The sequence below is a fragment of the Prunus mume genome, linkage group LG4, assembly GCF_029339155.1.
Source record: "Prunus mume cultivar Tortuosa linkage group LG4, ASM2933915v1, whole genome shotgun sequence".
NCBI lineage: Eukaryota > Viridiplantae > Streptophyta > Magnoliopsida > Rosales > Rosaceae > Prunus > Prunus mume.
The window spans coordinates 10,352,740-10,495,914 of NC_142701.1; the positions used below are offsets into that span (position 1 = coordinate 10,352,740).

Here is a 143,175-nt window from a genome sequence, read left to right on the forward strand (position 1 = left end):
TTCGCTTGATTGAACTGAGAAAGGAAGAAATGTAAGGCATTGACGCATGCTTAGAAGGATTAAAACGACATTATAACATGTGACAATAATATGGCCCATATCACGCATGGTCATCCAACAAAAGAATGGTGCAAATCCATCATCAAAATAATTTAGTGCTCGCTCAATCTCGTTGTACTGTTTATGTTCCCGAATACACTTCTTAAAAACAGAAGACATATCATGTAGTTGCTGCAAGAAATCCTTGCGTACCCTATGCCATTCATTATGACCAAATCTCATTGCCATAGCTATGGTTCTATATCCACAGTTACCATCCGGAAGAACTTCAGTATGGTGAGTGATATATTTCCTAATACCCTCAGGGAATTTCTCTATATGCATATATATATATATATATATATCGAACGCTGATTGGTTTTCCCGAGGCTTATAGAGCTGAAATAAAACAAAATATTAGTTATATGGTAATAACACATTGTAAAATAAAACATTTGTAGTACATACCATAAATTTTTTTGGATTAGACAACATGGAACTAGAAGCAACCATGTTTCTTTTTTTTGGCACTACAGTGGTACTTTTCTTCAGTTTTATTTTTAGTGAGGCAGTGAGGCTTTGCTTTGGTTTATTTTTAGGTAGAGTAATGGAGGCCTCAGCAATCTCAAATGCAGATGACAAACGACGAGTAGAAGTGTCAACTTTTCGCGGTCTCCCTTTGGTCTTCAACTTCTCTTTTGGTTCAGTAAGCGCAGTAGAACCAGGGTTTATTAGCTCCTCCAGTGTCATGTGGACTTGTCTCTTCTTTTCATCATCTTGTTGTTCATACCACATATTTAATCGTTGTAGTTGTGACCTTCCTGGTGAAGTTGTGCCATGACTACTGTTTCCTATATTGATGAGATCTAATTTCCTCCAATGTGAATGCACGACATCAAGTGGTATTGGTACACCACGCTCTCTATACTCTGCAATTTCATGTGCACATGGTAATTAGTGGGTTCGACGAATAGCACAACCACATGATAAAGCATCCACCCCATCTGTCTCTAACCTGATTGCAAAAAAATTACAATGTTAACTCTGTAAACCATATATGTACATGCAATAAGTAAACTGAATTTACCTTTTTGACTCGCAAATAATTACACTCAAAGCCTTTATAGAAACAAAACCTACTAACTCTCTCAACTCCGAATGCCTGAACCTATGTTGAATAAAATATTGACTTTTTTTTCAAAAGATGCCTTAATCTCTGTGTGCTTCAGCTTTAACAATGAGTGTATAGTTACCCATGATCTCTCAAAGTTAAGTTGGCTTGAGCGGAGCTGTCACTTCAACTTTGCATGTGCACTTTTTGCTCTGTTGATAACAACGCCAATATTCCTCCTCCGTTTCTAAACCAACCAAAGTATTCCAATCCAGTCAGTTACATGTGGAAATGCACGCAAAATATCAATATTAATGGGGTGTGTCCAAAACAGGTCAGTTACAATATCACCAGATGTCCTATGTCACTCAATATAATTGTGTTTGGATAACTTAGTAAGCAATTGTTGCATTTAGGTTCTCCCAGCAAATTCTTTGGTTATATTTCGGATCCTAGCATTGTATATTGTCTTCATAGTTGAAACATTCATTGCATCTCTATCTTTAATGGTGACCAAAATATCTATGGGTTTCACCAAACTCTTAAACATGTCCACCAACAAGGCATTCTCTTTTTCAGTAAGTCGCCCCACAAATGAATGACCTTGAAGATACTCTTAAATAGGATGGTTGTGTACTCCACAAACCACCTCTAACTTCCAATCATCCCCATCACTAATATTGACACCTTTTAACAGAATGGACATCCATATTTCTTGGTACCAGTGTCCCTAGCACATTTTTTCATTTCACTATTTGCATCCGACCTTATATCAGTTGTCTCACTAGACTTGCAAGACTTATAGTTACCGTTCCTCTCACAAGTAAATATTACACGAGGTCTCCTCTTGCCCTCACCTCTATAATCAGACCTTTTAATTACAATGACAATATTATTCAATTTTCCTTGTTCACGAGCCCATTGAAGTAATGCATCTCCACCATTGAATATCTATACATAAAACTCATATTATTTAAATATAAAATTTGAAACATTAATGCCACGTTAATGATACTAAAAAGGATCTTAGACAAATAATTACTGAATAAGTTGTGAATTGATCACTATAGTCCATTACACATTCTGTTCTCACATTGTTGTCTTCAGTAGGGACGTCACCTTGTTTTTGTTCCTTCAATAGGAGTAAGATCAAAATAGCTTGGATTAAATTTGTGGTCGGCAATAAGTTACTGAAAAAATAAATAAATTTCAGTTGGATGCCACTGAAACGCAGGTAAAATTTCGGTAGTAAACCACTGAACTACGTTCCATCTTACGGTGGATCTCCACTGAATATTAAGTTGTTGACCGGTCAAAACCAACCGAAAACGGTGCAACGTTTTGGTGGCATCCCACCGAATTGACTGTCGTGTTTGGTATCTGATGTACTTGAACGCAACCAGTGACCGTTATGAAATACTAAACTTGCAAAATGCCAAAAAATAAACTCGTACCTCATTCGAAGCCTCTCTAACTTCAATATCACCCTTTATGAATAAATACAAGATGTTTTTTCACCGGTATAAATGTATAAATCTAGGGTTTAGGGTTTATGAACATGATAGTTCGAGAAAAAAGTCAAACTAGGGTTGCAGGAACATATGTGGGGTGTAGTGAGCAATTTTAATTTTTTTTGTCCTTAAGGGTAAAATAAATTATTCATATTTAAAGTTAATATGGGGTGTAAAGAGCAAATAATGGGGTGCCAATAAAACCACCCTTTGGTAAATTGTAATTAAATATTTTTGTTATCTAATAAAGTATGAATGCTAGTTTTCTTGTTCTCCACTCTTCATGCAGGGCTCAGGGCCGTCGTCCTTCCAGCCCTTCACCTCATAAATAGACAACAAAACGTTAAACCCTACACACTCAAAACCCTCTGTCCTCCTCTCTCCCTCTCTAAACCCTGTTCTCTGTCTGTGTTGTTCGAAGCAGAGAGAGCCATGGCCACCGCTGCTTTGCTCCGTTCCTTACGACGCCGTGACGTAGCTTCAGCCTCCCTCTCTGCCTACCGTTCCGTAAGTGTCACATTCTCTTCAACTTCCATACAATCTCTTATTCTTTATAAGCTCTACACTCCATTTTTCTCTGTTTGATCTGTTTTTTTAATTTTTAATTTTATAGTTTTTATTATTATTATATTCTCTGCTCGTTCTGGGAGTCTTTGTTTTTGGTGTTTCAAGCAAATAGAAAAATGGATAAAGTATAAACAACTTTGGATGGATATCACTTTGTATTAAATCTATCTATCACATGCTGATATCTAATTTTTTTTCATTTTTTTTGTTCTTTTCTCTGTTTGATATCTATGGGTGCTTCTCTTATATTCGGTTGATTTATTTACCTGTCTTTGTTCTGATTGTTAAGTTCGTCTGATATTACTGATACTTAGGACGTGGATTAGTTTCGTTTTGTTTTCAATTTCAATTAGTTTGTGTTAGGGGCATTATTGTTGCGTAGCTTGATAGTCTTGGATAAATAAAATGAGTTTGGTCAAGGTGGGCTTTTGATTTCATGCGCTTCAATCTAATTGTATTTTGACAAATATGGCGGTTTCGCTTTAGATTTTGACAAATATAATTCATGGATTATCGTAAATTTTTCGTACATATATGTATACGACATTGCATGGATGAACTTTTAGTTATGAATGAAAAGACATGGGATGGTATATATTTATTGTATTTTGAGCTACAGCAAAGCAATGAAACTTAGCTGTTTGTTGTTTGTTTGTTCTTTTGTGCAAAAGTTGACTAGCACTGCCAAGCCATCAAGTTTGGGTCACAAATGGGCAAGCTTGGCAAGACCTTTCAGGTAATTTGGATTTGCATAGTCGATTTAGTTAACTATATCAACGATTTTTGTTTCTATACAAACTTTTGGTTTCTGTTTTGTCTTGTTTATTGATAACATGTTCTGCTTTAAACAGTTCCAGACCTGCTGGGAATGATATAATTGGGATTGACTTGGGCACAACAAACTCATGTGTTGCTGTGATGGAGGGAAAGGTAAAGCTACTGACACATTCTCTGACAGAAATCATGATTTAAGCTTCTTGTGTGTTAGTTTTCTGTCTAACAAATGGTGATATGATCAATGATCACAGAATCCCAAAGTTATTGAGAACTCCGAAGGAGCTCGGACCACTCCATCAGTAGTTGCCCTAAACCAGAAAGGAGAACTACTTGTTGGTACTCCAGCAAAACGTCAAGCTGTCACCAACCCGACGAACACGGTTTCTGGAACCAAGCGTCTGATTGGTAGACACTTTGACGATGCCCAAACACAAAAGGAAATGAAGATGGTTCCATACAAGATAGTCAAAGCTCCAAATGGAGATGCATGGGTTGAAGTCAATGGACAGCAGTATGCCCCAGGCCAAATTGGAGCTTTTGTTCTGACAAAGATGAAAGAAACTGCGGAGGCTTACCTTGGAAAGACTGTGTCGAGAGCTGTGATCACAGTTCCAGCTTATTTCAATGATGCCCAGAGACAAGCAACAAAGGATGCCGGAAGAATTGCAGGTCTAAGTGTAGAGAGAATCATAAATGAGCCCACTGCTGCTGCACTTTCCTATGGTATGAACAACAAGGAAGGCCTAATAGCTGTATTCGATCTTGGTGGCGGAACATTTGATGTGTCCATATTGGAGATCTCAAATGGTGTTTTTGAGGTATGCATCGTTTGCACATTCAGTTATGTCCTAATGCTTTTCCTTTATTTTGGAATATTTCATTAAGAACTCTATCTTATGTAGGTGAAAGCAACAAATGGAGACACATTCTTGGGAGGAGAGGATTTTGACAATGCTTTGCTGGACTTCTTGGTGAGCGAATTCAAGAGAACTGATGGGCTTGATCTTACAAAAGATAGGCTTGCCTTGCAGAGGCTTCGGGAGGCAGCGGAGAAAGCTAAGATTGAGCTTTCATCTTCATCTGAAACTGAGATAAACCTGCCCTTCATCACAGCTGATGCTTCAGGTGCTAAGCATCTGAACATCACACTGACCAGATCAAAATTCGAAAGTTTGGTAAATCACCTGATTGAGAGGACAAAGTTCCCATGTAAGAATTGCTTGAAGGATGCTAACATGTCTATTAAGGATGTGGATGAGGTCCTTCTTGTGGGAGGTATGAGTCGTGTTCCCAAAGTGCAAGTGGTGGTTGCAGAAATATTTGGAAAGAGCCCAAGCAAAGGAGTCAATCCTGATGAAGCCGTTGCCTTGGGAGCTGCCATCCAAGGTGGTATTCTTCGTGGTGATGTTAAGGAGTTGCTTCTTCTGGATGTTACTCCTCTATCACTAGGTCTTGAAACATTAGGCGGTATCTTCTCCAGGCTGATTGCGAGAAACACTACAATTCCAACAAAGAAGAGTCAGGTCAGTCCTCAAGAAATGTTGAAAAAGATTTACATTGATTACTTGATGGATGGTCTTGTTAAATTTTATACCATAACGGCACATGTTTCTCAACTGTTTGCATCTGACCTTTTTGTCATGGATTTTGCAGGTGTTTTCCACAGCAGCTGACAACCAAACCCAGGTTGGTATCAAGGTGCTACAAGGGGAGCGCGAAATGGCTTCTGACAACAAGCTCCTTGGAGAGTTTGAGCTTCAAGGCATCCCTCCAGCACCAAGGGGCATGTCTCAGATTGAAGTTACATTTGATATTGATGCTAATGGTATTGTCACCGTTTCTGCAAGGGACAAAGGCACTGGTAAGGAGCAACATGTTACCATACGCTCGTCTGCTGGGTCTACGGAGGAGGAAATTCAGAGGATGGTCAAGGACGCCGAGCTGCATGCTCAAAGGGATCAGGAAAGGAAAGCTCTGGTTGATATAAAAAACAATGCAGACACGACCATCTACAGCATTGAAAAGAGCTTAAGTGAGTATCGGGACAAGGTTCCCAGCGAAATCGCTAAAGAAATTGAGGATGCAGTTGCTGATCTAAGAAAGGCAACCGGAGGGGACAATGCCGATGAAATTAAGTCAAAGCTTGATGCAGCAAACAAAGCTGTCTCAAAGATTGGGGAACATATGTCACGTGGTTCCGGAGGTAACTCTTCATCTGGAGGTTCACAGGATGGTGGAGAACAAGCTCCTGGGGCAGAGTACCAAGAAATGAAGAACTGAATGTGCTGAAGATGAGTTTCTAAATTTTTATATGCAATGCATGCTCCTATATAGCCTCACTTCTTTTGGTTTTTGTATCTAAGGCTTTGGGAGTTCATGATCCACATTTGAAGGGCAAAAAAAAGAAGGCTTTTTCCTTGAAAGTACAAAAACAATTAGAAAGAGGTTCTAAAAGTGTCTAGAATTATAAAAATAAAAACCTCAAGAAAACATGGTATACTTTCCAACAAGACAACATAAATTTAGCAACAAAAAAAGAAAACAAGAACAAGGGCACAAAACAAAGACAAAAGGATGGTGATTTTTCCTTTCCTTCTAATCCAACTTGGCAGTTTTGTCAACTAACAATCCACGCGACCCAAGAGTCCGTTTGACCCACATTTGCTTCATTTTTATTTTCTTGATCAATGTTCATCACTTTTAAAAATGCAATACAATAATGTCCATTTCGATTTATTTTTTGCCAAAGTGTTTTTTTATTTATTTTAGTACAAGTGATAGTCTAAATTAGAGGGGAGGGAGTTTCTCACACACACGCAATAAAGATGTTATGGAGGTTCGAATCTTATCTGCAAGTCAAGGCCTTTTTCCACTGAACTAGACCCCATTGACATTTTTTTACCAAAGTTCAAAGAGAGGAAGGAAATTCACACACATGAGTACATGAGGACTTGAACCAGAATCCCTTAGGGCAGACTTATAAAGGCACAAGGAGGTGCTGCACCTCCCCTTGTCAGAAAAGTTTGAGAGGCCTTGCATATTGCCCCTTTAGTGGTGCACTCCAAGTGTTCGACGAATTGCCTAAACCAAGCTTGTCTTTCTGTGCCCAACGCACCAAATTTATTTTTATTTTTAAAAATATCATGGCCAAAACGACATCGTTTAGACCAAGCTTTAAAAAAAAAAAAAAAAAACAGAAAGGGAAAGTTGGACTGTGTTTTGTGGGCTTTAATAAGCATTCTAGGGTCTGCTTAATAAATGATAAAAGGCTTTAAAAAATAGCTTTAACCTCTAGGGCTTTTTGTTTGTATTAGTAATAAAAATATAATGCGGCATTTTCATGATATATCGCCTCCAGCTGACGAGCTACCTGGTGCCTCAATGGCGGGGTTTGAAACTCGTTGGAAGCACTTTGTGGTCAGGAGCATATGGAACCCCAAGCAGGGATTAATCCTATTTTCCGAGTATGGGGATACCTCGTGGTATTTACAAAAATCTCATTGACAACAATTGTAGGTTATTTGTAACGTTATTTTTTTCTATAACTTATGAATGACATTGATATTGTTTAAATTATAAGGATATTTAGTTGTTAATTTTTGTTTAATAAAGCTTTTAGCCTTTTAAAATTGCACATCAACTAAATTCTTTTTGGATCCGCCAGTGCATAGGAGCACACCAGTTGGATTTATTATTATTTATTATTGAGAAAGTTTGGAGTAGTAGGTACCCTATTAAGAAAATAAATGGTATTTTTTTATATATGAATTTAGAACAATATTGAGAAAGTATGAATTTAGGAGTTGACCGTTATTTCTAGAAAAGAAATATCTTCGAAGTCGTCTTACACGCACTTGTAGAGTAGTGGGAAAAAATTCACCAAAAGCTTCAGAAAACACCAGAAACAGCTCGACTTCAGATTCACTCTTCCTCTTCTTTCTTTCCTACGCAAGATCCAATCAAGTCCAGCTTACTCTCTCTCTCTCTCTCTCTCTCTCTCTCTCTCTCTGAAGCCCAAGATCCAAGTTTCAGAAAGTGTGGTTCACCTTCACAATAATCCATTATCCATGCAAGAGGGGATAGATTCAGGTTTGTGTTCCTTACTTCAAATGTTTGGTAGAATATAAACATTACCCAGGGAAGTACAGGCTTGAGATTGATCCTTTCAAGAAAATTGTTTTGTGTTCTAATTTTTTTCATTGACCTCTGTGGATGAAATGTGGTAACTAAAGTCTCTGTCTTGTGGGGTGAGTACTGTGTAGGATTTTGAGATTGAATATTTGGGTGTTGAAATTTTCTTTAGTTCAGTTTTTGGGCAGCTGAATAAAATTTAGAACTTTTGAGATCATGAAGATTGCATCTTTGGTGGTTGTGGTTTGGAGTGTGTATGGCTTGTTGAGTTTGGGGTTCACATATCCATACCATGTAGAACCAGAATTTGATTTTATGAGTGGAAGAAGTGAAACCCCTGTTACCTATAACTATGATCGAATAGATGAAGTGAAGAAAGAATGTGGTTTTGTTCTTTCTTCTGCTTCTGAACTGAAAGCTGAAAATAATAAGGTGTATAGCATAAAAGAGGAGCTACTTTTTGTTAATGGGGACTGGAGGCAGGAGGTGGGTAATGCCCCAATCATACCATTTGATGATAGAGAAGTCCCAACAGAGTCGTGGGGTAATCGTACTACATCAAACTTGGTATCATTTTGGGTTACGGATCTTGATCGTGCCCATCGATCCAAGAAGTCTGTAAGTGTTAGTGGGTTCATGATTTTGGGCATTACTAAAGATGGCGGCTTTGCAGATTATGGGTACCAAGGAAATTCTGAATTCCAGATATGGCCTGGCCATTCTCAAATCTCAATTTCCTTCCAAGGGATTTACACTGAATCAAAGAAAAATGGTGGGGAAAGAGTAATGTGTTTGTTGGGGAGTACAATGTTACCTTCTCGGGACTCTGATTCTGCTAACCCTTGGGAGTGGTTGAAGGCTTCTCGGGAGTCTGATCCTCCTCTTTCTCAAGATGATCAAATTCTACTTGTTCTTCACTATCCAATGACTTTCACGTTGACAAATAGGTCTATCCAAGGAGAATTAAGAAGTTTAAATTCAAAGTCAAACTCAAAGTATTTTGATGTGGTTCACATTTCATCGCAGTTGGGAAAGTCTGCAGCTTACGATTTTGGATCTGAAAAGATAGTGTCAAGAGCATGTGATCCATACCCTTACAATGATAGCTTGATCTATGGTGGCGTTAGCATCTATAAAGGTCCTTCTATTTGTGAAATCCTTGAAGAAAGTGCAAGGGACCAAGCTTTCACTGTTTTGCCAAACTGGAGATGCAATGCCACTGATGATTTTTGCAGTAAGCTGGGTCCATTTGTGGCTGATGAAGAGATTAAGGCATCAGATGGAAGCTTTAAAGGTGTTAAACTTTTTATGCAGAATATCAAGTGTGAACAAAAAAATGACCAGGGAAATGCCAGTTCAGCAAGGGTTTCAGCTGTGTTTAGAGCTGCTTCTCCACTAGAGAATCAGTATACCGCAGCAAAGAGATCTGGGCTTAACAACATGACTGTTGCTGCTGAGGGAATATGGAAATCTACCAGTGGGCAGCTTTGCATGGCTGGTTGCCTTGGACTTGTTGATGTGGAAGGGAGTCGATGCAATAGTCGGATCTGTTTGTACATACCTGTCTCTTTTTCCATAAAGCAACGAAGCATTATTTATGGAAGTTTATCCAGCACCAATAACAGTGGTGCATCATTCTTTCCTCTCTCGTTTGAAAAGCTAGTGCAGCCTACAGAGTTGTGGAATTATTTAAGAACCTCCCATCCATACTACAGGTACACAAAAATTGATTCAGCTGCTGTTGTCTTGGAAAAAAATGAGGCCTTTAGTGTTGGAACTGTCATCAAGAAATCATTGCTGAATTTTCCCAAACTGGAAGACACAGAAGCTTTTCAAGTCAGTCTTTCTCTTCTCTCAGAAGATTTAACCCTTCATGTGTCTGCATTTCCTGATCCAATGCGAAATGCTCAGCCTCCTAGAACAGATATTCAGATGGAGATTCTCTCTGTTGGCCCCTTGTTTGGGCGCTATTGGTCTCCACAAAATAGTTCCACTGTAGAAGAGGAGACTCCTTACCACACGAAGGCTGAATACACTGAAAAGCAGCTCCTTCTGAATGTATCAGCACAACTTACCATCTCTGGGAAAGCTTTTAGCAATTTCTCTGTGCTTTTCTTGGAGGGTCTGTATGACCCACATGTTGGAAAGATGTATCTAGTTGGTTGCAGGGATGTTCGAGCCTCGTGGAAGATCTTGTATGAGAGCATGGATCTTGAGGCTGGGCTTGATTGTTTAATTGAGGTGGTTGTGTCTTATCCTCCAACTACATCTAGATGGTTAGTCAATCCAGCTGCAAGTATCTCGATAGCCAGCCAAAGGAATGAAGATGACCCCCTTTGCTTTAGTACAGTCAAGCTCCAAACTCTTCCGATTATGTACAGGAAACAACGGGAAGACATTCTCTCTCGTCGGGGTATTGAGGGAATCCTCAGGATTTTGACTCTTTCCCTGGCAATATCTGGCATTTTAAGCCAACTGTTTTACATCAGACATAATGTTGATTCCGTGCCTTACATGTCTCTAGTCATGCTAGGTATCCAAGCCATTGGGTATAGCATTCCTCTGGTCACAGGTGCTGAAGCGCTTTTCAAGAAGATATCTTCTGAATCCTATGAAACATCTTCATATGACCTTGACAACAGTCAGTGGTTCCATATAATTGATTACACAGTAAAGTTTCTTGTGATGGTCTCATTATTACTGACTTTAAGGCTTTGTCAGAAGGTTTGGAAATCCCGAATCAGATTACTAACACAAACTCCTCTTGAACCACATCGTGTCCCTAGTGATAAGCGGGTGCTTCTGACTACTTTGACAATACATTTTATTGGCTATATAATTGTTCTTGTCATTCATAGTATGAACACCAGCAGAAGATCTATTCGGACAAAAAGCTACAGAATCGCTAGAGCAAATTCTCATGCAATGTGGGAATGGGAAACTGAGCTAGAGGAGTATGTCGGTCTTGTTCAAGATTTTTTCCTTCTCCCACAAATCATTGGCAACCTTGTGTGGGAGATTGATTGTAAACCACTTAGAAAGTTTTATTTCTTCGCGATCACACTGGTCAGACTTTTCCCTCACATTTATGATTATGTGAGAGCTCCTGTGCTCAATCCTTACTTTGCCGAGGACTACGAGCTTGTCAACCCAACTACGGATTTTTACTCCAAGTTTGGGGATATTGCCATACCTGTTACAGCAATTATCCTTGCAGGTGTAGTCTATGCTCAGCAAAGGTGGAGTTATGAGAAACTCAGCCAAACTCTTATTGTGGGGCAATGTAGGCTTCTTCCATTGGGATCCAAAATGTATGAGAGGTTGCCTTCAAGTTCCAAAGCATTTGAAGCTGAGCTTGTTTCTGGTGTCAGTGGTAATGCTAGACATGAGAATGAGAAAGAGGATGATGATGTAGAATGATGTGGAAAACTCTTTAAAATTAACATACAGAAAAAGTGTTGTAAACATATATGCGCGGTGTTACTTTGATGTTTGTTCTCAATTATGAGATGTTGATGTTGGCTTCTAAGAGAATTGTAGCAAGAACTAAATTATCCTGCAATTTTTTTTTTTCTTTCTTTTATCTTTTGCTGCTATAGATGTTCATTCCTTGGTTATAGTCTCATTCAGAAGGATTAAACTGTTCTAGGGTACTAGCCCCCTCTCCCAAAAAACACTCCTAGAGTTGTATTCACTTTGAGGGCCCCCTCCCCCCTCTTCTTTTCCTTCCTTCTCCTCTTCCCCCATTTTCAAAGACAGAAGGTTTCCCTATTTGTCTTCGTTTTGTTATGATTTTCCTCCAACCATCACAGGTGATTGTGTCTCGACGTTGGATCTTTATGTGTGTTTCGGCGTTAGATCTCCACAACCATCCTTTTTGCGGTTTCTTTATGTTTAGAATAAGTTGCAAAGACTTTTTGAGTTCTTTATGTAGTTTTCACCTATCCTTTGTGAGAGTTTTTCACCTCTCCTTTGTGAGAGTTTTTCACCTTTCCTTTTTGAGGGCTTTTCATCTCTCCTTTGTGAGAGTTTTATTTGTATTGTTATGGCTTGAATTTTTCAAGCTTTATCTTTTTTTGATTATTTTGAGTTTGCAATCTTAGTTGGGATGTCTATGCCAGAGTTTTTTCGATCCTGCATGATTGTTAGTGGAGGTGAACCAGAGTGTCTTTTAATGTTAGACCGCTTCGTTACTATAATGACTCTTTATGGCTAGTTTGTATTGGCCATTTGTGGTTAGTGTCGTTTATGGCTGAACTATGAATGCAATCCCAGAATTTCTCAAGAAAAAAAAACACTTCTAGGGTAATTGTTTGGGTTCAAATGGTACCATTAAAATATGTGAAAATCAATAATCTCAGTCACTAAATCCGTTTCCAAATTTTATACAATAACTGACAAGTTACAGAGGGACTCAAGGAATGATTCACTTTTTAAAATTTATTTTAAAAATAATAATTTTGATTTATTTATAGATCAACTACATGAAACTTCCCAAGCTATGAAGTCAATGTTAAATTGGCCATTATCTTTTGAAGGTTACAAGCTCATACCTAAACTCAAGGCCCGTTTGGTGATCATTTTGTTTTTAGTTTTTGGTTTTGATTCCTTTAGTTAAAGATAGAAGAAAAATATATACGATTAATTACAGTTTAGTACCATGTGGTTATACCTTTAAGACATGTTAGTCCCTATCTTTTCAATTTTAACAATCACATACCCCGGTCTTTTAAATTTGTTACAATGTGGTTCCACCATTAGGTTTCCGTCAGATCTCTCTGTTAGTTGCTTATGTAGCACTATAGGTCCCACATTTTTTTTATCTTTTAAATTTAAATTTAAATTTAAATATGAATATATATATATATATATATCTCATTCCTTCCAATTTCTTCCTCCCAATTCCTCCCGATTTCTTCCCCTGATAATGGCGTCAGGGAAGTTGAGATCGGAGGGGATGGAGATGAGGGGATGGTGGTTGAACTCGGAGAGGAGCGAGTCGACTTAGGAGGTGAGGTCGGAGGGGTTGTAGTGAACTGCGTCAGAGGCGAGCTGGGAGAGGTCATTGGGGGAGTTGACCAAGACGGTCTCGAGGCACTCGAGGGGCTGAGTGACATGTAGGTCGGTGGAGCGGACCTTGTAGCTGGCATCAGCCAAATGACCTTCGATTCTAGGTTCGTTGCACAGAGAGAGAGAGAGACTGGGTTCGTTGCACACACACACACACACAGAGGGAGAGAGATTTTTGGTTTTTAATATTCATATTTTAATCCATTTAAAATTAAAAATTTTGAAATATGTGGGACCCATAGTGCCAGTAAACAACTAACAAAGAGATCTGACAGAAACCCTAACGGCGGAATCACATTGTAACAAATTTAAAAGACCGGGGTATGTGATTGTTAAAATTGAAAAGATAGGGATTAACATGTTTTAAGGGTGTAACCACAGGGCAGTAAACTGTAATTAACCCAAATATATAACATGAAGGATGAAAGAGGGATGAGTAGGGGTCGCCCTAAGAGCACTTCCGCCCATTTGTCATGGCAAAAGGTAAGAGCACTTGTTGTTCACGTGAATAATGTCTGCCATAACAACCATTGCCATAGCAACCTAAGGATAACCACTGTATACATGAGATAGAGGGAAATGAATTTGTATGGAGTTTTGGTGTGGGAAGCGAAGAGCATGACTAGGCATTTATAGAAAAAAAATTCTAAATTTTTCGATTTTTTTTCCTCTTCTTTCAATTATTTTTGTATTTAAATTGACTGTTGATGACGTCACACTGACCTCATGAGGGCAGCTTGCCCAGGCAAGTCTTGCCTTTAGGCTCAGGCTTGGTGGAGCCCACCTCTTACCAGGGGTGGATCTCATTGCTGGAATGAGTTTTGGGAGCCTAAGGGGCCTTTTGCCTGAGCTAGGCATGCTATTGGAAGTGCTCTAAGAGCATCTCCACCCATAAGGGCTAAGGCTAAGGCTAAGGTAAGGCAATGGCTACCACTATTCACATGAATAGTAGCAGCCTTGCCATTTGTGGTTCCACCCCAAAAGGCTAAGGCTAAGACAATTACTATTCATTGTACTTTATTTCAAAAAAAAAAAAATTTATTTTTATATATACTTTAAACCATTAATTTGATAAGCTTTTTAGATTATATTTTCGGTTGTCACGTATCACTATTTATTATAAAATTATTACTTAAAATTTAAGATAAAATTTTTCGGATTAAATTTTCGGTTGCCACGTGTCCATATTTATTATAAAATTCACATCTCACTCATCATACAATTGAAATTCCTATTCACTCATCATACAATTAAAATATTCTCGGTCCTCATAGTCCGATACAATGGAATACAATGACAACTCTATCATTGGCGGAGGCGGTTCCACAGGATCACGACGTGGGGGAGTATTTTCCTTCAGAGGATGTAATAGTGCCATTATTTCTGACACGAAACGCACCACTGGAACCGACTGCCGATGCGGGCATTGTTCACTTGAGGAGCCATGTGTAATGGTTTCCCTCTTTTTTGTTTTCTCTTGAATAATCTATTTTAAAAAAAGGAAATTGGAAATGCAAGATATATATATATATATATATATAATGACATTAAATTGAATAAAACAACAATTTTTTTTTTTTTACCTCGTCGCCAAGATTTTGACCTCTTCGAATGTTTGTCCACGAGTCTCCGGCTTTGATGGAAGAGACCATTTGTATTTTTGCACAAATGAAATTTTGTGGTAGAAAATTTGGTGTGGAAAGTGAAAAATATTGGAATGAGAGGTATTTATAGAAAAAATTTCCAGAATTTTTTGATATTTCTTTTTTTATTTTAAAATTGATATTTTTTTTTCAATTTTTTAAAGCTAAAAATTGGACAGCCATTGGATTGAGCAAGATTTTTTGATTGGAGGCTCCAGGAGAAGCCACGTGGCTTATAACCGTTGGGCTATGTGGGCTGATGTCACGTTGACGTCAGTGGTTGATTTTCAAATTTTTTTATTGTTGGCGCGTGGACAGCAAAAAAAATCCAACAATAAAAAATTTGAAAATCATGCGGACGTCTCGAGGGCAACAGCCAAGCAGATTTTGCCCATGGGCTAGCATGAGTTGGTGGGACCAAGTGTTTGCCCGGGCCTCTTCTCTCGCGCTGGAGCTGTTTTGGGCTTGCTCGGGGGTCCTCCTGCCCGGTTTGCATGCAGCGGTGGAGCTGGTCTAAGCACAAGCAAGTAAGGCGGCCGTTTAGGGCCTCTAATTTACATAAATCTATATAGTATGCCATTATAAAAAAAAAAAAAAAATTATGTTAAGCCCAATTATGCACTCCAAAATTAAGAAGAGAGACCCAGTTATTCATTAAATTCATAGTCCGAGCCAATTCACCTAGTTGAATAGGAAAAAAAAACACATTGAGTCCAATTTCACATGTTTGAACTCTAAAGTTGGCCAAAAAAAAAAAAACTATGAAAAGAAACTTCCTAATGCCAAACACTTTTTTGCTTTACTAGTTCTTTCTCAATGATTCAATGAGGGCCGAAGTCCAAATTGTTTAATAAACATGGTGATTGATGATTTCTTTTCTTTCATGTTTTGTTTTTTGGGATTTGGGTCTAGAATTTCATGTTTTGTTCAATTATTGAATTAAAAGTCAAACCTATATCTCATCTCGTCTTCTTGTTTAGTTATTTAGGTAAGTGGTCCTTGTAGCCTGTAGGGGCACACCGGATTAACTACAAGTTTATTCATTTGTCCAGCTAATCTCATGCCTATATGTACGAGGACATCAGGTCCACTTGGAGAAATTTCGAGCATATACTAGGGAAGGAGACTTTTAATGCCTCAAATCAAATTCACAAACAAGGAAAAGCGAAATTATTGCATTAACAATTTTTTTTTTAAAAAAAAAAATTGTTATAGGATGGAAAGATGGGTGTGGCTGGTCTTGGTGGTTGGTGTGGTGTGGGTGGCTGCTGGTATTTCAAGTTTTTTATTTTATTGTTTGATTTTCTTTTTTTATTACATTGAGAGAAAAGAAACTCTGGGGTTTCGATCCTGGATGCCAAGTAGGGAGGAAGGGGGAAGGCCACAACTAATGTGATAACCCTGCTTGACAATTTTATTGATGATTTGTTTAGCTTACTTTAGTATTTTTAATTTGAATTTCGTATAATAAATTGATAAAATTATAAAATTGGCTGAATTGACGAGTTGACTTCTAACGAAAAATTAGACGATGTTGATGTTGGGAACGATATTGATGTGTAGAGCAATATAATGAGAATGCAAATTGAAATAAGGAGTTCAGAAGAGTAAGTGAATTATTTGTGATAGAAAGCCAAAAAGGAAAGTTCAATTAATAAATGAGAATGGGGATAGATAAGAGACTTTCAAATTTATGTGCATAATGTGCAGGTAGATCGTTAGTAATCATATTTTCTTTAGATCTGTTACGGATGTGGTGGTGGGTGTAGCTGCGACGTCGCTTCTTCAGGTGGTGGTGGGGTTCGTTTAGACTCATAGGTTTTTTTTTGGGGGTTGAGAAAAGATGGTATTTCATTCAACCGAAAGAAACATTACATTGTATGAATTAGCATGTTAACAGTGGTCTCGTTAAAACCTTCTCAGAGAAACAAAATTATGAGGAAGGAAAGAGTGCCCCCCAAGCTATTGACTAAACAGAAGAGTCAAACAACTTATACGAAACAAACCAACCTAAACCCCAACCACAAAACCCTTAAAACAACATCCCATCACTACATAGGTACTGTCAAAGAAGACTCATATGTTGTTTTAGGGTTTTTGTTATGTTGGGTTTGTGAGTTTTATTTGGGCTTATGGTTAATTGTGGTGATGTGGGCTAGTAGTTTTAGTGCAGCTTTTGTTCTCGTTAGTTTTGCTCTTAGCATGTTAGTTTGTTGACCTCTTGAGATTGGCACTTTAGATGTCTTGTTGATATCTTTGATTGTACCATTGAAATTTATCTAATAAAGTTTCTCTTTCATAAAAAAATAAAAATAAAATCCATGTGCATAATGAGATTGTTGCCAAACCATCCAGAAATTTGACATAGTAGGTGTAGCTTGTTGTGGCCTAGTGGTGTGCATGCCTACATGTACATGAACAACAAGCAAGGATACCCTTTTTTTTTTTTTTTGGTTCTGAAAATATTTCAATAAAAGGCTCAAAAACGGCCAGCAAAACAATAAGATAGAAAAACAAACAAGATGCAAGCAAACTAGGATCTAAGCAATTCAATTTAATTTTTGAGATTAAAAATAGGGAGTTTCACTAAAACACCCAAAATGGGAGTTGAAATTATAAAAAAACCCAAGCACTATTTAAACATATAAACACACTCAAAACCCATCATTACACACACTCAAAATCCATTTATAAACATACCCAAAAAGTTAACTTTGGGGTTGATTTTGGGTGTGTTTCTATGTTTAAATAGTGCTTGGATTTTTTTATAAATACCTGTCTAGGATTGGGTTTATTTATAAATTTGTATTAAAAATATAGCATTGGATATAAATAAATATTAAAATTATAATTTTTATAATTTGGCTAGTCCGATTCAGTCCAATTCAATTTATTAGGGTATAGAACCGAAACGGGAGCCAATTAGAACCGGTTCGGTTTGGTTTTTTGAATTGAGTTTTATTTTTTTGTCAACATGGTTTTTTTTCTATTTTTTTCAATCCAATTTAATTCGGTTGATCAATTCTTCGGTTTCGATGCCTACCCCTACATGTAACTTTCTCTTTCAATAACATAATTCAGTTGGTACACCTTAGATATTTGAAGTTTGCCATGTGTCCATCCCACAAATTTATATATAGATTATGACAGCAAATATCATCTGAATCTATGTACCCCAAAATTGTGACTACAATTGTAAATTTTCTTTATTTGTATATACCTCAGGACTGTGACTATAACTGCATGCATTATGAACCTCCAAAACCTCCTAATTTTTGCAATTTTGACATGTGCATGAGTTCTCTTTTTTGGTGTTTGTGAATTTGTGACATAAGGCAGCTGCGATTGGAGCTACAGAGGTGCAACTGGATTGTTGGGCTGTAAGGCCACCACCGTCTCTTTTGATTTCCGACGGCCTTTCCTGTCCTCCCGTGAAAAACAAACAAACAAGATGCAAGATACAAACAAAATACCAATCATTTTTGTATTTAAAATAAAAAAGTATTGAGTATAATTTTTAATCTCTAGGATCTCATATTTATACCCACACATGGCCAACGAGGATTTAGTCCAGACCATTGATTTGAAGATTGAACTTTCATAACACTTTAGTATTGTATGTGAGAAACCTCAATTCCCTTGAAGTTTTTAATTTGCAAATTTGAACTCCCATCTTGATAATATGTGTACGAGAAATCCACCCTGTAGTGCTTGTATTAAAAAAGATATCCACATATAATCTTTAATATATTTTGATACTTTAGAGCACCCGAAGCAAAGTCACCGACCAACCTCCTCGTGGACTTCTTATTATACTCTAGTTTTCATATTATATATTGCATGCATGGAATAGTGTACTCATGAGATATTTTATTTGCTCCGAGTCTCTTAATAAAAAATAAATAAAAACACCAACAATGAAGTTATGTGGACAACTCCGGTTGATAATAAAGAAAATTTGGTATAGGTTTTGGCGTAATTGCAATTTGATCAATGTATTCAGCTTTGTATATAATACATAACATGTGAAATTGTCTCCCGAACAAACAATAAGAACAACGTATGACATAATTCAAAATGCCACTTTGGTAACTTTCACCACAATTTTAGTGCAAAATTAAACAAACTACTTTGTTTTGACTTTGTTATTTAAGGTGAGACCCTTGGTTTCTCTCTAGAAGCTTAATAAGAACCATAACATGCAAGTTACATGACCACCTCAAATTATTAGTCATCTTACAATAAAATAATTCACTAACCTTAGGCCTTGTTTGGTTCACAAAATGGATTTGAGGAGAAATTACTTCCCTATGTCATTTCTTAAGGGATCAGAAATTGAAGATTGCTTTTCCATGTTTGGTAATGCTGAGAGTAACTGGGAGATATCACTTTATTTCCTTTCCCATGTTTGTTTTGAGTAGGAATGGAAAACAAAGTTGTTATAATTTTTCAATTATACCCCCTATTAAATTAAATAAAAAAATGCATTTAATGATATATTGTAATTCTAAATTATAAATAAGAACAAAATGGTCATGAAAAATGTGCATTTAATGTTGGCTCATTTTCCCAAACTTTCCCATGAGGAGGGAAAACAAAACTCAAGAGAGGAGGAGTCTACTTTCCCATGTGTCAAGCAAGCATTTCCCATATCTAGACTTACCATCCCATCCCCAAGCCTCCTATCATATAAACCAAACGGGGTCTTATAGTAGTGATCACACTTAATTAATTACTACAAGAAGTTGATATTCCATCCTACATACTGATGGAGTTTCAAGTATTTAAAAAAGACTTATTAAGGTCCACCATTAAGTTTTGAAAACTATTATTACATGGTTTTAATTGATAATAAAATTCTTGATGTGATCATCGGGTTGTTGTGCTATTTACAATGAATATTAAACTACTGTAGTAACATCATATTGATAAGATATTGTTAATAGCTTGCATCTTTGTTGGAAGTCTTTCTTTTTACTTTTTTAAATCTCTTTCTTAGAAGACCAAAGAAGATTAAAGAAAGAAATGAAATCCAAAGTATATATTCATTTCCCCGCCAATTTTGGAACATGAAAGACTTAACATGGTACACTTCCCTCTCTCTCTCTCTCTACACGCATTATACACATGATATATTTATATATATATCACAGTGTCTTTCCTCTACCTTATTTGAACAGAGGAAGCTAGTCTGACAAGAACCCTTAAATATTTCAAGTCTCTGACAGCCTTGAATTTCAAAGGTTCATATTGGATTAAAATCTGCCCCCAAAAAAAAAAAAAAAAAAAACTGGCATTTTGTGGGTGCTAAGTGGACTATATTTGCAGAATGAATCTCTGCAACGTCAGAGAATGATTTGCTGCAATTTGTTGATTTGAAGCAATCTTTGGATTTTATTTTCTTTCCTTGTGTATTATTTCTAAACTCTTCCTGTAATCATAGATGTTTTATACTGCAAATTGTGTTAGTTTGGTTCCCTTGGTTAAAGTAGTTTGTGAAAGAAATTAATCTGTGTTTAATTTGGTGGGTTTGGGTTGCTTTTGCTATTACAACAACAATATTCTTCATTTTCAGGTTGAAAATTGAAATGGAGAGTGGTGATCATTATAGAGCCGGCAATAGTCTCCAATTAGGCAGTTCTTTGAGATGGAGGAACAATGGTGTGGAAGCTTTCTCAAGGTCTCTGTGTGACGAAGACGAAGAAGAAGCTCTTAAATGGGCAGCACTTGAGAAGCTTCCTACTTATAATCGTATGAAGAAAGGCATACTCATTATGCCCGCTGGCGAAGCAAGTGAAATTGACATACCAAATCTTGGTTTTCAAGAAAGAAAAGAATTGATTGGGAGGTTTCTGAAAGGTTCTGAAGAGGACAATGAGAGGTTCTTGTTGAAGATCAAAAACCGTATCGATAGGTAATAAGTTCCTCCTTATCTGATATTTTACTGTGTCATGCCAATCTATGAAAACCTGTTCTCTACTGTTCTTATTTATTCAGGTAGTTATAAAGAGAAGCATCCTATGTAGGTTCAGATTCCAGTTAAGTCCAACCTCCTAAAATCCTAATTTAGGACACATGAACAACGCATATTGCTGCATCATTTAACATGTGGATGATGCGGACCTTGTACTATGAAAGTTTTGAGCATCCTATCCAAAACCAATTGACAACTGATGGAGAAGCTCATGATCTTATAAACATGAATGTAGGACTTACATTTCTCGGTTTGGGATAGTACTTTGAACAACTTGACATCAGTATTTGAGCCTAGCTAGTTTCAACTTGGCTCTCCAGGCAGGCTTCACCTCAAGCTTAATTTTATTGGAGTTTCAAATATTTAATTTGCTTCATTCAAGTCTACTTTTCAACTTTAAATCTTGCATTAATTTACAAGGGAGGAGTATGCTTCTGGTATTTGGGCTTTGATAGCAGGTCTGGCCTCTTTACTTTCCACCTGAAGGTGTTGAAGAAAATAATTCTAAGTTTGTTAGATACCGCCCTTTATGTGAACGAATATACTTAAATTCTGTATGTACATAATATCTTAAGTTTTTGGATTCATTCTCTTGGTAGCCCAGTAGGGGAAGTATAAAAATTTGATGTTTCAATGGAACTCCTTTGATGGACTATTGGTGTTTCCTGAATACTTTTCAGAGTAGGAATTGATCTTCCAACAATTGAAGTTCGATTTGAGAATCTAAATGTAGAAGCAGAAGCTTATGTAGGAAGCAGAGCTTTGCCTACACTCTTTAACTTCATCGTTAACATACTCGAGGTAACGTTGCAGCAGAAGATAATAATTGAAGCAGAGATCTGCATGCTGATTTTGATTTATTAACCTTTCAGTGATCTCACAGTTTAATCACTTTTTCCATTGATCTTAAAGGGCTTCTTGAATGGTCTCCATATTCTTTCAAGTAGAAAGACGCATTTGTCTATCCTCCACAATGTTAATGGAATCATAAAGCCTAGCAGGTGAGAAAAGGACTAGTTTGCCTTCTTTTACTGCCTCACTTTCAAAGAAAAGGAAAAAGATATTTCGGTACCCAGTTATCATTTGTTGTGCATGCATTTTTCAGAATGACATTGCTATTGGGTCCTCCAAGTTCTGGCAAGACCACACTCTTACAGGCTTTAACTGGAAAACTCGATCTAGATCTAAAGGTGCAAAGGATTCTCAACCAGCTTTAAAGTTTTTGTATAATTGCTTTTCAGAAAAAGATATCAGTAAAATCTGAATGCTCTCATAACTAATTTGAAGACCAAATGTTATGCCTCAGCTTTCTGGAAGGGTGACTTATAATGGCCATGAAATGAATGAATTTCTACCCCAAAAAACTGCTGCCTACATCAGTCAACATGATCTACACATTGGAGAAATGACTGTAAGGGAAACCTTGGCCTTTTCTGCAAGATGCCAGGGGGTTGGGACGCGCTATGGTTAGTTCATTCATGGAACTGCTTTTCTTTTCCTTCCACATTGGTTTTTAGGGTACACTCTATAATAAGATTTATATATATGTAAAGCACTGACTCATTTTCATTTTGGCCATCTGCAGATATGCTTGCAGAGCTGTCCAGAAGAGAGAAAGCTGCTAATATCAAGCCTGATCCAGACATTGATGTCTTCATGAAGGTGAGAAAAAAACTACTTTCTATTGTTGATCACAAAAACTTACACACACAATCTATACCTTTGAGGATTCATGAGATTTTGTTTTTCCTGTACTTTCCCTTCTGGTGGAAATCATACCATGGAATTTTTAAAGTAACTGAAAGTTCCAAAACTGGAAATTGGTAATAATAGCTGGTATTTTTGTCTGCTTCGTATGATTCGAAATGGATTTGAAATTTCTATATACAAGGAATCATTTGAACTTTATTAGTTTTCTTCCATTTCTTTGTATTCAAATCTTGACATATTTGGATTGTGTAGTCTAAACAAACAATTAAACCTTATAATGTTATCTGAGTCCCAAGATTCGGAACTAGTCCATCCAAATCGGCCGTAAGTCAATTCTTTCATGGTGTGACAATTCATATGGTTCTAATACAATTGGCTTCTGCCATTGTAGGCAATAGCCACAGAAGGACAGGAGGTGAATGTAGTGACAGATTACATTCTAAAGGTAAACAATACCGAGAAGCTACCTTTGATCTTATAAGAGTCCTTTCAGAAATCACTACACAATTTTTTCAAAATCAATTATAAGCAAGTCATTTTTATTAATAGATTCTGGGACTGGAAGTCTGTGCTGATACCAAAGTAGGGAATGACATGTTAAGAGGTATCTCAGGAGGACAAAGAAAACGTGTTACAACGGGTAAAGAAATTCAATCAATAGTTTATTGAAGATCACAAATTGTTCTAATCTGCATACACGATTATAGGCTTTACTTAAAAAATTTATTTACAGGGGAGATGCTTGTTGGACCTGCAAAGGTACTGTTCATGGATGAGATATCTACTGGTTTGGACAGCTCGACAACATTTCAAATTGTGAATTCAATCAAGCAATACATTCACATTCTTAATGGAACGGCTGTCATCACACTCCTCCAGCCAGCACCAGAGACTTATGAGCTTTTTGATGATATTATCCTCCTCTCGGATGGCCAGATTGTGTACAAGGGTCCTCTTGAACATGTGCTTGAGTTTTTTGAATCTATGGGCTTTAAATGTCCTGAGAGAAAAGGCATTGCTGACTTCCTACAAGAGGTAGCTAGCTGTACTAAATGATGCACATTACATGTGGAATCTCATATCTTCTATTGCATGCTTAATGAAATTTGTTTTAGGTGACATCAAGTAAAGATCAGGAACAGTATTGGGCATGCAAAGATGAACCATATAGTTTCGTTACAGTCCAGGAATTTTCTGAAGCATTCCAATCATTCCATGTGGGACAGAAACTTAGAGATGAACTGTCAATTCCATTTGACAAGAGAAAAAACCACCCAGCAGCTTTGACAACCAAAGAATATGGTCTTAAAATGGGAGAACTGGTGAAAGTTTGCTTCTCAAGAGAATATTTGCTAATAAAGAGGAATTCCTTTGTCTACATCTTCAAGCTGGCACAAGTAGATTTTAATAATATACATTTTAGTTCTGGATTTATATTTTGGGAAGTATCTCTTTCTTAGTTTGTTTCTTTTTCCTGCTTCTAGCTGACACTTATGGCTCTGATTACGATGACACTCTTCCTACGAACTGAGATGCCCCGTGGTTCAGTAGATGATGGAGGAGTTTATATGGGTGCTTTGTTCTCCATAGTGGTCAGGATTATGTTTAATGGGATGCCAGAGCTTGCAATGACCATTCTCAAGCTTCCCATCTTTTACAAGCAAAGGGACCTCTTCTTCTATCCTGCATGGGCATATGCTCTTCCAACATGGATTCTCAAGATCCCTATGACATTTGTAGAAATAGCAGTTTGGGTGTTTATTACATATTATGTGATTGGATTCGACCCTAATATTGAGCGGTAAACAAGTAAATATTAATATATAATAACTAACTTGTTTGCTATGCATACCAATCTTTGATGCATGGTCTTGCATATGCTGCAGGTTTTTAGGCAATATCTACTGCTGCTACTTGTTAACCAGATGGCTTCTGCGTTATTCCGTTTAATTGCAGCAATGTGTAGGAATTTGATTGTTGCGAACACGGTGGGGTCATTCTCGTTGCTCACACTTTCTACGTTGGGAGGCTTCGTGCTTTCTAGAGGTACAAACAACATAATAACATAACATATGGGAAAACAACATTCTTCTGATAACTTCGTTGCTTAATTATATGATGCTTCTTTTGTTCCTTAATGTGACAGATGATGTTAAAAAGTGGTGGGTTTGGGGTTACTGGATTTCGCCTATGATGTACGCTCAAAATGCAATAGCAGTTAATGAGTTACTTGGTGAAAGTTGTAGACATGTAATTTTTTTGAAAATCATATTGTTCTTTGTTCCTTCAAGATCTTTTCTATAATTAGTGTTTCTTCATACTCATCTGATGTCTGTCTCAATTTCCTTTTTATAAAAGGTACTTCCAAACTCAACAGTATCTCTGGGAATTGAAGTTTTAAAGTCCCGCGGGTTCTTTCCTCATGCATGCTGGTATTGGATAGGTGTTGGGGCAATGACTGGATTTGTATTACTATTCAATATCTGTTACATTGTAGCTCTCTCCAAGCTAAATCGTATGTATCTGTACGTTGTCCACTTCAATTTTTTATGAATTAGGAAGATTATCCTTTAATGTATCAAATAAATCATTATATATGCAGCACTTGCGAAACCTCAGGTTGTAAAATTAGAAGATCAAAGCAATGAACATGATGGCAGAATAGAGAGAACTAGTCAATTACCGTGCAGTCAAAATAGCTCAAGTCAACGAACCAAGACAGGTGTTAAATCTCATCCATAATGAGCACCTCCCAAGGTTTTGTGTGTATTTTTGTATTTTTTATGGTGCTATTCTTAGATGACATTTAAATTTTAATTGGAATGCAGACAGTAAAGATGAAAGTGCAAAAGAAATTGCAGTTGAGTCTGTTCGTAACGGGAGGAGAGGGATGGTTCTTCCATTTGAACAACATTCCATCACATTCAATGAAATTACATACTCAGTTGACATGCCACAGGTTTTGATTTTTGAAATCAACTACACTCTTTTAATTTGTTTTGTTAAGTTAACTTAAAAACATTATATCCAACGGAGTTTGAACATACAGGAAATGAAGATCCAAGGTGTCCTAGAGGACAAATTAATGCTTCTGAAGGGTGTGAGTGGTGCTTTCAGGCCAGGTGTTTTGACAGCTCTGATGGGAGTGAGTGGTGCTGGTAAAACCACTCTCATGGATGTACTGGTGGGTAGGAAAACTGGTGGATATATTGAAGGGGACATCAAAATTTCGGGCTACCCCAAGAAGCAAGAAACCTTTGCCCGGATTTCTGGATACTGTGAGCAAAATGACATCCACTCCCCTCATGTTACTGTCTATGAGTCATTGCTTTACTCAGCATGGCTTCGTTTGCCACCTGAAGTCGAGTCTGAAACCAGAAAGGTTAGAATGATAATATCTAAAACCAGAATCTGTTTCAGGGTTGATGTTTAGTGAACAACACAAATTAAGTCAAAGTTTAGCTTATTCATCTTTTCTAATATTAATGAACTTGAGGATATATTCTTATGGCTTAGCTTTTGCTCAGGTAATAATTAAGACTTCTAGACAATTATATAAGTTATTAGGGAACATCAAAGACTTCTGGTATTCAAAGACTTTGTTCATAATTGCTAAACTAAACTACATTGAATAATCTTATACACACTGTATGTAATGATCAGTGAAGGTTTAATCATGTAATAAACCAAACCAAGAAATATTAAAAAAAAAATACAGAAAAAAAAGGAGAGGAAAGAGAATTAGGCTTTGATAAACAGTCTAGCTATAATCTGAACAATTTTCTTAATTTGGTAAACAATCTAGCTATAATCCATTTGTCTCTAGTAATAAACTACCCATGAAGCTGTAAAAAAGTAACTTGACATACCTGGAAAGAGAGAATCAGTGTTCTTATTTTGTTTTTCCTCTTAATTATTGATAGACAAGTCAATCAGAGAGAGCTTAAAAGACAAACTTGAACCTAGAAAGACTACAGATATATAAGTGAAAAACCACTCTTACTTTTTCTTGTCAAATCCTTGCTTTTTAATTCAAACGACTGTTAGTTGCTTTTTATAAAAAAAAAATAATGAAGATGTGCTTTACATTCTTTTGGTCTGGAGAAAAAAAAATACTACTGAACATGCTCAATAGAAAGAAGCCTATCATTGAGATTATATAACAGGGGCCCCATATTTAGAAGTTTGACTTCATCACTTCAAAGGGCTTGCATATTTTCTGGCTATCATGATGTTGATTTGTAATTATGAAGTTCTTTTGCAGATGTTCATTGAGGAAGTGATGGAACTTGTGGAACTGACACGGTTGAGGCAAGCGCTTGTTGGGTTGCCTGGTGTGAGTGGTCTCTCAACTGAGCAGCGCAAGAGGCTAACCATTGGAGTTGAGCTAGTAGCAAACCCCTCGATAATATTCATGGATGAGCCAACTTCAGGATTAGATGCAAGAGCTGCTGCAATCGTCATGAGAACAGTTAGGAACACCGTGGATACTGGAAGAACAGTTGTTTGCACCATCCACCAGCCCAGCATTGACATATTTGAAGCTTTTGATGAGGTGAGAAATTTTAATGGGTGGAAGACTAGCTGTTTCTTTAGGTTCTCTCTTCTCATATATTTGAGATTGATGAATGTGAGTGTGAATACAGCTACTCCTACTGAAGCGCGGAGGAGAAGAAATATTTGTTGGGCCATTGGGTCACCATTCTTGCCATCTAATCAAGTATTTTGAGGTAGGGTGTGTCACGGATCACAGAGACATCCAACACTGAATACTTTAAATTCTTCCTTCCCTCCTATGTCATTGTTGCTGTATATTAACATGACTTTCTTTAATCAAGGGCATTGAAGGAGTAAGTAAAATAAAAGATGGTTATAACCCAGCAACTTGGATGTTGGAACTTACAACCTCAGCAGAAGAACTAGCTTTGGGGATTGATTTTGCCCAAGTTTACAAAAATTCAAAACTATTCAGGTCTGTTAGTTGATGTCACTGCTACATTGCAAACACAGTTCACTGCCTTTTCGATGGCAAAATGCTGAAACCTCCTTAACATGTTTATGTATCATAAATTAGTTGCTGAAACTTTTGCTTGGCATAATATGTTTCAGGACAAACAAGAAACTTATTAAAGACTTTAGCAAACCTACACCTTCTTCAAAGGACCTCCATTTTCCCACTCAATATTCGCAATCATTTCTCACCCAATCCATGGTTTGCTTATGGAAACAACATTGGTCCTATTGGCGCAACCCGTTATACACTGCAGTAAGACTTCTCTTTACAACTTTCATGGCGTTGCTGTTGGGGACAATGTTCTGGAACCTCGGCTCCCAAATGTAAGTTGGTACAAGGAAACAAAGAAATTAGTTTGGGGAAATCATTAGATTATTTTGTTTTTGTGTTTTCTCATTTTTCGTGTATTCAAATTCACTGTGTCTTATGAGATGCAGGAAAAGGCAACAAGATCTGTTCAATGCAATGGGCTCCATGTACATTGCTGTTTTCTTCCTTGGGGTCCAAAATGCTACATCAGTGCAGCCTGTAGTTGCTATTGAAAGAACAGTCTTCTACAGAGAAAAGGCTGCAGGGATGTATTCAGCCTTGGCATATGCATTGGCACAGGTGAAATGGATCTTATATTGTCAATTTTTCAATCACCAAATTTGGTTCTCTATATATGATAATTCAACTTCTATCTTGTCACAGGTTTTGATTGAGCTCCCATATATTTTAGTACAAACTGTGGTCTATGGAGTCATAATTTATAAGATGATCGGGTTTGAGTTGACTCTTGTCAAATTCTTTTGGTATCTATTCTTTATGTACTTCACATTGTTGTACTTCACATTTTCTGGTATGATGATTGTGGCTGTGTCACCAAATCATCACATTGCTTCTATTGTGACCTATGCATCTTATGGACTGTGGAACCTCTTTTCAGGATTCATTGTCCCACGACCGGTAAGTGTTGCTTAATTGTTATGTATTCGAATAAGTTTTCAGCATATTTTTACCAAATTACTACAATTGTTCCTTTTGTCTTTTTGATTTTTCTACCGGCCAACAACAGAGGATTCCTATATGGTGGAGATGGTACTACTGGGCATGTCCTGTGGCTTGGACCTTGTATGGGTTGGTTGCTTCTCAGTTTGGAGACCTAAATGATACGATCGACAATGGACAGACAGTCAAACAATTTTTGGGTGATTACTTTGGTTTCAGACATGATTTTGTGGGAGTAGTTGCAGCAGGGCATGTATGGTTTACAGTGCTTTTGGATTCATCTTTTCCGTTTCGGTTATGGCGTTTAATTTCCAAACACGATAGATATTATTTTTCCTACTTGTATAGGAAAGTTTTAGAAACGCATCAAGTTGTAGTCCTTTACCAATTACATGTTCCATAAAACTGCTGAATATTGTCCATGCTAGTCCCGTTATGCTCAGAGAATCAGTACACCAAGCTCAGTGGTTTAAGGTTTCCTAATTTTCATCAACCCCTAAGAAATTGGAAATGTTATGCAGTTTCAGCCAAGCCTAGAAATGCAAAAGCTCATCTATATTTGGACCAGCTTTGCTGGAGCCAGATGTACAAATCTGAAATTTGATTGGCAAGCATGATATTGGATTTTATGTCTAAAGTTCTTGGACAAGAACTTTTGAAGTCTGCATTTTAGTTAGTTCTTGTTTGGTTTTTTCTTTGTTGTGTTACACAATGAAATCATCCACAAACCTAGACAGATGTGAAAAAGTTAAAGCTAATATAAGACCTAGACCTACCCAAGAAAGAATATATATATATATATATATATATGGTGACATCAGTACATATGATGTTACCAATCCACCCTTGTTATAACCATGTTTATGCTTTATGTCAAACTCTAATGTATTTATATTCAAGGGTGGAATCAGGAATTTTTCAGTGGGTAGGTTAGCTAAATTTTTTAACTTAAGATCTAATGATTTCATAGCTCTATTGACTAATTTTCATCTGCATCGATATTGTTCCTCAAGTTCTTTTTTAATGTAGAAAATCATAGAATCTTCTAAAAACTCATTCTTGCAGTTTGAATCCGTTAAAATTTCTTGGCATCAACCGAATAACCTTCACAAATACAAAGTGCAAAAATATAAAAATAATTAAGTTTCATATATATATATATATATATATATTGGTGGTAAACACAAGAACTATAGAATTAGGTTAACATACTGTTCCGTTTTTGAAAGTCTCTTCCCACTTGTGAATTCCAATTACTTTATACATCTAGAATTTTGGGTTGAAGGACTTGCGAGGATTTTTATTGAGTCCAATGTTAAAAGTTTTCTCTTTTTTGGGGTGAAAAAAAGGATAATTCATTAAAAACTTCCAAAAAGGTTTAGAGAAGAATACAAATAAATAAAAATAAAAATAAAAATTTCCCTTATGAATATTTGTAGTTGATGTTGGCCATATAGGTTTTTTTTTCTTCTCAAAAACCTTTTGCCAAAGGCGATTTGAAAAAAAGACAGCAGACTTTGCTAGTGAGCCAAACTTGTTGTGATGGGCCATATGGATATAGGTTTATTATCATTTTTTTCTTCAAAACTTACCTAGACTATAGCCCACCACAACCTTTGTTTATATTCACAGCTAACAATAGTAGTAGATCCACGGATTCAAAAGCTAGCCATGTGAAATTTACATTGAAAACTCAACGGTATTAATGAATTCCATTAATAAACATAGAAAAATACACCTAGTTAATAAACGCAATAAGCATTACCATCAAATGCATCTTTATACATAAATAAAAGCTTATGAAAAATAAAACAAAAAACAAGAAGTAAATACAATGCAACACAAAAATAATAGCATAAGCTTACCCACAAATATTAATATATCATCAACATATAACCAAAACTCATACTATACAACTCATTTTCAAATCCTAAAAATTAATAATAAGAAGACTAAAAACCCAATTCATAGAGAGAGAGAGAGAGAGAGAGAATTCTATAATGAGGGCCTTATATATGGCCCTTAGGTGAGGTCTTATCTCTTATTAGTTGGATCAAATTGGTTAGCCTAATCCAGTGATTAAGAGATAAGACCTTACCTAAGAGCTATATAAGACTCTCACTATAGAATGACTCAAAGAGAGAAAATTCATAAAACGGGATTGGCTGCCCGGCCTGCCCTCCACGTAGGCCCGCCCATGGCTGACAAGTGCTGCAATAACTCGAAATAATCCAGAAGCCATGTGATTAACAAGTAAAGAATCAAAGGTCAACCTGCAGATGCATGACATAATCACCTATTCACATATGACGTAGTAGGTGACGGAATATAACATAGTTGGTGACGGAATATGACATATTGCAACTTCCATGGATGAGATGGGCTTGAGGAACAATCCAGGAAGTGAAAATGCTAGCCAGCCAGGGAAGAACATGAAGCCCTTTGCATGTGAAACCAGGAAGCTTGACAAATGGTCAAACAGAGCTCTGCCATTCATCTAAACATGAACAAGGCAACGTTGAAAAATAGAAAAAATGACTATCCATTGAATCTCGGTCCAGTAGAAAGTCTCAAGTTTGAATTCCCCTCGCACTTTGGTTAAAATAAAAAGTCACTAGAAAATAAGGCATGTTTAGGAATGCTTTGAAGGAAGCATTTTTTTCGTGAAGCCTCGAGTGAATTTACTTTTTAAAGTAAATTTTTTTATGCTATTCATGTATTTGTATTTTTATTATTTTGGTAATTGGAACAAGGACCAGTGCAATTAAAGAACTGGACCCATACGGTACCGGCAAATCATGTGAGATATTGTTGTGAGGTTGCCAAATTTTGGTGTATGGTTGGTGTAACTTGTTGCTGCCTTGTGTTGCATGCCATTGCCTAACATGAACATCAAGGTCGGCCAGCCAGAGGACTTTCTGCCGAAATATAGATAGGGAAAAAATAGGACATTAAATGGGCAAACTCTACTAGGGGAGGAGATTTTTCGTGTCTCAACCACCTAAAATTTCAATTTAGTCATTAATTAGGCACCTTTCTGCGGTTGTACCTATGGCCTAAAAAAAATTTATGACGTAAAACGACATGTCGGCTAAAAATATATAGTTGTAGGGTATACCACCAACTGACTTGTCAAGGTTAGTTGTAGGGTTTACCACCAGCCCAGCCGACTGACTTATCCAATATTGAAAGAAATTGTAGTGAGATATTGTGAGGTTGCAAATTTGTTCACTGTATCTCAAATTGAGTGTATATAGATCCAAACTGCTACTTTAATGTGGTCATTTTCACCACAATTTGACTTGCAAAAGCCGAGGATTTTGTTTTGACTTTATTGACCCTTGGTTTCTCTTTCAGGAGAAGATTTGTTTTTTGTTTTTGTTTTTGGGTTTCTCTTTAACGAGAAGCTTTGTTTGTTTGTTTTGTTTTGTATTTTTTGACATAAGTGATCAATTAGGGAGGGAGGGATTGAACATGAGTGTATAAATATCTGCTATTAACTATTTGACTTACAAATACCTTGTTAATTACAAGAACTTAATTAATATAGAATCGCCAACCACTAATGATAGAGTAGTGACCATATACATTTAATTAGCAATATAGCAATTTGGTTTTTCCCATCCTACCATGCTCATACGTTTTCAAACTTGATTTTTCTTCATTACAATGGAGATGTATGATAATGTTATTGATGCAGATAAGGAGACATTAAAGTTTATGGTGCATTTGGCTTTTAATAAGTTCCATGAATTTGGAATAGTTTGGCTTTAATAAATTCCATGTACTTGGAATACTTAGAGTTCTCAATGTATCTAAATTAATGGGGTTCATTAATTTGGGTACTAGTTCAATGTATGGGGTGAGAGATTTAAATACTTGTATGCATAGACTTCTCAAATCAATTGTTGAGAATTGAAATTGAAAACAAAGAGAGTGTATCTTTGCTCATAATCTAGGTATTCTTAAAATTAACGAGTTTGAGCATTTTATCCTATCTTTTATGCCAAGTTTCAGGTATTCTTAGACTAAATGAGGCTTGGTGGTTCGTGGTTCATGTTTTTCAACATCCTTACTCGAGTGTCGCTGCATCAGTTATGTTATGAAATAATCTGATATGTTATATTGTCAAATTATCAATGTGCACAATTAGAATCCAACTGGAAATTTATTGAAATACACAGTTTGGCAAGGGACTAATATTTTGTAAATGACTGTAGCATTATTAATGGTTTGACTGATAAAATATTTTGGTTTTTGGTTTTTGGTTTTTGTTTTTTTGGCTTTTAGAGCATTTCCACTAATTAGCCATTGCCTAGGGTAGCTACTATTCACGTGAATAGTGGCTGCCTAAACAAAGTGTGGTTCTAGCAGTGCAAGACTTGCCATGGCAAATACTATTCATTTTTTTGTTTTTTTTTCACAACTTTGTTTACTTAAACAATTAATGTGGATAATATTTTCGGATAAGATTTTTGGGTTACTACGTGTCAATACTATTCATATCGGATCAGATTTTCGTTTCAAATTTCGATAAATTTCAAATTTCAGAAACATTTCAAAATTCAAATTTCAGATAAATTCAAAATGTCAAATTTCGGATACATTTCAAAATTCAAATTCCAGATAAATTTCAAATTTCAAATTTCATGTGAATTTCAAATTTCAGATAAGATTTTCACCATCTAAAATTGCCCCACATGTCATCTCTATCTGCCTAAATTTTTCTATAAAACCAGAGGCTCAGCTCATACCTCCCACACCATATCTTCTCTACATCTTCATTTCTCATATTTTAGATTTCATTTCTCATATTTTATATTTCATTCTCCATTCTCAATTTCAGACATGGAAGAGGTTTTGGAGAGGCAAGAGCGAGAAAGGCGAGTAAGAATGCATAGAAGAGCTGCAAGCAAAAGGGCGCAGAGAGAACTGGATGAGCAACTTGGTGTGGCGTTGCTTTGCTGGAGGAAGAAAACCAGAGCAGCCGTGGTTCAAGAGAAGGCCAGCACCGAATGTGGACAGAGATAGACATTCTCGGGGTAAAAATCTTCTGAAGATTATTTTATCCCACAATCTCTATACTCTGATGTTCATTTTCGAGCAAGATATAGAATGCAACCCCATTTGTTCAATAAAGTCATGCATGATATTTGCAATTATGATGACTACTTTGTTCAAAAGAAAAATTGTGCTGGAAATTTGGGACTTCTTCCCGAGCAAAAGTTCACAGCTGTGATACGAATGTTGGCGTATGGGTCATCTGCTGATAAGGTGGATGAGATTGCCAGGATGGGGAAGTCCACTATTTTGGAGAGCTTGGTGCGATTTTGTGATGCAGTGGAAACTCAGACACGGGACTACTGCGCCGGCCTATGCCTAGGGACATGCAATGCCTTCTACAAAAAGTCGAGTCTCGTGGATTTCCTGGGATGATTGGTAGCATTGATTGCATGCACTGGCAATGGAAAAATTGTCCAACCGCTTGGCAAGGGGATTATGGCAATCGGAAAGGGCGAAAAGCATCATCCTCGAAGCAGTTGCTGGTTTTGATACATGGGTTTGGCACGCCTTCTTTGGAGTTGCCGGCTCTCAAAACGATTTGAACATCCTAGGTTAATCCCCGGTGTTCAATGATGTTCTGAGAGATGAAGGCCCAACTATCACATATCAAATTAATAATACCGTTTACCAGAACGGGTATTATCTAGCTGATGGTATCTACCCGAGGTGGACAACATTTGTGAAATCAATTCCACATCCCCGATCCCATAAGGAAATTTTTTTTGCTGCCTATCAAGAGGGGTACAGAAAAGATGTGGAGAGGTGCTTTGGTATCCTTCAAGCTCGGTGGGCAATTATCAGGGGCGCATCTCGTCTATTTGATGAGGAGATGCTTATGAGTGTAATGATGACTTGTATCATCCTCCACAACATGATTGTGGAAGATGAGTATGATTACGATGCTAATGAAGTGTATGAATCAGATCCCATGAACACGGCCTTAACACAAATTTATGAAAAACCTATGAGGCCAAATGGAGAACAAGTGCAACATGATCCGTTGGTTAAAGACGGTAGTTTGATGCATCGCATGATTGAGCGCTACACGGAGATGCAATCGTCGTATATTCATGAACACCGTCAAGTTGACTTGATGGAGCATTTGTGGGCGGTGAAAGGCAATGAAGGACAATGAAGTGAAGTCAAGATGTTTTTTGAATGTATTATGTTTTTGCTGTATTTTTAGTTATGCTTTGTTGTTTTTTTATGCTTTAGTTGTGGTTTGTTTATTTTTTATGCTTTGGTTGTGGTTTGTTTATTTTTTATGCTTTGGTTGTGGTTTGCTTTTTATGTATGGAATGTTTTGAATAAAAAGGAATTTTGTTGAATATTTTCTTCATTCACTAAAAGAAAATCAATACAACTCATAAAATAAAATACATGAATTACCACTAATTTTTTAAACAAAACAAAAAATACAATGAAATGAAAGGCAAACAAACTAACTTAATGGTACAATAAAATGAAAGGCAAGCAAACTAACTTAATGGTTTTGATCATTTAACCAATTCGTGTTGCTAGGTCCATCGTCACGAAAAAGTCTTCGTCTCATAACATCCCTTTCGTTCTAACTTCAATATTGTTTTGTTTCGGGAGACATATGGGTTGTATCCATAGCCATGGTTTTCCGATCTTTTTTTTCAATCTTTTCTTGGCGTACATACTCCCTTTCTTTTGCATATTCTACTTCCATTGCCCTATCGTGCTCTTGTTGTTTCATGTCCATTTCAATTCTCATGGCTTGCATCTTTGAAAGCTCCTCCAAATATTTAGATGTATTCTTGGTAGAATTACTCCCTCTCTTCGCCTTTGCTGCCTTCCTCCCACCAACCCCCCCCTCCCCAACCCTCCCTTTGGGCCCCTTGCTGGAAATGCTCTTAGTGAATGTACAATAACAATAGGCAAAGGACATATGAAAGGAAAAGGAAAATCCGAAAGTATTTCCGTATTTCCGCGCCAAGTTTGAGTTCACATGAAATAGAAAGGAAAATCAATACGAGATTGAACGCATGTTTTGCACGTGAAATGACCAAACATTTTCAAACCAATCATCCATTTTGAAAGTTTTTTTTTATAAACAAAAACCAAAAAACTTTCTGACATGGCGATGCAGGATAGGCTTGGGTACTGCCATGGTGACATCTCGTTACATTTAAGTTCTTCTTAGTTTCCTCACAACATGCATTAATTGCTTCTCTCTCCTCCGAGGTGTCAAATTTTGGACAGTGGAGATCATTTGTTTGAGCAAATTTCAGATTTTTGTTTAAATTGAACACGGTTCAGATTCGAGTAGTTTTGGAAATGAGATTTGACTTTCTTTCTTTGTGTATTTATTGTCTTCACATATGCTTTTACAGTATAAATTGTATTGTACTAGCGTGAAGAAAGCATACAGAGCAAAACCAACACTTGTTTTTCTAGTGGGGTTTGGCTAGAAGTTTTCCAAGGGCCAATTTCTGTTCTTTTCTTCTGAATTCAAAATATTGGCTCCATTGGTGAAAGTTAGAGCTTCTATGCTTAACTTGGTGGGTTTTTGTTGAAATGGAGGGTGGTGATATTCACAGAGCTGCCAACAGTCTCCAGTTAGGCAGTTCTATGAGATGGAGGAACAATGGTGTGGAAATTTTTTCGAGGTCTTCGCGTGAAGAAGACGACGAAGCAGCTCTTAAATGGGCAGCACTGCAGAAGCTTCCTACTTATAATCGTTTGAGGAAAGGTATACTGACTTCGCCAGCTGGCGAGGCTAGTGAAGTTGATATACCAAATCTTGGCTTTCAAGAAAGAAAGGAATTGATTGAGAGGTTTCTGAAAGGTGCTGAAGAGGACAATGAGAGGTTCTTGTTGAAGCTCAAGAATCGTATCGATAGGTAATAAGAAAGCTATGAAAACAAACAGGTTTACTATGTTCTTCTCATAAAATTCAGTTTAGCTATGAAAAGAATTATTCTTTGTAGGTTTAGGAACATAGATAAACCGACATGCTTTATACCTTTATGTCTTTTTGTTTTGCATTTATTGTTTGAGTTCATTTTGGTGAAAGTGCCTTTCCGACAGAAAAAAGAAAAGATAAACCAACATGAGGGAAAGATGTTCCAATTCCAGTTACAACCTCCTAAAAAAAATCCAAATTTACGATGAAATTCCGGTGTTGGATTGGATTCCTTAGTGGTGGAAAAAAGCTGTGTGATCGGCATTTGCTTTTGGAATTCAAAGTTTGTTTTATGCTTTGTAATTGAACTTTCTTTGATGGGTTGCTATTTCTTGAATATTTTCAGAGTTGGAATTGGTCTTCCAACAATTGAAGTTCGATATGAGCATCTAAACGTAGAAGCCGAAGCTTTTGTAGGAAGCAGGGCTTTGCCTACACTCTTTAACTTCATCGTTAACATGTTCGAGGTAATGATGCAGCAGAAGTTTATGTAGGAAGAATCTCTGCACGCAGAGGTTGATGTTTTTGGTTTAATGATTTTTTAGTGATATTGTCCTCAAAGTTTAATTAGTTTTTTCCATTGATTTTGAAGGGCATCTTGAATCGTCTCCATATTCTTTCAAGTAGGAAGACACATTTGTCTATCCTCCACAGTGTTAGTGGAATCATAAAGCCTAGCAGGTGAGAAAAGGGCTAGTTTGTCTTCTTTTACCTTCCTCACTTTTAGAAGAAAAAAAGAAAATGATATTTGGTCACCTAGTTATCATTTGTTTTGTGTGCTTCTTTTAGAATGACATTGCTATTGGGTCCTCCAAGTTCTGGCAAGACCACACTGTTGTTGGCTTTGGCAGGAAAGCTTGATCCAGACCTAAAGGTGCAAAGGAATCTCATTAATACCTTTAAATCTTTATCCAATTGGTTTTCGAAAATATTTGAACGATCTCATAACTAATTTGAAGACCAAATGTTATGCCTCAGCTTTCTGGAAGGGTGACTTATAATGGCCATGAAATGAATGAATTTGTACCCCAAAAAACTGCTGCTTACATCAGTCAACATGATCTTCATGTTGGAGAAATGACTGTAAGGGAAACCTTGGCCTTTTCTGCAAGATGCCAAGGGGTCGGAACACGCTATGGTTAGCCCATTCGTGGAACTGTTTTTCTTTTCATTCCATATCTATTTTTGGGGAACACTCAAAATGGATTTAGATATATGTAAAGCAATGACTCGTTTTCATTTTGGTCATCTGTAGATATGCTTTCAGAGTTGTGCAGAAGAGAGAAAGCAGCTAATATCAAGCCTGATCCAGACATTGATGTCTTCATGAAGGTGAGGAAAAAAAGCTACTGTCCATTGTTGAACACACACACGCACACACAGAGGCAGAGTGTATAGCATGGACTTGGTTATTTTGTGAGAAGAACATGGATTTAACTTCTCTGAAATGATACGCATTACATAGAAACATTAACTTTCAGGATTCATGAGATTCTGTTTTCCCCGACCTTCCCTTCTGGTAGAAATTATGCCATGGAAACTTTACAGTAACTGAAAGTTATAATTTTGCTTGCTTGCTTCAAATTACCTAAGTGAATAAATTTATTGACTTTTTTCGAGTCAAGAATACTTGCTTTATTGGCTTCTGATATTGTAGGCCATAGCAACCGAAGGGCAGGAGGTGAATGTAGTGACAGATTACATTCTAAAGGTACAAAACACCGAGAACTTTACCTTTGATCATAAGAGTCCTTTCAGAAAGCACTAGAGAATTTTCTAAACACAGTTATATCCAAGTCATTTTTATTAATAGATTCTTGGACTGGAAGTCTGTGCTGATACCATAGTAGGGGATGAAATGTTAAGAGGCATCTCTGGAGGACAAAGAAAGCGTGTTACTACAGGTAAAGAAATTCAACAACTAATGTAATGCACATCATCAAATTGTTCTTGTCTGCATACATTACTGATTTTTAGTATTTTAAAAATTTTATGTACAGGTGAGATGCTTGTTGGACCAGCAAATGCATTGTTCATGGACGAGATATCAACTGGTTTGGACAGCTCGACAACATTTCAAATTGTGAATTCCATCAAGCAATACATTCGCATTCTTAATGGAACGGCTGTCATCTCACTCCTCCAGCCAGCACCAGAGACTTATGAGCTCTTTGATGATATTATCCTCCTTTCGGATGGCCAGATTGTGTACCAGGGATCTCGTGAACATGTGCTTGAGTTTTTTGAATCTATGGGCTTTAAATGTCCTGAGCGGAAAGGCATTGCTGACTTCCTACAAGAGGTAGCTAGGTGTATTTATATAATTTTATATTCTCTCCTATTTATCATAGGTTGGTGTAGTACATGATGAAAATTACATGTGGAGTGACCTATCTCATTCTATTCATCGTTAAAATTTGCCATAGGTGACATCAAGGAAAGATCAGGAGCAGTATTGGGCATGCAAAGATGAGCCTTATAGATTCACTACAGTCAAAGAATTTAACGAGGCATTCCAATCATTCCATGTGGGACAGAAAATAGGAGATGAACTGTCAATTCCATTTGACAAGAGTAAAAACCACCCAGCAGCCTTGACAACCAAGGAGTATGGTCTTAAAAAGGGAGAACTGTTGAAAGCTTGCTTTTCAAGAGAATATTTGCTAGCGAAGAGGAATTCCTTTGTCTACATCTTCAAGCTGATCCAAGTAAGTTCTAATTTTATATATTTTAGTTATTGATTTAATATTTTGGACAGAAGTTTTATAATTTGTAATAATCCTTTTTCCTGCTTCTAGCTGACAGTTATGGCTCTGATTTCCATGACACTCTTCCTACGAACCAAGATGCCCCATGATTCAGTAAATGATGGAGGAGTTTACGCAGGCGCTTTGTTCTTCACCGTGGTCATGGTTATGTTTAATGGGATGTCAGAGCTTCCCATGACCATCATAAAGCTTCCTGTATTTTATAAGCAAAGGGACCTCTTCTTCTACCCTGCATGGACATATGCTCTTCCAACATGGATTCTCAAGATCCCTATAACAATTGTAGAAGTAGCACTTTGGGTGTTCACTACCTACTATGTGATTGGATTTGATCCAAGTATAGAACGGTAAATAAGTAAAAAACATCATAACTCACATGTTTGTCATGCATACCAATCCTTGATGCATGGTTTTTTGCTCATGCTGCAGGTTGCTTAGGCAATATCTACTGCTGATACTTGTTAGCCAGATGGCTTCTGCATTATTCCGTTTAATTGCAGCAGCGTGTAGGAACTTGGTTCTTGCTAACACCTTGGGTTCATTCGCATTGCTCATATTGTTTACATTGGGCGGCTTCGTGCTTTCTAGAGGTACCAGCAATGTTAAGACATAATATATTCATGGGAAAGAAGTTCTTCTCATAATTTCATTGCAGCTAATATGATGCTTCTTGCATTCCTTAATTTCACAGATAATATTAGAAAGTGGTGGATTTGGGGTTACTGGATTTCGCCTATGATGTACAGTCAGAATGCAGTAGTAGTTAATGAATTCCTTGGGAAGAATTGGAGACATGTAATTTATTGAAAATCATCTTGTATTTGTTACTTCAAAATCATTTATATAATTTTGTGTTTCTTTCTTCAAACTCATCTGATGTCTGAATTTACTTTCCTATAAAAGGTACTCCCAAACTCGACAGTGCCTCTAGGAGTTGAAGTTTTAAAGTCTCGTGGGTTCTTTCCATATGCATACTGGTATTGGATAGGTGTTGGGGCAATGGCTGGATTTATTTTACTATTCAACAGTTGCTACATTGTAGCTCTCTCCTACCTAAACGGTGGGTATATCTACCTTATCCATCCACTTAATCATTTTACAAATTGAGATTATCTACTAATGTACCAAAAACTTATTATGCAGCACTGGGGAAGCCTCAGGCTGTTAAATCAGAAGATTCCCAAAGCAATGAAAATGATGGCAGAACCGAGAGAATGGGCATATTACCACGCAATCAAAATAGCTCAAGTGAACGTTCCAAGACAGGTGCTAAATCTCATCCATAATGTGCACCTGAGCACCTCCCAAGGTTGTCTTATGTTACTGCCTTTAGGTGACAACTAATTTTAATTGGCATGCAGAGAGTAAGGGTCAAAATAGGACAGAAGTTTCTCTCCAGACTAATCATAACACGAAAAGAGGGATGGTTCTTCCATTTGAACCCCATTCCATCACCTTTGATGAAATTATTTACTCAGTTGACATGCCACAGGTAACTTCAAACCAAAAATGAGTACAATTCCAAAAGTTTCATTCCGAAATCAAATACCCTGTTTTAGTTTGTTTTGTTAGGTTACTTTACTTCCAAAACAACTACATCCAACAAAGTATGAACCTGCAGGAAATGAAGATCCAAGGTGTCATGGAGGACAAATTAGTGCTTCTGAAGGGTGTGAGTGGTGCTTTCAGGCCAGGTGTTTTAACAGCTTTGATGGGAGTAAGTGGTGCTGGTAAAACCACTCTCATGGATGTACTGGCGGGTAGGAAAACTGGTGGATATATTGAAGGGGACGTCAAAATTTCGGGCTACCCAAAGAAGCAGGAAACCTTTGCCCGGATTTCTGGGTACTGTGAGCAAAATGACATCCATTCCCCTCATGTAACTGTCCATGAGTCTTTGATGTACTCGGCATGGCTTCGTTTGCCACCAGAAGTCAAGCCCGAAACCAGAAAGGTTAGTATGATAATATCTAAAACCAGAATCTGTTTCAGGGTTTATGATTTGTGAACAATCCAAAACAAGTCAAAATTGGGTTGTCAACTTCACCTTATTCATTTTTCCTAACATTAAATTACTGGTAATCACATGCCAAGGTATGTAAAAAGAACTGTACAAATCATGTAGTAAATCTAACAAAGAAATATGAAAAAAAGCAAATATAGCAAATATAAAAAAGCAATCACAACTTTATGTTATTCAAAAAACTTGCTATGTCTAGGGCGGACATGATATAAAAGTAGGCCGAATAGGAGAAAATCACAAATGGCCTTTTCTTGATTTTTTATATCAATGGAAAGAAGCCTTTTATAGAAAATATGCAACTTGATCATAAGTGGCTTGCACATTTACTTGGCTATTGTGATTTTAATTTAGAATTCTGAAATTTTTCTAAAGATGTTCATTGAGGAAGTGATGGAACTTGTGGAACTCACCTCATTGAGGCAAGCACTTGTTGGGCTGCCTGGAGTGAATGGCCTCTCAACTGAGCAGCGCAAAAGGCTAACCATTGCTGTTGAGCTAGTAGCGAACCCCTCGATAATATTCATGGATGAGCCAACTTCAGGGTTGGATGCAAGAGCTGCTGCAATTGTCATGAGAACAGTTAGGAACACAGTGGATACTGGCAGAACAGTTGTTTGCACCATCCACCAGCCCAGTATTGACATATTTGAAGCTTTTGATGAGGTAAGAAAGGTTAATTGATTGGAATATAGTGGTTCTTTTAGGTTCTTTCTCATATAAATATGCATGATGAATAAGAATGTGATTGCAGCTACTCCTACTGAAGCGTGGAGGACAAGAAATATATGTAGGGCCATTGGGTCGTCACTCTTGCGATCTAATTAAGTATTTTGAGGTAGGATGTTATGGACCACATATCAAGATGGATTTGGGACTACTTGTCTTTTTTGTGCTTAGATTGTGTTTATGTCTAAAACTATGTCGTTTCGGATTTATATTGAAAAGTAACTAAAAACATAGTTTTAAAAATAAGAACTATATATAAGCACCAAAAATACAAGTAGAGGATCCGATTTCCATAAATATATCCAACATTGAATGTTTTTTTATTCTTCCTTCACTTATATTATACATGGTTTGCTGTGAATTAAAATTATTTTCTTTGAATCAAGGGAATCAAAGGAGTAAGTAGAATAAAAGATGGTTATAATCCAGCAACTTGGATGTTGGAAGTTACAACATCAGCACAGGAATTAGATTTGAAGATTGATTTTGCCCAAGTTTACAAAACTTCAGAGCTATACAGGTCTGTTACTTGATATGTCACTGCTACATTGTAAGATAGCTTACCACCTATAAATAAAAAAAATGCTGAAACATCCCTTCCCATGCTTATTTATCTTAAATCAGTAGCTGAAATCTTTGCCTGGCATAATATGGTTCAGGAGAAACAAGCAACTTATTAAAGACTTTAGCACACCTGCTCCTAATTCAAGGACCTCTATTTCCCTACTCAATACGCGCAATCGTTTCTCATCCAAACCATTGCTTGCTTATGGAAACAACATTGGTCATATTGGCGCAATCCATTATACACAGCTGTAAAATTTCTGTTCACAATTGTCATAGCATTGATGTTTGGGACGATTTTCTGGAAACTCGGCTCCAAAACGTAAGTAAGGACATGGAAACAAAGAATTGAGTTGGTGAAACTCATCAGGATTATTATTATTTTATTTTTCACTTTTCCCGTATTGAAATTTACTGTGTATTATGAGATACAGGAAAAGGCAACAAGATCTGTTCAATGCAATGGGATCTATGTATACTGCTGTTCTCTTCCTTGGGGTCCAAAACGCTACATCTGTGCAGCCTGTAGTTGCTGTTGAAAGAACTGTCTTCTATAGAGAAAAGGCGGCAGGGATGTATTCAGCCTTGCCATATGCATTTGCACAGGTGAAATGATTCTTAGATTGTCAACTGTTTCAATCACCAAATTTAATTCTCTCTCTCTCTCTCTCTCTCTCTCTCTCTCTCTCTCTATATATATATATATATATATATACACACACATGTATTATTCAACTTCTTTCTTGTCACAGGTTTTGATTGAGCTTCCATATATTTTAGTACAAACTGTGGCCTATGGAGTCATAATTTACACGTTGATTGGATTTGAGATGACTCTGGTCAAATTCTTTTGGTATCTATTCTTTATGTACTTCACATTGTTGTACTTCACACTTTATGGCATGATGACTGTGGCTGTGACACCAAACCAACACATTGCTTCTATTGTTTCCTCTGCATTTTATGCAATGTGGAACCTCTTTTCAGGATTCATTGTCCCACGACCGGTAAGTGTTGCTTAATTAGTGTTCTGGATTAGAAAGTTTTCAGCATATACATGCCCAAATTACTAATTGCTCCTTTTGTCAATTTTATTTTACTACCTGGCCAAGAACAGAGGATTCCTATATGGTGGAGATGGTATTACTGGGCATGTCCTGTGGCTTGGACATTGTATGGATTGGTTGCATCACAGTTTGGCGATCTAAACCATGTGCTCGACAATGGTGAAACTGTCAAACAGTTTTTGGGTGATTACTTTGGTTTCAAACATGATTTTGTGGGAGTGGTTGCAGCTGTGCATGTTGGGATTACAGTGCTCTTTGGATTCATCTTTGCCTTCTCTATTAGGGCATTTAATTTCCAAACTCGATAGACGTTTCTTTTCGTAATTTGTAAATGACAAATTTAGACTGCTAAAACAATAAACCTATTGAGTCATTGTAATTCCTTGTCAAACAAGAAACCTAGCAAGTCATTGCAGGAACTATGTACCATGCTATGGCTTAAGGTTTCTTAATTTTCAGCAACACCTGAGATATAGAAAACTTATGCAGAAATCAGGCGAAGCCAAGAAAAGCAATGGCAACCAATGTCTCAGTACACAAAGCATGCTTTGGTAAGTACTTGTAAGGGTTAGGATTTTTGCACTGAGTTTTGCAGCTTTGCTTAAGCCATATGTATAAATGTGAAATTTGATTGGTATGCCCAATATTTGATAATTATGTCTCAAACTCTTGGCCAAAATTTTATAAAGTTTTTACATTTTTGTTAGTTTGTTTGGGGTTTTTCTTTTGTGTGCACCAAACGTTGAAATCATCTCAAACCTAGTCAAAATGGATTCCACATGTTCTTTTGATTTGCTTGTGCAAGAAAATAAATTTTACATATTGAATGGGGAGATAAGAGGCATGGAGATATCAAATTTTGGTTTCCAGTCCATATAGGTCATAAAAAAGAGAATTTGAGAACTCCGATGGGGGCGCTCTTAGCTAGAAATGATTTCTACTAATGAATAAAGATACACTGAAAAGAACTTTCATCCACCTACGATTGTATACATACTACAAATCCTATGTAAATTGATAGACTGATAATAACTTTCATCTATCTATCAGTGCAGTGATGGTTATAACCTGTAACATCCAATGTAAATATGGAAACCCACTTTCTACCGCTTTTGGAAATTGAAAACCTTAATGGAAATGGCAAAAATTAATCCAAAGAGAACCACAAATGCAGCAACAACACCTGCCACTACTCCTAGAAAATCATGTTTGAAGCCAAAATAATCTTTCAAAAACTGTTTAACTGTTTCACCATTGTCAAGCACGTCGTCTATATCTCCATATTGTGATGCAACCAGTCCATACAAGGTCCAAGCAACTGGACATATCCAATAATACCACATCCACCACACAGGAATTCGCTGTCATTAGCCAGGCACAGTTTCATTAGCATTGAGCTATGCTCGAAACAAATGTGGCATTTAAGAGGAACTAGTTATATGAAGGCAGTACTTACAGTTCGTGGGACAACAAATCCTGAAAACAGGTTCCACACTCCGTAAAATGCAGAGGAAATTATAGTAGCTATGTGGTAATTTGGTGTCACGGCCACAGCCATCATCCCATAAAATGTGAAATATAACAATGAGAAGTACATGAAGTATAGGTACCAAAAGAATTTAGCAGCGGTCCACTCATGTCCCATCATTGAATACACTATGACAGCGTATGCCACAGTTTGTGCAAAAATGTATGGAAGCTCAATTATAATCTGCAGAAAACATGGACGTTGCTTATAGAAACATATATGCATATTGGCTCATTATGAGATAAAGTGTGACAGTTGTGCAAATTGATTACCTGCGACAAGGCATATGCTAAGGGTGAATACATTCCAGCCGCTTTTTCTCTGTAGAAGACAGTTCGTTCAACTGAAACTACTGGTTGCACACTACTAGCATTTTGGACTCCAATGAATTGAACAGCACAATACATACAACCCATTGCATTAAACAGGTCCTGCTGATTTTTCCTACAATTTTTATAATAATGTGTTTATATGTAGATAGAAATTACGATAGGTTGAACTTTCATTCAAGAATCAGTCAATGTAGCTTACGTTTTGGAGCCAAGGTCCCAGAACATTGTGCCAAACATGAGGGCTATGATAGTTGTGAACAAAAATCTTACAGCAGTATACGGTGGATTGCGCCAATAGGACAATCTTTGTTTCCAAAAGCATGCCATGTATTGAGAAAAGAATGACTGAGAGTATCTAGATGGGAAATGGAGGTCTCTGGAATCAGGAGGAGGTATGCTTAGTTGTCTAATAAGTTCTTTGTTTCTCCTGAAACACAAGCCAAACAATTGTACAACTTCATATCATATTCTAACTATGTAATCGTTATTACCCCGACGAGGCTGGATGAATACAAAATTCCAAATAATTAGATGTGTTTTACAGCCTTGCACTGCTGTCAGTCGTGCATTTACAAAAGTACCTACCGATACAGGTCAGAATTTTTGTGCACTTTGGAAAAATCAACCCCTAAAGCCTTTTCTTGTGCTGAAGAGCTAACTTCCAACATCCAAGTTGCAGGGTTGTAACCATCTATAATTTTACTGACTCCTTGGACGTCCTATATGAATTGTAACTTCCATGTCACTAAAAGCATGTGGATTAACACTAAAACTTATTGTTCCATTGCATATTTATCATTAAGACATACCTCAAAATACTTGACCAAATCACAAGAATGGTAACCTAAAGGCCCTACATAGATCTCTTCCCCTCCACGCTTCATCAACAATAGCTGGAACCTCATGTTCATTGTATTACTGTTAGATAAAAAAGAAAACCATGGGAATATGTAACTTTAATGATATTCCAAAATTTCTCACCTCATCAAAAGCTTCAAATATGTCAATGCTTGGCTGATGAATTGTGCAAACAACTGTTCTTCCAGTGTCCACAGTGTTCCTAACTGTTCTCATGACAATTGCAGCAGCTCTGGCATCCAGCCCCGAAGTTGGCTCATCCATGAATATTATGGAAGGGTTTGCCACTAGTTCAACAGCAATTGTGAGCCTCTTCCGTTGCTCAGTGGAGAGACCATTCACACCCGGCAATCCAACTAGCGCTTGCCTCAAAGGCTTTAGTTCCACAAGCTCCATCACTTCTTCCACAAACATCTGCAATTACTTAGCATTTAGAATTGCTATAGCTGATGAATACTTAAGGTTCTAGTTGAGTTATGAAGCTATCCTTCATTATCCAGATAAAAGAGGGTTTGAGGCATCAACCTTTCTTGTTGAAGAATTGACTTCAGGTGGTAGGCGGAGCCAAGCAGAAAAAAGCAAAGACTCATAGACAGTAACATAAGGAGAATGGATATCATTTTGTTCACAATACCCTGAAATTCGAGCAAATGTTTCTTGTTTTTTGGGGTATCCAGAAATTTTGATCTCACCCTGAATATAACCGCCAGTTTTCCTACCAGCTAGAACGTCCATCAAAGTGGTTTTACCAGCACCACTAACACCCATCAGAGCTGTGAGGACGCCAGGCCTGAAAGCACCACTCACACCCTTTAGGAGCACCAACTTATCCTCACTGACACCTTGATTCTTCATTTCCTGCAAGTTGAATTAAAATAGTATGTTTCTTTTAACATGACTGTGCTGTTGTAAAAAATCCAAGACAACAAATAACTTGAATACTAAAAGTTTAGCGTTGTTAGTTACCTGAGGCATATCAACAGAGTACACAATGTCATCAAAAGTGAGTGATTGCTGTTGAAAGGGAAGAGTCATTCCTTTTTTCTTATTTGAATTGATCTCGGTGCCAGCCTTGTTCCCTGCATATCAGTTAAATGTATTTAGCTTATGAAAGGATGAATTTATAACGTCATAAACTTCTCAATGACACGGCTAACTTTCAAGCATTGTCACCTGCATTTTCAGCTGTTGCATCTTGTTCATTTGTTTGAGACCCTTCTGATTGACTAGCCTGAGCCTTGTCATAAGCTGCAAAATTATTTGAACAATGTTAACACATAGGCTCTCACTTTTCAAGTTATGAATTCAAGGGAAGGTACCCACAGTCGAGGTAAGTGAGGGCAAAAACATAAGCCAAGTTGAATAGTAGCATAAATCCTATGAGAGCCGCAACTCCTATCCAATACCAGTATTCGTGTGGAAAGAATCCTCTAGACTTCAAAAATACAATTCCCAATGGTTGTGCTGTATTTGGAAGAACCTTTCAGATGGAAGAATTTCAGGCGTTAGAGAGATTACAAGACAATCACAGAAATATTGTTTTACATGGCTAAACCAATAGCTTACATGCTTCCAGCTGTGCCCGAGGAACTCGTTTACTGCTACTGCATTCTGCCCGTACATCAGTGGCGATATCCAGTAAGCCCATTTCCACCATTTTTTTATATCCACTGCAACAAAGAAAAGTGAAAGAAAGAAGGTTTATGGGGACTTTCTTGTGAGGTAAGTTTAGTTTGATGTCAAACTCAAATCATACCTCGTGACAGAACAAAGCCACCATTCACAAAAAGTACCAGTAGTGCAAATGACCCAAATGTGCTAGCAACAATCATATTCCTACCAAGCGCTGCAAGAAGTCGAAATAATCCAGAAGCCATTTGATGAACTAGTACGAATATAAGGTATTGTCTAAACAACCTGCACATGCATAGATTAACAGAACAGAAAGTGAAAAAAAATGTGAACAAATGTTTCCTACACATCTACAAATCCAGGTATATATAATTACCTATTCACATTTGGATCGAAACCAATGACATAGTAGGTGACGAAAACCCAAATTGCAACTTCTACAAATGAGATGGGGATCTTGAGGAACCATCCAGGAAGAGCATATGCCCAGGCAGGGAAGAACATGAGGTCCCTTTGCTTGTAAAAAACAGGAAGTTTGGAAATGGTCAAACTGAGCTCTGCCATTCCGTTAAACATGACCATTATCAAACCGAAAAATAAGGCACCAGAGAAAATGCCTCCGTCAGTTATTGAATCTCGGTGCATCTTTGTCCGCAGGAAGAGTGTCATTGTGATTATTGCCATTACTATAAGCTGTTAGAACAAAGAAGATTAAGGAATTATAGATGCATGACAACGTATTGTATATAGTTTAACTAAATACTAAAATAGATTTATCACCCACTTGAGCAAACTTGAATACGTAGACAAATGAATTCCTCTTCATTAGCAAGTATTCTCTTGACATGCAGGCTTTGAAGAGGTCTTTCTTTCCAACGCCATATTTTTGGGGTGCCAAAATGTCTGCACTCTGTTTGCTCTTGTCATATGGAATAGCAAGCTCCTCATTAATCCTCTTTCCCACATGGAATGACTGAAATGCATCCGAAAATTCATTGACTGTGACAAATCTGTAAGTCTCATCCCTATTAGCCCAATATTGCTCCTGATCTTTCTCTGAGGTCACCTACAGAAATTAATCAATTATGCAAAAGGATTATATTAAGGATATGGGTTGGGCACACAAATTTAAGGGATCAATAACATATTTATAGGCTTCTAACAAAAGGAAATAAAGTGGAGTTTACACTTACTTCTTGCAAGAAATCTGCCACTCCTTTTCTTTCAGGACACTTGAAGCCTAAAGACTCAAAAAACTCTAGCACATGTTCACGGGGCCCCTGATACACAATCTGACCATCAGAGAGGAGTATAATGTCATCAAAAAGTTCATAAGTTTCTGGTGGTGGCTGGAGGAGAGAAATAACAGCAGTGCCATTGAGAATGCGAATGAATTGCCTTAGCGAGTTCACAATTTGAAAAGTTGTTGAGCTATCCAAACCAGTAGATATCTCATCCATGAACAGAACCTTTGCTGGTCCAACCAGCATCTCACCTGCAATGCAATCGACAAAGATATTCAGATAAATACATTTTATTCAAAAATAAAAATGTGTGATGATTTACCTGTTGTGACGCGCTTTCTTTGACCACCCGAAATACCCCTTAGCATTGCATCCCCAACCATGGTGTCTGCACATATGTCTAGTCCCAAAATCTGCAAGTGGAGAGCAAAGTTATTTATCAATTGTTTAAATTGGATTGTTTTTTAAAGCAATTAAAGAAGACAGATTGTCATATACCTTCAGAACATAATCTGTGACAACACTTGACTTCTGCCCTTCTATAGATGCTGCCTGGAGCATTGGAAACACCAAAAATTAGTTTTAATCGGCTGATTATAAAAACTGAAGATTTACTCATGCTAGATATCTTGAAATACATTTTAGCTACTATGAATATGGACGCATAGATAGTCATAACCAAAATCCCAAAAAAACAGATTCATCTAGCTTCTGTTTTGCACCTTCATGAAGACATCAATATCAGGATCAGGCTGAATATTTTGTGCTTTCTCTCTCCTTGACAATTCTGCCAACCATTCTGCAGATGACCATATAATAATTGTTCATGATTCTTGAAAGTTGGAAATAGAAAAAATTGGACTGAATTCTGGTAAATGAACTATGAGACCATAATTAAAACTAACCATGACGGGCTCCGATCCCCTGGCATCTAGAAGAGAAGGCCAAGGTTTCTCTTACAGTCATTTCAGGATTATGGATATCATGCTGACTGATGTAGGCAGCAGCTCTCCAGGGTGCAGATTCATTCATGTCAAGGCCATTGTATGTCACCTTCCCAGAGAACTGTATGATAAGCTCAAATGTTTATCAATACTGAAGCTAATTAGCTGAACACAGAGCCTGGCTTCTATTGATGAAAATCCATGAACAGCTAAAGCTCTAGAGCCACCCTTACCTTTACATCGAGAGGAAGCTTCCCTGCGAGGGCCAACAGCAGTGTGGTCCTTCCAGAGCTTGGAGGACCTAAAAGCAATGTTATTCTTTAAAATTCACACCAGCCCCAAAACCAGAACAACCAAAAAATTAGTAACAAAATTTGGGGTTAAAAGCTAAAAATGTCATTTCAAGTTTAGGGTCAGAGTCTGCATTCTCACCTGCTAGGCCTAATGATTCCACTAAGATCACCAAGGATAGACAATTTTTTCTTCCTACTTTTAAGCAAGTGGAGACTGGTCAAGAAACCCTGAAAAAAAAAATTAAATAAAAGGAGGACAATGTTAATCAGGAAAAATTAGGATATGAGTGTTTAATTTAGTACAACAAGAAGAAGTAATCTTGACTGATTTCATTTGATTGCAGGTTTACCTCCAAAAAATTAATGTAAAAGTTAAAGAATGAAGGCAACGCCCTTTTTCCTACATGAGCTTCTGCCTCAATGTTGACATGCTCATATCTGACTTCCAGTGTTGGAACTTCCACTCCAACTCTGACAAATATCCAAGAAATATGTTAAAAACTAGTTCAATCATCCAACATAAAACAAAACCAATTAATCAGTTGGCATCCCACATAATGTGGTTCATTATGTAGTTTCTTTGGCGGATTCGAAAACAAGAGTTCCTCTAGAGGGAATTGGTGGAAAATGGCTTAATACAAATTGATAGAAGCGAAAAGATTGTGTTGTTATAGGTATCAATCCACAGTAACTGGTACATAGTTTCTATATTGTCTTGAATACTGACCAAATATATATATATATATATATATATATATATAAAGAACTGGTACCAGCTAATCACTCTTCGTTGATTACCTATCGAGACGCTCCCTGAGCCTCATTAAGAACTTCTCGTTCCCGGTTTCAGCATCTCTCACCAACCTCTCAATCAAATTATGCCTTTCTTGGAATCCAAGTTTACGTACATCGACCTCATTGGCCTCACCACGTGAAGAAGTGAGTAAACCTTTCTTTAAACGATTGAATGTAGGAAGTCTTTCAAGTGCGGCCCACATGAGATCGTCTTCATCATTTTCATGGTTGGAAGTCATAGACGTCCTTGAGAAAACTTCCATTCCATTGTCCGTCCAAATTGAAGAACCGTTTGCTTGTAAAGTCTGACCGGCTTCATAAAGATTTCTTGTGTCCATAGCAAACTAAACTATAATGTATCAATTTAAGCAAATATAAGAAAGAAAAAGAAGGTAAACTAACAACTCTAAGCTAAATGCCAACTTTTCTTGAACCCAACATGCCAAGTCTTAAGCAAAGTGTATATATTTCAAGAAGATAAATAATTGGTCGCTGCATGTTGAAAATCCAGACAACTTTAGTTTCAAAAGATTTTCAGAAGATTTTTCTTATTAGAATATATGTCTCCATAGTTGGAAAGAGAAAGAAAAACAGAGTGAGATGTTACCGCCTTTTGTCTCGCTTTGCAGATAGGTGGTGCCCGTGTAGGGAACTATTCTTTTGCCTTTTTTCCAGAAAGGATGCCACCTTCTTCTTAGGACGCATGAATTTAAACCAGTAACAACAAAAACAAAAAAACAAAAAATCAAGCATTTTTCTTTTTGTGTTGAAAATAACATTGAAGCATTTCATCAAACACATACCATACCACTAACTTGGTTGGAAGGTATAAAATGCTCTCTTGTCGGACCATATATGAATGTGGACCATTCATTAAGTTCATTATAGTTGCAACTTCAGTATTTTATGTTGTCAAACTGTCTAATAAAAAACACATCGAATAGATTATCGTTGGATTCCAAATCATACACCCCAAAGTCATTCATGTGTAGTACCCTATAGCCTTGACTTTTCCAATTTTTATTTTTTTTCAAATGAGTAGGTGATATCATAATAATATGGCCAAGCACAAGTCAACCCACCGACAATTGTACTTTGTTTTTTGTTCATAGTTAACGAAGGGACCAAACAACCTAACAACAACTACGGGCCTGGTAAAACCAGTTCACCAAGGCGGACACGATTCTGTTGGATTAAATTGGGCCAAAAGGCCATTTTGGGCTCAGCTTGATATACATATCAACCGAGAACAAAAACAAAAGAATTAAAGAAGGGACTAAAATATTCAAGACATATTCTACTTTATTTTTCCAGAAAACTCAATACTTTAAGTCATATGTAATCTTAACTCAACTCGTCTATTTAGATAATCTAGACGTACATTATACTTAGAGGTACATTAAGAAATTACTTTGCAAAGCACTTTTAAAATGGGATGTCAGTGGGTTATAGTGTAGTTATTCTCATTAGTTAAGCTCTTCCACCTCTACCTATGTGGACAGAAACTCTCAAATATCCGTAAACCCCCTTTCCTCAACCTCTTGTACTAAAAAAAACAAAAAGGGATATCACTGATTTTTATTTTTTATTTTTTATTTTTTATTTAATTCAAGAGAGGGGAAAGCTAAGAATACAATTTGTTCTATATACTTTACTAACTATATTTCTGACTTTTTTTTTCAAAATATCCATTAGATTGCACGAGTTTTGGCAAAAATAAAAACAAAAACAAAAACTTGCACATGTTGAATTTGAAATTCAATTATAGAATTAAAGAGTTACCTTTGTATTAAGTTCAACCCCTTTGTGTCCGCAATCTTGAATCATGGTGATTTACAAGGTGGTGCTAATAGATAAACCTCAACCTGCTTATAATTGTTTTTTTTTTTTTCATCACAAAGAAACTTTATTAGATAAACTTAAACAATATAATCAAAGACATCACCATGACATCTAAAGTACCAATCCCAAAAGTACAACAAACTAACATGCTAAAAAAACTAAATCATACCAAAAAGCATACTAAACCTACTAGCTCACATTACCACAATGAAGCATAATCTCAAATAAATCCCACAAACTCAATATAGCCAAAACCCTAAAGCATCCCAGGAGCATAAATGAACCCCACCACCACCACATGAAGAAGCGTCGTCACAGCCACACCTACCATCGGATAAAATATTGAAGCGGGAACAAAATCCATAACAGATCTGGGTAAAACTTGGTTTCCAGCGATCTACATGCGCATAGGAGCAAACAAATAAACCAAACAATAACCCTAAAAAAGAACAATTAAGTGATTTGCATCAATCTTCGTCAAATACAATGTAGAACCAAATTTAGAGAACATGAGCAATGTTAGAGAGCGGGTTTTGGGAGAAGGACTTGATTGAGGAAATAGCTCAAAATAGGTAATAAGGAACTTCAATTTGAGCATGGTTCAGAAGAAATCACCACAAGGGGCTTTTTATTCAAAATGCCCCAGTGGCCTTATTCACTAACCCAAAGAAAAAGACAAGAGCGGAGTGGAGAAGGGGCATTGATGTTTCTTCCTCCTTCCCCCTCTATAAAGTTTTCTATAGAACTCAATATACCTATCATTTATTGATGTATTGTATAATATCCTTGTGTAAGAGTCTATATGGTTAGAGTTTGTTTTTTAATGATCTAGGGGATTTAGGATGTTATAGTGTAAAATTCACTGCATTTCAGTTCCAACCATCCTCATTATGTCATTTGAATCCCATTATCTCGTATGAAGAATTCTGTTTTGCCCATAAAAATTGAAAAGTTATGATTAATCAATATAACATTGATAGTGTGCCAATATTATTGTTTCTAATAAAATGTCTCAATGTGTTATCGATACATTTCCTTGACATCGATGAAATTTTGATTCATATATCGATATGTATATATAGAGAGAGAGAGAGAGAGAGAGAGAGAGAGAGAGAGAGAGAGAGAGAGAGAGAGAGAGCTTTCATTGAGACACCTTGTATATTTATAATCCAAACCATTATTTTATAGATATTCATTCAAAAATCATCTGTACAAAAGATCACTTGAATCCAATATCATTTAACTACTCAATTAAATTATTGAAATTTAAGTATTTTCTTGAAGAACCGTGTTCATTGATTTTGTTGGTCTCAATTAGATGCCTTAATAATTTTCAATTTGCATGAATTTTTGCAAGGATGATATATGAATGAAGATGTAAAAAATAGATTTTTTGATCGTTGAAATTTTTTTTGTAGGGCACTCTAAAGGGTGTCCTCAAATAAAATTATTTGACGAATTTCTCAATAAAAGAGAAATATATATATATATATATGTGTGTGTGTGTGTGTATGCATGGATGTACAATGAAATAACATGGAGAGTTTTCTTTTATGTATAATTCATTACTCAAACAAAAATAATTTCTACTTAAAGCGTGATCAAATCTACTGGTCTAGCATCACATTCATTATCACTTATGATACACATGTATATATACTATAGGGAGGGAGATTTCTCTCACACATACAACCAAAATGTATAGAGTTGAACTTGAGACTTCTAATTTACAAATCAAGACTTTTTTTCATTGGGCTAGACCCGGTTGACTTATGATCATCACAAATTGACAACAATATATAGATAGAGAACAAAATCACAAAATCAGAAATGAAATAAAATCTAATAATGTTTCACCTACTCTTACATATTCATCCAAGAACCAAATCTTGATCTGCAATAAAATTTAAATAAACACATGCATGCAGTACAAAATACGAAAAGGCTTCGATGTTGCTTAAACTAAGTAAGAGTGGTCCTAGCGTTTAATTAGGACCACAATTGCTCATATAAGGTCTTTTTCAACAGGATGCCTGAAATCCATATAGTGTTCATTTGATGTGATGTATTCAACTTGCAAATTTAATAGGTCGAAGTTGACATTGTAGCATTACAAAATGAGACGTGTTTATTGTACATAAAAATTCATATTTAATTTCATATTATTATTAAAATTTCTGTTAGTCAATTAGTGCTTATATATTATTGTTTAATACGACAATAATGTAGTATGGGATACTTTGATGACAGATTAAAGCTCCAAAAACAAAAAAATTTGGCAAGTATGTTGAAGCCCTAAACTTAAAAGATCTTAGGGCTTCATATTTCTTTTGATCCCGATCATCTAGCGGAAAGGATTTTGAACATCAAGTACATAAATTATTGTATGGTACTAAAACACGGTCAGATATAAGTAATGTTTATGCAAAAAGAATATTCAACACTAGTCTCTCCACCTATCAAACTTTTAGATTAGAAAGAAAATCACAAACAATCCTACACTGCATTATTATTCATAAAATAATTTAACTTGAAAGCTCTTCAGAAGAGATGTGATTTACCAACTAAATATATTCTTTAAACTATGGTCCAGATAATAAATATATCCTCGGCTCGTAATGCCGAAAGGTTTACTTGATAATTAATTGGTGGTCCTATGCCATCCAAAAAGATTTAAAATAATAATAATAATAACGGTGGTCCTGTATTTTTTTATTCTTTTCAAAAAGTGGTCCTAAATAAATATAGTACCTTAATTATCTTTTTAAAAAAATACTAAATTAATCTCTACGATAATTATCTTGCAAATTCAAAATTCAGGATGATAATATATGAAAGCATTATTGGTCACATATCGACAGATCATATGTAATCGATCGTACCTTTTTTTTTTTTTTTTAATTGCTAAGTCGCCCGATCTGATTCATAGTTTGAACTATATCCTTTGTTTATGGGTGTCGATATCCTTGTCCATGGCCAATACGAATTGACTCATATCTAGCTAACTCCAGGATCTGACATATGAGAACAGAATTATGATATGTTTGAACAATATTCTTTCGACATTAATTTCATCTCAATAACGCAGCATGAAAAAAAAAACAAAAACAATTATTAAATTGTGTCTGATGAAGAGAGACATCTGCATATAGATGACAAGAATAATGCTTTGATCTCGTCATCATGGAATTACATGTCAATTGCAGAACTGAAAGACAAAGGGAAAAGATTAACCCCAAAAAAAAAAAAAAAGGAAAAGATATACATGTTGATTATAGATGATATCATCCATGACTACACTTTAAAAAAAAAAATATTGTATGTATATAAAGAGAGCTTTTAGTTAAGGGATTTTTCAAATAACTTTATATTGTATTTTTATAATCCGAATTGTCTATTTTTAGGTATTCTTTTAAAGATCATCCCTACAAAAAAAAAAATCTCTTGAATATCCGAAATCATTTGACCACTCAATCGATGATTGTAATTTTAGTGTTTTTCTTAAACCACCAGATTGCATTTCATTCGGATTTTGCTTTAAATCAGGATTAGTATGGCTTATGGGAATTGGCATGTATGTAAATATCGTTTTTCTTAAGATTTTTGTTTATGAGAAAACAATTTCATAACACAAATCTTTCTATGGTTAATTAACAGAATGCTCTCCATATTAACTTGAAACAACAGTGGTCTCTTTATGATCAGCTGGAACGTTCATCCAGTACTTACAAGGGACTGCACGCATGACATGACACACCAAGATCAAGCTTATGTCACAAGGGCGATTCTATGTACAGGGCAGGTTGGTTGCCCGCCCCGCTCAAATTTTTTTAAATTTTAAAATACCTACATATGTTATAAGCATAGCCTAAAATTAAAAAAAATTAAAAACAAATCCTACACACATGCTATCCATCCAAGTTGGCCTCATATCTTCTCTCTCCTCCTCTTTGTCAGAATAGCAATATTGAGCAGAGATTTAACAGAGAGAAGCAGAAAATCTTTGGAGAAAACGATGTATTCATTCATTGATTAATTCAACACAGTACAGTGATGGTCTTTATATTAGCTTATCAAAGCTTTGTATATATGTTTCTAACCTCCTAACCTCTCTAACTTCTTTAACAGAACACTAACTCTTTTGCTAAAAACTGTCTAACAGTCTTAACAATATTTCAACAACTCTCTTCTTCAATCTTCTGACATGTGGCAGGTGAGGACCGTTGATATCTTTACATGCCTCTCAATCTCATGCTTGGAGGAGCCAAGCATGAGATTGGAACAATCTTTGGAATAAAGGAATAGACAGCCCCTTAGTGAGAATGTCAAAAATTGTTCCACAGATGAGACATGTTGCACAAGTAAATCACCTCGAATGACTCGTTCTCGACAAAATGATAATCAATTTGAGATGTTTCATTGGGAATGAAACACCGGGTTGAAGAAGAGCAATAGCGAAGATATTATACGCAATGAATTAAAGGAGGAACATGTAATGGGACGTCAGATCACGTAACAATCCGATCCATGCAAGTTCAGCCAGCAATAGCCAAAGCCCTATATTCAGCCTCAGTGGGCGAACGAGAGATATGTTGCTTCTTAGAAGCCCAAGAAATAGGAGTAGAGCCTAAGTAAACAATAAATCCAAACAGATCTGCGATCATTAGGATCCCAGCCAAGTCAACATCACTATAAGCGTGCAGATGAAGAAGACCAGGCTTAAACCAAATGCCAAAATCAAGAGTTCCTTTCAAATACCGCAGGATTCTCTTAATGCCACAACATGAGACTCCATGGGATTATGCATAAATTGACAAGCTTGATTCACTTTGAGAAGGCAATATCGGCCTTGTGAAAGTGAGGTATTGCGAGCACCAACAATGCTTCGAAATCTCGCTCTGGATGAGAATAAGGTTTGCCATCATCTTTCAGCGGCGTGATATGGGAGACAAGGAGTAGGACATGGTTTTGAATCCTGCAAATCAACCATCAAGCGGTTCCTTGATATACTTAGTTTGAGACACAAACAAGCGAGATGATATGAAATTTGCAGCCCGAAAATAAGTCAACTGGCCCAAATCCTTCATATCAAACTCCCGAGTTAAAGCACCAATTACAGATGTAATAAGAGAGGAATTACTGCCATAAGAATGATATCATCAACATAAAGAAGCAAAACCACAGTTACAGCGTGAATGTTGAATAAAGAAGACGGATCTGCATTTGAAGCTTGAAAACCCAAGCTTGGTAAGAAGCTAGTAAACCTTTTGTTCCAGGCACGAGGAGCTGTTTTAAACCATACAAGGACTTCTTGAGTCTGCAAACAAAGTCAGAAGGATGATGCTTACTCGCAAAGCCTTGAGGTTGTGTCATATAAACCTCCTCTTGAAGAACCCCATGCAAGAATGCATTTTTAACATCAAGGCTGTCGTAAGGACCATTGAAACTGAGCAGCAAGAGCAAGAATTAAATGAACCGTGGTTGGTTTAACTACCGGACTGAAGGTCTCATAATAATCAATACCCTCCTCTTGACTAAATCCCTTAGCAACCAAGCGAGCCTTATGCCTAGCTATAGAACCATCTGCATTCTTCTTGATCCTATAAACCCATTTACAACCAACAAGATTCTTATGAGCTGGGAAAGGAACCAAATCCCAAGTACCTTGAGCATGAAGAGCCTCAATTTCCTCCCTCATTGCAGATTGCCATTATGGTGATTGAGAGGCAGCCTTGAAGGAACTTGGCTCAATTGTAGATAAATCAACAGATGAAGAAGCAGAAAAAGCCTTCCTCTTGGAGATGCCATTCTTAGACCGTGTTGTCATAGGATGCAGATTTACAGTGGCGAGGCAAGATAACACGAAGACTTTCAGGCTGAAAATCAGGGATCCACGGGAAAGGAGACTGTGCAGAAGGAGAAGAATTCAAAGGTGCAAGGAGATGGGTGGGGAAGGTGAGGAAACAGAAGAGAAGGGATAAGCGATAAAACAGTATTAGTGAATGAAATAGATGGAGGAGGAGAAGAGGAAGTGAGAGGCTGAGATGAAGAAATCTGACTGGATGGACAGATGTGAATGGAAACACAGTTTCATCAAAAGAACATGTCGAGTAACAAACAGTCTATTGGTAGTGAGAGAAAAACAAATATAGCCTTTATATTGTCCTGCATAGCCTAGAAAGACACAAGTAGAAGTTTTAGGCTGAAGTTTGTTTGTATTATAAGGCTTGAGCAAAGGAAAGCAAGCACAACCAAATACCCTTAGATGATTAATGGCTGGAGCATAACCACACAATAAGAAATAAGGAGATTTGAAATGAAGAGTTTTACAAGGCATTCTATTGGTCAAGTAGACTGAAGTAGCACAAGCATGAAACCAAAATTTTGGGGGTAAATGAGCAGTTTGCAACAAAGTGATAGCAGTCTCTAAGATGTGTCTGTGTTTTCTCTCGGCTAAGCCATTTTGTTCAGGTGTATAGGGACAAGATTTATGATGAATGATACCTCTAGCAAGAAGATAATGCTGAAATTTATGACTAAGATACTCACCACCTCCATCACTTTGAAAGACTTTAAGAGAAGCAGAGAACTGAGTGACTAAGTAAGCATGAAAATTTACAAAAATAGAGTAAACTTCTGCTTTATTGAACATTGGAAAGATCCAAGTAAATCGAGTACACTCATCTACAAAGCTAACATAATATTTGAACCCCTCAACAGATATTGTTGGAGAAGGACCCCACACATCACTATGAATCACTTCTAAAGGGTTTACAGATTTTGCTCTTTGGATAATGAAAAGGAAGTTTAGCTAGTTTGCCTTCTAAACAATGATAATGACAGACAGATTGGACTTTGTCTGATAGAAAAAGGAACTTTGTGATTGACGTAAAAGAGCATAGTAATAATATTGGAAGGATGACCAAATCGCTTGTGCCACAAACTGGTATTTCTTGGATGTCCAAGAAAGCAGAAATGTTGTTTGATGAGAGAAGCAGCTGGAGTAGGATGAGGTTGTGAAGGAAAGAAAGGAATAGAATATAGGCCAGCTCTACACAGTCCCTTGAGAAGAACACTCCCAGTGAGTTTGTCCTGAATCCAAAACCAAAGGCATCACATATAAATCTGCAGTTATTATCTTTACATAACCGATGCACTGAAAGCAAATGCTTTGAGATATCTTTGGCACATGTAAAACTTTCGATAATTGTAAAGAACACTGAGGAGTATTCAAGGAAGAAGAGCCAACACTAGAAATATTCAAACCTGAACCCCCTGCAGTGGTGATTGTCTTATTTCTAGAGAAAGGGGTAGCAAGACTAAGTTGAGACAAATCAGAAGTCATATGGGCTGTTGCTCGTGTCACTACCCAAAATTGCTCGTTGATGAGGAAGGAGAACAATTGGCATGCATTGCAGTAAGATTGGATGAAGGAGGTTTGCCTTGATAGGAAAAATTGCCCCTGTGGTAACACTGAATAGCGGTGTGGCCATATTTCCAACAAATTTGGCATTGAGCAGATGAATTAGGACCTATGAATTGCTGATGTCGTTGATAACAATCAGCAGCTAGATGACCTTTCTTGTTGCATATTTGACAAATTGGAATATCGATGCGAACCAAGGATGCGGACCAGAATTAGGTGGAGCTTGATATGGTCTTGGACCAGATGAAACGATGCTTGAGTCTGCCTCTTTCTCGATAGAAGGAACCTCTATTAGGGCCAGAGTGGAAACCACCATTATGTGAAAAAGAGCCACCATTAGAGCTAGAGTGGAAACCTCCATTGACACCACTATTGACACCACTATGGCTCTTGATACCATGTCGAATAGCAATATTGAGCAGATTTATGAGAGAAGCGAAAATCTTAGGAGAAGAACTGATGTATTCATTCATTGATTAATTCAACACAGTACAGTGATGGTCTTTATATTAGCTTATCAAAGCTTTGTATATATGTTTCTAACCTCCTAACCTCTCTAACTTCTTTAACAGAACACTAACTCTTTTGCTAAAAACTGTCTAACAATCTTAACAATATTTCAACAACTCTCTTCTTCAATCTTCTGACATGTGGCAGAGTGAGGACCGTTGATATCTTTACACTCTTTTGGCTATGCCACATCAACTTGTTTCTCTTTCTCTTAGCTACACGACATCAACAACTTCTTTCTCCCTCGGTTTTCTATATATATATATATATATATATATAATTATATTTATAATTTAAATTGAGTATTCTAGGGTTTAATTAGGGATGAAGAGAGTTTGCCAATAATATCGATAATTAATGCATCAATAATTAAGGAATTTAAGAGTTCTAAGCATCGCATGGTTAAATTTTAGATTTAAAATAGTTTTGTTTTATTTTGCATTGCATTTAGTTTTAGTTTTAGTTTTTGCATCTATGGAATTTTTATTTATGGATATAGATGCATTTGAGGGTAAGACTCATTACGTCCTCCTTGACTAGGTGTATCTTTTTATGTTTATTAATGAAATTCACTCATACCGTCGAGTTTAGTATGTAAGTTTTACTCAGCTGGCTTTCGAATCCTAAAACTGCCACTGTTATATCATATGTTTCTACACACTCAGAGCCCTACGTGTTCTATACACTGGATGACTAGTTTTTATTTCTTATACACATGTCATCTTCAAACTCTTGGGGTTAGCCCAAGTGGCGTGGGAGGGTGAGAAAATGTGATTAATTAGGTCTAAGTACGTCAAGGGTTTGATCATTCTAGTGCAATTAAAAAACTCACATGTCATCTTTTAACTAGACTTTCTGCTAATACATTGGGTATATATGACTTTGCATAATATCCTCTTATCCATTCCCATTGTAAATGCTACAATGGACAGCACACAAGAAAGTATAAATCTGAAACCACTACTATATTCCTTGTCAACTTCTGAAAATTTTAAACTGATAGCATTTTATTGACCAGGATGGAACAGAAAGGATCATTGCAATCATAATCATAATAATACTATAATTAAGGTTTCAATGTCCAAAAAATACCGAATCTAAAATGAAATTCTGAAACCGTCAACCTTCTACCACCGATCAGGTTGTTTCTGTCTTCCCTACATCACCTGAGATTTTTTGTCTTGTTGGCACATTTGCACCAATAAACTATTGTGATCTGGAAATGGGAACATTAACCAACTCGACGATTAATATTAATCCCTCGAAACTGGTAAGTGAAAAAACACTAAGCAAAAACATGGGTTCTGAAGGCCAGCCAAAGCTCCCTGTCTTAGATTTCTCTAAGGAAGCTCTGAAGCCTGGCACCAACTCATGGCTGTTGGCATGCAAAGATGTTCGACAAGCACTTGAAGAATTTGGCTGTTTCGTAGTATTGTATGACAAAATCTCTCCAGAATTTCGAAATGCGTTTTTGGGTGCTCTACAAGAATTATTTGATCTCCCTACTCAGACCAAAATGACAAACAAATATGAAAAGCCCTTAAATGGGTATGTTGGACAAATTCCCAAGCTTCCTCTCCATGAAAGCTTGGGCATTGACAATGCAACAAAGTTGGTAGAGACTCAAAAGTTCACAAAGCTCATGTGGCCTGGTGGAAATGATAAGTTCTGGTAATATTTTTAACCTTGTAATTTTTTAGTGTCCCTATACACAATACTAATTGTTTCCAATTGTCTTCACTTTTTTGTTTTTTTTGTTTTTTGGTGGTAATTAAGTGAAAGTGCATATTCGTTTGCAAAAGTAGCAGAGGAGTTGGACCAAATGGTGACTAGAATGATATTTGAGAGCTATGGGGTGGAGAAGTACTATCAATCTTATGTTGGGTCCATCTCCTATCTTCTTCGACTCTTGAAAAATAGATCACCCCAAGAAAATGAGCCTAGGCCTTGGCTTCGTGGCTCATACTGACAAGAGCTTCACAACCATACTTTATCAGAACCATGTAAATGCTCTGGAGGTTGAAACAAGAAGCCATGAATGGATTAGGGTTGAGTTTCCACCTTCATCCTTCATAGTCATGGCCGGTGATGCACTAATGGTAGGTCCTCGATCGATTAATTTTGGTTTTTCTTTTCCTGGTGTGTTATAATGTCAGACTGTAAATCTGAACCATTGAACAATATTCTTGTTCAGATGTGCAGTCTAGTTTGATAAGATATTGCATAATCAATACCATCTTATTGTTTTTAATGAAATGGTCTGCTTGTTAGGCATGGAGCAATGACAGAATATTATCTCCCAACCATCGAGTTATTATGAGTGGGAATGAAACAAGATACTCCCTGGCACAATTTTCATTTAGCGACGGAGCGATACATGTGCCCGAAGAGCTTGCCGATGAAGAACACCCCTTACGCTACAAGTCCTTCGATCATCCTGGACTGCTACGTTTCTTTCGCAGTGATGATCGTTTTAACTCAAACAGTGCTATAAAAGCCTACTGTGGTGTTTGAAATGAACCATGTAGCTAATAAGAATGTTTGCTAGGCATGTGTGTGCTGTGTGTCAATTTCGAGGCTTGGTTTGTGGGTTTTTTAATTGTACTACATTCATTTCTGTATTGCTCTGTTTCTGCTATGTTACCTTGTGGTTTACTGATCATGTGAAAATAAAAATTATAAATAGATTGTATCTCCTAAGGCAATCTTCTTATGTTGTATGTTAGTTGTCGATTTACAGATCTTATTGTCTTATCAAAGATATACTTTCATATACTTTCAATCGATTTTATACATCTAAATACCAACGGAAACCAAACGAATCTAAGCAGTTTGGTTTGATTTTTACATTGAAACAAATGTAATCTTGGTCTGAACCGAACCAAATCGCAATTATGCTACTAATTTGAGACCAAAATTCAAATCAATCAGAATATATACAGTGATATTTCATCGGTTCATCATTCTTCGATTTGAGACCTGAACTAAACCAAATCGTACCGTACTCACACCTACAAAACTACTAGTTTGATTGGCAATTTCATAATTAGTGGTCCTCATAGACAGTGTGTAACATGCCAATCTAATTACAATAATAAAACGTTATCCTTTAAAATTATATAATTATAGAGATCATGGTTGATCTATCATTATTCAGATTTGGTGGAAATTTATTAAGGTTGGAATTTATCACATATTCAACCTCATACTGTTTATTGAAACAAGATCTTCAACCTCAAACTTCAACCTTACTGAAAACTAGTCCCTGGGGATTTTAATACTATGGTGATGATAATATATGTAATATATCGAATTTGTCTCCTCTATTGGTTGCTTTCTGCATGTTGACCCCAAATGCAATATATTAACGTCACCCGTACAGTTTGTGACTATTTTATTCCCGTTAACTTTTAATGTACAAATATAACTGGGACATTATCAAAATTAAATTAATACAAATAGCAACCCAGAATAATTGATCAGGTCTAGAAATTTAAAGTCTCAATCAACTACTATGCATGAGGTCCTATGTTCAGATCACTTTAGGTTCTTTGATTTAGGTGAAACCACTCTGGGTATAAGGGGTTTGTAGCTCGATTTGGTTAAAGAGAATTAACTACGCATCCGAGACCGTGTTCAAATTACTGTAGGTAATTCTCTGATCAATTTGAGTGAAACCACTTGGACTACAAGCCCTTGCATAAACAAATTGGGTTACATATACTGACTGGTATTGGCACAAACAGCACCAAGTAACTCTATCCAAATAGAAAACGATGCGATTGGCACCAAATTTATCTATCAAAAGATAGCACCAAGAACATATATTTTATGATTTTATGGTTAAATTAATATTTCTAAATAAGTTCTGATTGTCTCATTACGACATCACTGCATCAATCGAACCTCTATAAGTCACAACAATATCAGTGCATTAATTCCCCAAACTATCTACCTAGTTCAGAAAATATTGCTGACATATAATGGGATCAGAAACTCAGCCTAAGCTTCCTGTTATAGATTTATCAAATGAAAACTTGAAGCCTGGAACAGAGGCATGGGTCTTGGCAAGCAAGCACGTCAAGTACGCACTAGAGGAGTATGGCTGCTTTGAAGCTGTTTTCCATAAAGTTCCTCTGCAACTCCACAACTCCATCTTTTCTGTGGTTGAAGATCTATTTGATCTTCCCATAGAAACTAAAAGGCAGCAAACCAGTGAGAGGCCTTACCACAGCTACTTTGGCCAATATTCATTCCTTCCTCTCTATGAATCCTTGGGAGTCGATAATCCAACAACTGTTGAAGGAGCTCAAGGCTTCACAAAAATTATGTGGCCTGCTGGAAATGACCATTTTTGGTATAGTTTGATTGGTTACTACTTTTTTACTATTACACTGAATTTTTTGAACACATTCGTATAACAAGTAATCTGATCAATGGTCAATATTCACGGTCTTGCAACATAAACATCTTATATACATTGCTCGACGACAGTCTGGCTGGCAAGAACATATTTCCACACACACACACACATATATATATATATTATATATGCTTAATATTGTATAACTCTTTGTTCTTTGAATTAGTGAAAGTGCTCAATCCTTCTCAAAGCTGGTGGCAGAGTTGGATCAAATGGTGACAAGAATGGTGTTTGATATTTATGGTGTGGAGAGGCTTTATGATTCTCACATGGCATCAACCACTTACCTTTTTAGATGCTTTAAATATAGAGAACAGAAGGAGAATGAAACCAATGTGGGGCTGCGTCCTCACAAAGACAAGACCTTCACATCCATACTTCATCAAAGTCAGGTGCATGGTTTGCAGGTTAGATCAAAGGATGGTCAGTGGATCGATGCGGAGCCTTCACCTTCATCTTTTCTAGTCATGGCAGGCGATGCATTCATGGTAGGTCATTTTCTAAATTTCAAGCAGTAAAGGGTGATGGATAGAGCTCTTATTTATTTTTTTCATTTCGTTTTATTAATTTTGTTTTTACTTGGTAAACCCCAATTATATATATCCCTGAATTTTTTTCTTTCTTTATTTCCACTTGTTAGGCATGGAGCAATGACAGAGTACGCTCTTGTGACCACCAAGTCATCATGAAAGAGAACAAAACCAGATATTCCCTGGGACTATTCTCTTTCAACAGTGGGATTCTAGAAGTACCTGAAGAGCTAACAGATGATCAACATCCCTTGCTGTATAAGCCATTTGATCATTTCGGTTTCCTTCGTTTCGATCAAACACCAGAGGCAAAGAAATCAGAGTGTCCTATCAAAGCCTACTGTGGTGTTTGAGATCTCTTTTGATTATGAGGGACCACTGTTATCTTACTATTGCATAATAACTCCATTTGGAATGCTACCTAGCATAATCCTTATGTATCTCAAAGTATGTGTGGGTTTCTTGCTACGTCTCTAGTGCATGTAATGTTGTTCTGTGAAGGTTGTGAATCTTAGTTTCTTTCTTGATTTGCTTTCTTTTGAATAAATAAAGTTAAGGTGACATATTATAACTCAAATAGAATTACGGTTATGAATAATTCAGTATTTTCTATTCTTCTCACAAGGAGGTATTTATAGTGATACAAATACAAGCCTATCTTGAAAAGGAAAAAGAAAATAAATACAATATGGTATTCCTATAATTACACATAAATACAAAATCAATTACAATAAAGAATCATTGAATTGATTCACGCCAATATCCCCATTCAAAATGGTGCATAAATGTTGCAGATGCCCAGCTTGACAAGTGAATTAGTAAAGCCTTCATTTGATACGGCCTTGGTCAACATATTAGCCATTTGTTCAGTAGTCTTAACATACAAAACTGCAATAATCTTCTCTTTCAATTTCTCATAAATAAAGTTCCGATCAATTTTCACATGTTTTGTTCTATCATGTTGAACTGGATTTTTTGCAATCTTGATTGCTGACTGATTATCACAATACAACGTCATAGAACTCTCAGTAGGAAAACCCAGCACCCCCATAATCCTTTTCAACCATAGCAATTCACAAATACCTTTCACCATAGCTCGATACTCAGCTTATGCACTAGACAAATATACAACTTTTTGCTTTTTACTCCTCCACGTAACTAGATTACCTCCTACAAATGTAAAATAACCAGATGTAGATCTCCTTCTATCCTTCTTTGCTGCCCAATTTGAGTCTGTATATCCCATACCGTCTACATGCCCATGCTTGAAAAACATCAGACCATTTCCTGGTGCAGACTTCAAATACCTTAAAATTCGTACTACCACATCCATATGTCGTATACTTGGATTATGCATGAATCTACTTACAACACTTACTGCATATGCAATATCAAGTTTGGTGTGAGATAAATAAATCAAACGACCAACCAATCTTTCATATCATCCCTTATCAGTCAAACTTGATCTGGACATTCTTTCAAACCATGATTTTGTTCAATATGAGTACCAATGGGCTCATATCTAACCCTCTCTCTCTCTCTCTCTCTCAAAATTTATCAAGACACCCAACCCCAAAACCCATCTCCCTCCTCTTCCGGAGAATCTAGTCGAACCACCACTGCCACCTTCACATCACCAAAAAAATCAGCCCCACGACTCACATAGGCCTCGATTTCTATATAGCCATCCTTTACGACGTTCCTAGATTCAACCTCCACCCTAAATTCATATCTGCATTTTGAATTCTGTTAGGAATGAATTTTGATTTTGTTTCTCTTTGAATTTGGATGGGATCAATCCAACTATGGGGGTTGGGTTCTTTTATGTGTGTGCATCGATGGAGAGAGATGGAAAGAGACACACATAGAGAAAGGAAGAGAGAGAGAGAGAGAGAGAGAGAGAGAGAGAGAGAGAGAGAGAGAAAGAGAGGACGGGTTTGGGTTTGCAGCGACGAAGAGAGAGGGAAAGAGATGGGGAGAGAGAAAGGAAGAGAGAGATAGAGTTGGGATGAAGGGGAATGGTGTGGGGCTGAGGGAGAAGTCAAGGGACAGGACAGGTAGGTGTGGCAATTTCGGGCACAACTTGTTACACGACTCGAAAGCCTTACGAGAATTTAGTGAGTTCAACCCGCACGATTAAAATTCTGGTAATTTTCGAGTCAACCCGAATTTCGAGTCAACCCGCTAAAGTACCTATGTAATTTGCCAACTCGCTAAAATACCAGTATAACCCGCCAACCCACTAATCCGTTTATTTGTTTATTCTTCATTTTTCTAATTTTTTTAAATGTCTTTTAGTTGCTACCACTTAGTGGATCAACTCGACACGAACTGAAACACCGCACAAGAACTTAATAGGTCAACCTATGCATGACACATTTATTAAGCAGTCGGTTTAGGTTGAGCATTCTGACACGTATATAATCTTGACACGACGACACAACCCATTACCAGCCCTAGGGACAGGGGTGGATGGGTTTGTTTTAATTTTTTTTTTAATTTTAAATTATATTATTGTTTTAAATATTTGATTTTAAGGTTTTTAAATAATTTAAGAAATCAAGATTTTTTTATTAGTTTTTTAGCCCATGTGGCGTCCACATAAAAATAAAAACCTAACATATATTTGACACATAAGCATTTAACGGAAAAATTGACTCATTCACTAACGAATGATGCATTTTGAAAGGTTCTATAAAGTTGGAATACTGGTCAAACGGGTCTTTAAAGGTTGGGTATGAGCTTGTAATGGCCCCTATAGGTTTGGGGGGTTTATTGTAGTTAATCCTAAAGTTTTTTAGGGACTGGTTGGTTAGTGGGTGAGTCCCACAGTATATATGTCAGCATCTAACGTTTGACCAAGCAGTGAACTTAACGGAAAGTTTAAATTGGTTAAATTTGAAAATCATGGAGTGTAAAATGATGAAATTGAAATTCAAGGCCCATATTGAGAATGACCTCAGACTTTCAGGGCTCTAGTGATAGCCCAAAATTCTAAATGTTTAATAGCTGGCCACCTTGTCTGACAGCTTCTTCTTCATCTTCTTCTCCATGCCTTCTTCAAGGTAAAAACTCTGTCATCATTCCCAAGTCACTCACATGCACTTATATATTGCTGCTTCCTAATTTTCTGAGCAGTTGCTGTGTTGTTTTTGCTCAATCTCATTGAATCTATGTTTAATTTTGGTTCTTATGATCCCTAGCTTTTCATTTGGAGCCCCAAAACTTAAACCTGTTGAATTCTCAATTATTTTTAATTCTTTGCATTCTACATATCTAGGACTGGTAGATGGATGCTTAATTTGAATTATTTTCCACCATCTTGACCTAGCATTTGTATATACTCTAGATTTCCCAGTGTTCAATTACCCTTAGTGAGTAGATCACGATTCATGTGTTGGACTTCACTGATTAGATATGAATATTAATAATTAGAGATGATTAGGATTGGCACATTTCGAATTCAATAATGAATAAATAAATTTTTAGTGTTGAATTACTAACCAATTTTGGATTAGTATATATGTTGACTTTACCAGCACACAATTATAAGATACCATTTTCCAACTTGTCCATTTAAAACAAGCACCAGCAACTTAGATTTTATCATTTTATAGCTGAATTTGTGTAAGCTTAGTATGCCCAATTGTCTCATTAGCTAATAGTGATTTCTGACAGGATGGGATCAGAGACTCAGGCAAAGGTTCCTGTGGTGGATTTATCAAGTGAAGACTTGAAGCCTGGAACAGAGGGATGGCTCTTGGCGTGCAAACAAGTCAAGTATGCCCTAGAAGAGTATGGCTGCTTTGAAGTTGTTTATCATAAAGTTCCTTTGGAACTTCTCAACTCCATTTTTTCCGTGCTTGAAGATCTGTTTGATCTTCCACTAGAAACTAAAATGCAGAAGACCAGTGATAAGCCTTACCACAGTTATATCGGCCAACGTTCCTTCATTCCACTCTATGAATCCTTGGCCGTGGATAATCCAACAACTCTAGAAGGAGCTCAAGACTTCACAACAGTCATGTGGCCTGCAGGAAATGACTCTTTTTGGTATACTTTGAAATTGGTAACTCATTTTAAATTTGTATTTGTGTTGAGAAATCCACATTCAGATATGAATTAATTTGGTAAATGGTCTAGTTCACAGTCTAACAACATAACAGTCTAACGGTAAAGCAATTCCGCCCCACACAAACACATGTATATTGTGCCTAACATGATGTAACTCTTTGTTGTTTGAATTAGTGAAAGTGCTCATTCCTACTCCAAGCTGGTGGCAGAATTGGATCGAATGGTGACAAGAATGGTGTTTGACATTTATGGCGTGGAGAGGCTTTATGACTCTCACATGGCATCAACCACATACCTGCTTAGATGCACTAAATATAGAACACAGAAGATGAATGAGACTAATTTGGGAGCGGCTGCTCACACAGACAAGAATTTTACATCCATTCTTCACGAAAATCAGGTCAATGGTTTGCAGATAAAAACAAAGAATGGTCAGTGGATTGATGTGGATCTTTCACCTTCAACTTTTCTATTCATGGCAGGTGATCCATTCATGGTACGTCACTTTCACATTTTATGTAATTCTGGCTTGGATTGTTATCAGTCCTTCCATAATTTTCAGATAAACTTAAGATATTATTGACTTGAAGGGTTCAAATTTGTGCCAAAAGAATTAGAAGGCCCATTTGGATGGAGTGATTGTAAATTTAAATCTAAGGTTTTAGATGCCATTATAAGGGAAAATTGTAAAATTACACTACTATAACTCATGTATGCCTAGATTTGAAGTAATATGGAAATGAAAGAAAAAACAAATGGATTCCAAATCATCTAGTTATTTCAAATGCATTCCATCTAATGTTTTATAGTTTTTGTTTAGCAAATTTAGCCCTCTAGTAAAATCCAAATTCTTTCTTTCAAATGCCTCCATTGAAACAGAGCCGACTTATGAAATGACACAGTTGTGTTTGTCACAGATGCTGTATAATTAGTTTTGTATAAAAATAATAAGCTTCAATTTCAATCCCAATTATATGCCTCAATGACTCTTTTGCTTTTTCTCTTTTTTATTTCTTTGTTGTAGGCATGGAGTAACGATAGAGTGCGCTCTTGTGAACACCAAGTCATCATGAAAGAGAACAAAACCAGGTATTCCCTGGCATTCTTCTCCTGGCAAAGTGGGATTTTGCAAGTACCTGAAGAGCTTGTTGATGACAATCACCCCTTGATGTATAAGCCATTTGATCATCTCGATTTCGTCCGTTTACAACAATCCGGGGCGACAAAGAAATGTGAAAATGCTATCAAAGCTTACTGTGGTCTCTAAGATATATCTCTTTTGATCTAGAGGGACCATGGCATAATAATATTCCATAGATTAATGCCGCCTAGCGTAGTGTTTATGTATCAAAGTATGTATCTGTGGGCTCCTTGCTACTTCTCTGCTACATTGTAATGTTGTGCTTTGAAGGTTGTTGATCGCAGTTCTTCTCTCCTTATGCTGAATAAATGAACAAAATTAAAGTGTAGCTCTTTCTAAGCCGAGTTGTACTCATGGGTTCTGATAATGAGGCATTGAAGTTTATGGAACATTGGGATCGAAGGCATTAATAAAATGCTTGGACGTTTTGTTTTGGCTCTTAATAAATTCCATGTATGTGGAATAACTAGATTTATTTGGCTAACATGTGTTTGGAATAGCTAGAGTCGTCATTATTTAAAGGGTAATGCTAGAGAGACCATATTTTTTGTACCACAATTGTATACCATCTGACGTGGCATGCCAAATCATTTAATATAGTTACATATATTTTAAATTTTTATTCTCCCCTAATTAAAGCACAAAAGTCATTAAATATATCTAAATCTATTTTATTATCCCCTAATTACAGCACAATTACCGATAGGAGTCTTTCTATCTTCACTCTCTCTTTTTCCTCTCCCTACACTGTCTTCTCCACAACAATTTTATGATTGCCGGATTTTTCATGGGTGTTAAACACATAATCAACCCCTTTCCTCATGTTGGCTGCCATTTTTTGTTCTTTGTCTCTTACGCCTGCACTAGTGGTCAATTTTGCAGCCAAAAAAAAAAACTAGTCCCTAAAATATGGTGGAAAAAGCTACTAATCTGATAAAAAAAACTTTATATCTTCATGGACTCCCTCAGAAATCTAACTATACTATTCTTGTAAATCTGAAATAATATAATATTTAGAATCAAAACTCAACTACCTTTCCTTGTTGTATGAAAAGGGTGAGAGGGAGGAGGAAGAAGAGGAAAGATTATAAATAAATAAATAAATAAATCTTATGGGATCAGTGCATTAATTAGGGGAGAATGAAAATTTAAAATATATGTAATTGTATTAAATGATTTGGCATGCCACATCATCTTCCACATCAGATGGTATACAATTGTGGTACAAAAAGATGGTCTCCCTAGCATTACCCTTATTTAAATGGGGCTTAATGTATTTGGATTAATGGGGTTAATTAATTTAGGTGTTAGTTCAATATATCGGATGAGAGATTAAGTCTTTAAATACTGTATGTTCAGACATCTCAAGGCAGTTATTGAAACTTGAAATTGAAATTAAAGAGTGTTTTCTCATCTTTTGCTCATTATCTGGGTATTCTTAGAATCAACAAGTTTGAGTGTTTTATCTTATCTTTTGTGCCTAGTTCCAGGTATTCTTAAACTAAATGGGGCTTCGTGATTTGTGTTTTGTGTTCCCAAAAACCCTTGCTCGAGCACTGCTGCATTAGTTGGTATCAAAGCAGGATTCAGTTGCAAGATGAAATCACAGTGGAGGCTTTGCCCGTCATCTCAGTTTAACGTCAAAATTAACTTTTTTCACGTATAACGAATTCCATGTACAATGGCCCGTCATCTCATTAAAAAATGATCAACATATATGTTGGGGTTGTTGGCCTCAAGCCATGATTTGCAGTAAATTTAATCTCATTTGGAAAAAATGATTCGAGAATCTTTTGTGACAAAACCTCACACTATTGAAAATAAATAGTTAAGTTTGAGTCAACTTTATCTGGGTCACATTTATATATAACAATCAATATTCTAAGCATGATCTTAATCAGAGAAGATTAAACCTGAATTTGTTTCCTTTTCAATTACAATAGTCCACTTTCATTCATTGATAGCTCTAACCTTTAAAAATATCTATCTCTAATATAAAAATGACAACTGAAAAAGAGGAGAGGTTACCAAGAAGGCCTTTAGCCTACGCTTAGTTCCTCCTCGAAGGCATGCATATGACTTTTGCAACATGTTATTTTAAAAAGGGGTTCTTAGATATAGATTTATTTTCTTAAGAGAAAAAATATATAGATCCATTTTCGTTATTGCACATTGGATGCAGTCCACATCCTTCCTCTTACCAATTGAGGTCCTCCCAACCAACTGTGGGGCCAGGTAAGCAGACCTCACTATATTTGATATATCAGTTATTTACATTTACACTCTCTACGGGTTTTCGATGTTTTCAAGAAAATTCCTAAGGTTTCAAAAATTATACAAACGCCCCTAGAGTTTTCAAAGTTTTTGACAAACCCCTTTTCATTGATTGTTCATTCAAAAATTGATGATTTTGTATTAAAAAAGCCTAGGCAAATGAAAAAATTAATCTCGATATGTGTATGTGCAAGCTAATCTCAAAGGCTAACTTTGTCATTTTGAAGAAATTTCTCATATAAAATTATCAATCTTTGGACTAAAACTCAACGGCAAGGGTTTGATGACATGGATTCAAAACTTTTTAAATTCGATGTTCATCTATTGCAACATACGTACACATGGAAATTATATTATTAATCTTTGTTTGTCAGCGTGACATATCACATCCCCTTACATTTCAATCGTCTAAATTGTATAAATAGGCCAATTAAGTCGAGAAAGCTCATCTAAAACTCAAGGCAAAACAGCTTCTTTTCCCTCTCTATCAACCAAACCAGCATATCACAATGGGCTCAGAAACCCCTCTCAGACTTCCCGTCATAGATTTCTCCAACCAAAGCCTAACTCCAGGCACCACAGAGTGGAACACAGTGAGAGCTCAAGTCCACAATGCACTCGAAGAGTATGGTTGCTTCGAGGCATTGTTCACCAAAGTCCCTTCACACATTCGAAAGTCCATATTTCAATCAATTGAAGAGCTTCTCGACCTCCCTTTGCAAACCAAATTAAAAATTGTTTCGAAAAAACCTTTCCGTGGCTATGCCGGGCAGTCACCCATGATGCCACTATATGAGAGCATGCCGATTGATGGTGCCAACGTCTATGAACAAGTTCAAAGCTTGGCAAACACCCTGTGGCCTCAGGGAAACCCAAGCTTCTGGTTCATAACACATTAACTCTTCCTCCTAATTAACAATTTCGTAGTCGTATATGCGTATTAATTCCATAGGAAAATGTTATGATCTTATGAGACAATCTGACATGTTATGTTACTAGGATGTCTACCATATATAATTCAAATTAGAAATACGCCAAAACAATACATATCAGATTTCTGGTATGAGAACATTAGCGTTAATTTCATATTCTAATATTTGGTGTTCATAACTTTTATATTTTTGTGGCAGCAAAACTATACAATCCTTCACGGAGAAAGTTTCGGAATTGGATCAGATCATCAGGAGGATGATTCTGGAGAGCTTGGGCCTTGAGAAGTACTTGGAGGAACACCTAAACTCGACCAACTATCTTCTTCGAGTGATGAAATATAAGGTGCCTCAAACCAACGAGACTAAGTTAGGGATACCCCCTCACACAGACAAGAACATTGTCACCATTTTGTACCAAAACCAAGTCGATGGGTTAGAAGTGCAAACCAAAGATGGAAAATGGATCAATGTCAAGCCTTCATCAGACTCTTTCATCGTCTTGATCGGCGAGTCACTCCACGTGAGTTGCTTCGCTTCCTTCCGATTCGATTTACATGCACATTAAATCCTTTAGAAATTAACGTTCATATTATGGTGATGTTGTAGGCATGGACAAATGGTAGGCTGTATTCTCCCATTCATAGGGTTATGATGAATGGAAATGAGGCTAGGTACTCAACTGGATTGTTCTCCGCCCCTAAGGAAGGCTACATAATAAAAGCCCCAAACGAGGTTGTGGATGAAGAGCACCCTTTGCTTTTTAAGCCCTATGAACATGCTCAATTTACGGCGTTCTGTAATTCAGAGGCCGGCCGGAGAGATCTCTTTCCATTGAAGACTTTCTGTGGTGTCCAAGACTTGACCTTGTCTACTTAGCTTGGCAAATTACAATTTCAATACATCTATCTTTGTATAATAAGTGGCAATATTGTAATAATGCATCTATTGTATTGACTATCTTTGTATAATAAGTGGCAACACTGTAATAATGCATCTATTGTATTATGTTATCTATGGTATGGTTGACTATCAACTCTCCTCTTACCATTTTCTTTGTGGCCATGGGCCACTCTGTCTTCTCCAGTATTGAGCTTTCACTCACACTATTGGAAATAAATAGTTATGTGTCACGTATATGGACCATCAATATTCTAGGCATATGGTCCTAATCAGAGTAGATTATATCTGAATATGTTTCCATTTCATTTCCAGTATATATATTGTCCACGCTCATCCATTGATAGCTCTAACATTTAACAATGTATATCTCTAACATAAAAATGACAACTAAGTCAACGGGGTATAGCCCAATGAAAAAGAGTCTTGGCTTGTCGACTGGAGGTTCGAACCCTTATAGCACTTTAGTAGTGTGTGTGAATGAGAAATTCCCTCCCCCTTTAGTTTAGACTATCACTTATACTTAAAAAAAATTGGCAACTAAAAATAAAAACTAGAGAGATTGCCAAGCGGGTTAGCCTACGCTTAGTTCCCCCCTTTGCTCAAAGGCATGAATCTTTTTGCAGTTGTTTGTAGCATTATGTTTTTAAGAAGTGATGATTGTACGGTTCTTCCATCTTGAATTTTTATACGTATCTTTAGCTATAATATTATCAATTATATAAATAGCCCTAGTCAACTCTTCAAAACTCAACTCAAAGCAGCTTCCTCTTCCATTTCTATCAACCAAAACCAGCATATCACTATGGGCTCATCAGGAACACCTCTCAAGCTTCCCATCACAGATTTTTCCAAGCAAGCCTTCACTCTAGGCTCCAAAGAGTGGGAAACAGTGAGAACCCAAGTCCACAATGCACTGGAAGAGTATGGTTGCTTCGAGGCCTTGCTTTACAAAGTCCCTCAACACATTCGAAAGTCCATATTTCAGTCAATGGAAGAACTTTTCAACCTCCCTTTAAAAACCAAAATGCAGAATGTTTCCAAAAAAACCCTACCTTGGCTATGTTGGCCACCCCATGGTGGCACTATATATGAGAGCATCGGGGTTGATGATGTCAACGTCTATGAACAAGTTCAAAGCTTGATAAACATCTTGTGGCCTCAAGGAAACCCAAGCTTCTGGTTCCTAAACCATTCAAATTAATAATTTCTTAGTCATACATTCGTATTAATTTCATAGGAAATATTTTTCATTTATCATATAATTTGACATGTTATGTTACTTTCAATCATTAATCAGGCTTAGTGTATAGGCTAAATCCAAACCAATCAAATAATCAACCCGCCATGGACAAGAAATCAGTCGGCTGAGAAGAAAGAAAAGAGGAAGAGAGGAAGAAGTAGGCAAAATAATAGAGAAAGAGGAGGAGGAAAAAGAATAAAAAAGAGAGGGGGAGATATTAAACACACGGGGAGAGAGAGAGAGAGAGAGAGATAAAAAAGAGAGAGGGGGAGATATTCAACATTACTATCCATTCCTTGTTTCTCCCCTCTTTCTCTTTCTTCTCTCTTCTTCTTCTTCTTCTTCTGATTTACAGGTTCACATCCAGATCTGCAAGTGCAACAAAGTTTTAGTGTTTATGCCTCTGTTTAAATTTTTTGGATATGCTATTGCTACGAATTGTACTTTTGTTGTGTTTCTGCTTCCCACAGTTTCAGTTCTAATTCCCACTTGGTTGTCACTATATTAATTAGCATACGGAAAAAAAAAAATGGCTCTCATTGTTCATATAGATCTCCCATACCCAAAAAAAAAAAAATTAGCACACCCTCAGAAAAATTTCTGATTCCGTCATTGCCTACAAATTTTATGGAATGACAAAATTAGAACACATTAAGAGTTGGGGGACCAAAATGAAATTCGGGTATAAGTTTATGGACCATTACAGTTTAAAGCCCAAAAAAAAAAACAAAGAAATTAACGTTCATATTTTGGTGATGTTGTAGGCATGGACAAATGGTAGACTGCATTCTCCATATCATAGATTGATGATGAGTAGGAAATGAGGCTAGGTACTCAACTGGATTGTTATCTTTCCCTAAGGAATGGTACCCTAATAAAAGCCCCAGATGAGGTAGAGGATGAAGAGAACACCCTTTGATCATGCTCAATTTCTTGACTTCTGTAATTCAGATGCTGGCAAGAGAGCTCCCTCTGCTTTGAAGGCTTATTGTGGTGTCCATGATCTGGCCTTGTCTACTTAGCTTGGCACATTACAATTTCAATAAATCTCTCTTTCTTTATACTCTGTCTTTTGCTTTATATATATAGATGATAATGTGGCAATATTGTAATAATGTATGATGTTATATATGGTTCATTTATCTGTAGTTTTATATGAAGCACCCACCCACCCCCATTTTATTTTATTTTGGTAAATACTATGAGGTGTCCCCACACCCAAAAAGTGGGATAAATCCCCAAATAGGATTAGGCTTGCCCTATTCACAAAGTACTCCCAACTAGTTTTGAACCCTAGCTAGTTAGGCACCAAGCAGTCCACTAGCTGAAGGTGGCATTTGCCAACTACACCCACCTCCACTTTTATGGCTAAATAAACTACTCTTTTCCCCAAATTTAAATTTTTATTTCGTTTTTCTTATATTTCATTATCTAATGCGCATATTTTGTTTTCTAATATACACATGGTGTTTCCTTTTTATCCATTTTTGAAAATTAATGAGGCTGTCCGCAAAAGAGTAAAATTTTCGAAACTACACAAGCCAATCAAAAAAAAGATGAAAAGGTGCGCCGTTGCCGGGGATCGAACCCGGGTCGTCCGCGTGACAGGCGGAAATACTTACCACTATACTACAACGACTTTTGTTCTCAAGTCATCATATGTAGAGACTTTCTCCGACAACAACCTGGTACTAGTTATGATGTTTTGGACTGATTGATCATCTTAACAAGAATGGCCGCTTTTTCCTTTTTCTTTTTTCTTTTTTCATTTTTTTTTTTTTTTTGGTTGGAAGTATGATGTACAAGTTATATATAAATTTTCTTTAACATAAGTAATGATATAATTCATTAAATATCATCACCTCCTAAAGTATATATATTATTCTAAGCTATTTGGCAATATCACTAGGAAGCAAAACTGTGTTGTTGATCAAATCACTTTGTCGATCCATTAATTTTCAGTGTCCAAATATTTGAACTTAAAATTAGTTGTTAGTTTTGCCTATCGTGTCGTATGTCATTCGTTTACCCATATAATAAATATTACCAAACAATCATACAAACATCTGATAATACGATAAACTATTTGAAACTCATAGAAAATGCTCAAAAATATTTACAAAAATTCACACATAGGAAGAATGAGTTGTAGACTAAAAGATGTTAAAATAAAAATTAAAAAATTAACAAAATCAAAGTAACATTTTTTTGGCGAATGAACACCGACTCACCCCTATCGGGCTTGATCCAAGTATCTAAATCTTGGGTGTAATTTTGCAGGGTCTAATTGTGGGCCTTATGGAAGATGATGCACGCCTTGAGTACATATCGGCCTAGAACTAGAAAAGATAGTAGAGCTAGTCCAAGGATACTTGGGCCCAGCTTAAGCAGCATAGTGGGCCTTTAATTTCTCAAATTACTTCCTTTGGATGGGCTTATGGCTCCAATAGGCCAGCCATGGCTGCTGCTTTCGTTTTCTTTTTTCCTTTTTTTTCCTTTTTTTTTTCTTCTTGAAATACAGCGATTACAAATTACAATAGGCAATCTGGGGGTTCAATTCTGGATACCAAGCAGAGGAGAGGAGGAGGGTCACAATCACTATGGTAACCCCGCATTGGCAGCCATGGCTGTTTTTACATAAACGTATATACGAATTTTTTTTCCTTGGATTTTAATATATATTTTTTTTAATACTGATACTATCTATAGAAGTGAGATTTATCATACACACACAACTTTATGATGTCGTGGAGATTCAAACTCAAACTTATAGTGCATGCCTTTTACACTAGGTTAGATCCCGTTGGCTAAAAAGTTAAACTTTAATAAAATGATTTGGAAATAATAATAAAAAAGTAACTTATTGTACGAATTTTAAATTATTGATTTTGCATTTGCCACAGGCATCATCTCTTCTGATAATTGCCTTCCCCAGCTGTTTCATGCACGCATGCTACTTTAGATTTTTTTCGTTGTAGACCTGCCGGTTTGCAGTGATGCTTGCTAGTTGAAACTTAGAAAAGCTCTTCAACTTCATATGCGTCATCCGTCATGTATGTATGGACCATCAATATTCTAGACATGGTCTTAATCAGAGAAGATTATATCTGAATTTGTTTCATTTTCAATTCCAATATATATTCTGTGACCAAAAAAATAATAATAATTAACACGCAAATAGACAAACAAATTGAAAATGAGGACCACAAATGAAATGTTTTGAAAATATTAAAAATATGTATATAATTAACATATGTATGTCCTTTTGCAAATATGAAAATTCAAACATTTTCGTGTTATGGTATGTGACGTTTCAAAATTGAGGACCACACTTTTCAATGACATTTTACCTAATCACGCTTTTGATTGTCTATAATATATATTATTATGAAAAAATCATGCAAACTGAAAATTATTAAAATATCTAATTCGAACCGACAAAATAGACGAACACATTGCTTCAAAAAAAAGACTATAATAGCAACCATTTAATTGAGTGGTCAAATGGTTTGGATCTAAGTTTTTTTTTTTTCAAAGATAGTCTTTGAGGAATATCTAAAAACTAGATTGTTCAATTACTGAAATTCAATGCAGTGGGGCTCTTAGGGTGTCTCTCAAATAAACTTATTTGAGCAATCCTTGATTGAAGCTATGTTATATATATATATATATATATATATATATATATATATCACTTTCTATTGAGGGACACCATTTAGGGTATCCTACAATTTTTTTTCCAATGATCCAAACATCTATTTTTTAGGTTTTCATTCATAGATCATCCTTACAAAAAATTAGACAAATCGGAAACCATTTCGATATCCAATTGAATCCTACAAAATCAATGAACACGGTGCTCCAAGAAAGTACTAAAATTTCAATAATTCAATTGAATTGTCAAATAATATCGGATTCAAGTGATTTTTTGTAGAGATGATATTTGAATGTGTATCTACAAAATAGACGGTTTGGATTAGTGAAATACAATCCGGAGTGGGTCCTATAAGGGGTTTTCCTCAAATAAGCTTATTTGAGATATCCCTCAATAGAAGCTCTATGTATATATAATGAAAAGAAAAAAAAAACTTCACTATCACCGATGTGTATTTTCCTTGTTAATGAAATATAAAGGGTGCGTGTATGCGCACCAGTTTCATCTAAGTTTTTCTTATATACCTAACACGTATATCATGTTTGTGTTGAAATTTCGAAAAATAAAAGTGGAGGCATATCATTGTGACTGTTTAGGTAGGCTTACTTGAATTTTTTTTCATATTTGTCACTTCTACTTATTTAGTTTCAAAAGTCAATTTCAACCTAAATTTAAACTATGAAAGACATGGGACTAGTCCACGTACAAAATTGGCTTCGAAAAACAAGTCATTATTCGGTGTGGTTGTTACACAATCATTCTTTCTTCACCCTTTTTTTTTTTTTTTTGGCCAAACATTTCTCCTCCAGTCATTTCTCCCATATATTCTTTAAAACGATAACTACAAATAAAAATGAAGAGGTTACCAAGCGGGCTCTTAGCCTCCACTTAGTTCTTTATTTTTTTAACAGCTGACAATGTCATTTTGTAACATTATCTTGTTTTAAATAGTGATGATTTTGCGGTGCCTCCTTCCAAATACTTCTTAAATATTCTTTGAACTCCCATCAAATATACCCTTATACTCTTTGTTTGTAAGCGTGACATATCACATCCCCTTACATTTCAATCGTCTAAATTGTATAAATAGGCAAATTAAGTCGAGACTTGAAAGCTCATCTAAAACTAAAGGCAACACAGCTTCCTTTTTTAGCCTCTATCAACCAAACCAGCATACCACAATGGGCTCAGAAACACCTCTCAAACTTCCCGTAATAGATTTTTCCAACCAAAGCCTAACTCCAGGCACCACAGAATGGAACGCAGTGAGAGCCCAAGTCCACAATGCACTCGAAGAGTATGGTTGCTTCGAGGCATTGTTTAACAAAGTCCCTTCACACATTCGAAAGTCCATATTTCCATCAATTGAAGAGCTTTTCGACCTCCCTTTGCAAACCAAATTGCAAAATGTTTCCAAGAAACCCTACCATGGATATGTTGGGCAGTACCCCATGGTGCCTCTCTACGAGAGCATGGGGGTTGATGGTGCCAACGTCTATGAACAAGTTCAAAGCTTGACAAACACCTTGTGGCCTCGAGGAAACCCAAGCTTTTGGTTCATAACATTAATTCTTTCTCCTATTTAACAATTTCATTATCGAATGTGTTCTGATTTTATCTTATTAGACAGTCTGACATGTTATGTTATTAGAATGTTAATTTGAATTATTGATTAAGTATATTTTATTATGTGATTCAGATTATCAGTCTAACAATACATATAGCATATCAAATGTCTAGTAAAAGAACGTTACCATTAATTTCATAATAAAATATTTGGAGCTAAATTTTTTATTTTTTATTTATTTTTTTTGTTGCAGCAAAGCTATACAATCCTTCTCGGAGCAAGTTTCAGAGTTGGATCAAATCATCAGGAGGATGATTCTGGAGAGCTTGGGGCTTGAGAAGTACTTGGAGGAACACCTAGAATCAACCAACTACCTTCTTCGAGTGATGAAATATAAGGGACCTCAAACCAACGAGACTAAGTTGGGGCTAAATGCTCACACAGACAAGAACATTGTCACCATTTTGTACCAAAACCAAGTTGATGGGTTAGAAGTACAAAACAAAGATGGCAAATGGATCAATGTCAAGCCTTCACCGGACTCTTTCATCGCAATGATCGGCGATTCCCTCTACGTAAGTTGCTTCACTTCCTCCCAATTCAATGTTCATGCACATTAATTCCTCTAGAAATTAGTAAGTTCGAAGAAAAATAATAATGTTCATATTGTGCTGGTTCTGTAGGCATGGACAAATGGGAGGCTGCATTCTCCATATCATAGGGTTATGATGAGTGGAAATGAGGCTAGGTACTCAACTGGATTGTTCTCTATCCCTAAAGAAGGCTACATAATAAAAGCCCCAGAGGAGGTTGTGGATGAAGAGCACCCTTTGCTTTTTAAGCCCTTTGATCATGTTCAATTTCTTGGGTTCTATTATTCAGAGGCTGGGCAGAGAGCTCACTCTGCTTTGAAGACTTATTGTGGTGTCCAAGACTTTGCCTTTTCTAATTAGCAAATTGCAATTTCAATCAGTCTCTTTCTTTGTGCAATATGTGTTCTCAAAAAAAAAATGTGGGAGTATGTAATAATGTATATCTATTGTATTATTTTATCTATGGTTGATCTATCTGTACTGTTGGCTTTTAGCACAATTTTGTTTTTCCACAATCTATATATTTAAAAATAATAAGAAACTATATTCTCAAAATAATAATAATAATAATAATAAAAAAGACGCCGTTGCCGGGGATCGAACCCGGGTCATCCAGCGTGACAGGCGGAAATACTTACCACTATACTACAACGACTTTGTTGGCAAGGGGTTTTACACGTGGTGATTTAGTATGCAGTAAGAAGCCTGCGACTTGTTTCGATATTCGTCCTAGCTCCGGTTAATTATTGGGAAGATATCTTTTGGACTAGTTAATCATAAGAATGGTCGCATCTTTTTCTTGAAAGTATGATCTACAAGATACTTGTAGAGCAATTTTGCTATGTTCTTATTCAATAAAAAACATCAAGCATAATACAAAGAAAACACCTACTAATACCATGAAAATTTATATTAAAAGTATTTCACAAAGATAACATGTCACTATCGTGTGTTATGAATGAACATTGAGCCGGCCAATAAGGCTCGCTCTAAGTGTAATTTTTCATATACGTTATATATATAATACAAATAATATTGGAGGATGAGAGAATTGAACCTAGGACCTCAGACGCAAGAAAAAATATTTTCTAACTACGTAAACTACAAGTCCCTTGCTTCATGTATGTTATCTCGTCTATGGACCACGATGCATGCCCTGAGTACATCTCGGGGCTAGACCTATATTCATGTCTAGTTTATGTTTGTGTTTCTGGGCTTCGGGCTCATCAAACAAGATTACTGACGATTCTACAGGCCTCACGGCTACACAGGATAGCTCTTTCAAGGATACTTGGGTACATCTAAAACCCCTCAAAAATAAAAACAGAATTGGATTGGAGTGGGCCTATAGTAATACTAGAGACTCCAATCCAAAATTTAGTGTGATAGTTGATGAGTGCTTCTATAGTGAGTGGAAAGTTATAAGGGGTTTTTTTGAGGGGTATGTAAGAGCCGTTGGATTTCATCCAACGGTGAGTTTTTATAAGAGGGTGCATGTAGAACCGGGTTGAAATCTGACCCGTTTGGAAACCCAACTTCGCTGAAGATTTTTCCCTCTCTGTGAAAAACTCAAGAACACAATCCTCTCTTTTTTAATGTAATGCAAATCCACAATTAGAAAGATCCAAAGCTCCCAAACTCTATAATCGCTCCATTGTCATCAGCTCCTTGGGAGGCCTGCGATCTATGGTATCCTCGGTATGATGATTAATGGCTTTTACCTAGCTATTGCCCTGTTTTGATTCTATGATTGAAGTGAAAACCCCTTCTCTTTTTCGTTCAGCAGAAGAGATTCCAGATGAAAGCAAAGTAGCATATCTCTTTTTCGTGCTGCTGCAGTTGTTCCTGGATTTTGGTAGAGATGGAGTCTCCACTACGAAAGAATCCTCTCTAATGTCCACCACATTCTTTGAAGCTGACTGAGTTCGGAACTCCCGATTGACTTTGAGAGGTAAGTTCACTCTTGCTGGATTGATTTTGTTGGGTTTGATTTGTTTTTTGTGAGGGTGAGAAATTTGTCATTTGTGGCATCAATAATGCGTCATTTGACTTTGAGAGGTAAGTTCACTCTTGCTGGATTGATTTTGCTGGGTTTGATTTGTTTTTGTGAGGGTGAGAAATTTGTCATTTGTGGCATCAATAATGCGTCATTTGCTCTGCTATCAATAATGCGTCATTTCCTTATGAATATTCAATATACTTAGTTGATTATTTTTGTTTGGAGGGGGATTGGAAATTTATGAAATGTAGGTAAAAGATCCTAAACTTAGGCTTAATGGCATTAGAAGTAAGCATTTGGAGAGGATATTGGGTGAAGTTCTGTAATTGCTGGTTTGAATTACATTTGAGTTCTTAGTTGAACATGTTGGTTCTAATGTTATTTTTTCCAGATTATTTCACAAGAGATGACGTAACTATTATTAAATTTTGCTTGTGTTTTGTGTAATCAGAATCCAACAAGCTAGGCTATGCGTGTATTGTGTCAATTTGGGCAATGTTTTGTGTAAGTGGAATGCATTGATAAGTTGTGATGCAGTAATGATTGATTAATGAATTAACATTTGCTATGCAGTAATATAGAAGTAGATCAATAATATACGTGGATAAAATGTCTGGGGCTCAGAGAGTGATGACTCTGTAACAGCTAATGGGAGGGTTTACATTCCTGAAGTAAGAAATGAGGAAACACCAAATAGCAGTTGGGATGAAGTTCGACTCGCTTGACCTCGTTTATAATTTCTATAATAGATATGCATTCTTGGCTGGCTTTGGTATTCGACTTCATTCCAGCTTTTGGGGGAAAAATAAGAAAGAGATTCTGAGAAAAGAATTTGTATGTTGCAAACAAGGTGTATACCGGAATGATGAAACTCGGGAGAGAAAAAGACAGCGGGGAATAAGTAGATGCAATTGCAAAGCTAAGATTGTGGTTGTGAAGACACATGGGAGCAAGAAGTATACCATCTCTCTTTTTGCAGAGGGACACAATCATAAGATGACACCCTCAGGAAGAATGCATTTACTTGAGATCACACCGTCGTATTTCAGATTCTACAAAAGTACTTACAAAACAGTTGGGTTCGGTTAATATTCCCATTAATCAGAAGGTAAGTATTTTCGAGGTGCAATCCGGAGGAATGGATAAAATCGGTTTTATCAAAAAGGATATGTACAATCTTGAATGTAGTGTGAATGGGAAGCTGAGGAACCACGATGTTGAACTAGTGACCGAGTATTTTATGGCTGAACAAAAAAAAATGAGGCTTTTTATTTCAAGATTGAGGGAGATGGCGATATGAGGTTTAGTCGATGTTTTTGGGCAGATGCAACTTCTAGACGCGTACACGGGTTTTATGGAGATGTTGTTGTATTCGATACCACATTCAACACGAATAGATACGACTTGACATTTGCACCAATGTTGGGAGTTAATAACCATGGTCAAACAATTGTCCTAGCATGCGCATTTTTGAGCAAGGAAACGACTGAGTCGTTTATTTGGATGTTTGAGGAGTTTAAGAAAGCCATGCTAGGTGGCGAACCTAAAACGATCATCACAGATCAAGATGCGGCAATGAGCAGAGTGATTTCAATAGCCTTCCCGACTACATTTCATCGACTTTGCATATGGCACATCACATCAAAGTTCTCTATTAAGTTACCACATTCTGCTTATAAGAAGTATTGGGGTGAATTCCAGAAAGCCATATGGGATACTGACAATAAGGATGAGTTTGATGCAAAATGGAATATTGTGGTTACAAAGGCTGGTTTGACTGACCATCCATGGCTAAGTTCAATGTTTGATTTAAGGGAATCTTGGGTTCCAGCCTACGATACGATACTTTTTGCACTGGAATGTCAAGCAGCCAAAGAGCTGAATGTTCTCATGGTTTCTTCAAGTAATACATATCAAGGAAAAATTCGTTGATGGATTTCATAATAAGATTTGAGAGGGCACTTTCTCATCAACGTCAAAAAGAGTTAGTTGCTTGATCACGTAGATGCATTTGAAGTGGCTCAATGTATTCTACCGATGCCAATGAACAAACAAATGGCTACCTTGTACACAATGACAATGTTTCAAAAGTTTGAGCAAGAACTAATACAAAGTACAACATGTTTCCTAGAGCTGAAAACAGAGGATGCTTCTAAAGTTGTCTTTAATGTGAGCGAAAGGAAAAATTGGGAAACAAGAGTGGCAGAAGTCGTATATGTCAAAGATTCTGACCACGCATCGTGTAGCTGCAAAAGATTTGAATTTGTTGGAATTATTTGCAAGCACATCCTAGCATTGTTCAGAAGGGACCAGATTGAATATATGCCCGATAAATACATTTTGAAGAGGTGGAAGAAAACTGCGAAATTTGGATTGGTGTCGATGCAAATGGCAACGAAATTAAAGACTCTGCAGATCCTGGTCTTTAAATAAAGCGGAGTACAATGTCCCGACTTGCTTCAGATGTGGTTGAGGATGCATTAATGTGTGAAGAAGGATGTGAGCTACTGTCAGAGACTCTAAAAAGTTTGCAGGTGAAGTTGAAGTTGTTGAAGGATGGACCAAGTAATAACGAAGTTAGAGGGTCCAGCTCTCAAACACAATATATGAAAGACCCTAAGAGAGTAAGGTGCAATGGAGGGTCGAAACGAGTAACGGGAGTAAAGGAAAAGGCAATGAAGCGAGGATTAGACACTTTATCGGAAGTGTGGACACATTGGTCATGATAGAAGACAATGTCCAAGAAATTTGAACACACCGTAAGATGTTAACACTATTTATAATAAGACCTAAAATTTGAATAGGTAAAGTTCTTATGTGCTTCGTTTGATGTTTATGCAGGACATCACCGTCGAACAATGACGAATCAACTCCAATAGATCTTAGTGACCCATTATTTGACGAATTTTACAGGATGCACGGACCAACTCAATGATTTAGGTTTCTATTATACGAAGCCCGGTTATTATGAAGACTAATGATCAAGTGAAGTTTTCTAGATGCTGTTTTTTTATTATTATTTTTTTGTTCATGTCCACCGATGAGCTCTGACTATGTCCATTGATAATTGAAATGAAAATTTGCTTGGTTTCATTCTTGCATGAAATTTGGACACATGTTAATTTTACGTCTTCTCCCTATTTAGAAATTTTCATAGACATTAGATAAAGCATAAAATTTTGATTTATGTGAAGAAGCAATGACTTTTACCTTGTAAAAAGGGTAGTTTATGATGAATTATGTTTGAATAGAGATTTATTGATTATATAATGACAGGCTAATGCAGCATTTCCAGCAGCCAACTATTGTTTCCATTACCAGATGTGATCTTCCAGTACGCATCATTTGTAGCAGCACCTACTTTTTCGAATGTTATGTTCTAGTGTTTTACTGGTGATTAAGATCTGAGCTGGACTGGTTATTAGGTGCACGATTTTGCAAACATTCGTAGCTGAAGGATACTTGAAGCACTTTGTTGGAACAGAAAGATTAGAAAGCAACGTGTAAAAAAGTACATTGCAGCTAATCACATTTTGAATGGTTGGGTAATATGAAAGGGTACACTAACATTTGAACTACTCATAATTCCACACACAAAAGAAAATTTGATTGCAAAGCATTTTATGTGCTCCCTCTTAGCAATACCACGATCTCCCCAATAAATCTGAACAACGGTAGCCACAATCACTAGGTCGTATTGGTCACTTCTTCTTAGCAGGTCTCGCATGCTTATGGTCACTCATGTCCCCAGTGATTTATACAAAATACATATTCAGCAATATTTGGAATTTTATTATATATACATAAACCATAAACCATTCACTACACAATGTATAGCACATGGCATTTTACTTATGACTCACGTGTCATGATAATGGGGCTTTACTGATTACCAACGTGCTGTGATATTGACTGCTTATTGAATAATATTTTCATAGTTGCAAAATATAATGTTAGACAGAAGGAACACATGATGACTTGCAAGACATAGTCCCAATAATTATATATGAAGCAAATGAAACTGATATTTGTATTATTTTATATTAGATAATGACATTAAGGGAATATAGTTCTAATTTGTGCAATACCACGATCACCCCCAACCAACAGAACAGCTGTAGCCGCAATCACTTAGTCGTATCGGTCGGCTTCTTCCGAGCAGCTTTGACGTGCTTATGCTCATTCATGTCACCACCATCGTCTAGTATCTCTCTCACAGCATCAGGGGACACATAGTCCCAATTATAACTTGTATGAGTAGTTGCCGCGAATGCTCGGAATTTTTCGAATCCTTCGTTGAATGCCAACTCCAGTTCACTGTGGTGCTCTTCGCATTGCATATGGTTCATCAAACAACCTTTAATTTCATCATTCATTACTGCATCCAACTCCTCAGCTTTCAGCTTCCTTTTATGACTCAGCTTCAAGTACTTGTTCTTTTGGGAGAACGCTTTGTTCACTCTAATGTTAAGATCAGCCAAAATGGCCTCGTCTTCAACACATTTCTCGTACCATGAATTGATCACTGGAATTATAATCCAGCTTGGTACTGACTGCATCTATTGCCTCTAATGGATCATCGGAGTCCCCCTCACTCCCAAATGATGTTGAAAATGGAAGGGGTCATGAGTACAACGTGGAAATGGAACCTGCGACTCCAATTTTTCATCTTCGATTGTGTTGTTGGCGCCTGAAGAGGTTGACATACTTGAATAATCCTATTTGTTTTGGAGGATGAGGATTGCAGATGCAATTTCGTTTGAGAAATGGAACATAGCTTTATAGACCAACATACCAAAGCTTGCGTGTAGTCAACATATCTACTTTATTTCAATTTAAAAAAAGAGGTGTCAGGTTTTGCTTTTCAAGCATGTCAACCTCACACTCTCCTTAGACCACTGTTAGTGGTTGAAAGAAACTCAATGGAAGTGACATCTAGTTAGTGAACCCAACCAAACTAAACAAACTAGTTAGGATTAAACTTAGATTGTATGAGACCTTTTTTCATTTATACATTGTCAACCAAATGTTTTTTTGGGGAACCCTTTTTTATTGGTATTACTATCACCCCCTTCATAAAAATTCTCCCTCCACAAAAAACTCACTCCTCCACCGAATCTGTCTCCATCTACTGACACTCTCTCCTCCACAGAAACTCTCTCCCCCCATTGAATGGATTTACTAACCAAGTTTGATGTGAGCGTAATAAACACCCCTCCAAACAAAGACCGCCTTGAAACACAAGTGAGTCACCAGACAAGCAATGTCACTTTCCTAGATTGTAATGACCATTTTGTTGGAAGTTTTGAGTCCGAAAGAGTTCTTGCTTTCTGGAAGGAGAGGCATCTTCAACTTGGTGATGAAATCCAAAGGGTCAAGGGTACGCTTGGAATTTGTTGAAGGCCAAATTGAAGATGACAAAAGGCAGGCTAATGATAGGGCGAAGTTGCAGCGCATGAAGCGTAGACACAAACGACTTGGAGTGTAGCTGTTCAAAAATACAAGAACTCATCTAATGCAAAGGAGTCAAAGAAGCGTGTGATGCAAGCTGGATTCGACTACTTCCGGTCCTATGCAAAACTCGTCCCCGGTTTGATTGGTCATCTATTACCGCTTCCGACGCTAACAAATATACTCAAGCAAGGGAAGTAACCATTTTGGTTATCGTGTTTGAGTAGAGGCAAATCAGAGGAACTGAAATTTTCGTTAAGCTCTGCTTCAAACCTATTTTGATGCTTACTACTATAGAATATTTCAACCTTCATATTTTCATGTCTTTAATTACGATAACACGATGCAAAGTGCGCATCTACTTCAGTCATATGTTGTGCCATGTCCATTTTTTTGTGATCACGTATCAGATTTGGACATGGTTGCATCATATGCAATGTTGCCTTTATGTATTATATGTTAGGGTAAGGTTTATGGAAAAGCATGTGTGACTGGTTTTGTGACAAAGTTATGGCATTATTTTGTACCAGTTATATATTATTTTTTGTACTGGTTCATCTCCTAATATTGCTTTATTTCTTTATATTATATGTTTATGCGATTGGACATGATAGAAAATATATTACTGATTCCCAATGCGGCGTCAGAAGGACAACTTATTGAATACCGCCGACGTGTTGAAAACTCTAGGTGCAGGTGCATATGGACAACTTATTGACTATCTCTGACGTCCTCAAAGCTCTAGGCGCATGCGCAGTTCCAATTATGGCTTCGAAGTAGTGGTGCATTTATTATATATGTACATTATTATAACCAAAACAGATAATTTTACATCCTTATATATGAAAGGAAACTAATTCTTGTATTAGTACAAATTATATAACGAATATTAAGGAAATATACTTGTTAAAGTGAACAACATATATAGTTAGGGTTAAGAGGAAAGTGAGTTATGTAAATCATTTTCGAATTTTTAATTGCGAAATGGATGATCTATGGGTTCCCCTCGTTTTATAACGTCACACGGAGGCCGGAGTATTTTTCGGGGCATTTTTAGGATTTTTCTACTATTTATTGCATTTTTTCAAAGATTTTTGCACTAAAAAAGCCAAAATAATTGCCAAATGGACACCTGGCGCGATATCACCCCTCACATTTCACCCCTTGACAAGTGTGCGTCACAACATACACATCCTTACCTTTTACCCTAAATTATTATTTTATGACTTTTTCTTAGAAAATTCATAACTAAATACACAAAAATCACAATAATGTTCCGAAAATTGCTACGACCTCATTGAGACTTCATCTTCCTCCTGAATTCCACTGTTTCATGGTTACGCTACATTAGTATTTTATTATTATTTATCCAAAATTATTTTTATTATTATTGTTATATTACTTGTTAGCTTGTACATTTGTTAATTATATTTACTCCAAATTTTTATTTTTATTTTTATTTTCCGTGTGAATAGACCATTTCAATCAGTTTCTCTCTTCTTCAATTTGTTAATGTTTTTCCTTTTTTAGGTTTAAGGGATGTTTTCAAACATAAAATGGAAATATACAAGCCATCCATTCTACAACATCAGGAAATAATTATTCAAAGTCTTTCACTGTTCAAGTTTTGCTTAAGAAACGTGTAACCCAATCATTTGGGATATGCTAAGTGGGAAAATGTCATTCCCAATAACCGGTGAAAAGACACATACTCACTTCATGCATGCGTTGCGTTTACTAAATATTAAGATTGCAGTTGTGCAAAATATCTGTGTCAGTAAAATGTCATTCTTAGCCGTCAATTATGTCGCATAATTCCACTATATAGCAAATATTATACATTTATATATAAAACGGGCTAGGACAGCACAAACACCATACAAAATAGATTAAAACATGAAATAGAAAACAACATTTGTAGAACATAGACACGCATAAAAACCGTAGAAACATACTCCAACTAATTATAAGGGTATGGATTCCCTGACACAACATAGACACGCATCACCTTGAACCAAAAACACTCTCACGGTGCCATTTGCATCGATTGCAACAAGTCCAGAAGGCAGGATTGATCTTTTCTTCACTAGGCCAGCCTGGAATAACAAAACACCAGTCGTTGTTGTTACAAGCGCTGCACTGATTGAACTTAATCTTCCCATAGTGAAACATATCTACGATATGTCTTCCAACAGAGAAAATTCCGCTTAATCGTCGTCTCAAAGCATCCCTGGTTCCTTTCATATCAATGTTGTTACGTTGATTCAAAGAACACAAGAATTCTAATGCTTCCTCTTTTGACTGACCAATTCCGGACATGCCAAGTAGTCCAACTATATATGACGCCCATATGGCTCTGCCGTGGCTGCAACGCATAACAATGCTTCCACATTACCTGCCGAAAAACATGTCTAACGCTTCTCTAAATATCGCTCGGGTTCGGCAAGCCCTGCATTGGTCCACGAAATGCCGGACTTGCGTTGCGGCATAGTACCAGTTAGGATGATCTTGGTACTTTTCCATTGAAATTGTGTTCCACACTTGTGGAGTGTTTGCCAACGTATTGAACAATGGGCACACACATGCCATACGAAAGAGATCTTCCGAGGAGTTGGTTGCCACGTATAACATCACTTTAAACCAAGCTAATTCCGGGATGAAGGCTTGAGGCACATCCAGATGGAGATGCTTCCTTCTCTTTCCTCCGACTGTAGTGTAATGTTTGGAATTCATTGAAATATTTTTGGAATGGAACGATTTGAGGACTGCAAGAGGGGAGAAATGAGAATATACGGGGTTTTGGGTTTGTTTTAGCCTCTGGTTGCACTGTTCTGAAAAGGTGTTTCCTTGGGGTTTTACCAAGTTGACCTTTTAAAGAAACTGAACTCAACACCCAAAACATAAGACAGAAGGGAAAACGTCACAAAATGCAAAGGAGTCAGACCGTCCAAAATTCAATTAATAACCTATTTCCATAGCCATTGTTAGGCTTTTCCCGCCATTAAATTCATTGATACAAATGTGATGGATTACTGACTAGTGTGAAGGTCCCATCAGATACTTTTTCATTTTCCCACACCACACTACCCCTATTAAATGACGGATTCTTATCCAACTAGTTGCCTTAATGAAATATAAAGAAAATAATATATTTAAAGCGTGTCCCCTCAATTGTAAGATTAATTGGTAGTGAAATAGTATATCGCTTATCGGAGTAAAATGTGTCACAATTACGGTACAGTGTCGATCGTGACCAACCCACCCACACACAGAAAAGAAGGATATAATTCGATTTGGGCAGAGATGAGAAAGCTGAGTGAGAAGTTTAGGGTTATGACTTATGAGTGAAGGGGTATAACTGAGAAGGTATGAGTCCGAAGAGGTTTTAGTGAGAAGATCTGAGTGAGAAGAGGTACAAGTGATAAGATTCAACATGTCTTCTTCGTCTTCATCTCCCGCTCAAACAAAGAGGTGTCAGTATTGTGGAGCTGCAATGGTGCTTCGGGTTTCAAAATCAGATAAAAATCGAGGGAAGCCATTTTGGAAGTGTCTAACCTCCTATGTAAGTTCTCATTTCCAGAATATGTATGTGGGTGAAAAAAAAATCCTAGGTCTAACTCTGACAGAATTATTTTGCATATATGATGCCTGCAATTAGGGAGCCACCAGTTGCAATGGATTCGAATGGGTTGATGTAACCTCCAAGCAAATCGAAGGCGACACGTATGATGCTACAGTGCTTAATATGCTGAAGTCCATTAAGGACTTGGTATTAGTTTTATTAGTTGTATCAATTGTCATATTATTTGTTCTTTTAATGACCAATTAAGTGCACGGTTTCAAGGATTGTAAAGTTCTCCTCAAAAACACATGTTGCACGCACCACCAATGACTTTTCAAACCCAATTTGTAATTTTTGTTATTGAAATAGGTGGATTAGCATTGAGTTTAAATTATTGTTTGAAACAAAAGCATTTACTTGTCAGAAACCCAGTAAAAACTTTCCTAGACTTACTTTGTTAGAATTCGCCGTTAGTATATGTATTTTCAGATTAGGAAGAGAAGTATTTTCTGGAGAATTTAGCTAGAGAGCTTGGAGAGAAAATGAGGAAGGCAGTGTTCTATTGAATTCTTACAATCTGCCACGCTTACATAGTGTGTCTGACAGAGAGAGAAATGTGATTCTCTTCTAACAGAATTACATACTGTCACCCTATTAGGTGCTTACACGTGTCATACCAAATCTAAGCTAGAGAATCCACCTAGACTATGATCTAATGGTTCTCATTACATCATTTAAACTAGACGAGAACAGAAAATAGAAAATTACTTCTCGCTCTAAGAAATCGTAATGCAACAAATCAAATCGAGAAATCACGACGAAACAAATCGTCGTGAGCTGAGAAATCAAAGTAATGTAACAAATCAGCGAATCGAGAAATCTGAGCGATTATATTTCAACATACTTTACAAAAATAAAGTCATCGAAGACGATAAAATGACAATACAGAATACGATGCAATAATAAGACAATACCTTTTTTAAGATTGCATAATTATTCAAAGATGTATATAGATTGTTTATTGATTGTTTACTGCATGTAAATCGCATGATATTGATGCTTATTGAAGGTTCATTAACTGCATGTATTTCGCATGTTATTACTCCGATATTGAGTGTTTATTGAAGGTTTATTGATTGTTTACATGTTTCTTGAAGGTTTCATGATTGTTAACTGCATGTATTTCACATGTTATTGAACCGATATTGAAGGTTTATTGAAAGTTGATTGAGTGTTTACTGCATGTATATCGCATGTTATTGCTCCAATATTGCATGTTTATTGGGGGCAAAAGTAGGACTCCAGTTAGATTTAAGGGGGGAAACGGTCCTTATTCTTTGTTTTCGTAGGAAGAACAACTTAAGTAGAATTTCCTATTCAATACGACTTCCTTATGGTTGATGTAATTGGGGACTGATGTATATTGCATGTCTATTGCGTGTATATTTCATATCTATTAAGTATATTGCTTGTCTGTTGCTGTATTGTTATTTATTTCCGTAAGCAATACAAATCAATACAGACGCAAATAAATGTAAAGATATGCACGCAATAGACAAGCAATATAGACCCAACAGACATGCAATATAGACGCACCAATATACATTACTGTTATGTTACTCAGCTGCCCAAAACCAATAAAATAAAGAAAATCAACCAATTTATTAACCGATTATAAAGGAGAGAGGGATTCAAACCCGAGGGGCAGTGCGGAACCAATAGGGAGTTTTTAGAGCATTGCACCTGGGGACATTTTTTCATGTGTTTCTATAAGGAGGGCATGGTTGAATAAAATATTGGAGGCGAGGCCATAGCAGCCTATTCCCCTTACAGAATTACCTTATTAAGATGCAACCCATTGCGATTAAGTCAAGGCATGTTGAACGGCTTAAAGATTGGGATCTGATATTTAGAATGGTGGCTTGGATAAATGATGACATATCACTTTGCAATGATGTAATACACTTAAAAAGCCATCAGTCCCTATGTGAATATGCATTCTTCAAATCCAAATTCACATATGCAGTCTTCAAATCCCAATTCAATGCAGTTTGGTTGAGGTTAGGTAAATGTCGTCAAGGAGTTAGGCCAATATTACACCGATGTTTGTTTCATTACATCAAAAAAAACTTTACACTCCATATGCACATTCTATGTATGGGAATGGCATGTGTCTAACTTCAAAAACGATCCGCTTATCCATTTAGATTGCCCACGTGCAATAGATTTACAGATCCAGTTACTTTTCTCCTCTCCAACCCTCAGCATCTCCATTTCAGAGTCTTCATTTTTCTATGCTCTGCAACCAGCTCCATATACATTTCAAGACAATATGAGAATAAACATAGCGTAATATCACACTAATCAAAATGAAAGCATGCATCCGCTATAATATTTGCCACTATTTTGGTTCTAATTGTTATTGTCCAGTAACTTAAATCTAAATTTCTGTACACAAATACACTAAGATTGAGAAAGACGAAGAAGAATTCAGGAGCAGAGGTGGAATTCGAAAAGGACCCATGGGTCTCTATTGTGTATTTACATGACTTTGAAATTTGACATTCCCAAAACCTATTTCATCATCATGTGCCTAAACCAAGTTCAACCGATATCATGGCATGTAAGCATCTCCCCGTGCAATTTCTGCAGCCAACTTCAACCGAAAAAATGGCATGTTCTGCGAGGTGCAAGTAGCTAAGGAAATCTCAGCACTCAACAGCTCAATGTACTTCAACACGAACATACCACAATCGCCTCTGAAGCAAAACAAGAACTCGATCAATTCAACTAATGACATTCTAACATAATTGACAAATTAAAGTAATAAAATTAAATAAAAAGTTGTGCTCACTGATTAGCCTGTTGTGGAACATCCACACGATGTATTGGCCATGGACACCACCAATCTCGGGTGCACTCGTTCGCGTAAACACCTTCTTCATAAAAGTCGAGGGTGTGCAGAAGATTTGGAATCGTAATTGACAGGGGGCCGAGTTCTTCCTTTAAGCTCTGATCTGGAATGAGTGAAACCATTGAATCGTAGACTTTGATTTCACACTGAATCAGATCAATCTCTAGAGCCACCCAATGCTTATATTTTTGCAACATACAAGGTACATACACCTTATACGTGTTCTGCCATTCCAACTCCACAAGCCGGAACCTTGCCATTTACAACGTTCACTAAACTGGTTCTAATTTTCCACCCAACTTGCTCTTTTTTCCTTTTATTATCCGCAAAGCAAGTATGGATGTGATTCTGTGAAATAGAAAACAATCAATGGTTAAACAACTCCACAAAGCAAGTATGGATAATTTGTAATTATTAACTGCACTTGGTCAAGGCCTATGCCATACTGATGTAGCACAGCCCTGGGTGTGTTAGTTTAAACACTTAGAGCAATAAGACATAACAGATAAGAAAAGCTGAAGGGAAGAAAAGGTAGAAGGCAGGCAGAAATCAGAGAGTTTAAAGGAATGTTTAATCAATATTCAAATCTGAATTGTAAAGAACTACATAGGGGTATTTATAGCAAACTAAAACCTAGAGAGAATAGAATTAAAATCCCCAGGTAAAACAGAAATCCTATTCCTAATAAAATAGGAAACTTATAAATCCTAATAGGATTTGGAAAACTAACTTAGAAATCCTACTAGGATTTGGAAAACTAAAGAATATAGGAAACTAACAAATCAATTAGGAAACTAAACAATTTAGGTCCTATGCATCCTGCATTACATACCATAAAAATACATCGGTCGTTGTCCAATCCGATATTTCTACTTCCTCCAATTGTTGTCGCTTCCGGATGAGATACAAGCCCAAATCAATGTGCTGCACATGTTTTCCTTGTCAATCTCATAATCTATGCACATTCAAACAAATGCATAATCAATTAAACTTACATCTCCTTTCACCAGTCGGCTTTGACGAGGAAGCGAAGAATTCAATCTCGCCTTCCACGTTGCCAAATTGCATCACCAAACTATGAATATAAAAAAGTTTTAGAACACAACAATTAAAAAATATATACACTCATGCCTTCTATCTCAAAAAACAAAGGACTTACTTTGGGTTATGGCGCCATTCCGAACAAAGTTTCAGCAATTTCACCATATCATCATGCGGAATCGCCTTCATTGGGTCTAACGTCCGAAGTCCGGTTGTCTTTGGCAAATTTTTTTACCACTTCACTAGCTTCAACGATCTTCCACATAGGAATAATCCTCTTCCTCTTCCGTAATTGGACCCCTCGTTCCACACCTTCACCTTCATCATTCAACCAAACGTTCAACTGAGATAACACAGCTGTAGGTTGATCCAAATCCATTTCCCCGACAGTAACCTCAACCTTTGTCCCCTCTGTGCTCTCGCCAATGTCATCGCCAACCAACATAACTTCATCATCCTCTTCCTCACATTGGTTTCTTTGCACTTCCTTTTCCTCACTTCTCTGTCTTTTCACTTCCTTGCCCTTCCTTTTTTTTGATCCTCTCCCTCACCGCTTTGCAGTTCTTCCTCTCCTCAATGCTCTTTCTTTGCGCTTCCTCTCCTTTGCTGCTTTTTATTTTCACTTGCTCTCCCTCACTTCTTTTCCTTTGAGCTTCTCTACCTCCCTTGGTTTTCTTTGCACTTCACCTCCTTCAATCCCCTTCTCTTCCTTTTCCTCTCCCTCATTTCTCTTACTTGGCACTTCACCCCCTTCAATCCCCTCCTCTTCCTTTTCCTCTCCCTCATTTGTCTTACTTGCCCCTTCACCCCTTTCAATCCCCTCCTCTTCCTTGTCCTCTCCCTCATTTCTGTTATTTGGCCCTTCACCCCCTTCAATGTCCTCCTCTTCATTTTCCACTCCTTCATTTCTATTACTTGGCCCTTCATCCCATTGCATGCCATCCACCTCATATCCCTTAAATAGATGTGACACGACACAACGATTCGTCCTCTCTTTCAGTAAAGCTATGTCCCTTCTCATTTCCTGCTCAAAATGAGGACCTAAACAGTGGCCCAAAATTTTTTCCATCCGTATGGCCTTTAACTCAAGGACATCCTTTTCCCGCTTTACTTGAAACAACTCGGACCTCAACAAGCTTACCGCCTTGTTCAACTCATCAAGGTCAGCACATGAAGAAGGAATTGACTCTGCCGAGACAATGCAGGCGACCACTGTGGCCAACTCCAATATGGTTGTCTCATTTCTCTTCACTTGGACATAGCGCCCAAGAATCGAACTGATTTGTTTTGAAAATGCAGACAAGAGTCATATGCAATCATTCTACTTCATAATTTCATTGAATCTTATAAATAGTTCCAAGGGCTGCAAACCAAACCTCTTTGCTCTGGAAAAATAATTGTTCAACTTTCTCATCTCGGGAACAGACGTAGTAGTTCTCCATCGCAAAATACGCGGGAGAGCTGTCGGATCAACAACCTTGCAGTAATTCAGGTCCACCATTCTAGGAATTAATTCATATACCCAAATCTACACAATTCACAGGACACAAGTTATTATTTAAGTTTTAAAGTCAACAAAACATAACGACATGAACATTATTACCATGTACCTGGAAAGCATACGTGAAACCTTTAAAACTCCAGCCACCCCTTTGCACTTCACCATAGTTATCCTTCTTGCCCTTCTCATTTCTCCGGCTTGTTCCGGTTACCTTACATTTCCCCTTCCCTCTTCCCTCTTCATTTTCAAAGCTTTTCACATACTTTGTTGGTGCAGAAAACAGACTGTCTTGGGTTTTGTCAAACGACACCGAACCCCATGGAAACCTGTTGAACGCATCCAAGTCCTCTACAAGGGTCAGGTAATTTAGATTGATGTTCAAATGTTTGTCCCTTCCCAAAACCACTAACTCAGCAAAGTAAACAAGAGCTAGCTTGTAGACGCCATCTTCCTCTGTGCACCTCACAAATGCTTCTTCTAAAGCATTACATGTAATTCCTTCGTCTATAAAATATCTTTTCAAGTCTAATTTCATCACTTTCTCCACTGGAAACTTCAGAACTTCCCCAAAACGGCCCGAGATCAAACAGAAATCTGTAGTGAATCGAGCAACGTCGCACCCTATTAAGAAACTTAGTCCATCTAAGTTTTCACACTGCCTCGCTACTCACGCAACACAACCCCATGCACAATCTGCCCGCTAAACCAATCTTATCTATATTCAAGATGGCCAAAGCATGATGTCTTGAATTGTTCTAATTGTTCGGCACTCAACTTCGCCGAATTACAGCTAGGGCTGAATTTGCATGTGAGCAGATTGTTCACCCGTGAGGAATATGCCTCGACTCTGCCATACCAGCTCAACGTTGATCCCATTTCAAATACAAGATGAAATAACGTGAACACATATACTACCACGTATTTGCACAATCACATTGGTATTTACACAACTAGTCAACCAGCACATTACAAATTTTACAAAGTACATGCGCATAGGATTATCGATCACAGGCTTTAACATCATCAAAGCAATATGACATATTTTGTGCAAATACCTGTTAATGCAATGATTCTGTGAATTACAAGCACTAGCATGTGTTTTATTTATGGATCCAAACTCCAATCAATGGTTGATGCATGAGTGAGTGTGAGTGCAATCTAGGCAAGTTCTGCACTTCACACACATGACAATTATTGTCATTTCATACACAACACAAAATAAATAAATAAATAAATGAGAAAGATGGTGGAAGGAAGCAAAGCAAAGCATCCGCTCTGCTATCTGCTCGCTAAGCCATTGCCACATCCTTCTTTCTTTCTAGCTTTTTCTTCAGTCAGCCATAATCGTCATAGATCAACCTTTTTTCAAATGCTTTGCACTTTTATTCATGAGTTTATTATTATCTGTTCTCATTTTTAACAGGCAAATTTAGTAACAACGGAAATAATATTTATTTCAAAAATTATATATATTCTAGCTCCAGAGAGATAATCTGCACTCTGCACTGCTTCAAATGTGGAAGGTTTTGAGGGCCTCCTCCAATTCAACACCATTACCTTATTCATATCATTATTGACATGTTATTGACATGTTATTGACTTTATATTCATTCGTTTTTTAACATATACCCAAGCAAAAATTAACATGCAAGTGAAGCACAAAGAAGAGATGCCAAATCTAACAACATTCATGGTACAAATTGGGGAAAACGGTTACTCTAACCCTAAACTCAAATTCCATAAATTACTCACCAAATGCTGGTTATTGAACAATCGCAAGGTGTCTGTGTTGGGTCTTTGTGCGGCTTTGCTCCACAAATGGAACCTATCACTTCCAACGAATACGGCTTCTCTCCTTCCCCTTCCACTGCTTCGTCTTTTTACTGTTTCAGAATCCACGCCTTTGCTCATTCCACTCAAAATAAATACTTTTTCACGGTTTAGATAGTGGAGTTGCGTTCAACCGTCGTTGCGCGTTGCCTTCAACCGTCGTTCGCTGCCTTCAACCGTCGCTGCTCGCTGCCTTCAACCGTTTCTCAGAGCTTAGCGGTTTCTCTCAGCTATGAGTTTGAGATCAATGGGTTTTTTCTGTTCAAACTTCAAACTTGCCTCTCTTTTTTTTTTGTTGGGACCAACTTCATTGCTGGATATTAAATTCGGGTTTGGGTTCCTCACCTACCCGATTGCACAACTTTATCCCAATTCTCCCCAGCCCTTGGATTGATCCAATGACTATAAAGTGAACCCCTTATAACTTACCCCTTATAACTTACCCCTCATTATAGTCTGGCCGATAGTTGATGCCTCTTGTTGAACAAAGAAATTTCACCCAAAAAAACAACCATGGGTTTGGATAAGCTCCACAACGTTGGGTGGGCCTGGTCCTCACACTATACTTGTTTTCAAAACAAGTTTCAAACACCCAGGAAGTCAAATTGTTCCTAATTTTATGCCTAAAGAAAATCATTCAATAAATAAGGGAAAAGGATAATCTGATAAAGGGGAGGAGGAATCCAATTTGAATGTGAATTATTCCATCTCGAATCTCTCTCGCAAGGACTATAAAAAGGAGGAGACAACTAGGAGGCGGAGGAGGAAAAAAACCGAAAGCCACAAAGGTAGAGAAGGATAATCGTGAGGCTGCAGAGGAAAAATAAGGCTCAACACTTCTACTCCTTGCGAAGACAGAAGCAGTCAGATACATATGTTGCATCTTTTGGGGCGGCTCCTCTCTTGAAGTCTCCCATGATTGGGTATAAAACCCACAAATCAAATTTTGGGGCGGCATCCCTTGAATCAAAATTTCTTGAATGCTCAATCCATCATTGGGTAACAAACCCTGAAATCAAAGCATTGGGTTTTGCACCTCATAAACAAAGCTTGGGTATTTCACCCTGAAAACAAATATGGGTTTTCACCCTGAAAACAAGTTTGGGAATTGCACCCTAGAAATAAAGCCTGGGTGTTTCACCCTCAATCAAGGCTTTGGGTTTTACACCCTTAAAAATCATGGTGACGGATCCATTTTGGGTACAAAACTCACAAACAAAACCACTGGGGGTTTAATCTCACAACAAATAAAAATGGGTTATACCTATGCCTTTGGAGAATCCGATCAACTCTCTCCTTCTCTGTTAAAAAAAACAAACAAAAAACAAAAGCCCACTAATTTCTTTGAGTGTGCTGCTAGTAACGAAAAAAAAAAAATCAGTTGTTTGCACATAGACAGAACCAAAACAAAAGGCGAAGTCAACAAACAAAAAGTTTGGAGGAGAGGCCATGCACAGTCCACGTCTTGCTTGAAGTCCTCATCTTGAGCTTGTCTGTATGCCAACATAACAAAAAACTGGGCAGCAGAGAAGAGAAAGAAAAAAGGTCAGACAAAATAAAAGAGAGTAATGGGAAAAAAGAAAAAGAAGCCAGCGGATTGAACAATGACAATAAGAAAAATGTACAAAACCATCTAATTTTTCTCATAGGTCATCTACCTATGCAAATTTCAATGAGATTGAGTTTAAATCTCTCAAACACAAATCTCAATTAGTGGGTCACACTTATCCATTAATTTCCAGTTTTTCTCAGGGGTCATTTACGTATGAAAATTTCAACATCTCCAAATTGTCTCAAAGACACAAATTCTTAATTAGTGGGCCACACTTACCCACTAATTTCCAAATCAATTTGGAACTACGTCAGTTTGATCTCATCAATGGTACGTAGGCAGTCTAGCATCCCATTATATGGAACCGCAACCAAATTTGAATCTCTGGTTTATTCTAACCAAATTCGCCCAAACACTTTTCCAAATGCAAATGTCAATTGTAGAAAATTAGTTGGTTCATCAAAATTGCCCATTATTTTTCATGGACATTGACATTAAGAAAAATGGTACAAAACCATCTAATTTTTCACATGGGTCATCTACCCATGTAAATTTCAATGAGATGAAATTTAAATCTTTCAAACACAAATTCTCAATTAGTGGGCCACACTTACCCATTAATTTACAATTTTTCTCATGGGTTATTTACCTATGAAAATTTCAACATCTCCAAATTGTCTCAAAGACACAAATTCTTAATTAGTGGACCACACTTACCTAATAATTTCCAAATCAATTTGGAACTACGTCGGTTTGATCTCATCAATGGTACGTAGGCAGTCTAATATCCCATTAGACACAACTGCAACCAAATTTGAATCCCTGGTTTATTCTAACCAAATTCGCCCAAACACTTTTCCAAATGCAAATGTCAATTGTAGAAAATTAGGGGGACCATCAAAATTGCTCACAATTTTTCATGGACATTGACATTAAGAAAAATTGTACAAAACCATCCAATTTTTCACATGGGTCAGACACAACTGCAACCAAATTTGAATCCCTAGTTTATTCTAACCAAATTCGCCCAAACACTTTTCCAAATGCAAATGTCAATTGTAGAAAATTAGTGGGATCATTAAAATTGCTCACTATTTTTCATGGACATTGACATTAAGAAAAATAGTACAAAATCATCCAATTTTTCACATGGGTCATCTACCCATGCAAATTTCAATGAGATGAAATTAAAATATCTCAAACACAAATTCTCAATTAGTGGGCCACACTTACCTATTAATTTCCAAATTTTCTCATGGGCCATCTACCTATGAAAATTTCAACATCTCCAAATTGTTTCAAAGATACAAATTCTTAATTAGTGGGCCACACTTACCCATTAATTTCCAATCAATTTGGAACTACGTCGGTTTGATCCCATCAAGGGTACGTAGGCAGTTTAGCATCCCATTAAACGCAACCGCAACCAAATTTGAATTCCTAGTTTATTCTAACCAAATTCGCCCAAACACTTTCTCAAATGCAAATGTCAATTGTATAAAATTAGTGGGTTCATCAAAATTGCTCATTATTTTTCATAGACATTGACATTAAGAAAAATGGTACAAAACCATCCAATTTTTCACATGGATCATCTACCCATGCAAATTTCAATGAGATTAAATTTAAATCTCTCAAACACAAATTCTCAATTAGTGGGCCACACTTACTCATTAATTTCCAATTTTTCTCATGGGTCATCTACCTATGAAAATTTCAACATCTCCAAAATGTCTCAAAAACACAAATTCTTAATTAGTGGGCCACACTTACCCATTAATTTCCAAATCAATTTGAAACTACGTCAGTTTGATCCCATCAAACGTAGGCGTCGACATTCCATTAGACGCAACCGCAACCAAATTTGAATCCTAGTTTATTCTAACCAAATTCGCCCAAACGCTTTCCCAAATAAAAATGTCAATTGTAGAAAATTAGTGGGTTCGTCCAAAAAATTGCTCATTATTTTTCATGGACATTGATATTAAGAAAAATGGTACAAAACCATCCAATTTTTCACATGGGTCATCTACCCATGCAAATTTCAATGAGATGAAATTTAAATCTCTCAAACACAAATTCTCAATTAGTGGGCCACACTTACCCATTAATTTCCAATTTTTCTCATGGGTCATCTACCTATGAAAATTTCAACATTTCCAAATTGTCTCAAAAACACAAATTCTTAACTAGGGGGCCACACTTACCCATTAATTTCCAAATTAATTTGGAACTACGTTAGTTTGATCTCATCAAGGGTACGTAGGCAGTCTAACATCCCATTAGACCCAACAGCAACCAAATTTGAATCCCTAGTTTATTCTAACCAAATTCCCTCAAACACTTTCCCAAATGCAAATGTCAATTGTAGAAAATTAGTGGGTTCGTCAAAATTGATCATTATTTTTCATGGACATTGACATTAAGAAAAATGATACAAAACCATCTAATTTTTCACATGGGTCATCTACCCATGCAAATTTCAATGAGATGAAATTTAAATCTCTCAAACACAAATTCTCAATTTGTGGGCTTCCTCATTAATTTCCAATTTTTCTCATGGGTCATCTACCTATGAAAATTTCAACATCTCCAAATTATCTCAAAGGCACAAATTCTTAATTAGTGGGCCACACTTACCCATTAATTTCCAAATCAATTTGGAACTACGTCGGTTTGATCTCATCAAGGGTACGTAGGCAGTCTAGCATCCCATTAAACGCAACCGCAACCAAATTTGAATTCCTGGTTTATTCTAACCAAATTCGCTCAAACACTTTCCCAAATGCAAATGTCAATTGTAGAAAATTAGTGGGTTCTTCAAAATTGCTCATTATTTTTCATGGACATTAACATTAAGAAAAATGGTACAAAACCATCCAACTTTTCACATGGGTCATCTACCCATTCAAATTTCAATGAGATGAAATTTAAATCTCTTAAACACAAATTTTCAATTAGTGGGCGACACTTACCCATTAATTTCTAATTTTTCTCATGGGTCATCTACCTATTAAAATTTCAACATCTCCAAATTGTCTCAAAAACACAAATTCTTAATTAGTGGACCACACTTACCCATTAATTTCCAAATCAATTTGGAACTACGTCAGCTTGATCTCATCAAGGGTATGTAGGCAGTCTAACATCTCATTAGACGCAACAGCAACCAAATTTGAATCCCTAGTTTATTCTAACCAAATTCGCCCAAACACTTTCCCAAATACAAATGTCAATTGTAGAAAATTAGTGGGTTCGTCAAAATTGCTCATTATTTTTTTATGGACATTGACATTAAGAAAAATGGTACAAAACCATCCAATTTTTCACATGGGTCATCTACCCATGCGAATTTCAATGAGATGACATTTAAATCTCTCAAACACAAATTCTCAATTAGTGGGCCACACTTCCCCATTAATTTCCAATTTTTCTCATAGGTCATCTACCTATGAAAATTTCAACATCTCCAAATTGTCTCAAAGACACAAATTCTTAATTAGTAGGCCACACTTACCTATTAATTTCCAAATCAATTTGGAACTATGTCGGTTTGATCCCACTAAGGGTATGTAGGCAATCTAGCATCTCATTAGAAACAACAGCAACCAAATTTGAATTCCTGGTTTTTTCTAACCAAATTTGCCCAAATACTTTCCCAAATGCAAATGTCAATTGTAGAAAATTAGTGGGTTCATCAAAATTGCTTATTATTTTTCATGGACATTGACATTAAGAAAAATGATACAAAACCATCCAATTTTTCACATGGTTCATCTACCCAAACAAATTTCAATGAAATTAAATTCAAATATCTCAAACACAAATTCTCAGTTAGTGGGCCACACTTACCCATTAATTTCCAATTTTTCCCATGGGTCATTTACCTATAAAAATTTCAACATCTCCAAATTGTCTCAAAGATACAAATTCTTAATTAGTGTGACAAGACCCAAGCCAAATTCCACTTTGGAATCTGAGCTGAACCCTGTGCATGTCCAACACTGGCAGGTGCCGAGCACACTTAACCAAATTGCCTTTCTAACTAAATTCAAAATTTCTTTTGGGTTTGACTTCTCCCGAGAATTCGGCAGAGTCTCTACTTTAAATTGCTCATTTCCCAAACTTTTTCACCTGTACAAGCAAGCAATTTAAGTATCCACAATCACTCAGCAAGTATAATAATGGAATTCATGCAACCAAACCTCAAAACTTTATGGCCTCATGCCTTACTGAAATCCTAGGGCAATTTCAGAGCGAGCTAATTTAGTAATTTACAAAAATAGAGTAGTTGCAAGAGAACACCCTACATAGAGGAAAAGGAGGAGTGATGAGTGGTGACCATCCCTGTGGTGGTGCTCTGGTACACGACTACTGCCTTAGAGCAAAATATTTAAAAGTATGAGTGGACAAAATAAATTTTTGGAAAATAGAATATTAACATACTAACCCCATTGTTAAAACCATTTGAAAATCCAATTATATCCATGTTCTATATTCGTACAAGAATTAAGACATGCATATTTATATACATATAATTAATCATGCATACAATCAAATCATTAAAACCTTTTGAAAGCATTATAAAGCATATTTCCTTTCCACCTAGGTGTACCCATCAAATATCCGTCAATTCCATGACATTATATTTATTTCCTACATTATACCATCAATTCAAGTGTCACATAAGTGACACATCCTCGCATGCCTAGGAAACACAAAGTCACCTTAGCCGCATCCTCGCAAGACTCAGGGGATACTTGGTCAACTTGAGCCGCCTCCTCGCTCCTCACAATCCGGATATCCCTAAGACTCGTAAGGCAACTGTCAAACGCACGCTAACTCAACCGAAGGCAACTAGAATGTCTATGGACATCATTATAACCGAAGGCAACATGTTATCCAAAGGCAACACTTTGGGTACCTATGGTGGTTTAAAAACATTTCTTGGAAAATTATAATGCTATTTCTCATTAAATTCTTAAATCATGTTATCATTTCCTTTTCTACCTTAAAAGCCATTCACGTTTAAACATAAATAGAATTTAATAAAAAATATTTGCATTCAAACTAATTGCTTGGAAAGCAAAACCATAAATAATTCATTCCAGAGAAATAATAAAACTTTTCTTGCATAAAATTCATTTATAAAACAAAAGTCCACTCACTGAGCGTCTGAGTTAGCATGGCCCTTCGAGGGTCCTTTCTGCGGGTTCAATGAAGTCCGAGCACCTACTTAACCAATTAAAATATTTAATTAACAAAATAGCTCAACCATAGATATTTAATCAAAACCCTGACCCCTGGCCTCAAAAGTGCGTGTAAAAAACATACGAATGTTCCTATGCCCATTTTCAACATTTGTGACAGGTGGAATGGTCTAAAAAGACCTGAGGATAAATAAGCGATTAAATTCTCATATTGGTCATTCCGGTCCCCATGGGGTCCACTACCTCCGATTACCAATCCAATAGTTCCCATAGGTTCAACACATTTTACTAAACATGCCCTGCAAGTTTGGTATGAATCGAACGATCGGATTGCTCACAATCGCATACGGTCGAATTACTGTTTACCTAAACTTTAAATTATTGACTCGAAGTATCCGGGACTCCGATTCTAGATCTGCGAATTTCTACACGATCCTAGAGGTGCCTAGATCAACATATTTGAAAATAAAGTCAATCCAATTGTCCAAACATATCAAACCCGGATAACACATAATATGCGATATCCGATCGACAGTCAAACGGTAACCAAATTGAAATCCGAGCATACCGTCATGCTCAGGATGACATGAGGATCATTTTAGGACCAAAGCCCAACCTTTACACCCCGTCAACACGCAGCCACTCCCGGTGGGTGCATAGAGAAATTTTCCGGCGATCCGAAAACTCCAAGCCGCCGGCCAATATTTATACCTACATATTAAGCACATCAATGGACGTAACTTTATACATTGGCTAGAAGATTAATTCCACCATTAAACCCTTCGAACGAACGATTTCCTCTTTGAAAAACCTAGAAAATTTTGGTTTTCGATTTGACAATTTCTACTTGAAATTAGGTCGGGTCTTTGAGGAAAATCACATAGGGGAGGTAGGGGAGTGTTTTGAGTGTGATTGCAGGGCTTGGGGTGGCCGGAGTTGGCTGAAAACCCATTGGAAATGACGATTTCTAAACATGCCGATTTTTGCTTGAGTTTTCGTTCAAATTTGGGTTCATTTCTTTTGGATTTGGGTATGGAAATTGGTATAGATAGATAGGGAGAGAGAGAGAGAGAGAGAGAGAGAGAGAGAGCGAAGACAACGGGACCAGTTTTGTGGCCGAGAAGCCGGACGTGGCGGAATCGTGGCCGCTAGGGTCACGCTGCTAAATAGAGGAGGGAGAGTGGTTCACGATGGGAGGGGAGAGAGAGAGGTTTCAGGTTTAAAAAAATCCATTTTCGAAATAATTACGATTTTGCCACTAGACCACTTTTAATCGTAACTTCTTCGTTACAACTCTGATTTGAGCCCACTACGTGTCTATAGACTCATCTCGACATGCTCTACTCAACGGTACCACCGCAATCCCCATATTCTTTCTGGAACAAAATGTCAACTTTTAACCTATTAAAAAATTCCTGGGGTAAAATCGCCTTTTACTTGAATAAATTAATAATTTAAAAATCAATCTAGGATTGGGTTATTACATAGTGGGCCACACTTATCCATCAATTTCAAAATCGTAATTTGAATAGAATCTCTGGTTTATTCTTAACCAAATTCGCCCCAAACACAATTCCATATTGAATCTCTGATTTATTCAGCTAAATTCACTCAAACCGATAAGACCCAACCCAAATTCCACTTTGAAATCTGAACAAAACCCAGTGCATACCCGACACCTAGCAGGTGTAGGGCACACCTGAGCAAATTGCCCTTCTAACTAAAATTCACAATCTTTTTCAATTGACTTCTGCTGAAAATTCGGCATAGTCTCTCTTGTAAATTGCTTGTTTCCCAAACTTTTTCACCTGTATAAGAAGCAATTTAAATATTCACAACCGTTCAACATGCACAATAATAGAATTCATGCAACCAATCATCAAATCTTCATGACCTAAGGCCTCTTCATACCAAATAAATCGTTTTGCCATATGTAACTTATATCAACTTTTAGAACAACATGAATATGTTATCAAATTTTAAAATAATCCAACTGAACAACTTTTCTTTCATTTATTCGTGCGGCTGCACATTGTAACTCTAGGTTGCCTACATACACTTACCAAGGGATCAAACCACACGTAGTTCTTTCTTCAAATCCATGCGTCAATTTATATTTTACTTGCATGAATTATATATAAAAACAACCAAATTCATAAAACCCTTTTAATTCTTCCTTCAAAACTCACATAAGACTGATGTATGCAAATGAAGAACAAAACCATTCATTCTTCCAATTTCCAACACAAATTATAATTATATAAATGTACTTAATCAAATAAATTGGAAAACCCTCATGACTACTTCAAATCAATCTGCTGAAATTCAAGCAAGAGCTATTGATTTCAGAACATGTCACGATCCAATTTGAAAATAAGGAATATTCCTTAATCAGGGTGTGAGTCATACCATAGTCATAAAAAAAATCCTTCAACCATGATATGAAGAGAAAAAGAGCTACAAATAAAAACAAATTTACTTAAAGACACAGAACTAGAGTCTCAGTAGCTCGTAGTTAAATACACACTAAGATCTTTATCAAACAGCTTACTACTTACAAAAGTTAATTACACAAATCGATAACAAAAACCTAGTAGCTTGGTTGAAACCCGCTTCCTCAAACATCGCCTTGAATCCTGCACAATTTATTAGGGTATGAGCATTTTAGTGCCCAGTAGAATACCGTCAAACCCTTTAAGGTCAGCTATCAAAGTTAATCATAGTGTCAAGCATCAAACAACACAAGATATATAAGTTATGCAATCCAACCAAATAAATAAATTTGCATATGCGGTGATGTCATAAACTCACTCCCTTCTAATCCCACTAATTCATATCTTAGGGCAACAAGCCTGCATGTCCCATACCATGCGTTTTTACCACTGCGGCCCCGAATACCCAAAAATATGAACTAACGCCCATCTGTCCCTTAACCCAGTTTTCTTTTGTTTGCACGAGTTTCTCAATTTTCACTTTTCATTAAAGGCCCTGCTCCCATCACCTCAATATATTCAAGCAATGCTCTTGTCACTTGAATTCATTCCACATTTTTATTTACTCAGATATATCTAAAGTCTTCTCCTCCCCCTTAGATATACCTTAAACGATACACACACACACACCCCAAACATCACTGTTTTTATGATGCGTATGTAATGCAGCGCAATCATCATTTATCAGTGCGGAATAATAATACAAATAATAACAATAATATTTCAAGCTTCATCACATGAATAATAATATTCACCCAACGTCAAAATAATATCCATGGAGAAACATCAATAAATATTCACATAACATCAAATAATATTCATTGAGTAAAGCAACAATAATATTCATATTTATAACATCATATATAAGCACCAAGATTAAAAGTGATATAGCTCAATCATCGAGAAATCAAGAAACCCTACCTCATATCCAAGAAGCTAAAATGAAGAAATTACACTTCGGAGGTTGCCGGGTTCTCTCCCTTTCCTAGATTTGAAAAATAAATAACATAAATAAAGTTAGAAAATCTAATTTTATAAAAACATTTTTCTCTCCTAATATACAGGGTGCACCCCACTCTCCAAGCTAAACCCCTCAAAATGACACCAAAACCTATACCATCGGACTCATATCAAAAAATCGAGTTAAATGGACTAAAAATATGGCCTCGGAGGCTACCGAAACAACCAACATGCGCCGCCACTCACCAGAGCCGCAAGTGGGCTTGTTTCCGGTTACTGTTCACCGTCTTCAAAAAAATCCTGCAACTTCCTCTGTTTTCCAGAGTAAATCTGAGATTTTGTGAGACATTTTGATCAACCAAACGTTAACGAAAATAGGCAAACTTATAGTGGTTTTGAAGCTTAATACCTCTAGTTTCTAACCCACCAAACAACACTGAAAACGGAACTAAACAAAGGAGAAAACCAGCCCCAAAATTGGGCTCACGACTGGTTTTCTGCAAAAAGTAGATTTTTTTCAAGACTTTGCACATGTGTTTTGTTGGCGTGACTTATGGATATTGACTTACTTTCCTTACACACCAAGGATTCCTATTTTATTTGTAATTGATTTACTTTAATTCCTGATTTCCTACTGTAAATAGATTTAGGAATTTATTATTTACTTGCCTATTCAGGTTTTGTTGTATTATAAATATGACCTCTTACAAGGAGAAGAATACATAGAAAATTCCCACAAACAAATATTCTATCATAGTTTTCATATTTTAGCATGGTATCAGAGCGCGATCTTGGAATTGTCGACTTAGTTTCAAACCCCCGCCGCTATGGGGTTGATGATTTTTTTTTCAACCTCATGGAGGTAGCACCACCGACTCCTTCTCTCCTTCTCAACCAACCATACCTGAGTTGAGTGCCCAAATAGTTCAGCCCTGCGATGCACTTTGGCCCCGAATTTGATCCTGAATCAGATCCTATTTTGATGACCCCGAACCCGATCCGAATCGATCCTATTTTGACGACCCCAATCCCGACTCGACTATGACGACAACGACCTCGACTCGACTCAAGACGATCTCGACCCCAACCCGATGATGACCCCAACCTCGAATTTGTCTATGATTCGCACCTGATCCCGATTTCGATTCCGACTCCACCGACTGTGCTCGCATCCCGATCCGACCTACTCTACTTGTATCCTATGCATCTTCCGCTGCACAGATTATGACTTCTCGACTAACGAACTCGACACATGGACTAGATTGCGATATTGTGGTGATCCGAGACACACTCGTAAGACTTGTTTTAAATTGCATGGCTACCCCAATTAGTGGGCTACTCTAAAGATCGAGACAATGCAATATGACCAGTAATGATACTGGTTATGGATTACATACTTCCGATAAGATTGATTCCGGTGAGTTGATAATTGATTCCGGTGCAACTGATCATATGACGTTTGAACTGATTTCTAAATACTACACAACCTCGACGAACCTGTATTGTAAATGCCAATGGCGTTACTTATCCTGTGACAGGGGCTGGCAATCGCTGCACTCTCATCCTCTCTCACACTGCTCAATACTTTACTTGTTCCATCTTTATCCACTAAATTGTTGTCCGTTAGTCAGCTTACTGAACAATTGAATTGTTGTGTACTTATTTACCCGAATTTTTGTTTGCTTCAGGATATTCACACTAAGGAGATTCTTGGTCGTGGTACTAAGAGAGGGGGGCTATATTATGTCGATGACTTCAGTCCTGGCATGGCTAATAGTGTGACGCATCCCTTTGATAGCAAACAAAAGCAAATTTGGTTGTGGCACCGTCTGATTGGGACATCCGTCTTTTAGTTATATGAAGCATCTTATACCAGATTTATTCTCGTGTTTCAAGGACTCACTTCACATGTGATACTTGTATTTTGGCTAAGAGTCACTGCGGTGCCCTACCCGCTGAGTACGAACAAGTGTACTACCCATTTACGTTATTCACTTCTAATGTCTGGGACCTTCACCTATCATGCTTCCTTCTAGTGTTCGATGGTTTGTCACATCTATAGATGATTGTACACGGATGAGATGGCTTTATTTGCAAGAATAAAAACGGTGTTTTCCCGTTTTCAGTACTATTCTACAAATGATGAAAACTCGCTTTAATGCTCAAACCTGATCTTCGCCCGACAATGATGGAGAATTTGTCAATCATGACTTTCAGACTTACTTCCAACAACATGGAATTATCCATGAGACGATTGTCCTCGGAGACACCGCGAACAAAATGGTGTTGCCGAACGAAAGAATCGACATCTTCTTGAAACCGCCGAGCACTTCGATTGGCGCCATATTCCTTGCCATCATCGATGATGCTATTGTCACTGATTCACCTAATCAACCGCATGACTTCTTGTATATTGACTTTTAAAACTTCCTTACAGGTGCTTGCGCAACACGCCTCGCCGCTCTTTTGGTACTACACTCGAATCTTTAGATGTGTGGCTTTCGTTCATCTCCACAAAATCAACGTAGCAAACTTGATCCATGTGCGCCACAGGTTTTTGTGGGTTATGCTCCTCATCGAAAGGCTACCGCTGTTATCACCCTCCTACCCGACGTACCTCATGTTACTTTGGATGTGACCTTTCGAATCTGAGCTGTTCTTCCATGACCCATCATCCAATTCTTCACTTGGGGAGATAAAAATGAAGAGCAGAATTGGAGCAATTTGGAAAACAAGAAATTCTCCTATGTACAGAAATGATTGATCATCCCGAGCATCCCGAGTTTGGAGCACAAGATTACTCTCTACCGAAAAGCGACCAATCGCCCATTCATATGATCAATTACCGACCCACCTTGATCCATAATGAAGATATTTCTGATCCAGTCTCACACCTACAGATAATACAGAACAACAAGATGAAGACTTCTAACTCAACAGCATCAATGCAGACCAATCTCCTAAGCATATCCTTGAGGTAACTACTCCTACTAGACTTGTGCATTTAGAGGATAAAACTATTGATATCAATTACCTTTCAGGCAAAATCGGGAAGCCACCAAACCGCTTATTCATGATATTGGCAAGACATCCATATCCAATTGCAAATCATATATCTACCGAGAAGCTGTTCGAACCACTCAAGGCTTTTTGTGCATCAGCTTGTCTGCTATCCATATTCCAACCAAGGTCTCAAGCATTGAAAGATCCTAAGTGCGCCCAAGCTATAAAAGAGGAGATGAAAGCTCTTGAGAAAATCAGACTTGGACATTGGAGACTATACCACGAGGAAAAAGACTATCGGATGTAGATGGGTGTTTACTATAAAACACAATGCAGATGGATCTATCGAGCGATACAAGGCAAGACTTATGGCAAAAGGTACACAGACCTATGGTATAGACTATGAAGAAACCTTTGCTCCAGCTTAAAGTTAAACACCGTCAGAGTCTTATTGTCCCTTTGCGGCTAATTTGATTGGCCACTACACGATTTGATGTAAAGAATACTTTTCTACATAGCGAACTCACTAAGAGGTGTACATGGACATTCCTCCTGGTTATAATACTACCTCAGACTAGAACAGTTTGGGCTACGAAAGCATTGTATGGTTGAAATAATACCACGTGCATGGTTTGGACGGTTCACCATGGCAATGAAGAACAATGGTTTCAAACAGGTAACTCGTGATCATACTTTGTTCTTGAAACATCGGAAAGGGAAGGTAACAACATTAATAATTTATGTTGATGATATGATTATTACTGAATGATAAACAGAAATATCACATTTACAAGACTATCCGCTACAGAGTTTGAGATGAAGGATCTAGGTGGACTCAAGTATTTCTTGGGAATTGAGGTGGCCGATCGCAGCAAGGCATATTTCTCTCTCAAAGGAAATATGTCTTGACTTGTTGACACACAGAATGCTAGATTGCAAACCCTGCATGACACTCTATTGTCTGTAATCATCATCTTGGAGAATATCCAATCAAGTTTCAACTAACAAAGAAAGATACCAAAGGTTAGTGGAAGATTGATCTATTTGTCACATACTCAACCAGACATTGCTTATGCAGGAGCGTTGTCAATCAATTTATGCACTCTCCAAGTGAAGACCACATGAATGCAGCTTCTTCGGATACTTAGGTATTTGAAGTCCTGCTGAAAAGGACTTATGTTCTCAAAGCATGGTCATCTAAATATTGATGGTTATTCAGATGCAGATTAGTGTAATGTAATAGATAGAAAATCCACATCGGGTTACTTCACATTCGTGGGAGGAAATTTGGTGACATGGAGGAAAGAATGTAGTAGCTTTATCAAGTGCGCGAGTTCAGAGGCATGACTAAAGGGATTTGTGAACTTCTTTGGTTAAGAAAGTTGCTTACAACTTGGGTATAAACCTACATCTACAATGAATCTCTTTGTGACAACAAGGCTACTATAGCCATTGCACGTAATCCGGTTCAAGATGATCGTATTAAACATGTTGAGGTGGATCGACATTTCATCAAACAGAAGCTTGAGGCTAAAGTGTTTCAGCTTCCTTTGTGTGAAACCGAGGATCAATTGGCGGATATTTTGACAAAGGCGATTTCCAGTAAAGCATTCCACAATTCACTGGATCAGCTGGGCATTGACGACATCTATGTACCAACGTGAGGGGGAGTGTTGGCGTGACTTGTGGAGGTGCTTGCGCAACACGCACATGTGTTTGACCTATCAAAACTCAACCAAATTTGACGAAATCAATTTGTTTCTGTTCCTTGCCATGTATAGTTTAGAACCCAACAATTGAATTCCTCAAACACTCAGAGTATTGGGAGAAAAAGAAAGCCAAAGTGAGGCTCGCGAGCTGCAAATTTCCAGAAAATGACAATTTCCCGATTTGGTTCAAAGTTGTTTCCAACCATTCTAACATCCCCAGATTGTTCCTAAGGCTGCCAAAAACTCTTTCTAAACTTCATACCTATCATAGAACTCATCAAAAACCCAAAATGAAACCAAATTCAACAACACTCATACTTGAAAAATTGCTCTATGCACCCAACTCGGAAATAAAGGTTCAAACTCTTCCAATTCAATTTTTCCTAACGACTCATATGGCTCAAATTATTCTTTAAGAGACTAAAATCACACAATCACAAGGTTAAAACCAAAAAATTTTTCGAAATTGACTCAACCTCATAGAATTTTTTTCTTCCCTTCCTCCAATTCTCCTATTCCTCACCCAAATTTCATTTCTTTCATCCCTAATCATATCTTAGCTTATAAAATTAATATCCTTCGACTAGGTGACTCACCTCCAATAGATGAACAACTTATCCCAAAATCAGAATTTTGAAGAGAAAGTAAGAGGAAAATGGAATGAAGGGAAGAATGAATGTTTGGCCTACACGTTGCCTTCTTCTTCTTCTTCTTCTTCTTCTTCTTCTTTTTTTTTGATAATTCATAATAAATATATTTTATTATTATTATTATTAAATCTTCTTCTTCTTCTTTTTTCTTAGATGTTACAGAACAATCTTTCATCCATCACATATGTGTGTGTGTGTGTGTGTGTGTGTGTGTGTGTGTGTGTAGCTCATCACTTAAGAGAATAGTGGAGTGAATTGTATAAAATCCTTAAAACTTGTAAACCTTCATTCCTTGTCTCATCAAAATCAGAAAAATAGATATTAAAACATTTGCATATAAATACCAAAATAAAATCCTCAATTTTAGTTTAAAACATTTCAAAACTTAAATACTCTCCACCTAGGCGTATTGTAACATCCCACATTGATCAACGGAGAAGGGGGTGATGTGCCTTATATGTACATGCCTACCTTCCATCTAGCACGAGGCATTTTGGGAGATCACTGGTTTCGGAGTCATGGGAACTCTGAAGTTAACCGAGTTGGGACTAGAGCAATCCCAAGATAGGTGACCCACTGGGAAGTTGCACTTTAATTCCCAAAAACAAAACCGTGAGGGCAGAGAATGGGGCCCAAAGAGGACAATATCGTGCTACGGCAGAGCGATCCCGGGATGTGACACATACCCCATTCCTCGATCCGTCAATTCCATTAATACCGTCAATTTCAATATTAATCCATCAATTACAACATTATTGCATCAATTCTAGTAATAATCCGTCAATTACTTGTGTCACATAATGCGACACCTCCTCGAGGTCTCGAAACACAAAGTCACCGAGTCGCATTCCTCTCAAGGCCTCGAGACACAAAGTCAACCGAGCTGCAATCCTCGCAAGACTCAGGGGACATTTAGTCAACTTAAGTCGCATTCCTCGCAAGGCCTCGAAGGCACAAAGTCAACCAAGCCACAATCCTCAAAATACTCTGGGGATATTTAGTCAACATGAGCCGCATTCCTCGCAAGAACTCAGAGATACAAAGTCAATCGAGCCGCATTCCTCACACTACACGGTTTAGGGGTCCCTGAAAACTCTTGGGGCATTATCATAAATGACAAAACTGTTACAAAGCAACTATGGGGTACTCCTTTGGTGGGTTTGAAAACCATACTCCACAAATCCATATTTCAAAGTTATTTAACTAGTCTATGCCCATATTCATCATCGAGTAAATATTTATATATATATAATTATATACGTGTAGTTAATTAACTAAGTCATTCCCAACTTTTCACCATCAAACTCAAAATAATATCCTTAGAAATAAAAAGCAGTTACATAATATCTCATAAACATTTGAACAATCCAATATCACTCAGACATATACTTATATAATTCTCATAACAATAATAAATAATTAAGTAACAAGATAAACCTAATATCATACCACCCAAGAATATCATAAAACACTATAAGATAAACTCATAATTCAAACATAATCAAAAGAGTTCACAGACAGTCAAGCCTCGTTTACATGGTCATTCCAGCACTACTCGAAGGGCGATACTATTTGAAACGACTCACGGTCAATCGATGGTCAAACTTTCTAAATTGGATCAACCGGGTCCATGGGACCCATGACCTCCCATTTCCAAACTGAGAGTTCCTACGGGTTCAACAAGGTTTACTAAACTTGTCATACAAATTAGGTCATAATGGAACGATTAGAACGCTAACAATCACACGATCGGACGGTTAACATTTATTTAAACTTTAAATTATTGAACCGGAGTATCCGGGACTCCGATGCTCGATCCATGAATTCCTATACGATCCAAGGGATGCCTAGGATCAACATATTTTAAATTGAGATCGATCCAACGGTGTGAACATATAGAACCCGATAACACCTAATATGCAATATCCGATCGACACTCAAACAATAACCAAATTCATATCTGAGCATACCTCGTGCTCAAAACGACATGAGGATGATTTCAGGACTCTAGGATCGGCCAAAAAGTGGCCCACACAATGCCACACGCGCCGGCAGCGGATGGGTGTCCAAAGCGATTCCAGGTGATAGAAAATCTTTAAATCGCCAGTAAGACTTGTACCTACATGATCAGCACATAGAGTGGACCACATTTTGTTCTTGGACCTACCCCAAAAAGTAGACGGAAGTGACCGGAATCGGAGGTGAAATCGGCCAAAACTTCTCTCACCTATTTATGTCTCAAAACGCAGAAATTTCTACTAAATTCGAAGAAAATGGTGGCCGGAGGTGTCCAAACGAGCTCGAAAATTTCCCACAAAACCCGCCGATTTTCTGCAAAATATGGTGGCCGACAACCGTCGTTGCAGGAAGGTGCAAACAGAGAGAGGATAAGACGGTGGTTCTTTTGGTTCCAGTGCGCAAGTGGCGTCGAGTTGGGTGTTGTGGCCTCCAATGCTGTCAGTGAACAGGGGAGAGAGAGAGAGAGAGAGAGAAATTCAAGTTTTAAAACCAATTTTGAGAAAATTACGGTTCTGCCACTGGACTATTTTTGGTCGTAACTTCTTCATTACAACTCTGATTCGAGCTCACTACGTGTCTATGGACTCATCTTGGTATGATCTGCGCAATTGTGCCATTCAAGTCCCTATAATCTTTCTTGAACAAAAGTCAACTTTAAGCCCATTAAAATATTCTCGGGGTAAAATTGTCTTTTATGTGATAATTTTTTTAATTAAATATTGATTTGGGATCAGGGTTATTACACAAACACTTCTCAATACAATTCAAATCAAAATTTCCTTACAATGAGTCATTTATTCATTAGCAATTCATTGAACTACAAGTGGCTTGATTATTACAAGGGATATATAGGCACCTTGAGGTTCGACTTAGGGGCAACCGCAAAACCAAATACACATATTCTGTTTCTTTATGATGGAATCAAAGGGCATTCCCTTGAAGTAAGGGATTGTAATTAAGAATCACCGCGTCTTGAATGGTTCAAATCTAAAATAATAAAACCCCGTTATTTATTTAGTGGTTGGTGAAATTATGTTGGGAGGTTCACATTTTTCTTCAACACCTCTATAATTATTGGTGGGGTAATCGACGAACTTAGGCGCTTTTAAAAAAAATAATAATAATAAGTGCTCAGTTGCTAATTGTTGAGTTAATCAGGGTTGTACAGAGAGTTTCCGTTGAAAGGAATCATTCAAATAAACTTATTTGAGGGACAACCTTGTAGGGCTCCACTCTGCATTATAGTTCATTAATCCAAATCATCTATTTTGTAGATATTCATTCAAAGATCATCTCTACAAAAAATCAGTTTAATCCGAATATTATTTGACAGCTCAATTAAATTATTGAAATTTAAGTACTTTCTTGAAGTACCGTGTTCATTGATTTTATTGGTCTCAATTAGATGCTTTAATAATTTTCAATTTACATGATTTTTTGCAAGGATGATCTCTGAATGAAGATGTGAAAAATAGATTATTTGGATCGTTGAACAAAATTTCATAAAGACCCTAAAAGGTGTCTCTCAAATAAAATTATTTGAAAGATCCCTCAATAAAAGAGGACTGCAGGAATTTTATATATATATATATATAAATGCTTAGAGTTGGGCTTAGATGGGTGGACTAGAGAGTCCAAAACGCAAAAGTTTAAAGGGTATATGTAGTAGATAATTGTGATGCATTGTAAATCAGGTCAGATGCAGCCCTCAAGGCAACTTCAACATAACTAAACCTGCCCTTCTTTATAAGATGGTTGGTCATAAGGAATGGTAGCAGCCTTTCTCTTTAACCTTCTCTTTTAGACCTTCTCCATTTTTTGCTTGACATATGTTATTCTTCCTTACACTTAAAATATTGTCATTAATATATTATACAAGCTAACTTTTGTTTTTCAAGTTTAACCTTATTAAATGTATTCAATTTATCCACAAAAAAATTCATAACTTTCTTACTATCTTTAGTAATTTTCTCCAAAAAAAAAATAGAAAAGTTCAAAAGAGAAAAATTTAAAAAGAAGGTTGTTAGTATTTTCTTATAAATTTATTATGATCTATTAGTCACCATTGAGCCATTGACCATGAAAATTTGCAATCATCAACCGTGGTGACATCAAAATTGAATGGCTCTCATCAGTTTGAAAAAATAATTAAATTACCTTATCGCAACTTGAATGTAGTCTGAAACTCTGAATGCGCACAGATTTTCATAGACTAATAATGATCTGCTTTCTTTTCATCCCTCTTTCATTTGTATTCATTTGCCTTATTTTAAAATTCTTTGTTCATGTTCTCTCTCTCTCGTCATGCAAATCTTCTTAGATTCTGAGTACCAACTGGCAGAAGAATCACATCCTGTTGATGTATCCTTTTCAGTTGAAGTAAAATCAATCATACCATCGATTCTACATTTATTTATGAGTATGTCTTCTCTTGATTTAAATAAAGTGACTACCCCTTCTGGATTCGGGGTTATTTCAATCATACTCATTGATATATTAGCTTGATGATTTTGAGGTGTAAAAGGTTTTTTAATCATTGGAAAAGACATTAGTGTGTGCATTGCAATTTTCTTCTTGGCATTGGCCTGCTGTTGGCTTGCAATCCTCTAGAAAAAGCGAAAATAGCTACTCAACAATTTGATCTACAGAATCTCGATCAATCACAATCTAGACTATTTTATTATAAAAATAAAAGTTCATGCACATATGTCAAATTAAAATTTGTCTCCGATGACAAATTATTTCTTTGAAATAAAGAACCAAGCATTTTTCAACAAAAACTTACACTCATGAATACACACACGGAAAGAACTATATTAGACGTTTTATTTGACGCATATCATGGAGTTTACTTCACTTAATAATCCACACTTGTCCATCGTGTCAATGTCACAACAATAACTAGCATCTTCTCATGATATTAATAACCTTAATTAAAACATATTGCCTTGCACATCTAAACTACAAATTCCTAAACAACACATTTGAGTTGTTATTTCTGCCTCCACACACAAAAATAATTGTATATCTCTTTCTATGTATCTTTCTCATCACACGACACGAGCCTTGTGTAATATAAAATATAAAGAAAGGGGTATATACAACATGTAATATAGAAGATTCTTTCTTACACACAAAATAAGATTCCCAATAGGAAACAGTAAATATTGATTTAAGTAGAGGCTAAAGTCATGTGAAAGCTAAACCTATATGACCTGAAAATCATGCATGATGGTACATCGATGGTATAGCAATGAATTTTAGTGAAACTTCATATTCATAAAGTCTTAGATTAAGATTTAACCAGCTAATCCATGATTTGATTTGAGTGCAAAATAGACGAGCATAATCATTTTGCTTTGACAAACAAGCAGCAAAGCGTACGTTGTTTCTACTTGAGTATTGTGCAATGGCGGAGCTAGAAGCTAATCTGTGGGGGCGCCAGTACTATAAATGCAAGATTATATAGAGTTATATTTTAACTAATATTGTAATTGATGCTTAAGAAGTAATAGGGTTTTCATGGAGTCTGGGGGGGCCATGACCATGGCAGGCCTGCATGTGGCTCTGCCCCTGGTATTGTGAGGAGTGAACATAAGTACTACGGCATTCTAATAATTATTAATTGTACTCGGTACGAATCTTTCATCAATCATTTTGTAAGTTTAAGAAGATCTCCAATAGTAGTAGCAAATAAAACTCTTCAAATTGAAGTTGGTTGACTTACGTGGCAATTTGAAAAGCCTTATTTGCTACTTGAATAAGCTCCAACAAACTCTTCAATTCAATTAATGCAATATCTTGAAAAAGTATGAAAAATATAAAACATGTGAAAAATGTCTATGTATTTATTATATGAAAAGCAAAAATGCATGTTTTAACATTTTCAAGGTAAGTTTTGTTTTTCCAAGGTACAATTAAATGTTTGAAGAGCTAAAGTCAATTTACTAGCCTTGAAGAGAGAGCAAGAAATTACAGCTTTAATGACTGAGATTGAAGAGGCTATTGCACAATGGAAAGAGCCACCGGTTTATCTCTCCATCGAATCATATTAGCCAAAGGTGTGCATTCATTAGCCCATGCTAAAGTTTCAATCAATTCTTGCCAAAGAGTTTTTCTAATATGACTCACTTATTTTAGAATTTCAAAGTTGTTAAAGTGGTTGTTGGAGATGTTCTTAGAGTAAAAACTGCCCCATCCCATGAAGACAGTGGAATATACAAGGTTGTAGGGTTTTCTATGATCTAGTGGTCTTATTACGTTGAAAGCCAGTGACGAATTCCAGAAATCTTTCTTTATTTGCCACCCTTAAGAAAAATAGGGCTGCTAGAGCATTTCTAATGGGCGGCGTAAATGTTGTGGATCCGCCGGTATTCATAGTTTAAAAGTTAAATCTATGTATTGTTAGTGATTGCTTTGATTGGTTTCTCATTAATCCGTCAGCAGTTAGGCTTATCAAGTAAAACCCAAACTAGGTTATCCATAACAAACAGGGTTTCTTATTAGCTATAAATATTTGTGGATCAAAATAGCTAAGTGAGATATATTCTGAAGTTGTAGTGTCCTATATATGCACAACTGTACAAACTAGTTTAATTGAGAAAGGGTGAGAGGAAACAAACAAACAATCAGCTCCCTAATCAAAGACGCGAGAAAAAATAAATAGAAGAAACCAAGTCGTAAAGGTAAAAAAACTGCCTCAATATATATCCCATGAACATGATAGGGAGAGGACCAATTGTTTAGGGTTAAATGTCAGCCAATGCCAAGAAGCACGTGGTGTGGTGGCAGAGGGCAATGCCATGAGCTCCATTCAACTCAGAGGACAGTTTTAGCGCATTGGAATGCCTGACAAAATACATAGACTATGTCCTCACAAAATAATTTGGCATTCTGATTTTATTGAAATCAATCACAGAAAGTGAATCACTATGCGACAATTTTGGCTTGATATTCTTCACGATCAACATTACAATCATTGCTTCATAGCCTCATGTTTTATTTTTTAACTTATTATCGATTTGTGGGTAACAATCAGTGGGGTTTTTTCTTCTTTATACAAGCGATATTAAAAGATAGAAAAATTGAATACGAAACCTTGAATGTAAAAATAACTGCTCGTGCTGGAATTACAAGCCCGTTTCATGGATGGGGTTTTTTCAGTCCCATTAAATTTTCGAAGCTCCATTGCACTTTATTTATTTATTTAGAACCATGTCTTATTCATTGGAAGGGATATCCCTTTGTATCCGGGGCAAAAAGATGTCGGTTTATGTGTCTCTTATTGGAACATTCAAATTGGTCGATTTTCCCTCTATCTCTTTCAAAACCAAGGACAAAAGACACCAGCAGCCAGCAGGGACTCCTTGTTTGCATCCCCTTTGCATGATTTGAATTAATATATTTGATATAATTGCTTTGGCTCTTGGACAATTTTTTTTATCTTTTTTTATCATTTTTCCATTGAAATGTATTGTCTAAATTTTTTTGTCTTAGAATGATCCAAGGAATTAGAGTCCCCAAAAACATGGGCAGCCAATTGCAAAATAATTTTACACCAAAAAGAGTATTTACATAGAATTTTTTGGTAGCAAAAGGAAATTTTATTTATCTACCCGACTTTTACGCTGTTGTGATCACTTACATCAACTAATGCATTTAGAGGAGCACAAAGGCGGACAGATGAAAGTGCCTTATTGAAATGCTTTGCCTTTGTGCCAAGGTACTCATTCCAAGTAATTGGCCGGTAGAGAGGAGGCTGACTTGGGCCTAGTAATTTTGAAAGGGGTGAGATTTGGACACTATCTGGGGGTCCGTATAAATAAGCGATGGATAAACGGTGTCTGCTCCGGTTCACCACTGCCCGGTGAAGGACACTCGGATACAACCCGTTAGATAATATATGGATAAGATCACCGACGTTGACCACGAGAGCACCGGGCAATGGCGGAACCGTGACCCACCCGGTGCCCTCCCGGAGGACTTGCAAGCCACTAGTGTTGTTTTGGTAAAGGATTGTGAGGAGGGTAGAATCCGTATGTGCTGCCAAACCCATGGCCCGATCTGGGTCCGGGCAAGCCGGGTACGAATTCAATTGTAAGGCAGCGGATGCATCTCTGAAGTCACCTCTTGGCCCAGCCCATTTGACATCTTCCATGGATATGCCTAGTGAGCCAAGCATTAGCCACATCAGCCTCCCGGCAAGCCTTTTCATCTCCTTCTCATATTCTTCAATAATATTACTGAAAAAACAAGCAAAATCAAAATCAAAACACTGTTTAATACATGACAAACAAGGATGCTATTATGATGGATGGTTAGCAAAGTAAACATTCATATTAAGTAGATTTAATCTTTTGGATATTTCCGCAAACCAAATCTTCTCAGTGGGTCCATGGCTCTCATTGTAATCTTTTGCAACTAGCGTTTTGTAAAGAAAATGGGTCTTCTACCTACATGGCCATTGGCCATAGTACTTTCACCATCCAAAAACCAAAAACCCCAACAAATTTTTTATTAAATAAAAAATTAAATAAAAAATACTAATAAAATATTAAGAATGAGGTTATTGAATTAATGTGATTAAATTAGTACCAGAATTTGTTGTAATCTTGGGGCCAAAGTTGACGAAAATGGTCAAGTGGAGAGCCAACAATAGTGAAGCCCTCAGACCACATGAGCTTCTGAAAAAACGAAGATATCCGAGCAAAGCCATAGCCGGAAATGCCGTCCGGCGATCGAGCGGCCTTGAGCTTCTGCTGAACTGGCAGAGAGAAAAGGCTTCTGCCAGCAGATTCAATGTCGTCAAGAAGCTTGCTCGGGATGCCATGGTTGGTGACTTGGAAGACACCCCAAGTTCGACATGCATGGCCTGTGAGCTTAAGGGCATTGGGGTCAGAGAGATCAATGACTGGAACAGAGTCTTGCTCTGCCCCAAATGAGCCCGGAGAAGAAGGGTACTGGTCATCGTTTTGGCTCCATGCATAGGAGTCTGGAAGCTCCTGCAATGAGCTGAAATCTGGGTGCTTCAGTTGGAGATTGAGAGGGTGGGATTTGAAGGCATCAGAGAGTCTTGCAGGCATGGTGGTGATGCTGGTGGAGATATAAGTTCGTTGATCAAAAGGGTTTGTTTTGAATTGGAGAAAATTACAGCAGAGAGATGGGTTTTGTGTTTGTGTGGTTAGAAGAAAATTAAGGGTGTGCTGAGGATTTTTGGAGGAGATGTGGTTAGAAACAAGTATAATGGTGGAAGTACTTGTTGTTTGAAAACATAGGATGGTGATATAAAAGAAAGATAAGGTTTAGGGAGTTTATATAGAGATGGCGGACAAGATAGCGACAACTTGGCCAAGTCCCCCCTCCACCCCAAAACAAAGTTATATCTTGGAAAAGTATATAAAACCAAAAATAAAAATAAATTTTTCCATGTATTTTAGAAGGTTCGTGAATTTTAAGTTCATGTATTAATTCCTTTTTGGGGTGTTTTTTTTTCTGTCTTCCTTTGTAGACAGTTCATGTAATTGCCTCAATGGGTTATTGTGTACTTGTGTGAAATAGGGGTAACACAATTTTGTTATTTTCGAGCAATCAAGACATGCAACACGTGATAAATTTTCTATGTAGCAATCTGTGATTAGTTGAATATAGTAAAACAGTATTATCCCTACTTCATACAAATTTTTCCGGTTTTTCGGGTGTGAGAGGGTAATGTTCTGGTTTGGAGAGGGCGGTCGTTTTGTTTGAAGGATGCATGTTGAGCTGCGCATTTGGACAAGGGAAAGAACAAAAATGAAAAGGACCATCTTGGCCTCTACAACTATGAAAGTGTAGTGTAAACAATAAAACCGAATGAGGGGATTTAAAGACATCTTAACTTAAACCCTCTCAAAACCAAAAGGAGTTTCGGTGAAAAGAGGACACTCCCACTCTCCATGTGCCATTGTCTTGTCCTCAAGTAGAAAAACATCTAAATCAACGAACCTCCTCCCCCAATCTTGGTTCTCATCTCTATTCACTACACAACAGCCCTTTCTTTTGGGTCGTATATGACCAAATTACCCTTTTTGAAATTGATGAAATTTTCTATTGTGTCTATGGTGGCTAGGGGACCCAATATGTTGTGCTTTTAGAATTCTCTTTATCATTAAGGCATTGACCAGTTAAGTGGGAGCTCCTTGATAAGTACTAGTTATTGTTCAGATGAAACATAACAAATGATATTAATTTTTATCAGTCCCGATCTCTTGGTTTTTATTTATGATTAAATTTTAGAATGTACATGTTATGTTTTTGCTTCAAAAATGTTATCGGCAGGGGTGGAGTCAGGATTCAATGTTTTGGAGATTATAAGCTAAAATATAGCTATAACATATATGATAACACTTCCACATAACATAACATTATTGATCAAAAATTACAAAATAATATTATCCTCGTTACAACTAAGTTTTTCTCCGTCCTCCTCCACCCCTCATTGTGAGTAAGTCATCTTAGTGGCCCTGGCCCCCATCAGCCTTGGATTGTCAGTTACTCATCTTACTACAGGACAAAGAAGTCTCCATCTGAATTTTTTCCTTGTGGAGGGGCAATTGTGTCTGCTAAAATAAAAATAAAGGTTGAGATGAAATGAGTGGTCTAATGGTTTTTTCACTTATATAATAATTGGTCATTTCCAAGAAAAGTAGTAAAGTTTCTTTTGGTTTTTGCGGTTAGATTTGTAGGTGTTTGTCCTATACGACCCCAATTGGGGCTCCTAAAAATCCATCACCTTTAATGCTAACGAACATTTTTAGAGGTGTGTTCCAAAACATTGCCTAATGGATCGTTTGGTTTCTTACTTTTCCTCCCCTGGACAAGAAGTTGGGAAAACCTCTTATTATTTTCTTTTTGTTTTTCTTTTTTGTGGTTGCCCTGGCATGGGCAGTGGCCACACTAATAAATCATGATTTTTTTTTAATTATGGTGTCATATATGAGTCATGCACTCCAACCCCATCTGGCCATGTATAATGTCTCATTAGATACGACCATCAATATCATACATGGGACATATGCTCGTGAGACACCCACAACAACACATGCATATTCTCATTCCACATGAATGTGCAGTTCACGTGCTACAAACATGCCTAGGTCGGGTCGTTATACGACGGTTTCCAAATTCTCACATTCACCAACCTAGCTAACCCATCTCACGCCATTTCAGTCACAATTGATTCTATTTGCATGTCAAATTTTATCTTCTTTGTGGCTTGTGATTTTGTATGATATCCGCCACTTAGCAGTTTGACACTTATATATAAAGGATCTTAACTTGTAAATTAATGGTTTCAAATTCAAATTCTATAATATGTACTTGAGTAGTGTATGCGTGAGAAACTCTCATCCTCTTAAAATGGTTATAAGAATGTTTACCCAACGACTATACATCAAATATGTATGTATGCATGCATGCATGTATCTATGTCAGATTGAAACATGCCGGAACAACTTAACTAGCAAGAATTCTTTTTGTTTTTGTGTTTTTTTGGGCCTGAAAGTAGCAAGAATTCCTTGAGAGTTGTAAATGTGCATACAAACTTCTATTTTTAGCAAAAGGTTGTATGCATGAGAAGTAGTACAAGTACAGTGAGCAGAAGTATTCCAATTTACAACGCTTTTTGTTTTAATATATATTAGGCTGATGCATCCATCCACCATTGTTAGAATTCTTACAACAGCAGAAAGCTGTAAAATCAACTTTTTTGTTGTGTTCCTAGGCTCCTAGTCCTACCTTCTGTACACAAACAGTCTCAAAAGAAGCCAGACGTCTTCTCTGCTTTTTAAATTTCTTTCTTTTCGTACAAAATGGGAGATCGGTCAGATTATATTATATATAATGAGGACATCATTTTCCTCCAATCAATTATGTTTTTTTTAATCACTCTTAATTAGTGTAAATAACAAAGAAAGACTTTCACATTTATGGTCTATTTACTATTTCGTAATGAAAATCAAAATCATGAGTTAGAATTTATATTACGAATTATTTATGTGTTTATTTCATATAAAGAAATGAAAATGCAAGCAGAGTCTACACAATGCAATTGCAAGGACAATGCAAACACATGTCATAAGAAAATCTAGGCTCTGATACCATGTTATAATATGAGAGAATATTGTTTGTGGAAAATTTCTATGTCTGAATCGGGTTCAAAGTCTGTTTCTGGTTTTGTTTATGTATTTTCACGAACTAGGCCATCTAAGCGGCCAATTCTGTGTGGGTTGGTTGAGAAGGAGAAGCACATTCGGTGGTGCTACCTTCACGGGTGAGTAAAAAATCGTCATTCCCCATTATGATGGCCCGGGTTCAAAACAAGAGTCATAGGTTTGTGTCTCTCTGTATGTATGGAGAGGGAGCTTTATGACATGGGGAATGCTAACAACTTTCTTTATAACCTTCTCCATTTTTAACTTAATATGTGTCATTCTCCTTACACTTAAAATAATGTCATTAATATATTACAAATTTATAAATAAACTCAATCCTAGACATGTATTTATAAAAAAACCCAAGCACTATTTAAACATAGAAACACACTCAAAATCAACCCCAAAGTCAACTTTTTGGGTATGTTTATAAATGGGTTTTGAGTGTGTGTAATGATGGGTTTTGGGTGTGTTTATATGTTTAAATAGTGCTTGGGTTTTTTTATAATTTCAACCCCTATTTTGGGTGTTTTAGTGAAACTCCCTTAATATATTATACAAGCTAACATTTGCTTTCCAAGTTTACCCTTATTAAATGTATTCAATTTATCCTAAAAAAATTCACAACTTTCTCACCATTTTATTAATTTATTTTAACGTCAATTTTTTTTTAAAATGTATGCTTTAAAAAAAAAAGAAAAAAAAAAAGAGGAAATGTGCCTTCTTCTTTTTTAAATTTTTTTAACATAAAGGGTTTAGATAGAAAGAAAAAAGTCCTTATAACAATACCATCTAGTGTAACTTGACCAGCAAAATATTCATGCACGTATGAGGTCCATAAATTATAATTTATCTGTTACATATAGTAGATATGCACCTTAATTAATACAAATATATTAGTAATAAACACAAATAAATCATATATGACAATCTTAACTACCATGTGAATGACTTTTTTTTCTCCAAAGGAGAAGGTTAGAGAGAATATTGCTGACATTCCCTGACATGACATTATATGTAGATTCTCATGTCATGTGTCTCTCTGTATGTATGGGGTTGTGTGTGGTTTTGTATATGCACAGGTCCTATATATGTACATGTTTGTCTCTAGCTAGAGAGAGAGAGAGAGAGAGAGAGAGAGAGAGAGATTCAAGAAATTATAATTTCTGTGTTACATATAGTAGATATGCACCTTAATTAATACAAATATATTAGTAATAAACACAAATAAATCACATATGACAATCTTAACTACCATTGGGGTGCTTACGGATGTGAATGACTTTTTTTTTTTTCTCCAAAGAAGAAGGTTAGAGAGAAAGTTACTGGCATTCTCCGACATGTTATTATATGTATGAAAATTCTCATGTCATGTCTCTCTGTATGTATGGGGTTGAGTGTGGTTTTGTATATGCACAGGTCCTATATATGTACATATTTGTCTCTAGCTAGAGAGAGAGAGAGAGAGAGAGAGAGATTTACACCTTACACCTAGCCATAGGTATAGAGTAGGAGAGAATTTTCGTTAAGCTTTCACATTCTCACAAACAACAATTGATTTTAAGACTCCGTTGTCCCCAATTGAGTAAGCAAATTTTGTTCAGTGTTGATGCTTTGTATTTGTATGATTGAAAGCTCCAAGAGTTTGCAAGCAACTATTGAATATGGAAGACTAGATTTGCAACTGCCCCCACACCCTACTCAACTTTTGGCATATAAAATGTATCACGAAAGCAAGATGCTCTTTGCTTCAATCTTTGTTGGGATATAGCATCTTGTTTTTCCATTATTTTTCTGGTCTTGATTAGTATATTAATTAAAGCTGACATGTTCTTTTTCCATTATTTTGTTAAAGTTTTCATTAAATAATAAAAAGGTATCCTTTTAAGGAGCATCTTTCAATAATCGGTTTGTCTTAATGGAAACCATTTAACCAGTAAGATAAACAATAAGACAACTGAGTGCAATATTTCTTAGTTCTCTCGTGTCGTGTGAGATAAGATGGTTACTTGCTGTGATGATGAGGATTTCAGAGCATCAGACAAACTACTTTTAAAATGGATTTCGGGGCAGGAAAAAAACATTATAATTCAATGAGTACACAAAAGAATAATGCCAAGTAGCCGTCACACATTGGTTAACATGACTCTGATATCATAAAAAAAATTGAGGTTTTACGGATATTCTTTCACATCCTCATATATACAAGCAGAAAATGAGTCGGATTCAAAGACTACTTATTTTTCCATTAGTGAGATAGGTTCTTTCTGTGGGTATAAAATGATGAATGTCTAAGCTTATACATAGCCACTAAAATCCCATTACCAAACTCAGTTGATTTCGATTGCCATTATAGGTTTGGTTGTACGTCTTTCTATGACCTAAAAATGGCAATCCAATAAGACATGAAGAGGTGTCATAGAGGAGAATGGACGGAGGTGTTGCACGTGTCCTGATGGAGTTGGACCGTCCTAGTGATTCAGGTAAAATCAATCAAGTACAACCTAAGCAAAAGGAATATACCTGACTTTAGTAAATTGGGGAATCAAATTTGTTTCTAAATCTGGAATTTGGATCGAGATATATTGTCCTTCAATCAATCAATAAAAGTTTAGTTAACTTTTGAATGCATCACACATGTACGTTAATGTTCAAATATGATCATGCTTGTGCTTAAACTTGGCTCAAATATTTCAAAATTTAGCTTGGCTTGTATGTGCTATGAGTAAAGTTTGAGTTTGAGTTTGATTTGATTTGATTTGGCTCAGCTCGTATGCAATGTCAAGCTCTCAAAGCTTCAATCTTGGTACGAATCAACTCAACACTTGTCGATTTGACTAGACTTATAAGAATTAATGAATTTTGAGAAAATTATAGCTATATAAATATATAATTTATGAGGAGATGGATTCGAATTTGGGTGCAACATGGCAGGTTTATTAGCCTGTAGCCCACACATGCTTAATGAAATGAGTTTGAATCAAGCTAAAAACGAGTTGAATGTGATACAAACTCAAATCATATCGAATCAATGTACAACCCTAGCTAGTTTACCCTACTTATGGAAGCAGGTAGTTTTTGCCTTCTTCCCCTAGCTGACTAAATGGAAGGATCTGAGCTCTTTTCTGTTCGAGGGTGAAGTTTGGTGACATTGGTCTACAACCATTAGGGCTTGTACGCTTAAATTCCTATTTACAGCCTATGTGCTTGAAAAGGCTAGTATTAGATGGCTTGGTCGATTTAGGCACCTGTAGCAATCAGTAACATACGCAATCACCTGGCTACTTGGTTGGACTTACGTGTCACAAGATATACATACACACATTATTAAAAAATTGCTGTCGTATAATAAGATTTTTCTTAAGGCAATCTAGAAGCTATTGAATATGGAATATATATATATATATATATATATATATATATATGTAGATTATTTTTTTTCAAAGGGAAGAGGGGAGACTATCTCAGGATCATGACATATCAAGGTCTCTTTGAGGACTTATAGAGGGGTCTTAACCTCATTTTAAAGTTTTTACAGATTATCCATCAAGAGGAATTGTCGACAGTAAAACTCAATTATGATAGGAGCTTCTTTATTATGCCAACAATTATGATAAATTGCTAGCTTTGCTAATGACGCAACGGCTATAATCCTTTCTTTTACTTCCACAACCACAGTATAAATTATTTTCGATACTTTCTCTTAATTATTAGCAAATTCTAAAAGGAATTCTAAAATTAAATATTTTATTTTGATGATATTAGTTTTGTTGTACATTTCACTCAGAAATTCTATCAATAATATCATAAATGTTGACATTTAATTAGTATACATTGCGTGCACACTGACAAGAATGAGAAGATCATGCAAGAAAATGGAGACTTTTTGGGGGACAACATGCCATGATTAGTTTTTTTAGTGTATTATATTGTTTACTGCACTTGGGGTCGCTTTTTTCCTTTTCATATCCCAAACTCACTTACCAACACACATGGTGTAGCAGCAAACCAATGGAAAAACACCAAGAACAAGGTGAAGATAGAATGGAATATTAAAACAAGGTGGCTGCCCCTTTCTCTTATCATATCTGTCCTCTGCACATATACATACACATATAATATGGGTCACAGTATTTTGACGCATCAAATGTCATCTTCTTCAGTCTTCTCCACTACATTTGAGTTTGGAAGTTAGCATATATCAACCTTCCACTCTTGACAGATTGCCATATTGGTATCATATATGTTGGATTTTTGCTTTTGCCCTTTTGACTATAAAGTATTCTTCTTTCCACAGAAATAAAAAATTCTTCTTCTTTTTTTTTCGATTAAAAAAATAATAATAATGAATCTCCCTAATAATGACTTACAGAGAATCGAGACATAAGGGTGTGGGCAATCTCACCATTCGCAATTGCAGCGTTATCTTTATACAGAGGTGCTAAAAGCCGAGAAGGTAAATCATGCCTTTCATTTTCCTTTCTCTTATGTCGGATCGAGAGCTGAAGGGGTAACTCACCTTCATTTTCATTGCACTCAATAGTATAAATTTGCCAGGATTTATATGATCCGGACATTTTGGGTACCAGTGCTTCTTGTCTTCATTTCACAATTGCGGCTGTATGGTGAATTACTAAATATAGCCAATAACTATTGAAAAAAAATATATATATTCCCAACAATTTGGGCTTACATGTATTCAAAAATTATGGTTTGGTATAATATGGTCACGTATTACGATATGAGTGAATATTTGTTGATATATCCAAAAGTATAAATCCGATATTCACTTATAGTATAATACGTAGTACCACAAAATTTCCTATATATCCTACCTTTGTAAAGAAGGAAAAAAGTTTCTAAAATATTTTTTCAGAATTGAGTAGAACATTGAGATATTTACATTAATGTTGTTAAATAAACTGATTAATGATGTTATCAAATATAATTTTTTTTTAAATACACGTAGACAGAGAAAATTGTGCAATGTTTCCATGCATGTTCAAAAGAAACAATGAGCTGCAAACTATACTGATATAATTATATTGTTGATCATTAATTAAAACTTTTATGTGAAAAAGAAAAAAAAATGAAAAATCTCTGACCTGAAAATCCCAAATTGTGCATAGAGAGAGAGAGAGAGAGAGAGATTCTGTTAAAGTGTAAGATCTAAAGCTGCAGAAAATAATTGAGATTCCTACTAGAGAAAGATAATATTATATATTGAAATAAAAAATTAAAAAGAAGAAAGAAATTTAATATTATAATTAACATTCATCCTTTTCTTCTCTCTCTTCTCTAAGTCGAGCAGTGGAAACAATGTTACTCGTTTCTTCTTTTGGATTTCAAGCATTTGATGATTAAAAGAATGATCATAAGGAAAGGATATATATGATGAGTAAGCTAGAAATAGAACAAAATAAGAAAATAAGCAGTTGCAATAAAGCAAACTAAATTGTTTAGGCCGGTTAGATAATCATTTCAATTTTAGTTTTTAGTTTTCATTTTTTATGCTAGAGCATAGAGGAAAATGAGAGTCAGAATGGGAGTAAGGATAAGATTGAGAGGGAAGGATGGAAGGGAAGGATGGGAAGGATTGTTTTCACTTTTGTTATTTCTCCCTCGCATCGTCCCCTCTCAATTTCATCTCTACTTTTATTCTCACTTCCGTTCTTTCTCTTTTTCCTCTATACTATAGCTATAAAAATAAAAATAAAAACTAAAATTGAAATGGTTATTAAACATTTGCTTAAGATTTTGATTACATTTACCAAGTAAAGAAGTGGACAAAACAATTGATTGATGGAGCTAAGAATTCAACCAGATCAATCTAGAAAATATTAGCGACAGGAACAAGTGGCCACATGAGTTTGCAGTGCCCTAACCATGCACATCGCATAATTGAAACTTAGTTTTATTTATTATGGAATTTTTATCGCATTGTGCTGACAATGGACCCAGATAATAAAGCTGCAAATCGTACGGGTCTAAACATGTTCCCATGGTAAGAAAGGTTTCTTACAATATTACTTGCTTTTACAACATGCTAGTTTGTGTTATTGATCTTCAAGAAAGTTATCACGACTTGATAAAATTATCCATATAGTACTTTTATTTTTGGTCTAGAGATAGTGCATTAAATACGCTCTCAAATCCAAATCCGAACCCGAACCCTAACTTCATTTCTGCGCTAAAACAAAGGGGGAGGTGGTCTCGCCCTCTCCTCCTCTCTCCCTCCTCTTTTCTTCCCCCTTACCTCTCTTCTTTTTTCCTCTTCCTTTCAACCCCTCGCAGCGACTGCAGTGGTGGTGGCTGCGACAGATATGTGTGTTTTATTTATTTATTTATTTAAAAGTTAGTGGTTTTAACCCCTTAGTGGCTATTTTATTTGTATTGCTCTTGTGGCGTAATTTATGAATGTTATCTCCCTACCATTTTACCTTAAAAAAAATTTTAAAAAATAAAATTATCAAGATAAGAAAGATTAATTTTTGGAAAGAAAACAAAATTGCCCCAAAACTTTCCTAAATTGATATCGGAACATGCAAGTTTGCATGATCCTTCCCATTTTGGAGAGAATTCATCCTCAAAATTCAATTTCTTTGGTGATCCAAAATTATGCTCTACTTCAAATGAACTCATTCTGGAATTTTAGATTTGAAAATAAGCACCAAACAAGATAATTTTAAAAAAAAAAAAAAAAAATTGGTTTTATACTTGTCTATTCTAAACACCATGCATGGTTTTATGGTTGCCTTCAAACACCAAAGCAGTCGATTTAGTAAGTCTTCCATTTCTTTAGATTTGAGACAATGAAAATATGATTAATATCATTTTGGGTTTACCTCACAAAAGCCAAGTAGCAACATAATTTATTACCAATCATATATATTAAGCAATTGAAAGTACCAGCACGTAATCTAGTTCAGACATGAACAGGAATTGTTGGGACCATGAAAGATGACAACTGAAAGTACCAAAAAAAAAAAAACCAGTCATAGCATGCAATTATAAGCAATTTGGATCAACATATATAATGCAGATCAACCTTTCTTGAGAACATGCTATTGTTCTCTAGTTAACAAGGCAACAAAATCTATGAATTGTCCCTGCTCTTGTACTCTCTCTGTCTCTTATAAATTATTTGCTCTCCTTTCCCCTTATTATTGCAACATTAGGTACTCTACTAAATCCTCCCTTCTCTTATCGGGGATAGGTTTCGGGTTCAAATCTTTGAGAGTTCATGAGATACAATAATACATGGAGATTCTTTATTTTATAATTAATTGGCTGTGAAATAAAAGACTTTATTTTGATCCAAAATATATATATATATATATATATGTGTACTCCAAAATATTAAACAAAAAAGTACAGAATAAAAATCATGGCCACCATCTGAACATGACATTATATAATTGTACATGTTGTCTTCTCGTCCTACGTTTGCTTCCATGTCAAATCCATGTTAGAATGATTGATATCAACAGGATAATGGTTACTGTACCCAAAAAAAAAAGGATTATAATTTGAGGAAAAAAAATGTATGTATAACACAATAAAAACTAAATTGTACTTCAAAATATAGTTGTCGGAAACAATTCCCATTAGATAGGGTAGGCAAGGGGAGGCAATCGAACTTAAAACCTCTTTCAACACTGGAAACAAAAGTACTACTAAATGAAAAACTAGTTGGTTATAGAAAGAATCACTGGGCTTGGATGAACTTCAGTACATACAATGGACTTACCCAACCCAAAAAAGCTGGGTCAAGGATATGAAAGTCAACCAGCAAGACCAGGCAAAAGCCCATTGGCCCAATTAAGTCCATTCAAAGTTAGAGGTATATGATATTAGGAAAAAATTTCTTATCAAACAACATAATATCATGTTATTTTGTTAAATTATAAATCAAAATCATTGGCCATGCATACATGTAGAATCTTGTTTGAATGTATTCAAATGTTTAGTGTAGACATCTTGCGTTCTGGAAATATTCTTTACATTCAAACAAGGTTCCACATGACATGTTAATGATCAAGTAAAAGAACATTACCTCATGGTAATTTTCTTTTAATTAATGTTAATCATTTTTTCAGTGCTTAAAACTGTATAAATGTACACCTACATGATATACGGTTTCTTTGAGAGATACGAGTACTAGACGATTCCGGCGAATTGAATCCCTTGCTCTTGCAATCTCCTCCAAAATAGCCTAAAATAAGGTTTAGAAAAGAACAAAGTGACTATAAAGATAAAGTAAAAACAATGATAATAAGCTGCAAGAAAACTGTGAATAAAGTTAATAAAATTAACTCTCTAGACTGTTTGATAAATCTAATTGATAGCTTACATGGTTTAAAGCATGCGAAGGCTGGCATATCCAACAAGTTCCATGAGCCTTGAGGGCATTGGCATGCGTATCCACTTCCATTGGTTACGCAGGTTCCATCACCACACCAAACAAGAGCACAGCCTGGAAATTAATTTTCATTGTTAATGCATGAAAAATAAAGTGGAAGTATTTATGCATGGTAAACGAATAAAAATGTGATATGTATAGCATTACTTGTTTTCAGTCTTTTCGAAGTGAAAATGCATTTATGCATGGTAAACGAATAATTTTGCTATATCACCTTTTGGCGGAATTAGAGGAGCAGGTGGTGCGGGTGGTGAGGGAGATTCATCACACTGGAAATTAATCGTGCCTGCAAATAATCATCATATATGAAACCAATCATTGTGCCTCTATATATTAAAAGAATAATCAAAGTGGAAATTCAATTGTGGCATGGAGCGGGTGAATTTCTGAACCTACTTCTCTGGTGTCTAGAGCATCCGCAATTCTAATTTACCTATAGTAAAAGTAGCAATACTCCAAAAATAAGGCAGATTAAAAGTCCATGCTGAAATGGTTTATTTTGTCAGTGGATTGCCATTCCATAATTAGGGGAAGAGTAAAAAGGAAAAATTATGTTAGTAACTTGTGATTAAAAAATAAAGGGAGTTTATTTTTCCATTATTTTTTCGTTCACTTACATTCTCTTTGTTGAAATTATATATTATAGTAAAAAAAAGTATTAAAAAACAAAATGGAGTGTAAGTAACAAAGGGGGAGTGAGTGAGAAAATCAGCACCAAAAAAAAAAATCTCTAATTTTTATAGAAATAAAAGTATACATTAAATTATATAATAAACCATGTTAGCTCATAGCTCAATTGACTAATTTCTAATAATAATAATAATAATAATAAATTCTTTGAATACAAGCGATATTGGGTGAGGGAAAATGATCTTTATTATTTGAGCTAAAACCATATATTATCAAAATAAAAATATGTTCAACAACATAATTAAAAGTTTACCTATTTTAATATGTATTTTTATTATTGTCATGCAACTAATTTCATTAAAAAAAAATGGATGTTTTTGACTTTACAGGTTAATACATACTGAATTATATATGAAAGAAGGTAAATATATAAGTTTAATATTTTTTTTATCCCAAAAACCTCACTGGGGATGTAGCCCTTGTGGTAATTCCACTCATGTTCACATGTCGATTGAAACAATGACAAAAAAATTATTTATCTTTTTGTATTTAACCAAATCACAATCTTCTTGTAATTAGCGTCCTTTTACTATTTTAATGCCAGCAAAATGTGACAGCCGATTGATTATATTATATTACAGCTAGCCTGCCCCTGTAATATTTGCAAAGTGCCAGATTACAGTTACAGTACCAAAAATTCACATCAATAAGGTGACTATATGATCAACTTTCTCTTATTAGAAAATATGGTTTGCTAAGTTGTAAATCAACATTGTTAGTTAGAAGAAAAAAATTACGCTTAAATGTATGATTTGGATTCACATTTTGACAATTCAACACACGTAATATCTTTCAAAAAAATATTCTTATGACATAATTTTCCTTCAAAACTAGGTGTAAATTTGGATCGACCAATGAATGTAGCAACTGTTTTAAACATTGATACATAATGGTAATTCATTTATACATTAAACTAACACTTAAGGGCCTTGATTTGTAGTGCAGATCAGAGGTCCCAGGTTCGAATTCCCATGACATCTTGGTTGTGTGTGTGTGACTACCGCTTGTACTAAAAAAAAAAAACTAAAACTTAAAAGGCAACTTAATTTATCTCTAAAGTATTTACATTTTTTCTATACAAGCGATATTTGGGAATGGAGAATTGAACTTAAAATCTTAAATATAAGGGTAAATGCTTCTAAACACTTGAATGGCAAGCATTTACATTTGAGAGAGAGAGAGAGACTCACAGTTTGGAACACAAGTGGGGAGGCTCAATAGACCAACGTGGATCTTTACCCAACCAGGATTGCATTCACAGTCAAAACCAAGCAGTGTCTCATTAGAAGCCTTGCATACTCCTTCCCCACAATTTATATACTGACATTCAATATCTGCCATGCATGCCACATTATCATCACCACCACAACAAAAGTTAAATATCAAACAAAAACACCATTTGCTCAAAACCCAAATCCAACTTAAACCCAATAATACAAATTTGAATTAAAATCTACATATATCAAATCAAACCAAGTTAATTAATTTCAAGGGCAAATAGGTTGCTATCTATTTTACCTCCTAGTGAGTTTGGTGAACTCAACTGTGTGGAAATGATTGTAGTTGGATACAAGGTGAAGAGGGCAAGGAGAAGAAGAAAAGAAATGATATTGAGATTGAAATTGAAGGTTCCCATGATCTTTGTTGTGAGATGAGACAAGGTTGGTGGAGCAACTTAATTAAGTTGGAAACAGAAATTTTATTTATAAAGGTGGTTTAGTGTTGTGGTTGTGGCAATATGCTCCCTCAAAATGCACCCATATTGCCGCCTTTTTTCTGTTTCACACTCTTTTTTTTTTTTTTTTGTCTATGAAAAGCCAGCTTGGGGCATTGGATCATCACCAAAGACATTTTTTTCTTAACTCGATTCTTTTGTTTTAGGTTTTAAAACGCAGCCAAATTTTTAGGTCCGTCCAGCCAAGGAACTTTAGCCGTCCCAATCAATTGATGCAACCAAGTGCTCAAACTCGGAAGATGGGTTCGAGGAACAGGTGTCTTAGAAAAACAAAACAAATCAAAACCAAAACCCTTCAGATCCGATCAAGTAGCTTTGTCAATCCACTCATGTTATAATATATATATATATATATGTATATCTATTCATTGATATTGCACCCTAGATCCATGAAGTATCAACCACGTCGTCCATCAATTAATCCATATTATGACACATGGATTAGTATCACGTGGCACTGTACCTTCCCTTCCCGCCTAAAATATTTCCCTGCTTGTAGGCCATTTTGGCTTCGGAATTGGCCCATGAAAAATGTTTTGATGATAGCAGATACATTCAATCATAAGGATGTTGTATCATTCTCTTACTGAATGTCAAATTATAAATCATTGAATGAAATTTGCAGTGTATTAGTAGTATGAAGCAGATTATATACTCAGGCACGGTTACAGATACAAAATGGCACAACACTATGACACCTTTCCAACACTTGGAATGCACAAATAAATTTATGCCTAAATACAAAGGAAAAGATCAAGGAAAACAAGACACAATCACTCAGAAACTCGACCATGCAGTGCATCAATTTATCACCTACAATATGCGCTGATAAGATCTATCCTGATCCAAATTCGTTAAACCATTTCTCATGCCGTTCAATATCAGCTTGAGAAACACTCCGCTGGACCTTCCGCAAGGCTTCTTCGAAGTCACACATGGCAACGGGATCCTTTGAGATATCATCCTTGGACATGCTCTTAATCTCTTCACGCGTCTTTCCAGCTATTTTGCGCCTCATCCCATTCAGAGAAGCATCCCGGCAAACATTTGTGAGATCATCACCACTATATCCCTCTGTTCTGCGAGCCACATCATCAATATCTACGTCCTGAGCCACCTGATGCAGATAAATAGGAATAATTAGAAGCAATTTCCACACAAACCTTGGAAATAAACATAACATTTGTTTATTTTTTATAATAACATGTATGAGAAAAATTTACTTGCTCAAATTACGGTTTGACTACAATAACATAACAATAATACAATATTCGTAGTCAGTTGTTACCTCGACAGATTTCAAATTTATCCGAATAAGGGCTTTACGGCTCTCAAAATTTGGTAGCGGAATATATATACGCTTCTCCAGCCTCCTCCTGAATGAGTAACACTAGGTTAGATACATCAAGAGCGAACAGGCGTAGTCCATTGGCAAGATGCAATATACACACAGCTGACCACATAAACTCTTTCCAACTCAAATTTGAAGGCTAGGAGACTGAAACATAAATACAACAAAATAAGGGCCAACCTGAGTGCCTCATCTATGTCCCATGGAAAGTTAGTAGCGGCCAGAACCATCACTATTTTACGAGTACCATCTTCATTTGTGCCAGTATTGTTGACCCCATCAACCTGAACTAGAAGTTCAGATTTCACCCTTCTGGATGACTCATGCTCCCCTGATGCCCTAGAGAAATTGAGGTTTTGAATTTGGGTCAACGCAAGAAAAGATGCCTCATGCATATGTAAGTTTTCCACGAATATAACATACATGCAATAACATCTGAGAAGTTAATTAAGATATTTATGTAAAACTAGATTAAAATCTTACCCCCGGGAATTGCAAAGTGAATCAATTTCATCAATGAATATTGTACTCGGCGCATAAGCTCTTGCAAGATCAAATAAGCACCGTACCATACGTTCACTCTCTCCACGCCATTTTGAAGCTAAAGTAGCAGACGAGACATTGAAAAAAGTTGTTCCACACTCAGTAGCAACAGCTTTAGCAAGTAACGTCTTCCCAGTTCCAGGAGGACCGAACATAAGAACACCCTTCCATGGCCTCCTAATTCCCTGCAAGCAAAGAAGAAATAAGTTCAATCTGAAGAATGGACCATCTGGATAGAGACATTTCAGCATGTAGAATAAGAATCAATTGCTTCACTGAAATGCAGAAATGTAAAGTAGATACAAATTAAAGCCTGCTTTTTCAAAGTACAGATGTGAACACTATTTGGGTCATACTAATGTAACTACTTTCATTTGGATTCGTTTCAATGTCGTCAAATATATTCCAGAACAACAACAACCATACAAAAAGTAGCTACACAATTCAAAGTAAGATCCTAAGGAAGTGCAGCTTGTTAACGAAACTTAAGTGATAACATAGGAAAGATCGCATGCAAATAGCCATGTACCCAAGATACCATTATCATAATTGAGTTTCAATTCAACAATACCTGAAAATATTCAGGCATCCACAAAGGAAGCACAACAGCTTCCTCTAGAAGTCTTTTTGCTTCAGTCAAACCAGCAACATCATCCCATCTCACTCCAGGACTGGTTTCCAGCACATCCCTTTCAAGCATTTCAGCCAAATCAGGATCCGGTCCCTCGTACTGTGACCTCTTTGACTTTCCATCTTCAGCATCACCATTCTAAAAATTTCAAAAACAAATCAGTCTGCAGGACAATGAAAGATACTGAAACTATAGATTCAAACTTTGATGCTAAAAACTACGACACCAGGTCATAGTTTTCCATCACCTTGCAAAAAGGAAATATGAAGCAAATGATATCAAGACAAAAGTTTTTAGCACACCATAATTAACTAGTGATGGGTATTTGAATAATGATTATTGATAGAACTTACCGCTGAATCTGCCTTGCTAGATTTGCCGGAACCAGTGCCTTTCTTTCCAGTAGTAGATGTTCGAACCGCTGAGTTAGACCTACTTGATCCACCAGCCTTTGTACCACGGCCAGGTGTGCCTGTTCTTGTAGCAGAGCCACGAGCCCAAGTTGCATCTTGTGGTGACTTCCTCATACCACCTGGGCCAGCCTTTCCAGGTCTTCTACCTGTAGTGTCCCGACTTGGTGGCCTCCACACATCAGGATCATCCATGGGCAAACCAGAAGAAGTTGGGTATTCATCTAAGGGTTGAAAAACAAATGACGACTTAGCATGAATTGGAGGCGACGAAGGGCGTCGGCCCAAGGGACTTTCCTTAAATGCTCTTCTCTCTGCATCTAATTGTTTCACAACCTCTGCCTCCTCGGTAAGTGCTTTCTTTACATTCATCCATTTCGAGCGAATCAATGGATCATCAAGCGTGTTTAGGTGCCTGGAAGCAAATAAGATATTCAAATCTCTGCCAAGTAAACTTAGGGAGGAACAATAATCACAAAATTAATGCTATAAATCATAGAACTCCAATGATACATTCAAAACAGATCATAGTCTGGCAAAGGCCCATCACGCTGTTTTGGTAGAATATATACAAAAAACTTCTACAAAGAAATTTTTTAACCCTATTAATCTTTGGATGCTATTTGATAATGAGAACTGGGAAAACATCATCCTCTCCACTTTTCCCCAGTTGTCATGTAAATGAATACACATTAAAAAAAAAATCCAAAGCATATTCTTGTCAGGGCAAATCAACTGCACCCCTTGCAGTAGGCATATGGAATCCCCCCAACCCTCTCCCAAATAGTTTTCTTGCACAACTCATACCCCTTGTGGATTAATAAAAGCGAAAATCATAACCTTATAAAGTTAATTTTTTGCTCAATCTAGTTCAAATTTAATCATTTTATAAAAGTTGTTTC

At 36.6% G+C, this 143,175-nt stretch overlaps 12 protein-coding genes, 1 long non-coding RNA gene, 2 other non-coding genes and 3 pseudogenes across 17 annotated transcripts in view; 12 read left to right on the forward strand and 6 right to left on the reverse strand.

The window, feature by feature from the left end:
* Window positions 1-2,966: 2,966 nt before the first annotated feature.
* LOC103328051 (heat shock 70 kDa protein, mitochondrial-like) lies at window positions 2,967-6,418 on the forward strand. The gene is made up of 6 exons (XM_008230438.2): window positions 2,967-3,168; window positions 3,900-3,964; window positions 4,080-4,158; window positions 4,257-4,823; window positions 4,908-5,528; window positions 5,659-6,418. Exons 1-6 carry the CDS (start codon window positions 3,094-3,096, stop codon window positions 6,283-6,285), a joined length of 2,034 nt encoding a protein of 677 aa, XP_008228660.1. The 5' UTR covers window positions 2,967-3,093; the 3' UTR covers window positions 6,286-6,418.
* Window positions 6,419-7,845: 1,427 nt separating this feature from the next.
* Window positions 7,846-11,717, forward strand: LOC103328018 (PII, uridylyltransferase (DUF2921)). The gene has a single exon (XM_008230402.2). The coding sequence runs from the start codon at window positions 8,353-8,355 to the stop codon at window positions 11,554-11,556; it is 3,204 nt and encodes a 1,067-aa protein (XP_008228624.2). The 5' UTR covers window positions 7,846-8,352; the 3' UTR covers window positions 11,557-11,717.
* An 8,221-nt stretch (window positions 11,718-19,938) lies between these two features.
* On the forward strand, window positions 19,939-28,964 carry LOC103328050 (pleiotropic drug resistance protein 1-like; annotated as a pseudogene). The gene is made up of 24 exons (XR_016126324.1): window positions 19,939-20,260; window positions 20,425-20,763; window positions 21,504-21,624; window positions 21,736-21,824; window positions 21,929-22,013; window positions 22,130-22,289; window positions 22,409-22,485; window positions 22,925-22,978; window positions 23,083-23,173; window positions 23,267-23,568; window positions 23,649-23,930; window positions 24,018-24,579; window positions 24,680-24,783; window positions 24,892-25,048; window positions 25,136-25,255; window positions 25,362-25,492; window positions 25,583-25,915; window positions 26,798-27,088; window positions 27,180-27,263; window positions 27,372-27,505; window positions 27,643-27,870; window positions 27,985-28,156; window positions 28,241-28,495; window positions 28,605-28,964. The product of XR_016126324.1 is annotated as a pleiotropic drug resistance protein 1-like (transcript).
* Window positions 28,965-33,026: 4,062 nt separating this feature from the next.
* LOC103328048 (protein ANTAGONIST OF LIKE HETEROCHROMATIN PROTEIN 1-like) lies at window positions 33,027-34,929 on the forward strand (annotated as a pseudogene).
* Window positions 34,930-35,938: 1,009 nt separating this feature from the next.
* Window positions 35,939-44,386, forward strand: LOC103328016 (pleiotropic drug resistance protein 1-like). The gene is given in 25 exon segments (XM_016793772.2): window positions 35,939-36,468; window positions 36,877-36,997; window positions 37,123-37,211; window positions 37,320-37,404; window positions 37,509-37,668; window positions 37,786-37,862; window positions 38,188-38,241; window positions 38,344-38,434; window positions 38,531-38,832; window positions 38,957-39,238; window positions 39,329-39,645; window positions 39,728-39,888; window positions 39,990-40,093; window positions 40,202-40,358; window positions 40,442-40,564; window positions 40,660-40,790; window positions 40,920-41,252; window positions 41,694-41,984; window positions 42,073-42,156; window positions 42,434-42,567; window positions 42,707-42,750; window positions 42,753-42,933; window positions 43,046-43,217; window positions 43,364-43,618; window positions 43,729-44,386. Coding segments are annotated over 25 exon segments (4,332 nt in total). The 5' UTR covers window positions 35,939-36,142; the 3' UTR covers window positions 43,987-44,386.
* A 144-nt stretch (window positions 44,387-44,530) lies between these two features.
* LOC103328015 (pleiotropic drug resistance protein 1-like) lies at window positions 44,531-52,305 on the reverse strand. The gene is made up of 24 exons (XM_008230401.3): window positions 51,308-52,305; window positions 50,860-50,980; window positions 50,649-50,737; window positions 50,450-50,534; window positions 50,178-50,337; window positions 49,995-50,071; window positions 49,771-49,824; window positions 49,595-49,685; window positions 49,222-49,523; window positions 48,813-49,094; window positions 48,405-48,721; window positions 48,153-48,313; window positions 47,963-48,066; window positions 47,720-47,876; window positions 47,570-47,644; window positions 47,363-47,475; window positions 46,922-47,254; window positions 46,520-46,810; window positions 46,348-46,431; window positions 46,124-46,257; window positions 45,738-45,965; window positions 45,479-45,650; window positions 45,135-45,389; window positions 44,531-45,039 (listed from the first exon to the last, which is right to left on the reverse strand). Exons 1-24 carry the CDS (start codon window positions 51,640-51,642, stop codon window positions 44,782-44,784), a joined length of 4,278 nt encoding a protein of 1,425 aa, XP_008228623.2. The 5' UTR covers window positions 51,643-52,305; the 3' UTR covers window positions 44,531-44,781.
* Window positions 52,306-62,342: 10,037 nt separating this feature from the next.
* LOC103328014 (putative 2-oxoglutarate-dependent dioxygenase AOP1) lies at window positions 62,343-63,802 on the forward strand (annotated as a pseudogene). The gene is made up of 3 exons (XR_016125843.1): window positions 62,343-62,753; window positions 62,859-63,181; window positions 63,354-63,802. The product of XR_016125843.1 is annotated as a putative 2-oxoglutarate-dependent dioxygenase AOP1 (transcript).
* A 1,235-nt stretch (window positions 63,803-65,037) lies between these two features.
* On the forward strand, window positions 65,038-66,606 carry LOC103328013 (putative 2-oxoglutarate-dependent dioxygenase AOP1). The gene is made up of 3 exons (XM_008230399.2): window positions 65,038-65,439; window positions 65,672-65,993; window positions 66,146-66,606. Exons 1-3 carry the CDS (start codon window positions 65,066-65,068, stop codon window positions 66,386-66,388), a joined length of 939 nt encoding a protein of 312 aa, XP_008228621.2. The 5' UTR covers window positions 65,038-65,065; the 3' UTR covers window positions 66,389-66,606.
* Window positions 66,607-68,961: 2,355 nt separating this feature from the next.
* LOC103328012 (putative 2-oxoglutarate-dependent dioxygenase AOP1) lies at window positions 68,962-71,578 on the forward strand. Its single transcript, XM_016793660.2, has 4 exons — window positions 68,962-69,100; window positions 69,714-70,088; window positions 70,284-70,605; window positions 71,134-71,578. Exons 1-4 carry the CDS (start codon window positions 69,087-69,089, stop codon window positions 71,374-71,376), a joined length of 954 nt encoding a protein of 317 aa, XP_016649146.2. The 5' UTR covers window positions 68,962-69,086; the 3' UTR covers window positions 71,377-71,578.
* Window positions 71,579-73,856: 2,278 nt separating this feature from the next.
* On the forward strand, window positions 73,857-75,489 carry LOC103328011 (putative 2-oxoglutarate-dependent dioxygenase AOP1). The gene is made up of 3 exons (XM_008230398.3): window positions 73,857-74,407; window positions 74,655-74,976; window positions 75,063-75,489. Exons 1-3 carry the CDS (start codon window positions 74,034-74,036, stop codon window positions 75,330-75,332), a joined length of 966 nt encoding a protein of 321 aa, XP_008228620.1. The 5' UTR covers window positions 73,857-74,033; the 3' UTR covers window positions 75,333-75,489.
* Window positions 75,490-78,163: 2,674 nt separating this feature from the next.
* Window positions 78,164-78,235, reverse strand: TRNAD-GUC (transfer RNA aspartic acid (anticodon GUC)). Its single transcript has one exon. It is a non-coding gene; the product is annotated as a tRNA-Asp (tRNA).
* A 3,141-nt stretch (window positions 78,236-81,376) lies between these two features.
* Window positions 81,377-82,874, forward strand: LOC103328010 (putative 2-oxoglutarate-dependent dioxygenase AOP1). The gene is made up of 3 exons (XM_008230397.2): window positions 81,377-81,806; window positions 82,072-82,393; window positions 82,502-82,874. The coding sequence occupies exons 1-3, from the start codon at window positions 81,433-81,435 to the stop codon at window positions 82,769-82,771; spliced, it is 966 nt and encodes a 321-aa protein (XP_008228619.2). The 5' UTR covers window positions 81,377-81,432; the 3' UTR covers window positions 82,772-82,874.
* Window positions 82,875-82,993: 119 nt separating this feature from the next.
* On the reverse strand, window positions 82,994-83,066 carry TRNAD-GUC (transfer RNA aspartic acid (anticodon GUC)). Its single transcript has one exon. It is a non-coding gene; the product is annotated as a tRNA-Asp (tRNA).
* Window positions 83,067-83,956: 890 nt separating this feature from the next.
* On the forward strand, window positions 83,957-85,028 carry LOC148917880 (uncharacterized). The gene is made up of 3 exons (XR_016126275.1): window positions 83,957-84,109; window positions 84,195-84,362; window positions 84,984-85,028. It is a non-coding gene; the product is annotated as an uncharacterized LOC148917880 (long non-coding RNA).
* A 678-nt stretch (window positions 85,029-85,706) lies between these two features.
* LOC148917881 (protein FAR1-RELATED SEQUENCE 5-like) lies at window positions 85,707-86,342 on the forward strand. The gene has a single exon (XM_089050431.1). The coding sequence runs from the start codon at window positions 85,707-85,709 to the stop codon at window positions 86,340-86,342; it is 636 nt and encodes a 211-aa protein (XP_088906557.1).
* Window positions 86,343-95,776: 9,434 nt separating this feature from the next.
* LOC148917882 (uncharacterized) lies at window positions 95,777-96,566 on the reverse strand. Its single transcript, XM_089050876.1, has 2 exons — window positions 96,278-96,566; window positions 95,777-96,182 (listed from the first exon to the last, which is right to left on the reverse strand). Exons 1-2 carry the CDS (start codon window positions 96,532-96,534, stop codon window positions 96,038-96,040), a joined length of 402 nt encoding a protein of 133 aa, XP_088907002.1. The 5' UTR covers window positions 96,535-96,566; the 3' UTR covers window positions 95,777-96,037.
* Window positions 96,567-123,884: 27,318 nt separating this feature from the next.
* Window positions 123,885-125,588, reverse strand: GA3OX2 (gibberellin 3-oxidase 2). Its single transcript, XM_008230393.2, has 2 exons — window positions 124,899-125,588; window positions 123,885-124,546 (listed from the first exon to the last, which is right to left on the reverse strand). Exons 1-2 carry the CDS (start codon window positions 125,384-125,386, stop codon window positions 123,916-123,918), a joined length of 1,119 nt encoding a protein of 372 aa, XP_008228615.2. The 5' UTR covers window positions 125,387-125,588; the 3' UTR covers window positions 123,885-123,915.
* Window positions 125,589-139,916: 14,328 nt separating this feature from the next.
* ERH3 (P-loop containing nucleoside triphosphate hydrolases superfamily protein) overlaps window positions 139,917-143,175 on the reverse strand; it is a 4,230-nt gene continuing 971 nt past the window's right edge. Inside the window, exons 2-7 of the mRNA XM_016794058.2 lie at window positions 142,217-142,688; window positions 141,804-142,001; window positions 141,173-141,417; window positions 140,870-141,028; window positions 140,627-140,714; window positions 139,917-140,455 (exon numbers count right to left, since the gene is read on the reverse strand). Of these exons, the coding sequence (XP_016649544.2) occupies window positions 140,174-140,455; window positions 140,627-140,714; window positions 140,870-141,028; window positions 141,173-141,417; window positions 141,804-142,001; window positions 142,217-142,688 (1,444 nt within the window). The 3' untranslated portion in view covers window positions 139,917-140,173. The remainder of the gene's footprint in view (window positions 140,456-140,626; window positions 140,715-140,869; window positions 141,029-141,172; window positions 141,418-141,803; window positions 142,002-142,216; window positions 142,689-143,175) is intronic.

Excerpts from the sequence above, each read along its gene's own strand:
- LOC103328051 (XM_008230438.2), top strand. The coding sequence starts at position 3,094 with ATGGCCACCGCTGCTTTGCTCCGTTCCTTACGACGCCGTGACGTAGCT. Across the intron at positions 3,169-3,899 it reads CCCTCTCTGCCTACCGTTCC|TTGACTAGCACTGCCAAGCC; the intron begins GTAAGTGTCACA and ends TTTGTGCAAAAG. Across the intron at positions 5,529-5,658 it reads TTCCAACAAAGAAGAGTCAG|GTGTTTTCCACAGCAGCTGA; the intron begins GTCAGTCCTCAA and ends TGGATTTTGCAG.
- LOC148917881 (XM_089050431.1), top strand. The coding sequence starts at position 85,707 with ATGAGGTTTAGTCGATGTTTTTGGGCAGATGCAACTTCTAGACGCGTA.
- LOC103328013 (XM_008230399.2), top strand. The coding sequence starts at position 65,066 with ATGGGATCAGAAACTCAGCCTAAGCTTCCTGTTATAGATTTATCAAAT. Across the intron at positions 65,440-65,671 it reads GCTGGAAATGACCATTTTTG|TGAAAGTGCTCAATCCTTCT; the intron begins GTATAGTTTGAT and ends TCTTTGAATTAG. Across the intron at positions 65,994-66,145 it reads TGGCAGGCGATGCATTCATG|GCATGGAGCAATGACAGAGT; the intron begins GTAGGTCATTTT and ends TCCACTTGTTAG.
- LOC103328010 (XM_008230397.2), top strand. The coding sequence starts at position 81,433 with ATGGGCTCAGAAACACCTCTCAAACTTCCCGTAATAGATTTTTCCAAC. Across the intron at positions 81,807-82,071 it reads CGAGGAAACCCAAGCTTTTG|CAAAGCTATACAATCCTTCT; the intron begins GTTCATAACATT and ends TTTTTGTTGCAG. Across the intron at positions 82,394-82,501 it reads TGATCGGCGATTCCCTCTAC|GCATGGACAAATGGGAGGCT; the intron begins GTAAGTTGCTTC and ends CTGGTTCTGTAG.
- LOC148917882 (XM_089050876.1), bottom strand. The coding sequence starts at position 96,534 with ATGTTGCAAAAATATAAGCATTGGGTGGCTCTAGAGATTGATCTGATT. Across the intron at positions 96,183-96,277 it reads GTTCCACAACAGGCTAATCA|AGGCGATTGTGGTATGTTCG; the intron begins GTGAGCACAACT and ends GTTTTGCTTCAG.
- GA3OX2 (XM_008230393.2), bottom strand. The coding sequence starts at position 125,386 with ATGCCTGCAAGACTCTCTGATGCCTTCAAATCCCACCCTCTCAATCTC. Across the intron at positions 124,547-124,898 it reads CAAGATTACAACAAATTCTG|TAATATTATTGAAGAATATG; the intron begins GTACTAATTTAA and ends TTGTTTTTTCAG.
- LOC103328012 (XM_016793660.2), top strand. Across the intron at positions 70,089-70,283 it reads GCAGGAAATGACTCTTTTTG|TGAAAGTGCTCATTCCTACT; the intron begins GTATACTTTGAA and ends TGTTTGAATTAG. Across the intron at positions 70,606-71,133 it reads TGGCAGGTGATCCATTCATG|GCATGGAGTAACGATAGAGT; the intron begins GTACGTCACTTT and ends TCTTTGTTGTAG.
- LOC103328015 (XM_008230401.3), bottom strand. The coding sequence starts at position 51,642 with ATGGACACAAGAAATCTTTATGAAGCCGGTCAGACTTTACAAGCAAAC. Across the intron at positions 48,722-48,812 it reads ACGTATTCAAGTTTGCTCAA|CTTATAGTAATGGCAATAAT; the intron begins GTGGGTGATAAA and ends TTGTTCTAACAG. Across the intron at positions 46,432-46,519 it reads TATTTGAAGCTTTTGATGAG|CTATTGTTGATGAAGCGTGG; the intron begins GTGAGAAATTTT and ends ATGAGGTTCCAG.
- LOC103328011 (XM_008230398.3), top strand. The coding sequence starts at position 74,034 with ATGGGCTCAGAAACCCCTCTCAGACTTCCCGTCATAGATTTCTCCAAC. Across the intron at positions 74,408-74,654 it reads CAGGGAAACCCAAGCTTCTG|CAAAACTATACAATCCTTCA; the intron begins GTTCATAACACA and ends TTTTTGTGGCAG. Across the intron at positions 74,977-75,062 it reads TGATCGGCGAGTCACTCCAC|GCATGGACAAATGGTAGGCT; the intron begins GTGAGTTGCTTC and ends GTGATGTTGTAG.
- LOC103328018 (XM_008230402.2), top strand. The coding sequence starts at position 8,353 with ATGAAGATTGCATCTTTGGTGGTTGTGGTTTGGAGTGTGTATGGCTTG.